We start from the raw sequence: 101035 nt of genomic DNA, 5'->3' as shown, positions 1-101035 counted from the left end.
GGACCCGCTTATATATCCCCGATGTGATAAGGAAAACAATTCAGTCAACTGAAATTTGGAAGTTTATTCAAATAACGATAAAATTAACGAAACATAATTGGATTCAAAAGATGTTTTTAACATTAGTTGCACAAATAGGTTTTGGCATGGAGATTATCAATGTGATAATGAAATATAATTGATCGAACATGAAGTATTTATAATTCTTTTTACATGACAATACGATTAAACAATATTCCTTAACATTCTTCAAACATATTTAGGTATTTATATCATAACACCGTATACAGAATGCTTAGCTCGGATACTTATTACATGAAGCTTATAATACAACATCTTTCAAAACGTCCAAGGTCAACACTGACCGAAATAGAACCTTTAGTGATGAACACTTCTAGTCTTTATCTAGAACACCTCTATTGTGTCAACATACATCTTTAGTGATGAACACTTCTATTCACTATCTAGAACACCTCTACTGTGTGAATAGACATCCGTGGCGAAGAACACTTCTGGTCTCTATCTAAAACACCTCCATTGTGTCAACATAAATCTGTGGCAAAGAACACTTCTAGTCTCTATCTAGAACACATCCATGGTGTCAGTATCTATCTGTGGTGATAGAACACTTCTAGTCTCTGTCTAGAACACCTCCATTATTTCAATATCTATCTGTGGCGAAGAACACTTCTAGTCTCTATCTAGAACATTTCTATGGTGTCAATATCAATCTGTGGTGAAGCACACTTCTAGTCTTATCTAGAACACCTCCATGGTGTCAGTATCTATCTGTGATGAAGAACACTTCTAGTCTCTATCTAGAACACCTCCATTTTGTCAATATCAATCTGTGGCGAAGAACACTTCTAGTCTCTATCTAGAGCACCTGCACTGTCAACATCTATCTGTGGCGAAGCACACTTCTAGTCTCTGTCTAGAACACCTCAATTGTGTGTAGAACACCCCCATTGTGCCAATACCTATATGATGTGAACACTTTATCTGGAACACTTCCATGTTATCATCAGAATAGTCCTTTCTCCTGAATCTCCACCTCATTCATCCCAGCCCCCTCCCGATCACCCCCAGCGTCCTCTACTCTCTCCTCTCCTCACACAGCTTCCTCTTCATCCACGTATCCAGGCACTCCTTGGTTGAGCGCTGTGCCTCAAGTGACCAGCTCTTCTCGTCACGGGATCCAACTTTGCGCTTGCCCTTTGCAGCCTTTGGGCGAATCCTTCTGAAGAGGCTTTTGGAAGGAGGAACATCGTTGTCAATGGTGGTCTTGTGTTTGATGACGCTGCATTCAGCAACGGAGTCGTCGTCCTCAGCTACAACTCCGGGGAGGATCTCCTGTGGCCTCGTCCTCGGTCCTTTAGCTGCTTTTGGTCTGATCCTCTTCTTTGCAGTGACGTCTTCTGATGACAGATTAGCACTGTCCTTTTGTTCCTCTGTCTGAGGCTGGGGATCGGGAATGTGTGGTGTGCGCTTGCCTTTGGCTGCCCTTGGCCGGGGCACCTTGTGCCTGGAGTTGTCATTCTCAATGTAGATATCTGTCTCAACCACCTTGATTTCTTCAACGGTTTCATCTACCACAAAGACGGCATCTGTATCCGACGAGGATACGGAACCGATCTGTTCCTCATTTAATGTTTGCTGGTCTGAAATTGAAACAATAATTTGTAAAATTCCTTTTTAATTCTAAAGCGAAATGTGAATGATACCAAATGTGAAGCGTGAGTTATTGAAGGTTTAAAGTACACGTTAGCAATGTTACAGCCATGTATACCGTCCGGCAAAAGAAGTATACACTTGAAAATGGATTTGAGAAATCCAAAGTCCAAAACACAACATTGATACCGGTATCTAATTACCATCCTGTTTGTATTAGCATAACCACCAGAAAACTGCATACTTTATTTCGCTCGTGAGTTTATTCATGTCGGGAAAACTGGCAATCACCCATTGTGCCAGTAAGAGAGTCGAATCAATGCATTAACCACGGGGCTATCCCAACGCCCATAAAACGTCGCGATGGATGTATGTGAATGAATGTTGTTTTAAGGCGCAACCATTATCAGAAAATAAACGAGTCTGAATCAGGGAAGCTGGCGGTTTATAAAATGAATGAGTTCGGCGTAAAATAACAAACAATTGTAAATTCCGACATGCATGGGTGACTGGGGTCTTATCCTGTCCAGGATTAATAGCTTACAAGCACATGAAGTTATGGAACTGTACCAAAAGGCTGTGATGGGCATTTGAGGGTCAAAGTCCCAACGATGTAATGTTGTTATATAATTTATGCAATGACATCTTTTAGGATGACATCGTCAGAGGCGTTGAGAAACACTTTAGTTAAATAATCACATTAACTTCTTTTGCAACGATTTAACTACTGAAGTAATTGGGGAATCGATTTGACAAACATCATGATTACCTGGCCTTGGATACTCCTTGTCTATATTGCGTAAACGTGATTGGATGTTTTTCAATATACTAGTACACATACGATATTTCTGTGTAATTTGTCAGAACATATGGCATCACTCCTGGGAAATCACACTTGATGACGGAAATACTTTCTTTCTCTCTTACTGGGGACGGTGGGGTCGCCACGATTTCTACGAAAACACTGGCAAATATGGTGCTATGTAGTCTTTAATGTTTTACTTGACCTCAAATCAACTTCACTGCTTTCAGTCGATCGGATTTAATTTTTTGTAATATATTTCCCTAACGATGATGAAAATAAATATATTGTTTCAGATTTTCTGCCGTGTTCAGTTTTTAATAAGTCTTCTACAGCTACTTGTAAAAATATTAAATATATTTTATGGTTTTAAGAACTGGCCTTTAAATGGTACTACTACTACTACTACTACTACTACTACTACTACTACTACTACTACTACTACTATTCCTACAACATCTTCTACTACTATACTGTTTCCTATACTGTTTCTCTTTCGAGCCTACCTATAAAAAGGAATCCGTGTAAAAATGTTGAAAAGTTCTTTTCTGAATTCCCTTTAATGGTCCATACACGCACGTAATTACTGCCACTGATAGTGCTGCTACTTCTACTACTTGTTCTACTACTGCTGCTGCCACTACTACAGTATATCCTCAGGTACTGTCGTAAGAGGTTACAAAGGAATTCCTGGCACCATCATGATCAAAAGTATATTCTGGTGCACAACTATTGTCAAACTTCCTTCACAAAGAGTAGCTGGATATTACAAAGTGGAATACAGTATCAAAGAAACAAAACAGATCTTAGTGTTGAGATTGATGTTCATATGATTAGCTTTTTCTTTGCGGTATATAATTATTTCACTTTCCTTTGTTGACATTTTTTTAAAAGTTGCCGATGTTAAATCAAATGTTGACTTCATAAACCACTTACTGTAACATATGATACCAAAATGAGAAAGACTTACTTATGACACGTGACTTGTCATTTGGTTTGATAGATATTGACACCACCCTGTTCTTGCCCCGCTGTCTCCGAACCCAGTCTCGAAACTCTGTCCACTTTTCTACAAGGGTCATCTCCCTTTGTTTTCTCCCTCCCCCTCTCCTCCTGGGGGTCTTCGTGAGGAGGGACTGGTTACAGCCCATTAAATAATCTTTAAACGTTATCCATAGGGTGAAAGAGTCTAGCGATCTATAACACGTCTTGCGCTTTCGATAACCTGGTGATTATGACGTCACGCCATTGGTGACGTCACCATATTGTTGCATATGCTGACATCTGAGTCCAGTTAAGCCACGCCCACTACACGCTGATGTATCTATATAACTGCATCGGCGGAGTCATTTTGGGAGCTTATCAAATTTGGAAATGGTGGCGGGTTATTCGAATAGCTTAAAATGTCTAATATTTAGAAGAAGTGCTACGCACAGTTTCATGAAATGTATGTCTTTTGACATTCCTGATTCTTGTCTGTTGTCAAACGTCATCCTCATGGATCCCACTCACACAGAAGCGCTGAAGTAGCCTTGTGGTTAAAGCGCTTGCTGGTCCCAGGTTCGATTCCCCACACGAGTACAAGGTGTGAAACCGATTTGTAGTCTTCCCTCGATCTTATATCGCTCCATGTTTTCATTAGCAATGTAAAAAACCAGCCCCCTGACTCACTCCACTCACGCCCAGCGAACCGACATACAGTTTTCTCCAGAAATTATTGAAAAATCGTTGTTACCTAAAACTGATAATAGAATTTTAAATAGGTGTTACTTTGTACATTATGTTGTAAGGTACTCAATATGGGAGGCAACTCTTGTGGCTTAAGCATGAACTTTCCTACACCAAGAGTTATCTCCCCTGGTGAGACGGCTTCCTTTGTTGACATGGCAGATTTGGAAGCAGCAGAGAAATGAAAGCTGGTTCTTGATGATTTTGAAAGGGGTGTGACTAATGCAAAAGAGTAAGTTGGTACACATGACATTCCTCTGTCTACAGTATACAGAATATTGATTCATTGAAGAATATTCAGTCAGGAGTAATCCGAGTTGGGATTGAGCACAAGACAGGGGCAGGGAGGTCAAGGAAGTTCAGAACTATGGATCGCCGGCGACTTGGTCAGATTGTGAGTAGGGGAAAAATGAAAACGGTTGAGAATATCACAAATGAGATGATTAATAAAGGAAGACCTCAGGTATGTAATGAAACCCTTAGACAAGAATTACAAAGACTGGGTGAAAAACCGCGGAATTCCCTCACCATTGACGAAAGATGCACAAAAAGAAAGACGTTTAAACTGGTGTAGGGCTCGCGAAAACCAAGATTTGGATAATGTTTTCTTTTCTGATGAAAATTGTTTGGCTTTTTCGAACTGTGTGAAAATTTGGACAAAAGATACCGTGAAACCTATCTACCAACGCCCAAAACATAGACCGAAATTTCACATGTCACGATGTGGGGTGGGATATCATCACGTACAGTAACGCTGTTGTGTGTTTTCACTGGAAATGTGACGAAGGAACGATATGTTGACATGTTAAATGGTCACCTCCTTCCAACGGCCTGAACACTGTATGAAAATAAATAAAAAAGGTCTTAGAAATATTGAGGCTATGAAGAAAGAAGTGGTCGAATATTGGGATTCGCTGTCACACGATTTCCTACAAACTTTGATCGGTAGTGTACCTAGGCGCATTATGTGGTGTACTGCAGAGCAAGGAGGTACCACAAGGTACTGAAAAGACACTTAGACTGTAAGAGAATCATATCTCAACATGTTCATTTAAGTAAAACTTCTATATTTTATATACATGTATTAGATATTTGCCGAAACAACTTTCTCAATAATTTCTGGGAATACTATTAAAAGGCCACTGTATTATATAACTGGACTATCGGAGTGCGGCGTAAAACAACAAAGACTTCTTAACAACCCAAGTAAACTGCAAATAAGATAAGGATATTCATGGGATTGTCTGACATGGTGGTCAAAGCTAATGGTCATCACGCAGAGGTGAAAAGTCACGTTCAGGATAAGTGAATTTATACATGTTTGTAAACAAATGCTTCAGAATCTTTATATTGTCCACTGAGATTCCATGCTGCAGTTTCCCCAAAGACACCTGTCTTGATACACTGATGCCACGCAAACCATCCATGTTTAATTTATCCCCTCAATGCGTCAGGCAAGGTAATACGTCTTCCCACGACGTGCCCAACACCCGACCTGGCGCTCTCCAGGGAAAGTCACTGTCTACTAGCTCGTCACGTCGAGTGCCCGGCTCTTGTACAAAGATTTGTTATTTGAAGACGTGAAGCAAGTATAGTCCATGTTTTGTCTGACAATTCAGCTTTCAATGTCAGCAAACAGAAACCTCTAAAGATCAACTTGGCTTTCGTATTCCACAGTTTAACTCTTTAAAAAAAGCTGTTTTGTACACAATCTGGAAACCATGCATCTGTCGACTCACTAACCTACCGGCACTTTATCTTTCGCCGACGTGAGAACGAAAGACAATTGATCGGACATAAAGTGTTTGGAAATTTATTGACATAGTAATACAATTAACGAAAGAAAACAAGAAAGTGAAACATGTTTTAGTATTATTTCCTGACTTTTATGTGTTTTCATCACAATCCAAATAACGAAAACGACTGAATACAAAACTATTTTTAACATTATTTCCTCAAATATTTTAGGCATTTAGATCGCACCACTGTGTACATAGCATCCTAAACTCGGATTCTTATAACAGGGGCCTTACAACAATACATCTTACAAATTTGAAAATTCCCAAGGCGCTTTATTTATCTAGAACATCTCCATTGTGTGTATAACACCTTCATTGTGTGTAGAACACCTCCATTGTGTCAATATCAATCTGTGGCAAAGAACACTTATAGTCTCTATCTAGAACACCTCCATTGTGTGCAGAACACCTCCATTGTGTCAATATACATCTGTGGCGAAGAACACTTATAGTCTCTATCTAGAACACCTCCATTGTGTCAATAGCCATGTGTGGCGAAGAACACGTCTAGTCTCTATCTCGAACACCTCCATTGTGTCAGTATATATCTGTGACGAAAACCACTTCTAGTCTCTAGTCTCTAGAACACCTCCATTGTGTGTGGAACACCTCCACTGTGTCAATATCAATCCATGTGATCATCAAAATAGTGCTGGTGTACAAAACACCATTCCACCTGTGTCGGGATCAGATACATAAGGAGATTGGAGTTATCTTACGCCCTTATCTCCTTCATCCTCAATCTCCACCTGATCCCTCTATCTCCCCGCCGATCACCCCCCGTCCCCTACTCTCTCCCCACTTCACACAGCTTCCTCTTCATCCACGCATCCAGGCACTCCTGGGTTGAGCGCTGTGCCTCAAGTGCTCCGCTCTTCTCGTTACGTGATCCAACTTTTCGCTTACTCTTTGCAGCCTTTGGGCGAACTGTAACTTTTGATGCCAAGACGAGAAAGACTTACTTATGACAGATGACTTGTCACTACAGACCTGCCTACTTTCAACTACATCGGCGGACGCGACTTGTCGGTGGAGTCGTTTTGTAGCAGACCGAAGTCGTAGATGGTGGTGGGTTATTAGAATAATGAATTAACCGAGTTTTAGGCTGAATTGTTTGACATCTTCATATAGTATCGAGCATATTTTCATGAAATATATATCTGTTGATATTCCCGACTCTTGTCTCTTTGTCGTACATCACCATCATGGGGAATCCTAGTAGTTATTGTCAACTTCCGTCCCATAACCACCTTCCACCCACACACAATCGGTAGGGTAGAATAATGGTTAAAGCGTTCGCTCTTCACGCCGATTCCCCACATGGGTACAATATGTGAAGCCCGTTTCTGGCGTCCCCCGCCGTGATATTTCTGGAATAGTCCTAACAGCGGCGTAAAACTAATCTCATTCACTCACTCACGCTCTCTGTCATTGACACTGATCAGTTCGAAAATATTTCATTCTTGTCCAATGACGTCGTCATATGAGCGAAATATTCTCAAGCACGACGTTAAACCCAATTTCACCTCACCTCACCTTGTCCAATGAGACGTTTATCCCCTGCTGTGACCCGATCAAGGTTCCATTTTCACCTGGTGAAAGTTCAGATCAACTTGAAAATATTGGTTTAAGGTCTTGATCATGATTTTATAAAATAAGTTACACTACACGTGAAATAAGCACTTGAATTTTTTTTTTTTCACTTCTACTTATAATTTTCGACCGTCCTCCTCGACTGGGGCTATAGGTTGGAGATGACAAACATATTGAAATACGGATGGACAAGGGTGAGAGCGAGTTCGTTAACTAAGGGAGAGCACTTGTGACTGACTTTACAACAATGGAATAAAGGTTTCTCATAAACTTTCAGGGTGTTCTGTCAATGCAGCTGGTTCGAGGCCGAATTTGAGAAATATATTTTGGCAACTGATTAACTATTTCCCTTTTCACCGTTTCGGGTCCAAATAATTTACGTGGATGATTTCGATTCTAGATTTCTTATAACAAAAAAGGCAAATGTGGTGTTGCTATATGGTTGTTAATGTTTTAGTTGATCTACAATCAACTTCACTGGCTTCAGTCGATCGCATTTCATTTTCTGTAATATTTTTCCCTCGCCCTGATACTGCTAAACTATTTCCAACAGCAACGTAAAACTCAACCCCCTCACTCACTCCACCTACACAAACCTCTGATAACTCGTGTTTTATAAGACCCGTGAAGATCCGGGTTAGAATTGATCTTCAGTGTCCCATGCATGTCGTAAGAGGCGGCTAACGGGATTGGGTGGTCAGGCTCGCTGACTTGGTTGACACATGTCATCGTATCCAAATTACGTAGATCGATCGATGCTCGTGTTGTTGATAACTGGATTGTCTGGTCCAGACTCGATGATTTACAGACAGCCGACATATAGCTGGAATATTGCTGAGTGAGGTGTAAAACAAAACTCACTCACTCTTGTTTTGAAAGCTGAAATGCTCCAAAAGTTTTGAACAAAACCTGGAAAATATTTTGTGATCTGTCGATTCACTACAGAGGAACTCTATATACGCTTTAATACGGAAACCTCGCCTACCGGAGCTGTATCTTTGGCCGCTGTGATAACGAAACATAATTAATCAAACATGAAATATTTGGAATTTTATTCACATAACAATACAATTAACAAAAACATGAACATAAAAAGTATTGTTTTAGCATTTTCCTAACTTTTTTGGCATTTTCATAACAATACAATTAACGAATTAAATTGAATACAAAACTATTTTTAACACCATTTCCTCAAACATTTTTAGGTATTTACATCATAACACTGTATACATAGCAAGATAAATATATCTATCCAATCAGAAAATCCCCAAGGTCAACACTGACTGAAATGGCGCCTTAACACTGAATCTATAGACACACTCAGAGTCTTTGTCTCAAACACTCTTACTGTGTCTTAATAAACACTAGTCTCCATCTCGAACATCTCCACCGTGTGAACAACAAAAATTTATAATTAGGAGCACTTCTGGTCTCTATCTAGAACACCTCCATTTTGTTGATATCAATCTGTGGCGAAGAAAACGTCTAGTCTAGAACACCTCCATTGTGTCAATATACATCTGTGGTGAAGCACACTTCTAGTCTCTATCTAGAACACCTCCATTGTGTCAATATACATCTGTGGCGAAGCACACTTCTAGTCTCTATCTAGAACACTTCCATTGTGTCAATATCCATCTGTGGCGAAGCACACTTCTAGTCTCTATCTAGAACACCTTCATTGTGTCAATATACATCTGTGGCGAAGCACACTTCTAGTCTCTATCTAGAACACCTCCATTGTGTCAATATACATCTGTGGCGAAGCACACTTATAGTCTCTATCTAGAACACCTCCATTGTGTCAATATACATCTGTGGTGAAGCACACTTCTAGTTTCTATCTAGAACACCTCCATTGTGTCAATATACATCTGTGGTGAAGCACACTTCTAGTCTCTATCTAGAACACCTTCATTGTGTCAATATACATCTGTGGTGAAGCACACTTCTAGTCTCTATCTAGAACACCTTCATTGTGTCAATATACAACTGTGGCGAAGCACACTTCTAGTCTCTATCTAGAACACCTCAATTGTGTCAATATACATCTGTGGCGAAGCACACTTCTAGTCTCTATCTAGAACACCTCCATTGTGTCAATATACATCTGTGGCGAAGCACACTTCTAGTCTCTATCTAGAACACTTCCATTGTGTCAATATACATCTGTGGTGAAGCACGCTTCTAGTCTCTATCTAGAACACCTCCATTGTGTCAATATACATCTGTGGTGAAGCACACTTCTAGTCTCTATCTAGAACACCTCCATTGTGCCAATATCTATCTCTGGACACTTCCATGTGATCATCAGCATAGTCTTGGGGTACAACACACCATTCCACGTGGGTCGGGATCAGCTGTACAGTGGGACAGGATCATTATGCCGGTAGACATACATCAGGGGGTTGGAGTTTTCTTGCACCTTTGTCTCATTCATCCTGAATCACCACCTAATCCATCCCACCCCCCTCCCGATCATCCCCCGCGTCCTCTACTCACTCCCCTCCTCACACAGCTTCCTCTTCATCCACGCATCCAGGCACTCCTGGGTTGAGCTCTGTGCCTCAAGTGACCCGCTCTTCTCGTCACGGGATCCAACTTTGCGCTTCCCCTTTGCAGCATTTGGGCGAATCCTTCTGAAGAGGCTTTTAGAAGGAGGAACATCGTTTTCGATGGTGGTTTTGTGCTTGATGACGCTGCATTCAGCAACAGAGTCGTCGTCTTCAGCTACAACTCCGGGGAGGATCTCCTGTGGCCTCGTCCTCGGTCCTTTAGCTGCTTTTGGTCTGATCCTCTTCTTTGCAGTGACGTCTTCTGAGGACAGATTAGCACTGTCCTTTTGTTCCTCTGTCTGAGATTGAGCATTGGGTACGTGTGGCGTACGCTTGCCTTTGGCTGCCCTGGGTCGGGGCATCTTGTGTCTTGAGTTGTCATTCTCAATGGAGATATTTGTCTCAACCACCTTGATTTCTTCAACGGTTTCACCTGCCACAACGATGCGATCTGCATTCAATGAGAACTCATATTTAGTTCTGAAGCGATATGCAAATAGTACCAAATGTGGTGTGTGAGTTATAGATAGGCTTTAATTACTGTTCCTGTTAGCAATATTGCAGCTATACTGTCGGGCGAAAGAGAGTATACACTTGAAGACTGGATTTGACAATACGAATTTGATAACAAAACTAGAAGGCTTCATTGATTTTCGTAGTCCGGATTTCATTTTCTCTCTACCTAATTTCATAACTATATGATGATAATAATAATTATATTGTTTCCTATTCTGTCATTCTTATGTATAATGAGGGGTACTTGTAATAATATGAAATATATTTTATGGTTTAAAAAACTTGCCTTTAAATGGTCGCGCAAGTTTAGTATCACCACTACTACTACTACTACGTCTACTACGTCTACTACGTCTACTACTACGTCAACTACTACGTCTACTAGCACTGATGCTGTTATTACAGCTACTTCTACTGTTGCCGCTACATCTTCTACTACTACTATGTCTTTTATCACTTGTACTGCTATAACAACTACTTCTTATACTATTGCTGCCGCTACTACTACTACTACTACTACTACTACTACTACTACTACTACTACTACTACTACTGCCACTACGTACTACTATTCCTACCACCACAACCACAACAACTACTACTACTACTACTACTACTACTGCTGCTGCTGCTGCTACTACGTCTACTACGTCTACTACTACTACTACTTCTACTACTACTACTACTACTACTACTAGTTATACTACAGTATATCCCCAGGAACCCATTTTGCTCGTTAGAGATGACAAAAGGGTTTTCTGCAGCTGGTATGTAACCTGCTCACAATATTAGTGACACAGTTCTGGTGCAGAACATCATGGTGATGCTCATATGATTAGGTTTTTATAGAGGTACATGTATATAACGATCTCAGTTTCCTTTGTTGACGTTTTTGTTACTGAACAATCAAATTCTTTCGGCTGTCTGAAATGTTGCCGATTTTAAATTACACATTAACTTAACAACTTACTCACTTTACCATATGATGCCAAGATGAGAAAGACTTACTTATGACACGTGGCTTGTCATTTGGTTTGATAGATATTGACACCACCCTGTTCTTGCCCCGCTGTCTCCGAACCCAGTCTCGAAACTCTGTCCATCTTTCTACAAGGGTCATCTCCCTTTGTTTTCTCCCTCCCCTCCTGGGGGTCTTCGTGAGGAGGGACTGGCTACAGCCCATTAAGTAATCTTTAAACGTTATCCATAGGGTGAAAGAATCTAGCGATGAAAAACACGCCTTGCGCTTTCAATAACCCGGTGATTATGACGTCACGCCATTGATGACGTCACAATAATGTTACATATGCTGACATCATTCTGAGTCCAATTTTAGCCACGCCCACTACACACCCGTCTACCTACAACTGCATAGGCGGATGTGACCTGTCTGCGGAGTCATTTTGGACTATTGGGTTATTAGAATAATTCACTAAATTCATTTTAGGCTTTATAATTTTGACATTTTATACTAGTATTGTGCATATTTTCATGAAACATTATATCTTTTGATATTATTGATTATTGTCTTGGTAGGAATTGTCAACTCCCGCCCCACAACCATCTTCCACGCCGAATACCCAGATTCGATTCCCTGCCCGAGTAGAATGTGTTAAGTCCATTTCTGGTGTCCCCCCGCACTGATACTGTTAAACTATTTCCAAAAGCAGCGTAAACCCAACTGGATCCCTCACTCCACCCCCACACAAGACTGACTGTAGCACAGAGCGACAATACTGGATTGCGTTGCCTCGCTCGCTGACATTTTCATTGTAAGTCCTAGAACCGACATAGCGAACATAAATGGGCCCCTGAAATAAATAACTGTATAATCTGGGTTAGCCTCAAAGCAACACACGCTTCTTAACGTTTACATGCTTGAACACTAATGAAGAGTAGATTTTATTGGTACTAGTCGACATGAGCTTAAATTCCTCAGTTTCCCGACTTAATATCTTGACCCAGCGCCCCGACCTTGCACTCTCCAGGGAAAGCACTGTCTACCAGGGCTTCCTTTCACAAAGCACTTAGTTGATCGTAAGTCACTAAGGTAACCTTAGTGCAATTTTGATGAATGGGAGTTAAGGTTAACCTTAGTAAAGGTTGCTTCGTGAAAGGAGCCCCAGCTCGTCACGTCCAGAGCCCGGCTCGATTATCCACTGTTAGTTTGAAAGGGCTTACAATATTTCTCACTCACTCACCGCTGATGAAATAACTTGAATATTGTTCCATCAAAGTCAGAACCCACTCACTCACTCACTCGCTGATGATGATGAAAGGAAGTTATGTTCTTGTCCAAAAATTGGATCATTTAAAGACGTGGAGCATGTGTTGTCCACATACTGTCTGACAACTCAAGTGAGAACCCTCCAGAGATCCAATTTACTTTCGTGTTCCAGCATTTAACTCCTGTTTTGGTGAAATACTCTTATAGCTCTTTCACACCAGCGTATGTCGACGTATCAAAATCTCTCTAAAACGCTGGTACACGCTGAACTATCGATGTTTTATCAATGTTGGGCGTATACATAGCTTATTCATAACGAGTTGGACGTATACATAACTTATTAGATAACTTACAGATAACGTATTAGATAACTTACAGATAACTTATTAGATAACTTACAGATAACGTATTAGATAACTTACAGATAACGTATTAGATAACTTACAGATAACGTATTAGATAACTTACAGATAACGTATTAGATAACTTACAGATAACGTATTAGATAACTTACAGATAACGTATTAGATAACTTACAGATAACGTATTAGATAACTTACAGATAACGTATTAGATAACTTACAGATAACGTATTAGATAACTTACAGATAACGTATTAGATAACTTACAGATAACGTATTAGATAACTTACAGATAACTTATTAGATAACTTACAGATAACGTATTAGATAACTTACAGATAACTTATTAGATAACTTACAGATAACGTATTAGATAACTTACAGATAACGTATTAGATAACTTACAGATAACGTATTAGATAACTTACAGATAACGTATTAGATAACTTACAGATAACGTATTAGATAACTTACAGATAACGTATTAGATAACTTACAGATAACGTATTAGATAACTTACAGATAACGTATTAGATAACTTACAGATAACGTATTAGATAACTTACAGATAACGTATTAGTCACTTACAGATAACGTATTAGTCACTTACAGATAACGTATTAGTCACTTACAGATAACGTATTAGATAACTTACAGATAACGTATTAGATAACTTACAGATAACGTATTAGATAACTTACAGATAACGTATTAGTCACTTACAGATAACGTATTAGTCACTTACAGATAACGTATTAGTCACTTACAGATAACTTATACCAATGAATGCTTAGCGTGTTGCCGGCGTTCACAACTTACGCCCAACGATAGTCGAACAGCGCGGCAGCGTATCGCCGACGATCACGTGTCGTAGCCTAAAAAGAGACTGCCGCTCTACGATTGAAATCAGAGCCGCACTAGACATTGCAGTATCAACATCACTGTCACAGTATCCACATTACCCTATCAACATCAACATCATGCCGAAGAAACCTTCAAAGTACGCTGCCAATACGCCATCATACGGTAGCTGTAAGTTAGAAACACGTTCAGTACGTTCTGTGGTCGTCCGGAACACGTCATATACGTCTACATACGCCAAGTCGATAAACGTAACACACACGTCCAAAGCACGTTACTCATAGGTTAAAAATCTATTTTGGGTACGCTAGACATTATTTCGACTCATGAGTAACTTACAAGTAACGTGTGTGAACGTGTGTTAACGTGTGTGAACGTGTGTTAACGATCGCATAACTTGCCAACAACTTATAGCCCACGTATGCCTAGGACGTATGGGCCATACGTTGGCATATGTCAAAAGTCTTGTGAATGCACAAAAGTTTCCGACGGCCACGCCATACGACGTATACCAGCGGGCTTCTGCGTGTGTTTAACTTATACAAACTTACCCATAACTTATTCGACGTACGCCAACGTATTCGCCATTTTTTTCATACGTCGCCATACGCTGCTAAATCGTCGTGGTGTGACAAAGCCTTTAGTGTTATACACAACCTGGAAACCATGCTGTGATCTGTCTACTTACTTAAGGGAAACCCGGCATATATACGGAAACCTCGCCTACCGTATGTATGTATGTATGTATCGCCGATGTGATAACGAAACATAATTGATCGAACATGAAGTATTTGCAATTTTATTCATATAACAATACAATTAACAAAAACAATGAATATAATAATACTGTTTTAGCATTTTTCCTAACTTTTTTGTGTATTTTCATAACAATACAATTAATGAATTAAATTGAACGCAAAAATATTTTTAACATCATTTCCTGAAATATATTCAGGTATTTAGATAAAAACACTCTGTACATAGCATGCTAAACTCGGGTGTTTACATTAATGCTCAGATAAATGTATCTATCAAATCAGAAAATCCCCAAAGTCAACGCTGAGTGAAATGGCGCCTTAAAACTGAATCTATAGACAAACGCAGAGTCTTGTCTCGAACTCTCTTACTGTGTCAAGGTTCATCTCCAGCTGTGTTGAAGAACACTTCTAGTCTCTATCTAGAACATCTCTTTTGTGCCAATATCAATAAGTGGCTAAGCACACTTCTAGTCTCTATCTAGAACACCTCCATTGGGTCAATATCAATCTCTGGTGAAGAACAATTCTAGTCTCTATCTAGAACACCTCCATGGTGTCAGTATGTATCTGTGGCGAGAACACTTCTAGTCTCTATCTAGAACACCTCCATGGTGTCAGTATCTATCTGTGATGAAGCACACTTCTAGTCTCTATCTAGAACACCTCTAAAGTGTTAATATCTATCTGTGGCGAAGCACACTTCTAGTCTCTATCTAGAACACCTCTATAGTGTTAATATCATATTGTGGCGAAGAACACTTCTAGTCTCTATCTAGAACACATCCATGGTGTCAGTATCTATCTGTGATGAAGCACACTTCTAGTCTATCTAGAACACCTCCATTGTGTCAATATCTATCTGTGGCGAAGAACACTTCTAGTCTCTATCTAGAACACCTCTATAGTTTTAATATCATATTGTGGCGAAGAACACTTCTAGTCTCTATCTAGAACACCTCCATTGTGTCAATATCTATCTGTGATGAAGAACACTTCTAGTCTCTATCTAAAACACCTCCATTGTGTCAATATATATCTGTGGCGAAGCACACTTATAGTCTCTGTCTAGAACACCTCCATTGTGTCAATATCTATCTGTGGCGAAGAACACTTATAGTCTCTATCTAAAACACCTCCATTGTGTCAATATATATCTGTTGCGAAGCACACTTCTAGAGTCTCTATCTAGAACAACTTCATTGTGTCACTATCTATCTGTGGCGAACAACACTTCTAGTCTCTATCTAGAACACCTCCATTGTGTCAATATCAATCTGTGGCGAAGAACATTTCTAGTCTCTATCTAGAACACCGCCATTGTGTCAATATCTATCTGTGATGAAGAACACTTCTAGTCTCTATCTAGAACACCTTCATTGTGTTAATATCATATTGTGGCGAAGCACACTTCTAGTCTCTATCTAGAGCACCTTCATTGTGTGAATATACATCTGTGACCACATCCATGTACAACACATCATTCCACGTGAGTCGGACAGGGTCGGAATCAGTTAGTTGACAGGGGAACAGGATCATAATTCCGGTAGACATACATCAGGCGATTGGAGTTTTCTTGCGCCTTTGTCTCCTTCATCCTGAATCTCCGCCTGATCCATTCCATCCCCCTCCCGATCATCCCCCGCATCCCTTACCCACTCCCCTCCTCACACAGCTTCCTCTTCATCCACACATCCAGGCACTCCTGGGTCGAGGGCTGTGCCTCAAGTGACCCGCTCTTCTCATCACGCGATCCAACTTTGCGCTTCCCCTTTGCAGCCTTTGGGCGAATCCTTCTGAAGAGGCTTTTGGAAGGAGGAACATCGTTGTCAATGGTGGTCTTGTGCTTGATGACGCTGCATTCAGCAACGGAGTCGTCGTCCTCAGCAACAACTCCGGGGAGGATCTCCTGTGGCCTTGTCCTCGGTCCTTTAGCTGCTTTTGGTCTGATCCTATTCTTTGCAGTGACGTCTTCTGAGGACAGATTAGCACTGTCCTTTTGTTCCCCTGTGTGAGATTGAGTATTGGGTACGTGAGGTGTGCGCTTGCCTTTGGCTGCCCTAGGTCGGGGCACCTTGTGTCTTGAGTTGTCATTCTCAATGGAGATATCTGTCTCAACTACCTTGATTTCTTCAACGGTTTCATATGCCACAACGAAGCGATCTGCATTCAATGAGAACTCATATTTAGTTCTGAGGTGATGTGCAAATAGTACCAAATGTGGTGTGTGAGTTATAGATAGGCTCAATGTTCCTGTTAGCAATATTACAGATATATACTGTTGGGCGAAAAGGAGTATACACTTGAAGACTGGATTTGACAATACGAATTTGCCGATCAAAACGTTAGCAGCCTTCATTGCTTTTCGTAGTTCGGATTTCATTTTCTCTCTGCATAATTTCATAACTATATGATGATAATAATAATTATATTGTTTCCTATTCTGTCATTCTTATGTATAATGAGGGGTACTTGTACAAATATGAAATATATTTTATGGTTTCAAAACCTGGCCTTTAAATGGTCGCACGAGATTGGTACTACTACTACTACTACTACTACTACTACTACTACTACTACTACTACTACTACTACATCTGCTACTACATCTGCTACTACATTTTCTACTATTTCTTCTACCACTGGTACTGCTATAACAACTACTTCTTATACTATTGCTGCTGCTGCTGCTTCTACTACTACTACTACTACTACTATTATTATTATGTTTTACAGATTAAAAATAGTATGCAGCAGAGAGGGTTCGGGTGATCCTGGCACAGTCAGGCTGGTAAGGCTCATCATCAGCTCAGGGCCCTCGCCCCCTCTACACGCAGCCCAGACAGCGAAACACTGCCTAGTCGAAGCCACCAAGAACTTTCCGGAGAATATGAAGGCTCCCCAACACTGCAGCCTTCTGCATTATCCAGAGTGTCAGAAGGGCTGTGCTCCCGGTGGAGAACCCGGTCACTCTCCTGAACTGCGTCAAGAGATCAGGAGGTACCAAACTAAGGTCACCGAGAACAATGGGGAGCCTGACGACAGTGTACTTGGGATGCAAGCGAGACATTTCAAAGGCGAGGTCCGCATATTTATCATGCTTTTCCTGAATCTTGCCAATCACATTGCTGTCAAAAGGGACAGAAAATTCAATGATATAAATAAATTCATTGGCTTTATCAAAAAGGACAAGATCAGGTTTGTTGGCAGGAATTCGTCTGAGGCTGTATATGGGCCTATTCCACAGAAGTTTGAAAGCATCATTTATCCATGACGCCCTGGACACGTTCAGGGTCGTACCATGGATGGACCTCGGAGTCAAAGCCACAGGAATGGCGAAGACTATAGTAAAAGCTGCGAGCCATGCCATCATGTCGTTTCAGATATGATGTTTGTGCCAAGGAAGGGCATCCAGTGACAAGGTGTTTGACAGTCTCTGTAAATTCATTACACAGTCGGCATTTCATGTTAATATTTTCTTTAAGAATCACATTTTGGCGATTACGAGTGGGAAGTGATTGGTCCTGAGCAGCAAAAGGAAAGCCCTCAGTTTCACATTTAAGACCAGCCGACTTCATCCAGACGAAGGAGTCGGTCACACTGCTATTCTATTCCACACACTGCATGTACACACGATGCAATGGTTTCTCAGAAAGCTTCTCCTCAAATGACTGACTCTGAGCAGACTTGGTGAATAACTTCACCTGGTTTACTCCCATCGATGTACCGTCCAGCAGTACATCGCCATCAACAAAATCAACCTCAAATTTCAGATTCTGTCCAACAACCTTGGCATGCTTTCATCATGAGTCTTGACATGCATCACCAGAGGATCATCCGATAAATAAATATGTGCAAAGGTACACAATAACATTCTATCATGAAGAGCCTCCACGTTAATCAAACCCCGATCTCCAGAATTGATTAGCATATATAAACGATTAAGAGAGGAAAGAGGGTGGCGAGCTCTGTTATCAGACATGATCCTTCTGGTCAGACGGTCAAGACTCTGTATGTCTTGTTTTGTCTAATCAACTACTCCAAAGGAATAGGAAAGGACTGGCACAGCAAAAGTATTGGTGGCTTTGACCTTGTTTCGAGCATTTAGCTCTGAACTCCAGATTTTCTTTAAGCGAGATTTATACTCCGCCCGAAGTTTGTCTTGAATCTGGACACTCTGGAGCTTGTCTCGAACTTGCATTCCAGATAGGTATTTTATTATTATTATTATTCCTACCACCATCACCATCACCACAACCACACTACTACTACTACTACTACTACTACTACTACTACTACTACTACTACTACTACTACTACTACTACTACTACTCACTACTACTACTACTACTACTACTACTCATACTACTTCTACTACTACTACTACTACTACTACGTATACTACTACGTATCCTACTACTTATACTACAATATATCCCCAGGAACCAATCTTGGTCGTTAGAGGTGCCAAAAGGGTTTTCTGGTATGTATCCTGCTCACAATATTAGTGACACAGTTCTGGTGCAGAGCATCATGGTGATGCTCATATGATTAGCTTTTTTATAGAGGTATATTACGATCTCAGTTTCCTTTGCTGACATTTTTGTTACTAAACCATCAAGTTCTTTCGGCTGTCTGAAATGTTGCCGATGTTAAAATAAATACTATCTTAATAACTTACTCACTTTAACATATGATGCCAAGATGAGAAAGACTTACTTATGACACGTGACTTGTCATTTGGTTTGATAGATATTGACACCACCCTGTTCTTGCCCCGCTGTCTTCGGACCCAGTCACGAAACTCCGTCCACCTTTCTACAAGGGTCATCTCCCTGTGTTTTCTCCCTCCCCCTCCCCTCCTGGGGGTCTTCGTGAGGAGGGACTGGTTGCAGCCCATTAAATTATCTTTAAATGGTATCCATAGGGTGAAAGAATCTAGCGATGTAAAACACGTCTTGCGCTTTCAATAACCCGGTGATTATGACGTCACGCCATTGATGACGTCATGGTATTTGTCCGGAGGGTGACATCTGAGTCTAATTTAGGCCACGCCCACTCAGACAAATTTGGACAAATTATTCAGTGACTTCATCATTCTCTGCACACGGTGTTATAAGCAGTTAATTACATGTACATGTGCATTATTTTGGCATGTAGAAATATTTACTTTCTTTACACGCGATATTAATGAACCAGGCTGAACTGAGAGTAAAAGAGTCACATGTTATCCTTCGTCAACATACGAAAATCCGTGTTTATTTGTTGACAATAATCCATCAACATTGCTTGAACACGATATTCAAACAGGAATTGTTATTAAACAATAAGGAGAATACACATTTTGTTTAGTTGTTTGCGTACAACCGGAAAATATATTTTCAAAAATAACAAACGGTAGTATATCAATACAAGTGAATGCGTGAGTTTAGTTTTACGCCGCACTCAGCAATATGCCAGTTTTATGGCGGCAGTCTGTAAATAATCGAGTCTGGACCAGACAATCCAGGGATCAACAGCATGAGCATCGATCTACGCAATTGCAATACGATGACATGTGTCAACCAAGTCAGCGAGCCCGACCACCCGATCCCGTTATTCGCCTCTTACAAGCATGGGTTACTGCAGACCAATTCTAACCCGGATCGTAACGGGTACAGTCTAGATGGATCGAGTAATATTTAGCACCTCCACTCCACGTCTGGTCTAACCCCGATATTCACGAGATATATCAATACGATGTGTAATTTACTGATTCTACCCGTTCCATCTACCTGTGTTTGTTTACAGATCTATATTTATTGACATAATGTTGGTATCATATATATAAGAACTCAAGAGTTACATTTTTGTAGAAAATATAAACCCCACAGGGACCTAGAACTTGTGTAAGATAGCACTCTTATAAAAGTTGTAAAGAAGGCCAAGTCTGGGTGTCGTTATCGATAACCATTTAACCTCACAAAGCATTAAATATATGAAAAATATATGCCCGAAAGCCCTTAGCTTGTCTTGTTGAAAGTTGTTTCAAAGTCAAAGTGGGAAAAGGATCAGAACACTCCCACACACACCCCTGACTACCTTTCCTATCGTCACCATACAAAACTGTGTCGACAATGGATAGCAAAACAACTACTGTATCACAGAGGTAGAATTAAAACTAGCATGCCTTCGTTAAATAAAATGTGGTAGGAATGTGAAACAAATGATCACAGAGTTATTGTTCACAGTTAGTGTTTTACGTTTTGAACAAAACACCAACTAATTGTTATCTGATATTCTATTCTTTGAAAAAGTTAAAACCAAAAGTTAAAACCACATCTCATAATCTTCGTGTGAGTAGACCACCTGTCTGCCCGATCCAGACTCGAATATTTCTCTTGAAAGGCTTTATTTTTTCAGTCTTTCTGGGAAGACAATTTGCTACAGATTCAATACAACAGATATATCAAATCTGAAATTTATAATTAATATATATGAGTAGATCTACCAAAACACGTTCTGCGATTTTTAGAACGATCATATTTTCAGAACTATGAACAGACAGAGTCCAGTTTAGAGTTGTCCTTCCTTGGTGACGACACTTCCTGTTTTCGCTCGGCACGTGTTGAACTGTTGACGATAGAGAAGAATTAATCAAGTCTCGTTTTAAAGTCATATACGAAGACAATGGGCTTGTTTTCTATAAAAAGCAAGAAACAGTATGTCAAAAAGGGTGTAAGTTCACGATGTTACCTTCATAAATGTGGATTTGTCATCCGTTTATCAACAATGACGTATATCATATGCATGTTACTGGGTCTATATTGTTACAACTGGTTGTTGACATTGTTGTGTCATTTGAGGCAAGAACTAATTTAATGTCAATTTCACTTTGATCAGTTTAATTAAATAAGGTCTTTACTGTTCAAAGATTTTTAACTGTCTGTCAATAACTCCTTACACTAAAAAAAAAAGTTACACTTCAAACACCATGCTCTCGCTATACTATATCATATATGGAAATTGCTAATTAAATATGAGTCTATAATATTTTTGAAAATGTTCACTGAAAATTAATGTCATAGGTATTCAGTTTTATTTTTCATTAGGAAAATCTATGCAAAATTGTGTTCTTAAATGAAACATCTTTTCCTGAACATGATATAAATTTCCATTTTGTCCAAAAACTTTTTTTTTTTCAAGCTGAGGAGGTCCATGAACTATTCATCTCTATGATCATATAAAACCCTTTTGTTCGGAAATTGATAGTTTGTGAAATAATAATAATAATGTTCAAATATAGCCTGATTAGCCTATAGCAAAATAGGCAGAACGGCCTATATTATCCCGTTCGGTCTATAATAGGCCAAACGGTAGGTTTCCCCAACCTGACAAAGATTTTGAAAGATGGCAGTCAGCACATATGACTGGAAAGCAAACTCAAATTTAACAACTTTGCCAGAGATTGATTTGGGTTTTTTTGGGGGGGAGAAGGAAATATGAACAAGAGAATATGTTTGGCACAAATAATTGTCTGTTATTGAAATTTCTTGGTGTTAACAGAGAAAGACCAGGGGAAAATGGGGAAAAGAATAAATAACAACTGTAGTTGACTTTCAAACATTTGCGCTTGCTGAAGTGTGTGTGGAAATTTCCAGATACCTGTTTTAGAACCTTATGGTATTTCCTCTGTGATTGCACACTACTAACTCGTATTTTGAACCTTTTTCAATGGATTTATCTTGTCATACCAGGGATGACCCTATTTCCAAAAATATTTGCTGTAAGCCTGGACTATCCCAAAAGTTATCACGAAAAGGAATGGTTGTGTTCTGCTATAAGCCCTATCTTTTAGCTATGCAATAATACGTCCTTACAGTGTATTATTATGTCCCAGTACAAGGCCCTGTATCGTAATACGTTGTATCTTATACTGTTGTATAAACATTTATAATAACAGTGGGTGAGTGGGTTAAGTTTAACACCGCTTTTAGCAATATTCCAGCAACATCCAATTGTGAAAACTAAGAGAGCCCGTACATCCTTTATTCCAAGTACCATATCTCTCTTAAACAAATGTGAAGATGCCTAAATCAATATGTTTGGTATCTCTCTAATGTGTCAGTAGCTCTGCTGATGTAACACAAATTCCTGAAAAGGCATTAAAGTATTATTCTATTCTATTCTATTCTGTCACGGTAGGGAACACCAGAAATGGGCTTCACACTTCGTACCCATTTGGTTAATCGAACCTAGGTCAAAGGCGTGACGAGGAAACACTTTAACCACTAGGCCGCTTCTGTATAACAGATTTAAGATGCTAAACAAAACTGTTTTGCAACCTGCTCATATGGGTTGTCAAGTATTTTTCAAATGTTTACAAATAACATAAAACAGTTTCTTCTAGCCTAAATTTTTAAGCCCTTATTTAACCCATCTTTGATCTCTGAAGTTTGAAAATAAAAGAACACTTTAAAATCATTGGAACATTAGGGAGGATTTAAACTTTGATTCAGGGTTATGATTCACGTGAATGTGTAAATAAAAGAATATCAATATTTGAAATATATTACTGAATTATGGTGGTGTTGGAAATTGGTTGAAATCTCACAATTGATAATTGGTTCATTGCCAACATGCAATTATCAAAATCAATTGGTTAGCATAATTGTTTTCAGATTTTCCTGTTCAGGTTGTTATCGCAAATTTCATATCCAGTTTAAATGATGCAACTTACTACTTTAAAGTGATGACTAATATATCATGAACATAAACGTCCTGGAGTTTTCAAGAAATATTCGTCATGACGTTTTGTTAAGTGAAGTGAGTTTTCTAAGAATTAAACTAGCAATTATATTTTCTGGCCCTGACAAATTGTAAGATATGAGACCCGTGAAGATCCGGTGTAGAATAGGTCTTCAGCAACCCATGCTTGCCACAAAAGGCGACTATGCTTGTTGTAAGAGGCAACTAACGAGATCGGGTGGTCAGGCTCGCCGACTTGGTTGACACATGTCATCGGTTCCCAATTGCGCAGAACCATGCTCATGCTGTTGATCACTGGATTGTCTGGTCCACACTCAATTATTTACAGACCGCCGCCGTATAGCTGGAATATTACTGAGTGCGGCGTAAAACTAAACTCACTCACTCTAAGATATGTTCTATTGTCAAGTGTTTCAAGCACTAAAACTGGTTGTAAAAAACGTTTGTGTTCAATTATGAGAAACTGTGATCGATTGCTTGGTTGTTTGGTCACTGTGAACAATCTTTGATTATTTCAATTACTCAGAACACCACTCCATTATGGCACAATCATATTGTACCCACAGTATCAGGATATGTATTGTAATGTTCCAACATCAGACTTCTGATGATTGATTGCTCCTTTCTAATGTCCCAGTCCTGATGCTTTACATATGTTTAAGGGAGCAGTGGGGTAGCCTAGTGGTTAAAGCACTGGCTCTTCACGCCGAAGACCCGGGTTCGATTCCCCACATGGGTACAATGTGTGAAGCCCATTTCTGGTGTCCCCCCGCCGTGATAGTGCTGGAATATCACTAAAAGAGGTGTTAAATTAAACTCACTCACTTGCATGTGTTTAAGCACTGACTGTTTGTGTTAAGAAGTGACGTTTTCCTGAAAACATATTCTAACTATTTGTACGGGGCCATGTCCAAGAGTGGTCACATGGGAATGACAAGTGTTTATGGATGATCAACTTCTTTATTGTAAAATTGCAACGTTTCGGTACAGAATGATCAACTTCTTTATTGTACAATTGTGACGTTTCGGTATAGAATGATCAACTTCTTTATTGTACAATTGTGACATTTCGGTACAGAATGATCAACTTCTTTATTGTACAATTGTGACGTTTCGGTACAGAATGATCAACTTCTTTATTGTACAATTGTGACGTTTCGGTACAGAATGATCAACTTCTTTATTGTAAAATTGCAACGTTTCGGTACAGAATGATCAACTTCTTTATTGTACAATTGTGACGTTTCGGTATAGAATGATCAACTTCTTTATTGTACAATTGTGACATTTCGGTACAGAATGATCAACTTCTTTATTGTACAATTGTGACGTTTCGGTACAGAATGATCAACTTCTTTATTGTACAATTGTGGACGTTTCGGTACAGAATGATCAACTTCTTTCTTTTGTACAATTGTGACGTTTCGGTACAGAATGATCAACTTCTTTATTGTACAATTGTGACGTTTCGGTATAGAATGATCAACTTCTTTATTGTACAATTGTGACGTTTCGGTTTAGAATGATCAACTTCTTTATTGTACAATTACGTAGCGTTTTACGGTACAGAATGATCAACTTCTTTATTGTACAATTGTGACGTTTCGGTATAGAATGATCAACTTCTTTATTGTACAATTGTGACGTTTCGGTATAGAATGATCAACTTCTTTATTGTACAATTGTGACGTTTCGGTACAGAATGATCAACTTCTTTATTTTACAATTGTAACGTTTCGGTACAGAATGATCAACTTCTTTATTGTACAATTGTGACGTTTCGGTACAGAATGATCAACTTCTTTATTGTACAATTGTGACGTTTCGGTTTAGAATGATCAACTTCTTTATTGTACAATTGTGACGTCATTCCTAATGCTTACAACTTTTAGAGTGGTCACATGGTATGCTAGAATGTGAGTTAACTTTAATAAATTTGTAACCAAGTGTCATTCTGAAGTAATTGAATGAAAATTATAATCTTATCTCTCCATCATGTCTATTTTTTCAAAAATTCTGATAAACCAGATTTGTTTTAACTGGCCTTATCATCATGATCCTAGTCTGTCATACAGACCCTGAAACAAATATATCCAGTACAGCCCATGCAATCTATAATATGTGGTAAGTTAGATTTGTACAGTTTCATAGAATGAAGAAAATCTATAGGCTCCATTTATTTAACATTGTATAAAAATAATTTAAGAACTTTTTTCTGTAATATGTGTTCATTTCAGAGACTAAATGTGAGTCTCTCATGATAATTGTTTATTGCACAGGGTCGGAGAAAAAAGGGTTATGTCCCTTGTAACAGAACAGAGAAGAAGAAGCAGAAGAGGAACACGAGCAGTCAGGTGCTGGTGGAGGATGATGAGTTAATGAGCCGGGAACAGCTGCGGAAGAAGCTGTGAGTTAAGTTCTACTCAAGTGGTCACATGTCATTCTGGTTTACCTCTGCTGGGATGTTGCTGGAGTATTTCGGGAACATTGCTGTGATATTGTTGGAATGTTTCTGGAGTATTTCCAGAATATTGCTGTGATATTGTTGGAATGTTGCTGGAGTATTTCAGGAATATTGCTGTGATATTGTTGGAATGTTCCTGGAGTATTTCCAGAATATTGCTGTGATATTGTTGGAATGTTCCTGGAGTATTTCGGGAACATTGCTGTGATATTGTTGGAATGTTGCTGGAGTATTTCAGGAATATTGCTGTGACATTGTTGGAATGTTGCTGGAGTATTTCAGGAATATTGCTGTGACATTGTTGGAATGTTCCTGGAGTATGCTGGAATATTGCTGTGATATTGTTGGAATAATTTTTTCAATATTGCTGTGCTGTGAATGGAATAGTGCAGGAGTATGACTGTAATATAGTTGGAATTTGGCTGTGATATTGTTGGAATATTGTTTGCAATATTTCTGTGATATGGCTTTTGTATTGTTTGAATATTGCTGTGATATTGTTGGAATATTGCTGAAATATTGTTGGTGTATTGGTGAAATATTGTTGGAATATTTCTGTGATATTGTTGGTATATTGCTGGAATATTGTTTGCAATATTTCTGATATATTGCTTTTGTATTGTTTGAATATTGCTGGAATATTGCTGAAAGTAGCCATACATACTACAGTAATCTTAGCACCATGAAGGTATGTAAAAGTATGGGAGTTAGGATCCTCTTACTGCTACAGTTCCTTAGGGTTGTTTGATTGGCATTCTATGGAATGGGTATTTGTCCATCTGGCTTATCATTTTATCTACACAATATCTTGGGCAACATTGGGGTAATGGTTTTGCAGGATTCTGCAACTTTATGTTGGCTTAACACAAAAGGCAGCATTGAAGTGTTTCTGTTTACAAGAAATGAGGCACTAGTTGATTTGTAGACAAAAGCAAAGGGAGATAATTTATCATTTACCGTTCATGACTGCTGGCAGGCCGTTCTGTCAACATTCGTGTATAATACATGCTACGGTTTCCATCATGGATTCCAGTTTGTACTGGCCCAGGAGGACTATCAGGAACTAATTTAATGGTGCCACTGGCACTTCAGTAAATGGACTTTTTAAACATTTAAAGTTGCTGGACTATATTTCCTTGTCGTTGTCAATCCAAATGACCAACGGCATAAGCATTGATCTATGCAATTGGGATACAATGACATGTGTCAACTAAGTCAGCGAGCCTGACCACCCCGATCCCGTTAGTCACCTCTCATGGGTTGGTAAAGACCAATTCTAACCCTGATCTTCATAGCTCCTCTTGTCAATTTACCTTTAAGTCTCAATAAACCATTTCTTAGTTTTATTTTATTTTTCAGAGGACATCCTATCACAGATATTTTTGTGAATATTGACCGACCAATGAAATGACTTGCAAGGTGTCGACATTAGCCAATCAGCGTTTTTAACTTTTAAAGCCTTTGTTTCAAACTTGCAAATTCCAATCCGGACAACACATTACGTATTTTAACAAGGTTCTTGATTCATAATCTGAAGGGGGCGGTGGGGTAGCCTAATGGTTAAAGCGTTCGCTCATCATGCCGAAGACCCAGGTTCGATTCCCCACATGGGTACTATGTGTGAAGCAGAGCTCCAGATAAGATTTAGCTCATGTGGGTACTGTACCCACTGTATATTTTTGGAGTGGGTATTATGAATGTTGAGTCGGTATTTCATTTTCCGTTACCCACTGCATTTAAATATGTGCGTATTTCAGTCATTTTACTCACCTAAGTATTATGTGACTGAGTAAGTTTACTAAGCAGGTATGTTCTGCCTTATGTCATACCTAATCAAAACCAACTTAAATATAATGGAAATGATTTCATAAAAAATCACTGATCCTATACTGACAGTACAACACTTGTCCTATACTAACAGTACAACTTGATAGCAATCGATGTCTCTTTCATTACGAAAGCGATTTTTATAAATATATTCGTGCAGCATTTGTTTTAAACTTTTGCGTATCTAACATTTTAAATCGTGGTGGTGCGCAACAATTATTTTCAATGCGTAATTGGAAATTTTATATGCGTATTTTACCCGGATACGCAGCTTATCTTGGCCTCTGTGTGAAGCCCATTTCTTGTGTCCCCCGCCGTGATAGTGCTGGAATATTGCTGCAGACCAGGCTATGGAAATTTTTTTGTGAATTAATGGTTTATCCTTTTTAATCAAAAGACAAATATTTTTATGAATTAAGTCATAACTGTCATTCAATTTATGAATTGTTAACCTTTTCAAGATTGCATGATTGGAAAACACAATTTGTACTGTCATCAGATGGCTCTGTTGTTGGATGAAAGGTTGTTCTAACGTGACTCTTGACTGGATATCCTCATATCTTTGTTTAGCAATCACAAGAATTAGGACCTGATTTTATTGAGATTTGTTTGCCTCACAAATCAAAGTGTTGCATTTTTTTATCCACAATCGAATATTTTATGAGTCCCAAAAAATATTTTTGGGTTTCTTTTGTATGAAAATTACCATCAGGAGAGAATCCGTGAAGAACCCATTTAAAGTTGGTCTTCACCAACCCATGCTTGTCATAACAGGATTGCGTGGTTGGCTTTGTTGACACATGTCATTGTATCCCATTTGCAAAGATCATTGCTCATATATCAGTCACTGGATTGTCTGGTCCAGACTTGATTATTTATTGACCGTTGCCATACAGTTGGAATGTTGCTGAGTGCTGCGTAAAATGACCCCCAATCAAGTCCATTAGGGCAGCAAGAGATGACAGGCAATAACAATGATAGTATTGTATCTTGCTGCTAAATACCTACCCTATATTTCCTGGACTAGCATTTCGGTAAATACCAACATGCTAGACCAGAAGGTACTTTGGATGTGCTAAATATCACACCATCTATACTGAACCCGTGAAGATCCGGGTTAGAATTGTTTTCAGCGACCCATGTTTGTCGTAAGAGGTGATTAACAGGATTGGGTGGTCAGGCTCGCTGACTTGGTTGATCAATGCTCATGATGTTGATCACTGGATTGTCTGGTCCAGACTTGATTATTTACAGACCGCTGGAATATTGCTTAGTGCGGCGTTAAACAACAAACCAACCAACCGACCAACCAACCGACCAACCAATTAGACTGAATGTTACATTTTCAGGAAGAACCGGAACACCAGTATCACAGTATCAGGCAAACGTCGACAAAAGATGTTGAAGCGGCTCCGCCACACAGTGAAAGATGACAGCAAGTTGATACAAGTGGATGGTAGGTGGGATGTACCCAGTGTTGGTGGTCTGATGGTCATCTCGCAGTGTCACTTCTGACAGGAGTGAGCACAGGCTTTTAAAGTGGTTTGGAGACACTTCTGTGCCATTGGCATGTACAACTTGAAAACCATTTTATATTTTAAAACAAAATTGCATATGTAACAAACAGATATTGGAAAGCTACCTTTTACTATGCATGGATTTTTGGCATTTTTGAGAAAAGCATCAAGTACAATGTTTATTCCCATAAGAACAATAATGTACACCTTTCAATATTTACATTTACATCACCTGTCACTAGTAAGGTGTCACACCTTTAAGGTGATGCTAAGACCCGTGAAGGTCTGGGTTAGAATTGATCTTCAGTAACCCATGCCTGTCATAAGAGGCGACTAACAGGATTGGGTGGTCAGGCTTGCTGACTTGGTTGATACATGTTATCTTATCCCAATTGCGCAGATCGATGCTCATGCTGTTGATCACTGGATTGTCTGGTTCAGACTCAATTATTTACAGACTGGCGCTATATAGCTGGATAATTCCTGAGTGTGGCGTAAAACTAAACTCACTCACTAATTGTGATGTTAACTTTTTATGCAATGTTTAACAGACCAAATGTCCACTGATCTGACCTTTAAATCACTATGCAACTTGATCGAGAGTGTGTGTGGGTCTTCTAACAACTTGCTGAAAGTCAACTTTTCACTGTATGAGGGAGTGAAGCTGGAAATCATGTACCTAAAGTCAAACTGCCAGCAATACAGCTTCTGTCATTATTGTCATACTTGTTGTTTCCCTGGCTGGTGCCTGGTATTTAGGGAATAGAACAAGGACTGGTTGGTTTGGAGTCAGGAGTCTGTATAATGTGTCTGAGTTAAATGTAAAAAAAATTGCATAGTGTCTCTGTGGCTAAGTAATTGTGAAGATCCGGTGTAACAGGCCAAACTGTCCCCCTGGCCAAACCTTCCCCAGGGAAACTTAATCTTGGGAGGTTTGTCCTAGGCCAAACTTTCCCCACCCTTGAATCAACTTTAAAGGCTACTTTTTTCAAACCCTTGTTCTTATATCAAAAGGGGGAGATTCTGGCCAAGCAAGACTATTTCTTCCCCAACCTTGTTTTCATGTTTATGTTCGTCTTGAAAAAAGTCAGAAACGAAAACAAGACATAGCTATTCATGTGAACACATTGATAAGATATTCATGTTGATGTCAAGTTCCATTAACAATTTACAGGCCATCTTCATCTTCATATATAACATGTACATGGTTTACATTTTGTTTCAATATCCTTATATAAGGTGAGATTACAAAGGAAAGCAAGCATAAAAGCAAAGATATTATATCATTGCTATTGTTTTATATTATTATTTACTTAATTTCTTATTTTAATAATTTACTTATCCCCACTTACTCAAAATTAGCTTATCTCAAAATCATTACTATATTCGAAACTTCAACTAAATACCCAGTTTTTACTTGGATGTCCATATCCACTCAAAATTTTATTCCATCACTCATGGCTTTGAATATGGCATCCATGTCGGCGACATCAACTTAACAGTTGGAAGCAGATGTAAACCTCAACACAACAACAACCCAACACAATATCTATATAATGCTGTATCATTTATCATTCCACTATATTGCCTTATTCTATATTCAAAAGACAAGGTTTGATAACGGGTATACTTAGCCCGTGGATATCTGAACCATATTTCATTCACCCAAAGTGATTATGGATTAGTAAACAAGCTTATGTGAATAATGTTCCATTACATTTATACAAAAATACAACTAATATTATATAATAAACAGCATGATAAGAGAACAAGCAGCCTGTGTATACTACATCTTATTTACCCATCAAATGTGCGATTGAATGTTTACATCTTATGGTGGACAGATGAAGAACTAATGCAATGTGCCTCCATAGGAATGGCGGCAGGAGCAGGATGGATTTAGAGATATATGCCGTTCAAACATGTATGCATTCAAATCACTATACCCAAGTCAGAGGCAAAAATTAAGTATTTGGCAAAACTGTGTACCAAAATATAGGTCAAAACAGAACTAAATATCCTAGTTTAAACAGGGGGAAAGTTTGGCCTAGTGGGGGGAACTTTAGCCTAGCCCAAACTTTCCCTGGGGTAAGAATATCCTAGGAGAAAATCTCCCCGGGGAAAGTTTAGACCGGGAAGAAATGGCCTGCTACACCAGGTTAGAATTTGTCCTCAGTAACCCATGCTTGTCATAAGCGGCAACTAACAGGATTGGATGGACGGGCTCGCTGACTTGGCTGACACATGTTATCGTACCCCAATTGCGTATGACTATGCTCATGCTGTTGATCACTGGATTGTCGGGTCCAGACTTGATTATTTACAGACCGCCGCCATATACGCTGGAATATTGCTGCGTGCAGCGTTAATCAACAAACCAACAACCAACAACTATGTGGCCAAGCCTCCCTGCACCTGCGCGCACAACGCACGCATCCACGCTCACACACTCACTCGCACATACATTCCAGAGAGAGACAGAGACAGACTCACGCACCACACACTCATATATGCATACAGTGTGTGTAGCAGTACAAGTTCACCATGTTCACTAAACCCATTTCACTACACAACCATTTTAATGAGTGTATGGTGTTGCAGACTAGGCTTTATGCTCTACTTCATGGAATCATCCAGCTTATCAATAATTGTCTGTATTTTACAGCTGAAATGGAGGAGGAACCAAAACAGAAGAAGAGCAAGAAGAAGAGCAAGAAGTCAGGGGAAGTGGATATGGATGAAGACTTGTAGTCATGGAGACGAGGAAGATACTACTAGATGTCAGCCTGATTGATTCACACATTTTCACTTTTACAAATTAAAGCATGGTTGGTTTGGAAGAGTGATTCAGTTCATGGTGAATGCCATTGGATATCTAGCAGAACATGCACACTTCGTGTGGAAATGATTGGTTTTGACCATTGGCATGACTGTTACAAAACTTCTGACAAAACCACTGTTCATGAGCACCACATCCAGTGGGATGGTTGTCGGAAAAGTTTGCCAGATGCCCAAGTGACCTGAATATTGTGTCAAAAGGATCACAGTATATGTGCTTGTCATTATTCGTGTATGTTGGGAGTCCAAGAGTCAAGAGCTCACGTTGGACGTTGTAAATATCTGTAAATATGTCAACATAAGCTGTTGTTTGTCTCTGTCATTGTCATGTATATCAGATCTTTTACTTGATATGATACATCTCTTTATGAAGATTGGGAATGCCTCCATAGCTGTGGAGGCTTCTGAATGCTAGGAGCAGGGGTGATGGGTTCAAACTGACCTTGTTCAATTCCCACATGGTACAATTCGTGAAGCCCATTTCTGGTGTCCCCTGGTGCGATATTGCTGGAATATTGCTGGAATATTGCTAAAAGTGGCGTAAAACCAAACTCACTTACTAATAATGAGTAGAGATATTCAGACACATATATTTGATTTCTGTCTCTCAAATACAAATCATCAGCATTATCAAATAAACAGCAGCCTTTTATTTAAAGTGTTTGGGATATTTTCTATATTCTGTCATGTCTAAGTGCCATGTGATTACCCATCCTGCAGCTTTTGTAAATGACAGGATCCTGATCCACAAAGCGTTCGTAATGTTACGACCTGTTGTAACTATATTGTTTATCATAGGCTTATGAATGATGTTGTGATGTAACGCTTTGTGGATAGGGTCTATGGGGGTTTATCGAATCAAAGGAATCTATGTTAAACTGTGTCATGATATCTGAGGCAGGCCTTAGTCAGAATTATTCAAACAGTTACACACATATCCTACAAGAAGGACATAATCTCCAGCGTGCCATTATACCCCTATCGACCTCACCTCCCACATTAGTGTCATGGCACCTCCCTCCGATAGTGTCAACTATGGAGGGTATATATATTTATCTTCTGATGTGTTTTTCTTTAGTTACTCTTAAAAGCTCTGAATTATGATGGTAAAGAAATTATTCCAATTTAGTTGAGAATGCTTACATTTGATTGGCTTAAGAGCACTAAGATTAAGATTAAGATTGGGGGTCAAGGTTTGCACAAGGTCATTTGACATGACCTTCCAATGAAGTGTCATCAGATCATGGAGCGGAGATGTAACCTCCTGAAGTAAAAGATCTGACAGTGGATTAGTGACTCCTTGAGATGTAAATGTCTTGCATTAATAAAATACTGACAGATTTTCTGTGTCCATTTTATACTTTTGTGCTTCCTGGACTGATATTTCTGTGTTGTGTGAAACACTGGAGTACATTGTGTAGTTATTTCAGTGTTTGTTAAATGCTTCACTGAGCAATATTCCAGGTATGTCATAGTAGCCTGTTCAGATCTGGTTCAGACAAGCCACTGATATAAAACTTGACCACCAGATACAGGAGTGGAAATTGGTCCCAAACCACCTCTGCCAGTAACATATGCTATATTTGGTTTTTTTTTTAGTTGAGTCCCATCCGGGATTCGAACTCGCACCCTCAGTGTTCGAATCCCGGATGAGGCTCAACTGAAAAAAAGTACTAGAATTTGTACTTTACTAAGAAAGTGTAATATAGCATATGTTACATTTGACCACTTTGTAAATGGCATTGTGTAATCACACCTCTGCCAGGGGTAAAAGTGACCAAATTGGTTGATTGTGTGTGATCATATGCAGAGAGTGAATTATTGATCACAGGAGTGTCTAGTACAGATGGGGTAGCCTAATGGTTGAAGTCCTTGCTCATCACGCCGAAGACCCGGGTTCGATTCCCAACATGGGTACAATTTGCAAAGCCCATTTCTGGTGTCCTCACACTCTTGTCCAGGTTTAAATGCTTTCACCCTAATCATGTTGCTTGAATGGTTTCGTGCAGCCTTAAACCACTAACATGCGACCCTTGGTGTATCAGCACATCAGTTTCACCACACTGTCTATTGCCAGCTTCACTTTGGGCATTCCTCCAACATAAGTTCTTGTGAGGTTATGGCATAGTGCCTCCATCATACTGCCTGCCCTACATACATGTAATGTGACATGTAGTTTTCTAGCAAGGCTTGTTAAGCTGAATTTTAGAAGGACTGACTGACTGACTGAGTTTGGTTTTACGCCGCTTTTAGCAATATTCCAGCAACATCACGGCGAGGGACACCAGAAATAGGCTTCACACATTGTACCCATGTGGGGATTCAACCGGGTCTTCCAATTTTAGAAGGAAGCCAGCTCAGCCATATTTGGAGACTGCTCTGAGATTTCTGATCACAATTTTATCTCAGGCAGTATTGATGCCATCTTTTATAAATTGGTTGATTACTTAGCCTTCAGGCATCATTAGCCAAAGGTATTATCTGGTGTGAAGTAGATTTTTGGATTGTCTTCTCCAGACTGACTTAAGTTGACTCCCTGCTGCCATATAGCTGGAATATAACTGAGTGTGGTGTCAGACAAACAGAACTTAAGCCAATGTGGCAGTTGTCCTCTTCAGTGATATTATCATTATTCAGTAATGGATTTACTACTTCACATATATGGTGGCCTGTGCAATGTCTACTTTATCTGTTTTGTCCAGCTGTCCACTGTAACCTTGTCTGAGATGACCAATACAAGCTCAATGTATACTAATGTATATGTTTGTGGTAGGGATCAGTTTTAATGTCACTTAACATCATGAGACTCAGTCTTGACTTCAGTCCATCAACCTTTCTGACACTGTTTCTCTCAACTTTGCTTGGGGCAGTTGGGTAGCCTGAAACGTCCAATCATCACGCTGAAGACCCGGGTTCGATTCCCCACATGGTACAATGTGTGAAGCCCATTTCTGGTGTTCATGCTGTGATGTTGCTATAATATTGCTAAAAGTGGAGTAAAACCATACTCACTCACTCACTTATCTTCAAATAATTTGAGGGCGGTGGCGTAGTCTAGTGGTTAAAGCGTTGGCTCGTCACGCCGAAGACCCGGGTTCGAATCCCCACATGGTACAATGTGTGAAGCCCATTTCTGGTGTTCATGCTGTGATGTTGCTATAATATTGCTAAAAGTGGAGTAAAACCATACTCACTCACTCACTTATCTTCAAATAATTTGAAGGCGGTGGCGTAGTCTAGTGGCTAAAGCGTTGGCTCGTCACGCCGAAGACCCGGGTTCGAATCCCCACATGGGTACAATGAGTGAAGCCCATTTCTGGTGTCCCCCGCCGTGATATTGCTAGTATTGCTAAAAGCGGCGTAAAACCATACTCAGTCAGTCAGTCAAATAATTTGAATTTATGTAATCATGTTTTACACATATCAAAATGTTTGCAAGTGCCTTAATGAAGAAAAAGGTTACCCCATTCTCTTCCCACAGAGGTTACTTGTCATATCTTCCTACGAACCTCTGTTCTAATACGGCCATATTTCCCAGTTCCCGTAAAATCCCCTAGCGGCAAAAGATCGCAACACGAATTATCTCCCTTCTTTCTATCGAATCAGAACACGTGTTACATCGACTTAGATTCAACTTGACTAACACAAGCAAATGCGGGGCCACAAATATCCCCCATCTGCCGGGGAATTGTGTTGATGTTACACACAAGACGTTTAATGGCTAGCTTGTCCGTTGTCAACGAGGGCGATGGAGACGCCACTGATCCGCCATAACATGACTGAGTTCTGTCTAGAAGAAACGTTTGCGCATCGCGCAGGGGAAGAAATTTAGATTTTCTGAAAGCATGCGGAAATTACCGAGGCCTTGCGAATGATCACTTTTGAAACAACGTCGCTGATTGCACAACTAACTCTGATTGTCTCCGATCACGAGTCTTGAACGCTCACACCATGAAAGGGCCGTATTAGATCAGAGGTTACGTAGGAAGATATGACAGGAGTAACCTCTGTGGGAAGAGAATGAGGTTACCCATGTGTTGTCATTAAAGTTTAGTATTTGCTCTGATTTAGGATATACCAGCAACTGATGGTATGACTAACAGATCACCGAAGTAAGTGATGGAACATTGGCATCATGGAACTAAAAATAAAATCCCTGTATAAAATATATTAGTATAAACTGTACTCATTATGCCTTTGTTTTCCTAACACAGAATATATAATCGCAAATTGTTTGTACTACCAGCCGCTGCCAAACATAGTGTGGAATTGCCGCCCTTGGGCAGATCAGGAACTTGTGATTGTGTGTTTGACTTTTTTTTCATCCTGAGTATGCGACTTGGTCTTTCAGCACCATATCCATGGTTTTCTGGAGTGGTAAAAGTCTGATACCTGCATCATGGGCTATAAGTTGACACAACTGGAATGCTGTTATAATGATATCCTTTAATCCAAAGTAGTCACTCACTCACTCACTCCACACATCCAATTCACAATAATGCTAGGGGGTGTAGATTTTATGTTTTTATTTTTGAACAATGCTGAATATGTAACAATTCTGTTTCTGGGTAAGAAATTCTGCTGGTTTAAGAATTAATACTCATATATATTAATACTCATGTATTGGACTAATGGGACACAACACTCATGAGTGGCTTGCAACATTGTACCATATGAAACAACAAAATATATTCTTTGAAATTGCATAAAACATTGGAATGCATCAGTAACAGTATAAAAAATATTTGTATGTGGTACAAGAAATATACATTTGATTGAAACTAGTTCTGTTTGAGAAAAAACTCTAAAGAGTAAAATAGACAGGAACATATTCGCTACATATGTCAAGTTAATTGAGGCTTATTACGGAAAGGATCTTTTGCGGTTTAGACATGTGACCGATATTGCAGACAAGCTCCCATGAAGATCCGGGTTAAAATTGGTTTTCAGCAGCCCATACTTGTAAAATTCGACTAACGGTATCGGGTGGTCAGGCTCGCTTTCTTGGTTGATTCATCTCATCGTATCCCAACTGATCGATGCACATGATGCCATTCACTGGATTGTCTGGTCGAAACTCAAATATTTACAGACTGCCGCCTTATATATAGAATATTGCTGAGTGCGGCGGTAAACAGCAATTCTACCATGTTCGTTTTTTGATTGGCTGTTACTAAAAATTAGAAGTGAAAAAAATTCAATAACCACTTCTGAGAGCTGGTTCACTGCGCGTAGAGTCAAAACATTACGCAAGGTTAAGGAGTGCATATTTAAAACGCGTTTTATTCATGGTGCATATGTCATGATAGAATGGAGATAATCCTGTTGTGTTTACATTTTGGAAGTGATTATAGCTGGTTGAACGCAGCTAAATGTAAAAGCGTGAGGCTTAGATGAAACAGTTAGCAGCGTCCAACCAACTATAATCACTTCCAAAATGTAAACACAATATGATTATCTCCTAAACAGACACGATTCTATGTAAAAATTGGTCCCAGGGAAGGAGCTACTAACAGATTTTGTTGGCAGGGGCGGCGGATTGGTTGCGTGTCATCGTAACCTGGGTCGTTGCTGATGATATCAATCACTGGATTGTGTGATCCAGACTCGATTATTTACATGGCGTCATCATATCGCTGGAATATTGATATATTCAGCTTTAAACAACGTGTGACCTGACGTTGTGTTATCGCACCTGATCTTAAGGTCAGTCACTGGAGTTTTTAGTGGACATTTGATTGTTAAAAGATCACAACATCTAAGTGGAACTTGCTGTAGACGATATTAAACAACAGGGAGAGACAGACGATGGAGTAACATAACACAATGAGATGACACCTACCAATTGTATGAAGTGAAAAGTCTGGTTAAATTGAACGTCACTATATGATTTAGTTCCATGGTCATGACACTGATATATTTTTGTATCTCCAACCCTCATAAGTTGATTAAATAGCAGACGCCATTGCACAAGCACACACGCACGCACAAACGCACTCGCACACAGTCTATGTAGAGAGCAACAATCGTGAACGCTAGGTTACATCCTGTACCACAGGACCACCTCCACTATGGTGATCGTAACGTATACCCTGGAGATTGTCGAGGATGATGAACCATGGAGTTGATTGTAAAGTTTTACATACACATAGTCGTTAGTATTCAAGGAACTACGTGTACTGGGATATCTTCATCGGAACTTGTACAGAATGATCTTAAGCAGCCATCAACAAAATCTTAGAGGAAATTTATGCATACATCCTGTGAACCTTTATGACACACCCCTACTGAAACCTTTCAACATCATCATATTAGATAGGTTTTGGCAATCACTATCACATTACGCTAGTTTTATCTACTTATATATTTCTATTTCATTTTTGAAAAATATTTACATGTCAGCCCTCTGTTGGTATCAAATGCAGTAAAGTACGTTTATGACGAACACGCTTGTAACGAATTGGGTCCCCCTACACTTGCTATGTAGTGTATGCTTATGACGATCTAAATTTAGTGATCCCTTTGAAATCATTATAACCATATATTACTGTACATATGCCACAACGCTCAACGTCTATAAACTGATACCCGTGAAGAACCGGGTTAGAATTGGTCTTCAGTAACCCATGTTTGTCGTAAGAGGAGACTAACGGGATCGGGTGGTCAGGCTTGCTGACTTGGTTGACACATGTCATTGTATCCCAACTGCGTAGATCGATGCTCGTGCTGTTGATCACTGGATTGGCTGGTCCAGACTCGATTATTTACAGACCGCCGCCATATAGCTGGAATATTGCTGAGTGCGGCGTAAAACTAAACTCACTCACCCTATAAACTGATAACTGAAATACAACAGCTAGGTGAAATATTTGAAATTTGAACATAATTGTCAACCCCAAATACATGCAAAATATCTCGACCCCCCAACACATACAACGTGTGGTCAGTCACCGAATAATGTTCAAATTGAATAAACGCGAAAACATCATTATTTATAAAAGGAAAGCTCAGTTTCTATGCCCCCATTGTGGTAGATTTTAGTGACCCCTTTCCCCTGCCTTTTGCTGCCATTTTCCCTGATATTGTCCCCTGAATTATACCATGTATTGTATTTACATATTTACACATTGATTCTTCGAGATGCTAAAGGAGAAACGAAACACAATACAAATACAAAACAGTAGCTAGATGACAAGCTACAAATTTGATCTAAATCATAGATTGTCAGTCCCCATATGGATACAATTTTGTTATGTTTCCACCAAATACATGTAATACCATGACACCCCACCCCCACCCCCGCCAACGTTAATGAACAATGTAAGTGACCATCCCTATATGTCATGTACAAAATCAATGCCCCCCTCCATGCCCCTCCCCATAATTTTAAGCAAATATTTAAATGTTATCATGTACAAAATTGCTCACCCCCAGTCCATGTGAAAATAGTGATGCCCCTACCTTCCCAGAACAAAATGGGTGCCCCCATCCTCATCACCCCCACCCCTAGCCGTATATTGTGTACGGTCCCTTAGGTTCATTCTGTAGTAAAAGTAAAACCGTCATTATTCAAAAATAAGAAAATTTTATTTACATGTTCCCATTGTGATAGATGTTTGTGACCCTTCCCCCATGACACTGTCATTTCTGGTGTCCCGCCAGACTCACTCACTGTGAGCTAGTATTCATTGGAGCAATTCCTAACAATGAACACATATCAAAAGCAAGATGAATGATCATTACACAAACTGAAATGATTGGATCTGATTTATCAATGGTCGTATGACCTTATTAATATTGTGTGTAAGAATATTAGTTCTTTCCCCTGTGATGTCGGTCATCCTCGTCATTGGCAGGCGGAGCTTTGTTCTTCTTGCCCAGGATTTTCTTCAAGTTTTTGCTCATGAAGTAAGGCTTTTCTGGGGATCCGTCGTTTTTCTCTATGTCCATCACTGGAAAGGAACAAGTACATATATAGCATACATTTGACAATGGTTATTACAATACATTATTATGAATAACATTAACAATAGTTTGAAACAGACTTGTATATTAGTATCACTATAACCCAATATTAACCAAGTTGACGACTACGGGACGTCAGATCTTATCGACCATATATATTTCAGATTAGGTTCAAAAAGAAAAGCTAGCTGTAGAAATATGTCCGTGGCGGATACTTTAACGAACAGCTAGTTATTCAGTGTAGCAGGTGGATCGTTTTGTATCGATACAGGAGAAAATTTATCGTGTGTCGTATCGTCTGAAGCAAAATCGAAGTTTTGGGAACACCTGCACAATGTTTGTGACTTTTTATTTACGTCTCCAAATGTTGTATACAGGCCGGAATAGCCCTAAATCCGCCATTTTGATTTTATGACGTCATCATCGAACACCTGGCTGACCTCATTTCACAGGGGTGTCAATGACCTTGTACTGAGTTGACCTTGGATTAAACCACTTTCCCAGGGGTATTTTTAGATCAGGAGCATAGCAACCGAAAGAGAATGACATCATGGTAGTCATGTAGATTTACATGTGTACGAGTGTGATGTTCATCGTACAATATTGTGTGTATTTGTGACTATTTGAGAATAAATCAATTTTGGTTATAAAAGTCCTAACAAAAGGTAGGTGAAGGGAGAGCAGAGTGGCACAGTGGAAGCGCACTGGGCTCATAACCCAGAGGACCGTGGATCGAAACCACACTCTGCTAACAACATGTTTTTAGAAGTTAGAATTAGGGCTAGCATACATCTATATAAAAGACAGAAACGGTGAAAGCCTCATTTAGCTGTGGACCCGTGATAGTGACACTTCATCTGAAACCTCTGTGTGAGAGTCAGTATTCATTCTGAACAAGACAATGAACAGGAGATACTGGAGACCCTATTTGGACGATCCTAAGAAATGGACCAAATATTACTATTTGCAGGCTAAAGCTAAAAACGTACTAAGTGAAACAGATTCTAGAACGCATGAACATTAAACCTTATCCTGAACGTATTATTTGGCTCTACAAACGATGGCAGCCCTTGTATAACACCATTCAAACCCATGTTTATCCCTATGTGGAATTTCATCAAGGCATTCCTTCTGATCTCGAAAAGGATGCGTTTCTGGACCCCCATGTGGTGAATGTGGTGATCCTCGATGATTTAATGTCGACAGCGAGCAAAGATCCACGCATTACAGATCTGTTTACGGAAGGAAGTCATCATCGTAATCTCTCAGTGATAGCCTTGAACCAGAATTTGTATTTCAGTAAGGATCCCACACAACGAAGAAACTGCCATTATCTGCTTCTGTTCAACAACCCTATCGATCAACAACCCATCATGACTTTGGCGAGGCAAATGTATCCAGGTAACACAGACCGTTTCATGGAGCCGTTTCAAAGGGCTATCCAGAAACCATATGGTTACTTGTTGGTTGATCTAAAACCCCAAACACCTCCCGATTTGCGACTTTGCCCCAATGCATTCAGCTTAAAAGGAGACATTCAAGCTAGGACCATTCAGTCCGAGTTAGACTTTCGGCGTGAGCAGACGTGTGAAGAAAACATCCCAGCCATGCCATCTTGTGATGACTGTGGACTCATGTTTCAAGACGTGCATGATTTGCAAAAACACAGAAGAAACTGGTGTCCTGTAAAGTCTTCAGTGGGTCCACCGGGAATACCCCAAGTTAAAAGGAAGAGGGAGGAAGACGACAACTTCTCTCCTGTGAAGGCGCCACGTACACTGTCAGATTGTGACTATTGTGGTCAAGTGTTTAGCAATAACCACAACTTACAAAGGCATTTACACGATAAACAATGTCCTGAAATGGAAAATGATGATGATGATGATGAATCATTAAACGATGTCACACAAAACAACAGGGAAAAAGAGATGGCTGATCTCGAAGAGCAAGGTATAAGACAAATGTATTCACGTACACGTGAGCTGAATAAAGACTTTTTGGATGAGAAACGACAGCTGTACATGAAAAGAGGTTTAAACGAAGACATGATTCAAGCCAAACTGAACAAATTCATGTGGAGCACGTTTAAAGAGACGTATGCCCGATTTATTACTTATCTGTACCATTTGCAGTATGGTCCAAAGACACAAGGAATACTGAAACAAGTAGGAGACACAAATAATCTGTATCATGATGTGTTTTCCAAACTGTACCAATATAAGTCTTGGGTCGAAGGCTTGACCGAAGATGATAATGCAGACATAACATCTGATGAAGAGAGTGAAGACCATGACGATTAGGAACGGTGATAAGACAACAGATGTAAAGTAAACTTCTGGGAGCGCTCCTATCCCGTAGTTGTACTCGTTTGAAAACGGAGCTAATAAAAAAATGAAATCAGTTTATCTTGTTTTTTTGTGATGTATACCTCGTTGGGAGCCACATTAACTTAGTGCGCCTAGTGGCAGCAAGATGCTCCCCGGGGAGTTGAGAATGGTAGTATGGCTGTGATTGACATCCAAGGAAAAAGTTACCAGCCCTTTGAGCATGCATGCGGTATGGACTATAGTGCTATATAAATACCCATATAAAAATAATATACACCAGTGGATTGTCATTTATGATTACTCTTTCATGCTAACACTATACAGTTACACCCCATTCCTGATGGAATTTTAGAGAAAGTTGCATTCCTAAATATGATGTAAAAAAAACCCCATGACCAGAACGCACATTTCAAAGCTGACACGCCCTAGTTAGTGTTCATTCTAACGAGCAGTTTTATTCATGGGTGTTTTAACACTCGCGAGAAATGTCGTCAGGCTATAACTGTCGACAGAAACCTCCCTCCCTCTGCCACAGCAGTGCCCCTAGACTAAGGCTTAGTCTCTGAATATATAATTTTGATAGTAACAAACAAGCTCATTTATATTGAAAAGGAGCCCTAGGGAGACCAGAGATTCTGAGGAAATCTAGACTTGCTTTATTTAGGGCTTTAGCACTGCAGAGAGGGCTTGGCAGTGGGGAAATTAAAGTGGTTCAGGGACTACAGTGCCCCCCGCCCCTCTCGCCACAGCATAGTCCCACACACGCAAATGTGGGTCACCAGATCGCGTCTCTGCTAGCACTGTGAGAGGGAGAGTATTTTGCACAACACAATCCCAGATATGTTCTATTTACATGGAAGGTGCAATATTAGTCTCATGTGTTTTGGTGGTTGATTCATTCAATACAATCACAAACATATGGGATTTGGGTATAACATCTCAATATCATCCCTGATTCCTATATTTATCGCATTACAAGGCAGGATACAATGACAATATGGATTGGATATTCAAATACGGAATGTGAATACCGGTGAGTTTGAAATACGTTTGAAATTCTATTGAGTTGGGTTGTTTTGGTGATGGTCAAGACAAACTCAAACCATTTTCATGAACGCTGATTGCATTGAACAAATGTGTTATAAAACCCGTGAACTGAACCCGTATCATTTCTTTTACAGATATGAGTGTACATGTTTGACTAGACTAATGTTTAGTGTCTGAATGTATTATCTTGATAGTAACAAACAAACCTATTTAAATTGACAAGGAGCCCAAGGCAAACCTGGGGGAAATCTAGACTTCATTAAGAGCCTTAGCAGTGCAGGGAGGGCTAGGCTGTAGGCAAAATAATATGGGTCAGACACGTGAGACAGGCTAATGTTAGACCCACGATTTTGAGTACAACTTGAGGAGGTATCATATTACACCTCGGCTGAGTGAGACGAGGGAAGTGTCTGGAGGCTGCGACTGTTAAATCACCATGCCTCAACGGCGCGCGCTCTGAGATGACAGATTTTCTCCGCAGAAAAGGTTATTGAGTATAGAAAATATAAACATTTTGTAAGAGGACAAAATGATAACTTCAACTGACTGTCAGAGGGTTTTTTTAATAGGTAAAATTGAAACCGGACCAAACTAGTTTGTGGTCAGTGGTCCAGTGAGCCCCGATAGTTGTTCTACGCTGATTGGCCTAAATTAATGGCGTGATGTGATGGTGTGATGCTATGATGTGTTTCCCACGGGGCGCGCGGTCATTGACCCCTCGGTCAGGGTGAGTCACACCGGAGTGAGTTGGCTGTATGCTGATTGGTCCAAATTAATGGCATGATGTCATGGTGTGATGCTATGATGTGACGCCGGATCCCACGATCATTGACACCCCTGTGAAATGAGGTCAGCCAGGTGTTCGATGATGACGTCATAAAATCAAAATGGCGGATTTAGGGCTATTCCGGCCTGTATACAACATCCAAAAGAACAAGCTTAAGGTGTGTATACTTTCTTTGGGACGTCAGTTGTTTTGGATTTTTAGGATACAGGTTAATGATTATACAAATGTGTATTGCTCTTCCTAACAAATGTCAACAAAATAATGATTTCATCCCTAATGTTCTTGCTAAGAGCATATCGTGAATGTATCCCAGGTAAATATTAGCTTTAGAAACTAGTCGCCACTTACAGAAGCACATGAACAGTGTGTCCACCGCCATCTCGTACACACTGAAGAAGCAGGATGCGATGATGTACGTGGCGAGGATGATGATCTGAAACACATAAGTGGGTTGATATAGTACTATATAGTTTCATGCTACTGCTGGTTATGTATTGGATAATTCATCACTGGCGGATCCAGGGGGCAAATCAGTTAAAAGCACATTGAACTTAATGTTGTGTATTGGCGGACCCCGGGGGAGGGGGGCGTGGGGGTTCAGAGGGGTTCAAAAACCCTCCACTGAAAATTCCTGGATTCGCGTATGAGTATTGTGTCGTAATGACCAATGACAACGAATCAAATGTTAGAACAATAGTGCGATGTTATCAGAAGGCTAACATTCCAATTATATAACAATGAATTTCGAATAGCTTTGTCTTGCATCCAAAAGCAATGGAGCTAAGCAACAAATCTTTGAACACGACGACATGGAGTCTAAGTCACAACCTGACAACCCAGTCCACCTTAGGGGCTCTAGGGACAAGTGTGCTACACAGAGGATCTGTCTGACAAGGGTCAATCACAATCAATTGTACAATATATACAAGAATATTGTCATATTTTATCTGTGGGATTACACGCCCTCTGTAAGGTACAGAGTCTAGTTCTCTTGTTGCATGGGTTGAGTCTTATGGTCTGGTGTTTTGAATAGCTTTTATTCTAGGGACATCGGAAATTCCCATCCACTCAGCTTTTGGCCACCCTTTAACTGCAAACAATAGTATGGGGACCGTATGGTCAGACATGCAGTGCTCTATGGGGAGTATGGCGGGGTTAAGATAATCATTTGGGACTGATATGGATTATAAAGTGGCACTCAGCAGATAAATGAAGCGGTGATTTGTTAAGTTTCGATTGCTAGCTCCCCCTACACTCTATCAGCCCCGAATCTAAAGAAGGGTTATCACCCTCCTTTGACAGTAAGAGTTCCGGTCTATAGGCAACAGTGTCATCGGGTACTGTGGAACATTCGATATCTATAATCGGGATCTGGACGTAACGGCATATATGGTGACTTACAATTATAGGGACGAAGTAGAAGTTGAGATCAGGCGTGTAGGTCTTCAGGAAGGATATCCGTCCATCGAAGAAGAAAAATGACATTACACCTGTAAAACAAAACAGTGAGTAAAATAGTATTTCAGTTAGTATCCAGTCAGGATCACAGGGGCGTGTCACGCTTAGAAACGGCGTTAAAAAGACATATAGGTATATAGGCCCTACGTGTCACGCTTAGAAACGGCGTTAGAAAGACATATAGGTATATAGACCATACGTGTCACGCTTAGAAACGGCGTTAGAAAGACATATAGGTATATAGACCCTACGTGTCACGCTTAGAAACAGCGTTAGAAAGACATATAGGTATATAGACCCTACGTGTCACGCTTAGAAACGGCGTTAGAAAGACATATAGGTATATAGACCCTACGTGTCACGCTTAGAAACAGCGTTAGAAAGACATATAGGTATATAGACACTACCCTAGTACTATATAATACTAGGGTAGGGTCTATATACCTATATGTCTTTCTAACGCCGTTTCTAAGCGTGACACGCCCCTGTGGTCAGGATGAGCTAGCTATCTGGCTCAGTAACACTCTCAGCACCTCGTGTGATATCAGCTTGTATCACCAGTGAGTAACAGATTTATACCAAACCAACTAAACAATTTCATTATATGCTTCCCATCAAATGTTTAGGCTCACTTATAACACTCGTTAAGTTGTGTAAATATGGTTACATCGAAGACTGATTTCTCCACTAACTTGGAGGAACCCACTGCAAACCTTATGCAAATGAATTGCACGAGGATCATGCATCAAATTGCTGAAACACATGTGCAAATATCGTGCTAGTGAACAGCTGCGTTTTAGTGAGAAGTTTTGTTATGAATTCGCCAATTGTCACCGATTTTTATTATTTATTGAACTCATGACAAAAATCCTTTCAACGTTACGAATTTGTTTTACAATACAACAGTTCATGTGTAAACAGTAACTTTAAACAGTATCTAATACTGTAATGCAAAATTTAGTTTGGAACAGTTGCCTGAAGTAAGTGGATATCGATTATTTATAAAATATGTGCAACGACAAAAATATTCTCAAGATTTATGATTTGCTGAAAATACTGATTGCTCCCTCTAGAAGCCAGCTGTACCATTTTATGTATGTAAGATATCAGATAATCACGTGTCACGGCAACTAAAACATTTTGGTTTCGAATATTTAAAAAAGGGAGATACCGAGGAGTAGATAGCTGGATTTAAGGACCTCCAGAAAGGCGGTACCTGTGTTTTAGTCAGGAATGAGTCATATCGATTTTCCTGTACGTACCCGGTCATTCATCACGGCCCAGCAACGGGCCACAATACCTGCGATTGTACCCGGAAGAGAACATATTTACATGTACCAGTAATTATACTCAGGCATGTCAAGGGGTTTCGATCAGTATGATCGCGGCAGATACCGTGGTGACTACCCGGATAGAGGTCACAGCCGCTATAACCGCGACCAGGGATACGAAATGAGCAGACGACCGGTAAGAGCAGACGACATTTTGTTATTGTTTGAATTGTTTAAATGGAGCGTTGTGTTTGAAAGGGATGGCAGGGTATATATATATATTTATCTCTCTCTCTCTCTCTCTCTCTCTAACTCTCACTCTCTCTCTCTCTCTCTATCACACACACACAGTTAAGGATTATCTTTTGAAACACCATTCATTACATGTCTGTATTCACGTTGCAATTCTATATTGTTAAGGATGGGAACACCAAATCACAAATCTATTCCACAAGCACGTGTGTCATGCGTATGGACGAATGTGTATAGTTTTCCGCCGCATTAAACAATATTCCAGCAATATCATGGCGAAGGACACTAGACAATGGTTTCAAACATTGTAACGATGAAACGATGTGCAACGTTTAGTCATTAGGCTACCTCGCCACCCCTTGAAGTAAGGCAGTTGCGTAAGACAGTTTTGTGGAACTGACAGATTTGAAAGTATCTTACCGACAGCGCCAACCACGACCAGCTTGGCGATGAACAAGAGGAAATTCGTGACCTTGTCAACAACTGCCACTCTAGAAAGAAAATCGAAAATATTTCTCTAATTAAATAGATTGAGAATTACTTTCGTATGAAACATTCCATGGTCCCCATGATTCTGACAATCATTTTCAATACTGATCAAGCAGAATTTAACCACGATCACTATGCTGTACAATGTTACACTGATAGAAACATTACCATAGAGGAACATTTTATAACATACATTCTTACAAGAACAATACACGTTTATACAGGGAAAACAACCAGAAGTAATGACGATTGTACTCACCGAACTATGTTCTCTAGAATCAGCATAAACGCCTTTCTAGCTGCCGAGCAAAAGTTTTTGCCATAAACTGCAGTCTGAAAGTATTTCAATATTTATGTTATACCGTCATTGTAAGGGAAAATAATGAAAATATTACTTTCCTATATGACTATAAATGTGACGAGTGAGTGAGTCTAGTTAATGTTTAAGAGTGAGTGAGTGAGTGAGTTTGAATTTACGCCGCTTTAGCAATATTCCAGCAATATTACGGCAGGGGACACCGAAATGGGCTTCACACATTTTACCCATGTGGGGGAATCGAACACGGGCCTTCGGCGTGACGAGCGAACGCTTTACCCCTAATGTTTAAGAAAATACAGCGTTACTATGGATATCTATTGGAAAACAAAATGGTTTTGTGCAACCTAAATCACAGCAAGGGAGCTCGCTCCATTGAGTCGTCTCATAAGACCCAAATAGGTTGCTGGGGAGTAATCCTAACTAGCTTTTCTAAGCTAATTTTGAAATCTTGGTTTGGACAGTATTTTGGAAGTTGTTAGCCAGCTGGGTATTTTGCAGGCAAAACAATGTGTAATGTGTATATCATGTACATTTACCTCTGGATCTGAGTATGAGACATTTTGGCATAACTGTGTTTGATAGCAAATATACATAACTGTCAGGATAAACAACCACTTACCAGAATGTAAGCATTTTTGTTCAGCAATTTCAAGAATTTCTCCAAACACCAGAAACAGCATTTTAGGCATCTACGACGAAAACATAGATGAATGAATTAAAATCCTAAAAAATATAATACATTCTTTCCGAAAAGAGGAAAGTGAGGTAGTCAAAATGTAAGGTCACATATACATTATTTCAGCAATTCAACATTGCTGACAATTTGTAGATCGAAAATACAGTATCATTGCATTTTCGCTGTTTATACTGTTATTCAGATGCAGAAAGACAGTTCCAACGTCAAATCCCGGCCATTCAGCCTAGTGCCTCGCCCACGTCAGTAGGACCCCACTGGTATACGTACGTACGATCTCGGAGCAACGACGATCGTAAATCTATGTTAAAGGATGAGAGCTACGGTCATCTGAGAAGAACACTAGGGTCGCCTGATGTCACCTAGCTTCCTGAATGATACCCTTGCAGTATCTAGGCTGCATACAACATGTTGGTTATATTATTCCTCAAAAGTGACGGTGGGTGTGAGTAGGACTTTACATGTATTGAAACAAACGTGGAAAAGAAGGAGAATAAATTTTAAAAAAATAAACAATTCTTTGTTCCACTCTATATACCAACAAACACGTTGAGAGGTGACACACTGAAACCTGCTGTTTAAAACAAGCAGATCTACAGCCACGCATTATATCGCAAACGTGTAATTCTGAAGCCTAAATACTTCATCACTCCAGCTACTTCAACTCACTTGATGAAGAACTTCCCCACTGGGTTTTCAGTCCCTTTCAGCTTGTGGTCAATGTATTCCAACGCCAGACGGATCATCTGGACTATGGCGATGATCAGCGAACCAAACGCCAAGGTTCCAAGATGGTATCTGTAATACAACGTTCACTCTTTGTATATATCAATACTTTGTACAGTACTGTACTGTATCACTTGTTGACATCGTCTTCTTTTGTCTAGGGTGTTTCGTATACACAGCATAATGATGACGACCCTGAAGGTTGGTCTGGTTGGTTTGTTGTTTAACGCCGCACTCAGCAATTTTCCAGCTATATGGCGGCGGTCTGTGAATAATTGATTCTGGTCCAGAACATCCAGTGATCAACAGCACAAGCATCGATCTACGCAGTTTGGATACGATGACATGTGTGTTCCAAGTCAGCGAGCCTGACCACCCGATGCCGTTAGTCGCCTCTTGCGACAAGCAGGGGTTGCTGAAGACCAGTTCTAACACGGATTTTCACGCATAGTCCTGAAGGCATTCGCTACTACCAATAATTATTGTGCGTACTGAGAACGATATATACGACATGACGCTAACAAAAGCAATCCAGTCACATGAAACTCACGGGGAAAAAACATTCTGCTAAAAGAGTCACCAAAAAACTGTCAACGTATACGTTTGTATTGTTTAAAAGTTTTTGAGCATCCAGAATATCCAGTGAACGAATTTTCTTTGGAAATACTGAGGATATATCATTTAGAATTCACGGGAATATGTAATTATTGTTTTCACAATATAAATAAATAAATAAACACGAGAGAATAACCCGTCGATTGTCCACCCAGATTCATTTGGCGTAAAGGCAAAATAACGGTAAAAATTACAGGAATGGATCATGGATCCCAAGATGTTTCTGATAAGCCCAAGTAACGCAACTCTGCATGCCATATTGCGGCGCCAGAATCAACACGAAGCAAACTTAAGTGAATGTGTTGGAGTCTTGTGACACTGGAGAGCTAGGAGAATGGACGGTCAGTACCTGAGTGTCCGCCATATTGCCCCGAGAAGGGGGAAGGTGGGGACGTCCTTTTTCTTGTCCCAAGCCCAGTAGTAGGAGGCGAAGGCTCCAGCCAAGGTCATCTGACCGAAGGCCACTACAAAGTTGACCATCCAGAAGAACATGAACACGTTGTAGATCTGGAGGTAGATGGTGTACCTGAAAGGACGGGAAGTTCTATTTAGAACTTAACATATAAACAAACTGTCGAGCGCAATATACACCCATGTTTGATAGTAGCTAAAAATTAAAACGAAGAAAAAGAATAACTTCTTCAAGTGGCAGTTAGAAGCTGGTATGACAAAGAGGATCAATTTTGTTATGGACAGAAAATTTCTTTAAATTATCTTTTTAAAATCATTGATTGGCGATGTATTTGACACGGTTTGTGGTTGAGTTTTCGGTGACTGTCTTCAAAGTGTACTTTCTTTTTCTTGACAATAATCGTCTTTACGTATATGATCCAACGAAAGCTTTGGTTAGTTTAACGTTCATTTCAATTATTTATACTGCTAATTGTGGAATATGCCAACATTTCTTTTTGTGCCATGCTAAATTGTAGTAATCATATCTGTGGAAAAGGAATCTAAAATACATTAAACCCAACGATAGTGTCTCCGAAATAAGGGAGTGTGAGTACAGAATAATGCTCCTTGCATACAGTGAATCGCGGTTTCTAGCACTTAGTACCACATTGGAAAGGTGGGGTGTCAGGCTTCGTCACTAAACAATGTCAATCTTGCATTTTTTTATGTTTTACTGTTTTCTACAATTGAAGCCCGCTTGGAGTGGTACATCGATCCGGATTATTAGAAAGGTCATTAAGGACTGAGTCATTGAGTAACTACTCGGATATGTTGCTTTACTTTTCATGAATTTGATGAATTGAAGACTTCGAATATTGTTGCCATTTCATGCCAGAATTCATACTATTTCATATTTCTCCGTAATCAGCTGTAAATTATTCATGAGCTGAATAATGTTATTCTGTCAGAAGTAGTGCATTCTATCAACCTAGCCATTGTGTCAGAAAATTAACTCACTCTCCGCCATGGTATCTCACTTGTGTACAGAAATCTCCGAGTGAGGTGTTGGTAGTTGGCAAAATCTGAAACAATAATGTTATGTTGATAAGAAACCTATACTGAAGTCATTGTTCATTGTGAGGCATCAATATTAGGTGACAAAGCGGTATCTGGATTGACAAGAATTAGAAATACTTCTGTGCCATTTTAAAAAAAGAATTACTGTAGCACAGTCTTATTCATTCATGACAGAATATTTGAAGATGTTGTAATTGCTTGTCATTGGAACACAATATCAAAGTGATATATAATGAAGAGAAAGCGCGTACCTCTTGATTACAAGCCAAATCGATAAGATTGTCCCCCTGTGCTGCAACAGCCGTAGGGTCGATGGTCCCGTTAGGAAACGTTACGTTAATGGCTGACGTGTTCTGATTACGTCCAACGCTGGCTAGGAAGCTGGATGAACGTTAAGGTATTTTTGAATGTTGGTTACTTCTTTACCTTTCGAGACAATTTTTAATTCTTCAGAAACTTTTTTAAAGATTTCAGTAGAGTTTGACACCGTTGTCTCCTTGCATCCTCTGACACGCATCAACGTAACGGGATACTGTTCAAAGCGACGTTAAATCTAACTCATTCATTCACTCCCTGAACGTTACGATAGGATACACAGCTATAGTTGCCCAGCCTGTGATGACAGCCAGTTGTAGGACAAACGGGACGATTGGCCACATCAGTGTGAAGATCATGTTCCCCACAGCTCTGAAAATTTACAATTTGGAAAAATGAGCATTGTTAATATAGTGGGAAGACAATATTTTCGCCTATAGCTGGAAAATTGCTGAATGCAGCGTAAAGCAACAAACAACACTAAGGCAAGATTACGTGGGTTTTAGTAGCCGGGCGAGCCATAAACACCAGCCAATAAAAGTTCAGGAAGGTTTCATGAAAAATAAAGTAATAGAAAATATTTTGAAAAGCCACCGAATTCAGGCGTTAATACTATCATGTTCCAGTCTTGATTTATCACACTCTTGAAACGAATACTAATGAACTCTTCGAATCAGGTATCTATCGTCTCTTCTGAGAATTATGCTCCCTTAAAGCCAACTGGCCTTATTAAAGTGTTATCCTTCGCCAGCTGAACAGAAAAATATTGGCTTTTAGGTTTACAGAGATGTGTAATAGTTAGTATAATTCTGTTATCTGATGAATCTTCGTCTCTAACAAAGAAAGTCCCTTCAACAGATATGCTGGAGATATATGAGTTCTGTACCTACCTGCTGCCTTCCTCAATGAGGGCGATTGCAATCCTGATTCTCGGGATGAGGAAGAGGAAGATGAGGAAGACGATGAGGAAGATAATTCCGGCCGTGATGCCTGTGAAAGATATGATGATATGATATAGTATTTTTTATTTGATACTGCATGGTTGCCGAGAAAGGCCATCGCTTCCTCGCCTCAAAATATCCGGTGCGAGAAAGCGATAACATGAAAGCGATATTATGGCGCGAGTAAGCGATATACATGTACCAAGACGAGTAAGCGATATACATGTACCAAGACGAGTAAGCGATATACATGTACCAAGACGAGTAAGCGATATACATGTACCAAGACGAGTAAGCGATATACATGTACCAAGACGTGTAAGCGAGTAAGCGATATACATGTACCAAGACGAGTAAGCGATATACATGTACCAAGACGAGAAGGCCATATACATGTACCAAGACGAGAAGGCCATATACATGTACCAAGACGAGTAAGCGATATACATGTACCAAGACGAGTAAGCGATATACATGTACCAAGACGAGTAAGCGATATACATGTACCAAGACGAGTAGGCGATATACATGTACCAAGACGAGTAAGCGATATACATGTACCAAGACGAGAAGGCCATATACATGTACCAAGACGAGTAAGCCATATACATGTACCAAGACGAGTAAGCGATATACATGTACCAAGACGAGTAAGCGATATACATGTACCAAGACGAGTAAGCGATATACATGTACCAAGACGAGTAAGCGATATACATGTACCAAGACGAGAAGGCCATATACATGTACCAAGACGAGAAGGCCATATACATGTACCAAGACGAGAAAGGTCATATACATGTACCAAGACGAGAAGGCCATATACATGTACCAAGACGAGTAAGCGATATACATGTACCAAGACGAGTAAGCGATATACATGTACCAAGACGAGAAGGCCATATACATGTACCAAGACGAGTAAGCGATATACATGTACCAAGACGAGTGGCGATATACATGTACCAAGACGAGTAAGCCGATATACATGTACCAAGACGAGTAAGCGATATACATGTACCAAGACCAAGTAAGCGAGATATATATATGTACCAAGACGAGTAAGCCGATATACATGTACCAAGACGAGTAAGCCGATATACATGTACCAAGACGAGTAAGCCGATATACATGTACCAAGACGAGTGTTTATATACATACCAAGACGAGTAAGCGATATACATGTACCAAGACGAAGTAAGCTTAGTAAGCCGATATACATGTACCAAGACGAGTAAGTTTATATACATGTACCAAGACGAAGTAAGTTTATATACATGTACCAAGACGAGAAGGCCATATACATGTACCAAGACGAGTAAGCCGATATACATGTACCAAGACGAGTAAGCCGATATACATGTACCAAGACGCAGTAGCCGCTTATATACATGTACCAAGAGCGTTTATATACATGTACCAAGACGAGTTTATATACATGTACCAAGACGACATGAAGGCGATATACATGTACCAAGACGAGAGTGATTTATATACATGTACCAAGACGAAAAGCCGATATACATGTACCAAGACGAGTAAGTTTATATACATGTACCAAGACGAGTAAGTTTATATACATGTACCAAGACGAAAGTAAGCGATATACATGTACCAAGACGAAAAGCGATATACATGTACCAAGACGAGAAGGATATATACATGTACCAAGACGAAGTGTTTATATACATGTACCAAGACGAAGTAAGCCGATATACATGTACCAAGACATTTATATACATGTACCAAGACGAAGTAAGCGACATACATGTACCAAGACGAGTAAAGTTTATATACATGTACCAAGACGAGTAAGGTTTATATACATGTACCAAGACGAGTAAGCGATATACATGTACCAAGATTGAAGTGCGATATACATGTACCAAGACTAGTAAGGCGATATACATGTACCAAGACGAGAAAAGTGTTTATATACATGTACCAAGATCTAGTAAGTTTATATACATGTACCAAGACGAGTAAGTTTATATACATGTACCAAGACGAAAGTAGTGCCCGATATACATATACCAAGACGAGTAAGCGATATACATGTACCAAGACGAGTAAGCCGATATACATGTACCAAGACGAGTGTTTATATACATGTACCAAGACGAAAGGCCGATATACATGTACCAAGACGAAAGTAAGCGATATACATGTACCAAGACGAAAGGCGATATACATGTACCAAGACGAGTAAGTTTATATACATGTACCAAGACAGGTAAGCCGATATACATGTACCAAGACGAGAAGGCCATATACATGTACCAAGACCAGTGTTTATATACATGTACCAAGACGAAAAGTTTATATACATGTACCAAGACGAGTGTTTATATACATGTACCAAGACGAGTAAGCGATATACATGTACCAAGACGAGAAGGCCATATACATGTACCAAGACGCAAGCAAGCCGTTTATATACATGTACCAAGACGAGTGTTTATATATACATGTACCAAGACGAGAAGGCCATATACATGTACCAAGACGAAGTAAGTTTATATACATGTACCAAGACGAAAAGTTTATATACATGTACCAAGACGAGTAAGCCGATATACATGTACCAAGACGAGTAAGCGATATACATGTACCAAGACGAGTAAGCGTTTATATACATGTACCAAGACGAGAAGGCCATATACATGTACCAAGACGAGTGTTTATATACATGTACCAAGACGAAAGTAGTTTATATACATGTACCAAGACTTAAGTTTATATACATGTACCAAGACGAGTAAGCGATATACATGTACCAAGACGAGTAGTATATACATGTACCAAGACGAGTGTTTATATACATGTACCAAGACGAAAGTAAGTTTATATACATGTACCAAGACGAGTAAGCCATATACATGTACCAAGACGAGTAAGCGATATACATGTACCAAGACGAGTGTTTATATACATGTACCAAGACGAGTAAAGCGATATACATGTACCAAGACGAGTGTTTATATACATGTACCAAGACGAGTAAGCGATATACATGTACCAAGACGAGTAAGTTTATATACATGTACCAAGACGAGTGTTTATATACATGTACCAAGACGAGTAGGCGATATACATGTACCAAGACGAGAAGGCCATATACATGTACCAAGACGAGTAAGCGATATACATGTACCAAGACGAGTAAGCGATATACATGTACCAAGACGAGTAAGCGATATACATGTACCAAGACGAGTGGCGATATACATGTACCAAGACGAGTAAGGCCATATACATGTACCAAGACGAGTAAGCGATATACATGTACCAAGACGAGTAAGCGATATACATGTACCAAGACGAGTAAGCGATATACATGTACCAAGACGAGTAAGCGATATACATGTACCAAGACGAGAAGGCCATATACATGTACCAAGACGAGTAAGCGATATACATGTACCAAGACGAGTAAGCGATATACATGTACCAAGACGAGAAGGCCATATACATGTACCAAGACGAGTAAGCGATATACATGTACCAAGACGAGTAAGCGATATACATGTACCAAGACGAGTAAGCGATATACATGTACCAAGACGAGTAAGCGATATACATGTACCAAGACGAGTAAGCGATATACATGTACCAAGACGAGTAAGCGATATACATGTACCAAGACGAGTAATCTATACATCATGAGAGCAATGATCGTTTTCGGCCATCATAATAATGTGGAACTATGTGTTTTAACGTTACAAACACTGGGACCGTTATGTTGTCAGTAATATGTCGTTTGTCGGTAGCAAATTGCCACATGCTATATACATTTATAAACTATATACATCTCTTAACCTTGGAATAGTCTCATTGAATGTGAAAACACCCAGGTCCAAGTCTCGCACTTCGGTTAGCCTACACTAAACCCTTGATCCATTCCTGTGATTCTTGCGATCTCAAACTACTCGCCCTAGTTTTTACTGAAATTGGGTCTGCGATATACCAATCGGATCATGTGAAATATGCGACCCGAATCAAATAAAACATCACCCATTTTTGTATTTTTATGTATACCGAAATATTGTGTCTTCGAAGTCATGCATCTGACGTCGGTCTCAATTAATGATATCGGTTGAAACATTGATACATGAACACCGCGTGTCTGAGTCACTGACGCCGATGAAGCAGAGAACTAGTCTAAGAGGAAATAGTTAAAAGAGGGACCTTGGTCCCCCAAATCGGTTCGGTTCGTGGGGTATAACAGCCTCACGAATAAACATTTCTACTTAAAAATATTTTTAGAGTTAAACAAGGCTGAAACAGTGCTGAATCGAAAACGAGAATTGCAATATACAGTAGCATAAGTCAACGACCGTAGAGATATATTTCAAATTAGAAGTCGTAAGTAAACTGACGCTCAGTGTCTGAAATGTTTTTGTGTTGAGACAAACAAGTGACTTTATTAATATTGAAAAGGAGTCCAAGTGGTTTGGGAGATTCAGAACAGAGGAAAGTCTCTTTGGGGCATTGGTGTTACAGATTAGGCTGGCGGCATTCGTCACCACTCGCCCCTTTCCGTAACCTCCAAGAAGATTATTCGGCTTGTCCCGGAATAACTCGAGTTGGTCACGAATGCACGAGTTGGTCCCGAATGGGTCGAGGGGTAAGACAGATTATGGTCGTGTGATAAATACAATGATATGGAGAGACTCTTACCCAATCCAAGATAGAACTTGTCTTTCTCAAAATCCAACTGCATGATAGCTATATTGAGAGTGAATTTTTCTGTACTGCCCCTGGTCTCGAAATACATGTAGATGCCGAACACAGCACCTGCAAAACATAGAATACAGTGAGGAATGTAATATCTGTGTTTCAATAATATGCGTAAAAATATTGTACCTTAGTCCTGTGTGACCTCACGACCAGTTTGCTGATACAACGTGTGTTTATGTTTATGCTGCACGCGGCATTATTCCACCAATAAAATTTAATAATCCCTCCTAAAATAACTGTCCCCAAGAAGATCCGGGCTAGCATTCTTTGTCAGCAAACGCATGCTTTTTACTGATATTGATATTCTGTTTATCGCGGATTTTATCTTAATTACGAAATATACTTTCAAGGCGGTCTTACATATAAGACCTTAAACTAAATACTTTAAATTAATTTAATTTGTAAAGCGATTTGTTAGTTTGTTGTTTACTCAAACTTAGTACAGAGCACAGTTTCTTGTTCAGTGTGAAGTTAAATCGCGTGCATTTCGTTTGATTATGTAATTGTAGCCTTGAAAGTCCGCAATAAACAGAGTATCAATATTGTCTTGCAAAATACATGTTCATCTCCAATCGTAGCCATGGTCTATTACACGTTGTTTTATCTCCAGTGATCGTTTTACAATGAAGATGTATATAATTGGCCACAATCATATTAAAAGTCTGCGTATACAGAGTGCATTGTACGATTCCTGTGTATCATCTGAATATTTCAACGAATCACTATCAAAGGTGAGCGTATCCTGCTCCACCGATGCCATCCGTCACAACCACATGGAAAGTCAAGTCTGGAATATGTAGGAGTGAGTGAGTGAGTTTAGTTTTACGCCGCACTCAGCAATATTCCAGCTATACGGCGGCGGTCTGTAAATAATCGAGTCTGGACCAGACAATCCAGTGATCAACAGCATGAGCATCGATCTGCACAACTGGGCACTGATGACATGTGTCAACCAAGCCAGCGAGTCTGACCACCCGATCCCGTTAGTCGCCTCTTACGACAAGCATGGGTTACTGAAGATTTATTCTAACCCGGACCTTCACGGGTCGGAATATGTAGGAAGACTGCAAACCAATGAAGCACACATTTTCTCGTTCATTGTGAATTAATATTGTTTGCATTTCTTTTGATTATGGACAAGGGTTTGTCGCAAATATTATTTTTATCAGCATCATCATCATCATCATCATCATCAACAAGAACACATACAGTACCTCCGGCAAAAAGAAGGACAAAGGCGACAACAGTGACCCACACCATGACCCCCGCAATCCATCGCATCAATACGATCCATATCAGGGAGATGAAGCACGCTATACAGAGGGCACTGTGGAGACAAGCAAGGTGGGTGTCCCGTTTTAGAATTGTTTGTATATAAACAATAATACATTTCTACAGAATTATTATGACATTAGAACGATTATGCGTGTACAGTTACTGAGTGAGTGAACGGTTATTTCTCATTCGGCAATTTTACAAAGAGACGTGTTAGTTTGTTCAGTGGTCGATATCATGCGACCCAGTCATTACTGTCGGGAGACAAACAAACTGATCCGGGGCATAAAGTGATCGTACCGTTGTCGTGATTCAATGTTTTAACGTAATGAACTTACAATAGTCTTAAGGACCGTTTCTCAAAGCGATCTTAGCTTTAAGACGGCCGTACGTCTGGGTGAAAATTTAGGCCTTTTGGTATTCGTAATGCTTTCACTTTGTGAAACGGGCTCAGGTTACATATTCCAAATAGTTTCAGGCACAAAATAAATATTGGCAAGCATGGTTCTAAAATGTGGGTTTGTCACCTTCCATTATGGAATCAATTTGTAAATTTGTAAAACAGTAGCTGCAGGGCCGGATACAGCTTTTGAGAAAAGGGTGTGGTGGGTGTGTGGTTGGGGTGGTGTGCACACTGTTGAGAAAAGAGGGAGGGGTGTGCTCACTTCATTTTCACCCGAGTTTCAATTTTTCAGGACAAAGGGTGGGGTGCGCACCCCTCCACCCCCCTCTGAATCCGCCTATGAGCAGTATGGATGGGGGGGGGGGGGGGCTTCCACAAAACTCTTTGTCACCACATCCAACAATATTTTATAAAGAGATAACTTTATCACTTGTGGGAGACGGCAGAACTGAATCGGGTAGGAAGTTTGGATTGTGAATGTTCCGGACATCGTTCATAATATCAACCACTGGTTCGCTTATCTACAGGCCGCTGAGACATAGTTGGAGACTTGCAATAAAGATATAGTGTGATAAGGATTATAACAAGTATAGGTTCTCACATGAGGATCATCCACCACGTTGTCTGAACGTCAGTTATAGCCTTCTCTCCGTACTGCTTGGCTTGAAAGAACAGGTCAAATACCCTGGAAAGGAGGATTGAACAACCATTTAACACGTATGGCCTACATGGAGCGACGATCAATTCTAACTCGGTAACTAGAGGAACATTAATTACATGTCGTATACCATTGTTCCAGATGGGTCTCAACCAAAAAACAAACTGGAATCTATAGTTCACGAACTTACGAGTCTAATCCCACATATAACATTTGTTACTTTTGTCTACGTTATAAAAGCACTGAGTATTTGTTCAATCCTTACTGTTTCGCTTTTTCAAGAGTCGTTCCATTAATTACGCCGTCCATACCAGTCAGGGTGACGTTTCTTCCTTTACCGTCTTCTATGAGGGTTTCACCAAGCTCCAGCAACTTTGTGATAGGCAAGCACCGTAGTACAACTGAAACAACACAGCACAAACAGCAAGGTTTACTCATCATCATCATCATAATTAGATATTTATATAGCTCACATGACCACGCAAGTAGTACATGTCAAGGCGCTCGTTTTCCCCCCTCGATCATTGGATGGCAATCTCAACGGCAATCTCAATCTCCCTTAGGAGTATACAACTCTTGCAGCCACTAGGCGCACCAAGTTATGTTGGCTTTCTCATCCTAACGAGGTACCCATTCACAGCTGGATGGATTGGGACATATAGTCACAGTAGTTTGTCCAAGTTTACTGCACGTTGCTGTACCCGCAACTAAGTGTTGGAAACGTATTCATGTGGTCATCATCTGGTCATTTACCAACAGATTCGTGGGTTATTTTAAGTGCACAGGGTCGTGTACTGCACACTAGGGGTTGTGACAACACTGAAAGAGTCTGCACACAAAGCTGACTCTAAGGTTTTTTACACGGTCACCGGTGGGCTCGATCCCGGCACCTCAAGCTCGCTGGATCACTAGCCTGGCGCCTTAGACAGCTGGCCCACCATGCCCCCAAACTTGACATGAGCATACTTACTTTACTCTACCATGCTCCTGACATGGAAGTACCCGTGAAGATCCGGGTTAGAATTGATCTTCAACAACCCATGCTTGTCGTAAGAGGCGACTAACGGGATCGGGTGGTCAGGCTTGACTTGGCTGACACATGTCATCGTATCCCAGTAGCGTCGATCGATGCTTATGCTGTTGGTCACTGTGTTGTCCAGACCCGATTATTTAAAGATCGCCGAGATATAGCTGGAATAATGCTGAGTGAGTTCGGTGTAAAACTAAAACTAAACTCACTCACTCAAACTCTGACATTATCCTGGGTTAAATATATATACTTGTAAATGCAAGAATGAAAATTGTATATTTTCTACAGATAAGTTCTTACCCGCTTTACTTTTTAGGTAATATGGAGCACAGTCTTGGTCGATGATAAGCTTTTGTATATCCTGGAATGGAAAACATTATGTATATTTTTATAGGTTCCTTTTACATGCATACATTGTAATATTTACATAAATGCCAATGAGGGGACTTTACTCAACGTGAAAACATAAATAAATGCGAACTATCTGTTCGTCAAATCAAATTTACGATGAAATGATTTGCTAAAATGTTGAATCAGAACAGGCATGGCAACACAGCTAGAACAGGATCTATTTCAATTCAAGATAGCAGTGGGGTAGCCTAGTGGTTAGAGGAAGAAACCGAAGAAAGAATTTCTTTTTAACATAACATTATAAGTTACTTGTAAAATTCTTGAAACACATGTACACCCTCAAGTGTAGAATTATCTCTAGTCTATCTGTTGATCATATACATTTTCTGTTTCTAGATTAATTGTGTCAGCACACTGTCTGTACTGGTGGGTTTCTTCACCATCACCTCGGCTTTCATCCCAAATAAACTTGACACTGACATAACTAGAATAGTGTTCAAACAGGCATTGATTGCATCTTAAAGGCATTTTCAATCGCCTTACCTTTGATCTGTCAACGCCATCTTTACATATCATATCATTTTTGTCTCCTAATACTGACTGAAAAAATACGTAGTTGGTGTCTGGACACTTCGATACACAGACCTGTAAACAAATAAGGATAAACCATACAACCAGACGCAGGATCTGCCATATCTACACACAGCACAGCTCCTGATAACGAACTTAATTACACTTGAGTTATGAATATGAGTAACCATGAAAGGTAATAGATCGCATATTCTATGTGTACACAAGGACCGTTTTTTAAATAATCAGAACTCAGGAATCTACTTAGAGTTTCGCACAGTATTCATAAGATTACACTTTCTATCAATTCCCTTGTGGGCTTTGAGCAGAGAAAGATTGGTAGGGTTTTCGAAAGAGTTCGTAATTGTTCCATTGAGTTTACTCACTTGTGGCGTCGGGCATCCATTGACGACCACCCCCGGGCCAACTCGCGCACATTGCACCAGGTCGAAGAAGAAAAGGTATGGCTTCCCCCTGTTGGTAAGAGGAATATTATCAGGGTGGTATGTGCATCTTTAGACATATGTATGCCAAGAATTTGGGATGGCTGAGTGGGTTAGATGGCTGACTTTGTCTGCTGGCTTTGAGGTGCCTGACTGACAGTGTGGGTTCGAATCCCGTATGGGGCTCAACGTAGCAAAAGTTCTAGAATCTGTACTTTACTGAGAAAGTGTAATCCCAAATATAACATATTTGACCACTTTCTAAATGACATTGTGCATTCATATGTGTACCAGGGTTGTACATTACAATGACAATACCGATTATTCGTAATGGATGGTCACGCGTGAACGTCAGATTTGGCTCAGGAAGCTAATGACTGGTTGAATTATCAACACAAAAGTACGTATAATTATGTGTATTGGGTTAGATAAGAACCCTGCAATGCCAACTGATCCTATCCAAGTTAATCACCATCAGGTAACTGTTATCATCGTGCGAAACTGAAGGACCTTGTCGTAACTGTTGTAAATAATGTCGGGGATCTTTCGATTAAAATGGCGGCAATCATTAACGACAATGAAACAGTTTCTGTCTATTTTCAAAAACTTACTTCTGGTTCCCAAATCCACACGTTTCGCCGTTTGAGTTTTGCGGGTAGAGTAATGCATTGGGGTTGCCAAGTGCATATGCTGTAAAATGTAAAAAACACCAATATCACTGCTTATTCACAAGTTAGCATTTCTTGAGAGGCTGTCACAACAGGAACGTTTTTTCGACAGCAAATGAAAGCGTCAATTTTCAAGATGTAAGTGTTTGTAAGGGATTAAGTCCGTGAATATCCAGGTAAATATTGGTTAATATTAACATATTATTACATAATAGTTTAAATATCTGAGCAATGTTCATACCCCTCAAAATGGCTTCTGAGAGTCCAGTGTAGTCGAAAAATATTCGATCCCGGGTAATTACCCGAATGATGTATTGGTACTTATGTTATTTTATCAATTAGTGTCGTAGCACATCATAGTTATCTGAAATTACATTGTTTCTAAAATATTCAATTATAATTCATAAAGTCTTTACTTTCGTGCACAAATCAATCTAATGTATATGCAAGTATTTTGGCTATGAGGCCTCTACACAAATACTTACGTTGTACTTAAATTTTAGGGAGGTCATGCTTCTCAATACAAATCATCATCACCCCCTAGCCATAAATCATGAAGGGTCCTTAAACGTGTCTTGTGTTGTTGTTTGACGTATGCTTACCGAAATAGGCAACGACGACCAGTCCGATGACGAAGATAAAGAAGACAAGGCAGCAGATGATGTCTGTACACGATCTGGGGACATCATACATACGTTATAGTTTCGGTACAACATACTCAAAAAAGGTTCTGTGGCTCACCTTACTAAAACATAATTCCTACAGTGATGATTTATGGTACATAAGGAAAACAGCAGACATATATTGTCTATGGCCCTTTAAATATAGAAAAGACAATATCTATCACGCGTCCAAATACGTTTACAAAATTAATTTTGGAAGGACATAAGTGGCGAAAGACATTATTTGTGTAGAAAATGGTGATATTCGTAGCATGAAGTGGGTAAGGACATGTTTACTCTTTCAGCGAACACCTGGTGTCATCACTGATTTCCAGTGATCCATTTATATAATTTTCAGAGCTATGTTTCCAAACAGAATTTGTTTCTAGGCTTTCATTTGTACTGACGTTCTATATGACGCATTATGGGGGTAGGGGGTAGCTTAGTGGTTAAAGCGTTCGTTCGTCACGCCAAAGACCAGGGTTCGATTCCGAACGTGGGTACAATGTGTGAAACCCATTTCTTGTGTCCCCCGCCGTGATATTGTTGGAATATTGCTAAAAGCGACGTAAAATTAAACTCACTCACTCATTTCTTGTCGTAATGTTTCGTTTCATTACTAAAAATTAAAAATTACCAAAATAGCTCATTATAGCTTGGGGGTATTCTTTCACCGCTTCATCCATGGCAGATATAAACAGTGATATAACTGACAACAAATACACTATTATTGGCCACAGAGATATAACCGTATAACGAGACGCTCTGGCACATGGTGGACGTGGTACAAATACTGTTGATGGCAGACACTTGGCCTTACCAAGTGAACTGGGAATCGAACCCGGTCTTCGCAGTGACGAGATAACGTTTTTACTACTTAAAACTCCCAAATGGAGTGCAACCTACCTGTTTTTGATGGGACCTTTTTTTGAAGGGTCATATTCGTCCTTGTCTGCAAAAAAGAGACAATGATATAAGACTGAAAATAGTATTCAAGTTTTGGTGAGTAGCGTGGTTGTCTTGGCTTTGACAGACCAAACATAATTATGGAAATAGCGAAAACGTCCAATATAACCATACCACGGTTCTAAAACGACCATCCCCCTTATCCGTCTTACTGATCTTGCTGACTGGCTTGCTTTTTTGTGTGTTTTGCGGCTTTCTGGAAATAAACAAGCTTGGATCCGTCAATCCGGTGACTGACAGCAGGAGCATCTTTCTAGGATACGATGATATTGATCAAGCACGTCAGCAACCAAGACTACCCGATTCCATCACTTGCCTTAAGGACAAGCATGGGTCCCTGAAGACCAGTTCTAACCCGGATCATGATGGAGCAAGCATAGGATGCTGAAGACCAGTTCTAACCCGGATCATGATGGAGCAAGCATAGGATGCTGAAGACCAGTTCTAACCCGGATCATGATGGAGCAAGCATAGGATGCTGAAGACCAATGCCAGCGCGAATCTTCACAGGGTGGAGACCAAAATGGGTTGTAAAAGATCAGCTCTAACCCAAGTCGTCGCCATGGGAAAACGCGAATGGGTTGTTGAAGACCAGATTCTAATCCGTATCTTAATTGTGGATAGAAGCTTTGGTTGCTAAAGCCTAGTTCTAATCCAGATCTTCACAGGGAGGGGGTAAGCACAGGTTGGTGAAGACTGTTCTATCTTGGATCTTCACAGGCTGGGGACAAGCGCAGGTTACGGAAGACCAGCTCTATCTCGGATCTTCACAGCGCGGGGACGATCATGGTTTGTTAAAAACCAGATCAATCCCTTTTCTTCACAGGGTGGGGACAGGCACAGATTGTTGAAGATCAGTTCTATCCCGGATCGTCACGAGGGAAACAAGAGTGTATGAGTCCCATATCGCTATTGTAACTCTACCCGTCTTACACGGATGCTAGTATCGATCTGGTTGAATGTATTCTGACAAAGGTCGGAAACAACCGAACACGGCGTGTACAAATCAATGGAAGCAATACATAATTGAGTTTGGTTTGAACGACACTGTTCAAGCCATCAAGACAGTAATTCGTTTTCGATTGTGTTGGTATTGTAAATATCACATGAGTTCGAATTCTCTGATTAATTGGTAATCAAAACCAGTATGAGAGTTTGTTTCCATCACTGTCCATTGTCGTACTTTTGAGGCCTAAGAGAAACTTCAAGGCACTGTCTTTCAAAATGTGTTAAAAGAAAAACACATATTGTGCATCAAAGTAGCTAGAAACAATCACTTTATTCGTGGGTCCTGTATCTGCCTGGCAACAAAGGAGTAACTAGCCTTTAAAACAGATCGACATGATTCAACTATTTTGTGGCTTCACACAAAAAGTTTCTTTCGGGGGCCAAACCTTTCGTGGCAAAAGGTAATCTTTTCTCTTGTCTCCGAAGCAGCAAACGACAGAAGAAAACACGTTGTGTTATTTTACCCAAATGTATTTCATACAGTTTCTATACCTTTAATCTATAATTTATGCGTGTGAATGCATTATCTAAAGTAGAACACTATAACCCCATTCTAAACCAAGTTAAAATTGTCAGTCATACCGTTCGAGCGATAGATCCCACTGGCTGTCATCTGTGTGGTGTGTACGACTCTGAATGCAGATTTTCTATTAGCAACCCTCTTTATAGGCAATACATCAAAGCTGTGTAAACAAAAGCTGTAAAACAACACTGACTGGCATTTATAGATGTAGGCGGACTAATTAAGGGCAATTAAGCTTCTGTAAGCCAGGATTAGGAGAATTAACGCTACTCCAGTCAGATTAATTCCAGTTAATTCCAGTGTTGTTTTTAGTAGTAGACACGCCAACACATCTAAAGTAACGCTTACAATGAAAGTGGGGAAAGGTGTGACAGCCAGGTCGTGGCAGTAATTCTTTGTGTAACTAATGGGATAGAGGATGACAGTTAAATTAAGCAGCTGCTTATAATAATATACTTTCATCTTATATGTTGTAATCAAAACTGGAAAAAAAGATGTTTATCAATTGCAAGCATGTGCACGTGGCATAACCAGTGTCAGTTTCAATTAAAATTAAATTAAATTAAATTAAATTAAATTAAATTAAGTTAAGTTCAGTTCAGTTCAGTTCAGTTCAGTTCAGTTCAGTTCAGTTCAGTTCAGTTCAGTTCAGTTCAGTTCAGTTCAATTCAGTTCAATTCAGTTCAGTTAACCTAACCTTAAGTTTTACAACTTATCGGCGGTTACATGAAGCATAACTTGATACGGCTTTGAATCCCACTGACGCCACGTGGTAGACTATTACAGATACATTGAACTGATTGTAGTTAATTTCCCAGATGTTACTTTATTATAGACAAACTTTATGGATAAAAATTTCTTTTATTTCGTGAGAGCCACGTTTCGATACAGATTCTTGTACCGTTGTCGAGCAGGATGCGAAACCACTCGCGAAAAAAGAAGTTGTTATCCATAAAGTTTGTCAACATTGTACTTCCCATTTTCTTAAATGCTCATCGAAGAAGTTAACAGATGTTACTTGTCCAGATTACATTCCACGAGAGGCAGAGATAGTATAAGACATCTTCACCAATATCCAACAAGAATAAAATCAACTTCGCTGATTTCCCCAATGAATGCTAACTTTATCAGAGGGTTTACGTTTTGCTAAAAACAAACAAACTAATTTGCCAGTATGTTCTCATGCAGAAATATCAACTGATGTTTTTACATATAATAGATTAATAGACATAATGTTTGTAGTTCGAAATCAGTTAATACAACTGCATACAACTGTCGTGTTTATATTACGTCTTGTATGTTGCATGAAACCTACGATCAATACTGAAATACAGGGGCGGTGTGGTAGCCTAGTGGTTAAAGTGTTCGCTCGTCACACCGAGGACCTGGGTTCTATTCCGAACATGGGTACTATGTGTGAAGCCCATTTCTGGTGTTCCCCGCCGTGATATTGCTTGAATATTGCTTAAAGCGGCGTAAAACCATACTCACTCACTAAGATACACCAACCCACCCGCAGCCCAACAACCCATCCGAAAACATAGAGGTGGAGTGGTAATGTTTGCAATAGTTTTGCAATGGCCACGCGAACTCATTCGTGACCAACTCGTGTTATTCCGACACTAGCCGAATAGGTTCTTCGAGCCTACGGAAAGGGGCGAGTGGTGACGATTAGCACTAACTCTGGTCGCCGGGATGGTAACGTTTTGACAAAATACATTGTAGTCGACTGAATAATGTTGCATGGACAGCGTAAACTTCAACTTAACGTTCCGACAGTGTGCCGCAATGTGGTTCGTATCGATGACATTCTATAATGACGAACATATGTAGCAATATAAGTGCTATCGGGAGGGCTGGTCATTGGGGCCTGTATTGTGCAAATCAAGGCCTGACCCTCAGGTCCTCAGTAATACAACCCATGCCTATCTATTTCTGGTACCTGTTGTTTATTTGATCCCTTCAGTTCACTCAGTAATCTGTGTAACAGTCCCTGAACCACATCATTTTCCTATTCGCCCTGGCCTATCGCTAATGCTATACATAGGGTGGTGAGGTAGCCTAGTGGTTAAAGCGTTCGCTCGTCACGCCGAAGGCCTGGGTTCGATTCCGAACATGAGTACAATGTGTGAAGCCCATTTCTGGTGTCCCCCGCCGTGATATTGCTGGAATATTGCTTAAAGCGGCGTAAAACTAACTCTAATGCTATAGCATGAAGCAAAGTTAGTTATTCCGGTCCCACCAAGGCACCTTTTTAACGAAGAGTTATTTGTTTCTATCAAATTATATGTTTTCATAGACTTTAGTCTAGTTCTGCAGTTTCGGCCGTGGAGACAGGATCATAAATAAACAGGATCATAAGTAATACAGAATTTTGATAATTCAGACCATTCCTTTTTAACTCGCCCGGAAAAACGAATCATTTGTGTAAGGAGTTATACCCCTTTGATTGTAAATAGGCGTTTCCATCCTGGTTCCCGGGCCTCTCCTTAGTTCCTATAGAGCTCTATATAAACTAATGGGAGGCCCGGGAACCAGGATGAGGCGTTTCCAACAGTATTCACCCGGAAGACGGGGTACCGGACAAACGGGTCCAGATTAAGGAGGTTTCGGTGTAGAGTGGACGCAAGATCCAGCGACTAATTATATATATAACGACACGGGAATCTGAAGCTGTGTCTATATCCACAGAGGGACGTTTGACAGTGAAACGATACAATCTCAGAATTTAAGATTCCTTGGCTACCAGGGTCAGGCTTAAAGCTTATCACAGTGTAAGATAGAGACAGTACCTTGCGGAACATCCGTGTAGGTATACGAGGACCTATCAGATGACATCTTAGAGGTCGCAGTGTTGTTCAAGTCGGGTGTGGCGTGTTTGGAATACTACTCCAAACGTCGTGAAACAATACCCCCAAACTCGTTAATTGTAACTCCATGGCTCTTTGCTCAACCTAGAGATCGAGATTTTGTAACGGCGAACCGGCGCCACATTCCTGTCTCTTTTGCCACTCAAAGTCTCTTTTGCCACTCAAAGTCGTTGTCGCCAGATTGTCGTATTATCACCATACCGATATAACAGCATGTCTGTTGGGGGAGATAAAGGTGTAGTAAATGGGGTTAGGATTATAAGTGTTTACTATGATAGGCCTAACATACTTCGGCACCCTCACTGGTTAAAATCGATGGTTCTTCCCGGGGTCGATTCCCTATATGGGTACAGTAGGTGAAGCTTTTTGGTTTTGCAAACGCGAGGATCCGGGTTAGAATTGGTCCATTCACAATCTTCTACAACGAGACAAATTGATCCTCTAAGATGGGTTTCACCAATAATGACTGATCAAGATATACCCGTGAAGGTCCGGGTTAGAATTGGTCTATACAGTAACCCATACTTGTCGTAAGAGGCGACTAACGGGATCGGGTGGTCAGGCTCGCTGACTTGGTTGACACATGTCATCGTATCCCAATTGCGTAAATTGATGCTCATGCTGTTGACCACTTGATTGTCTGCTACAGAATTGATTATTTACAATATAGCAACAAATTTTAACGTCTGTTCTACTATAACTGCGCTACGTTCCCAGAAATTGAATATGTACAAGGCAATGACAGTGCTCCTTTTGTGAAATTGAAACATATGCGGATTCAAATGTACAGCATCAAAAACGTGTATTCCAAAAGGCATATTGAGACATAAATTAAATACTATTCCCCTAATACTAAAATTACAGTCACATACAATGACGAAGGGTCAGTTATTTTTGGCCAGTACTGTACATTTGTTGAACAGATGATTATACAGGGTAATCATTCTTCGACCTCGCCAAGTCCACCAATAGTGAACTAAGATAACATTTCAAGTACATGATAAACCTCACGGCAAGACTGGAACGACTATGATACTCCTGTTCTGAAAATGTCTCTATGCTCCTTCATAGTTTATGTAGATGATGTAATACCTGTTTGTTTTTTCTGTCAAATATTTCCATTTCAGAGACTCCACGTTAGTCTAGGACAAAGCCAGCTTTCGCGACAAGGAAGTATCACCAAGAACTGAACACAAAGCACAGATGTCTCCACTGTGAAACCCCGAATTGTACAGGATCCCCAGTGCCCCCACAAGACCTCCGACCAACGCTTAGTCTCTGAATACCAGTATATATAATTTTGATGGTAACATTTGAAGTGAAACGGAGTCCCAATGAGATGGGAGAATCAGAACCTGAAGAAATCTACACTTGCTTTATTTACAGCTTTAGCATTGCAGGAGGGCTAGGCAGTAGGGAAAATCATGTGGCTCAGGGACTGTGAGACTAAGGATCCCCCCTTGTTCCGCTTCAGAGAGTTAGTTGTATTGGGATCTATTCAGGTGTCGCTGTTAAGGAAGTTACTGTAGCGTGTACACTGCACCCTGACCCAGAAATTCCTGACACCCGTGTGAATAACACACTCCATCGTTGTAGTGAACACTGAATTCCTTCTTCCAAGAATGCCATTTACACAGCAATATTACACATACAGTGAAGCATGTATATCTAACGACTGAAAAAACGTACCCACCTCGTGAAATCAAAAGAGGGCTTTCTTCCTCTACATAACATGGGTCATGCTTGGCTAATTTTTGGATTTAGAAATTGGAAAACACTGATGTAGTGAGTGAGTGAGTTTAGCTTTACGCCGCACTCAGCGATATGCCAGCTATATGGCGGCGGTCTGTAGATAATCGAGTCTGGATGTGTCGACCACTAGGATACCAAACATACTATGTGCCTGAGTATTGTTTTACGCCGCTTTCAACACATTTAATTTCATCAAGGCACAAAAAGGGCTTCATACATTGTACCATGAAGGGGAGTCGAACCCGTGTCTTCTGCATGACGGGCAGACATGTAGCCACTGGTTACCAAATTTCCCTGTCACCAAGTTTAGTGAGTGAGTTTAGTTAGCACTCAGCAATACTCCAGCTATATGGCGTCGGTCTGTAAATAATCGAGTCTGGACCAGACAATCCAGTGATCACACCATGAACATCGATCTGCGCAATTGGGAACCGATGACATGTGTAAACCAAGTCAGTGAGCCTGACCACCCGATCCCGTTAGTTGCCTCTCACGACAAGCATGGGTTACTGAAGATCAACTCATCGTATCCCTATGGCGTAGACTGATGCTGTTGATCACTGGATTGTCTGGTCCAGATCATTTACAGACCGGTATCATATCGCTGTAATATTTCTGCGCAGCGTTACATAACAAACAGAGCCATTCTTGCCTGTATAACCCCTCTATGTCAAGTAGGACTGGGTATGCATGATATCGCAAAACGAAATGGAAGTGTAATTCTTTTAAACACGACATACATCCAGTTTCACTCCACTCAATCTCACCCATTCTGAATCACTATTAATCCGTCCCTTCAATGACAGCGTTTCTCAACTCTCCACATCATCTACGCCTGACTCAGCACTAAAATACGTGGTACTAAAACCGCTTTAAACACAGCCTGTTTATGTATATTTACACCGCCTATTGGTGAATGTATTATAAGTACATCACCCGAACATTATAAGAATGAACAAGTCTCTGATATCATGGGTTAGTCATACATGTAAGCACCCGACCTCATCACGATCAACCAAAGGTTGGGCACACGGAAGCCCTTCTAGATAACAGGTAAGTTTATATCGTGACTCGTCAGACGCACTAGGCTAATAATAGGCCCTGAGATGTGTGTATACTTTCTTACTGACTAAACAGGGCGTGTTTGTGTTGGAATTCTATTCGTATTGAGTTACACAGAACGTTGTAAAACACCATTGAGTGTTCGCGAGGCAGTGACTATGTTCTCAAATAGACATGATGACTTCGGTGTTGAGACTACAGGTGCATCTACTATCTCATGTCACGCAAATCAAATGAACAAATGAGAGAGTCTCACGTTTATTCATATTGAGCTACGCCGATTTCTTTTCGTGAGTGAGTTTAGTTTTACGCCACACTCTGCAATATTCCAGCTATATGGGGGTGTCTGTAAATAATCGAATCTGGAATAGACAATCCAGTGATCAACATCGATCTGCTCAATTTGGACACGATGACGTGTGTCATCGAGCCTGACCACCCGATCCCGTTAGTCGCCTCTTATGACAAGCATGGGTTACTGAAGACCAATTCTAACCCAGATCTTCACGGGTTCTTGGGTTAAAGTGACTTCACTAAATTCATCATTGGACTACTTCATGACTTTGATTAAACTATCGTGACTGTAAGACGGCGTGCGTGACTTGATGTTGGCGTGACATGTATATATGCATGGACATATGTAGAACTGGTCTTCAGGAACATATTTCTTGTCGACTGACGGGATCGTGTGGTCAAGCTTGCTGACTTGGTAGACACGTGTCATCGTATCCAAATTATCGATGCTCATATTGCCAATCACTGGATTGTCTGGTTCAGACTCGATTATTTATAGATCGCAGTCATGTAGCTGGACTATTGCTGAGTTTGACGTTAAGCAAAAGACAAAAAAACAATGTATATAGGCTTGATTGCTATAGTCAGTGCTGTAAACAAACAATGTATATAGGCTTGATTGCTATAGTCAGTGCTGTAAACAAACAATACGCCGTGTTTACATTGTCACATCATCTGTATGTATGCAGACATTAAGACACCGCTATACTCAACTACCTAATGCACAAGTCACTACTGTTATACTTCAGCCGGACCAAGGATGTACAGGGACAAGAGGACGAAACCCTTCATGGCTTACTGGAAAATTTAAAAAAAACTGGTTCGAAATTATTACACAAACTCGAATGAATGACAGCTAGTCTTTTCTTATCTTATCGGAGGTTTGGGGATTCCTGCATGACTAAAGACATATGTTTCGCTGAAACGAGTGACAAACTTAAAGGAAGATCTATCAATGACTATATCCGTGACACAATATGAATTGTTAGTAAATATCTGTACTGATTTTAACATCATTTTCCATTAAATCATCTTATGTCAAACAAAGACGTGCTCGCCTAAGAATACGCTTCATTAACATTTCTAAAATCAGCCTTTAGCCACCTTTGAGTTTTGCCTATTCTTTAAGTGGTGTTTGTAAGTTTTTACATAAAAACATCTAATTCGTATTCTGAAAAACGAGGATTTACCGAAATCACATCAATATACTAATCCAACATCTCACCAGAAATAGGTTTCAAACAATGTACCGATGGAATAAAACCCGGACTCGGCGAATGGATAACCTTAATCTTTACCACTAGGCTTTCCAAGCGCCTCGTGTGATCCTGACAGAATTGGTTTACATTATCATGACTTTTGATCGTACGGGTATGAACACATAGGTTCCGACTGGAGGCTATTACACTAGAAAGAATGACGTAATTGGTCACGTCTTCCAGCCCTTGGTTACCGATCGATGGCTTCCTTTTAATCTCTAGATCAGACCCAACGACCCTCGGGGTATTAGAGGTTTGGCTGTTCATGTACAGCTGAGCTCCTTTAGGAAGATCAACGTGTAAACATTAGCATGTCTGTATCTGTCGGACATTGTGTCATTACGCCCGGGGCTCTACAAGACCGAGGTCAGGTAATATGTTATCAAGCCAGCGTATGATCTTTACTGAAGACAGGTGTTATCGCGGACCATCGCTGACCAATAGAGGCGTTCCCTTAAACGTTATCGATAGATAGTTCTGATTCATGTCTGTTCACTTCAACACTTGAATGACGTCAATCGACCATTGCGGTATCTTGTTTCAATTGCACTCGTACGAAAACCACCTGTTGCGGCAATTACATATAGTGGTTTAAAAATATACACGCTTGTTAGTCACCTGTTTACGGCTCTAGATTAGATCCGTGAGGCGTTGTAACACTAGGTGTCGCATGTGCGATAGCAACACGCAATTCAGTGAGCTTGAGTTGAGTGAATTTAGTTTTAGCAATATTCCAGCAACATCACGACGGGGGACACCAGAAATGGGCTTCACTCATTGTGCCCATATGGGGAATCGAAACCGGGTTTTCGGTATGACGAGCGAACGCTTTAACCACTAGGCTACCCCACCGCCCCCAACTCAGTGAGACACTCGTTTAGTTAAAATACTAATATCATGCATTGAATGTAAATGTTTATTCTTAAACTGGATTGATTGAGTGAGTGTAATTGTATCGTCAACATTATGTCAGTTACGTAACTGCGTGTCACCCTCAAATGTAAGGAAACAGACCCTTAAGCTCATTCATGTATCATATGGATTATACCCATGGAGGCTTTGTTAACTAAACGAAATCAGGTTAATCTGAGGTTCTAACCAACTACCAGCGGATCCTGTCACAGCTAAGGGAGACAACTCTGCACACTTTGCCGTGATTCTCTCTGAATCCAGGAATGAATTTGTTATCTCAATTGACACTGATATCGGGTATCGTACCTCATTCAGAATCGATGTTTAAATATACACTTGTAACAACAAGGTAACCCTAAGGCTGAAAATGTATAATTTTTGATGGAAAGAAACATCACCATTTTAACCAAAGATGAGCCCCGTTGAGATGACACCGTTGAAAATCTAGACTTGCTTCATTTAGGGCTGCACCATTACAGTGAGGGCGGGATGGAGTCGAAAATAGTGTTTATTCAGGGACTGTGAGACAGGCTATAGCCTAGGGAACAATAGGTACTGTCCGGAACACATACCCTCTGAACTCTGGTGTCCGGTGTCAGTGACCGTGAATTTGCTGTCCAGAGCCTGGAGCCTGGAGCCCGGGGCTAGAAGATCTATGCCCAGAAACTGGAGCCCGTAACCGTTTTCGATAGCTCACTAAAGACTGAGGGTAACCAAGCCCACATGTATAAATTCAGTTACCTTTGCGTTTGCCTTTTGCCTTCTTGGGGCTTTCCTCTACCATGTAATCATTCTGTTTGCCTTTCCCTCCGCCCCGCCCCTTAGGACCGTCGTCGTGGTAGTATGCTGCGTTGTCGTGACCACCCCTTCCTCGACGGTCGTCGTAGTCGTCGTAATCCTGGAAGTGTAGAACAGTTCTTGATACTGAATATGCCAATTGTTGTTTTTATAAGAAACGATAGTTCACGCATAATTCATTCATAAACTGCGTAAAAGTAGGTATACCGAGTTTGTGTTTTTTTAACATCTTTGAAAAATGAAATGATTATTAAATTCCATTGTCTGTTTCACCATCACTTCTTCCCGCAACAGCAAAACGCTAACACTGGCTGCATAGTTTTGTACCCATGATGATCCGAGTTAGAAATGGTCTTCAATACCCATGCTTGTCCTAAGAGGCGAGTAACGGGATTGGGAGGTCATGGTCGCTGGCACATGTCACCGTATCCCAATTGCGCAGATCGATGCTCATGCTGTTGATTACTGGATTATTTACAGACCACCGCCATATGGCTGGAATATTGCTAAAAGCGGCGTAAACCCATACTCACTCACTCTTGCATAGCCCATTCAAAGTTCCTGATAATTCAGGAGTCCCAGCCTGAGGAATGATATCGGGATCTTATGAGACGTTGTGAAGAACAGTTATTATAGGTAGGACGTATAACTGAGCAAAGAATTTCAGACATTGATTATAAACTGTAACGTACATGCTGTTTGCATGAGCATTGTTTAACTGTCTTCAACTGTATCTGTAGTATTTTTCACAGACCACGAAACAAATACACGTATATATCTATACAGCCCATGTAAGTCTACAATAGTGCAGGTCCCTGGGCTTCTTTTCATTACATTATATTACGATACTTTAATAACTGGGTTTCTTCTGTAAACCATGTTTATTTCATGTTTGTCTACATCCCGTGGGACCGAAAGTGATAACTATTTACAACTGTCTACACATTCTCTGTACGTAGAGGAAGCCCTGTAAAACGTTGTTCATATGAATTGGTTCTCTTGAACAGTTCCGGTATAACGAAGTTTGGATATACCGAAATGAATGCGCTCGTTACATCCGAAGATATTTTACCTTGCATATAACCAACGTTTGATAATTCCATGACGTCATTGAGAATCATGACGGGGTGATATAAATATGTAGCCACATCAGGAAAACAAACACAGGCCTCATTGAATATTATTGCACCAGTTTGCTGCCTGGATGACGTGTGGTGTGTAAATCACACAGTAACAAATACTCTCAAGTGTGTTGGCAAGTACCCAGGTATAAGATAACATGTCTAGTGTGGACACTATATTCATTATCACAGGCGTGTTAGAACTATGTTACGCTCCCATAAGGGTCCGACCATTTTATATCCTGGTCACTGAGGTGGGGTTTGGTGCAAGACTGTGCGTTAGAGATATTATACATTTCGAGTTTAGTTTTCTTTTCGACTTAAATATACCAGAGGCCGGGACAAACTGTCAGTTCGTTATAAGCGTTGTTCGTCTAAAACGTAGTATACTGTACATATACCTGTCATTACTTAGGTTTATTTTATTTAAAATCCCAGACAATTGTCTTAAAATAGAAGTGAAACTTGAGAAGGCTGTGATTTGAAATCAGTAGTGTATTATATTGATACTATTGATCTTCGTAGATTGTTTTAGCCAGTCACCTTAATAGATTGTATTCATACTATTTACAGAAATAATTCAAGGTAATGGTATACCAGTCACGCCTACACAAGCAAATAAATCAGTTGATACCCGCTATGTTGTGAAGTTACCTATCTTTCTGTGTGATGACTCTAAGTACAAGTACACTACAATGTCAACAATATCCCTGGTTCCTATAGTAACGTATATGTTTGTCTGATGACTCTAAGTACAAGTACACTACAATGTCAACAATATCCCTGGTTCCTATAGTAACGTATATGTTTGTGTGATGACTCTAAGTACAAGTACACTACAATGTCAACAATATCCCTGGTTCCTATAGTAACGTATATGTTTGTGTCATGACTGTAAGTACAAGTACACTACAATGTCAAACAATATCCCTGGTTCCTATAGTAACGTATATGTTTGTGTCATGACTGTAAGTACAAGTACACTACAATGTCAAACAATATCCCTGGTTCCTATAGTAACGTATATGTTTGTGTCATGACTCTAAGAACAAGTACACTACAATGTCAACAATATCCCTGGTTCCTATAGTAACGTATATGTTTGTGTGATGACTCTAAGTACAAGTACACTACAATGTCAACAATATCCCTGGTTCCTATAGTAACGTATATGTTTGTGTGATGACTCTAAGTACAAGGACACTACAATGTCAACAATATCCCTGGTTCCTATAGTAACGTATATGTTTGTGTGTCATGACTCTAAGTACAAGTACACTACAATGTCAACAATATCCCTGGTTCCTATAGTAACGTATATGTTTGTGTCATGACTGTAAGTACAAGTACACTACAGTGTCAACAATATCCCTGGTTCCTATAGTAACGTATATGTTTGTGTCATGACTGTAAGTACAAGTACACTACAGTGTCAACAATATCCCTGGTTCCTATAGTAACGTATATGTTTGTGTCATGACTCTAAGTACAAGTACACTACAATGTCAACAATATCCCTGGTTCCTATAGTAACGTATATGTTTGTGTCATGACTCTAAGTACAAGTACACTACAATGTCAACAATATCCCTGGTTCCTATAGTAACGTATATGTTTGTGTCATGACTCTAAGTACAAGTACACTACAATGTCAACAATATCCCTGGTTCCTATAGTAACGTATATGTTTGTGTCATGACTCTAAGTACAAGTACACTACAATGTCAACAATATCCCTGGTTCCTATAGTAACGTATATGTTTGTGCGATGACTCTAAGTACAAGTACACTACAATGTCAACAATATCCCTGGTTCCTATAGTAACGTATATGTTTGTGTGATGACTCTAAGTACAAGTACACTACAATGTCAACAATATCCCTGGTTCCTATAGTAACGTATATGTTTGTGTGATGACTCTAAGTACAAGTACACTACAATGTCAACAATATCCCTGGTTCCTATAGTAACGTATATGTTTGTGTCATGACTGTAAGTACAAGTACACTACAATGTCAAACAATATCCCTGGTTCCTATAGTAACGTATATGTTTGTGTCATGACTGTAAGTACAAGTACACTACAATGTCAACAATATCCCTGGTTCCTATAGTAACGTATATGTTTGTCTGATGACTCTAAGTACAAGTACACTACAATGTCAACAATATCCCTGGTTCCTATAGTAACGTATATGTTTGTGTCATGACTCTAAGTACAAGTACACTACAGTGTCAACAATATCCCTGGTTCCTATAGTAACGTATATGTTTGTGCGATGACTCTAAGTACAAGTACACTACAGTGTCAACAATATCCCTGGTTCCTATAGTAACGTATATGTTTGTGCGATGACTCTAAGTACAAGTACACTACAATGTCAAACAATATCCCTGGTTCCTATAGTAACGTATATGTTTGTGTGATGATAAGTACAAGTACAAAGTACACTACAATGTCAACAATATCCCTGGTTCCTATAGTAACGTATATGTTTGTGCGATGACTCTAAGTACAAGTACACTACAATGTCAAACAATATCCCTGGTTCCTATAGTAACGTATATGTTTGTGCGATGACTCTAAGTACAAGTACACTACAATGTCAACAATATCCCTGGTTCCTATAGTAACGTATATGTTTGTGCGATGACTCTAAGTACAAGTACACTACAATGTCAACAATATCAAGGGTTCCTATAGTAACGTATATGTTTGTGTCATGACTCTAAGTACAAGTACACTACAATGTCAAACAATATCCCTGGTTCCTATAGTAACGTATATGTTTGTGTGATGACTCTAAGTACAAGTACACTACAATGTCAACAATATCCCTGGTTCCTATTGTAACGTATATGTTTGTGCGATGACTCTAAGTACAAGTACACTACAATGTCAACAATATCCCTGGTTCCTATTGTAACGTATATGTTTGTGTCATGACTCTAAGAACAAGTACACTACAATGTCAACAATATCCCTGGTTCCTATAGTAACGTATATGTTTGTGTGATGACTGTAAGTACAAGTACACTACAGTGTCAACAATATCCCTGGTTCCTATAGTAACGTATATGTTTGTGTCATGACTCTAAGAACAAGTACACTACAATGTCAACAATATCCCTGGTTCCTATAGTAACGTATATGTTTGTGTGATGACTCTAAGAACAAGTACACTACAATGTCAACAATATCAAGGGTTCCTATAGTAACGTATATGTTTGTGTCATGACTCTAAGTACAAGTACACTACAATGTCAACAATATCCCTGGTTCCTATAGTAACGTATATGTTTGTGCGATGACTCTAAGTACAAGTACACTACAATGTCAACAATATCAAGGGTTCCTATAGTAACGTATATGTTTGTGTGATGACTCTAAGTACAAGTACACTACAATGTCAACAATATCCCTGGTTCCTATAGTAACGTATATGTTTGTGTCATGACTCTAAGAACAAGTACACTACAATGTCAACAATATCAAGGGTTCCTATTGTAACGTATATGTTTGTGTGATGACTCTAAGTACAAGTACACTACAATGTCAACAATATCCCTGGTTCCTATAGTAACGTATATGTTTGTGTCATGACTGTAAGTACAAGTACACTACAGTGTCAACAATATCCCTGGTTCCTATAGTAACGTATATGTTTGTCTGATGACTCTAAGTACAAGTACACTACAATGTCAACAATATCCCTGGTTCCTATAGTAACGTATATGTTTGTGTCATGACTCTAAGTACAAGTACACTACAATGTCAAACAATATCCCTGGTTCCTATAGTAACGTATATGTTTGTGTCATGACTGTAAGTACAAGTACACTACAATGTCAACAATATCCCTGGTTCCTATAGTAACGTATATGTTTGTGTGTGATGACTCTAAGTACAAGTACACTACAATGTCAACAATATCCCTGGTTCCTATAGTAACGTATATGTTTGTGTGATGACTCTAAGAACAAGTACACTACAATGTCAACAATATCCCTGGTTCCTATAGTAACGTATATGTTTGTGTCATGACTCTAAGTACAAGTACACTACAATGTCAACAATATCCCTGGTTCCTATAGTAACGTATATGTTTGTGTGATGACTCTAAGTACAAGTACACTACAGTGTCAACAATATCCCTGGTTCCTATAGTAACGTATATGTTTGTGTCATGACTCTAAGTACAAGTACACTACAATGTCAACAATATCCCTGGTTCCTATAGTAACGTATATGTTTGTGTCATGACTCTAAGTACAAGTACACTACAATGTCAACAATATCCCTGGTTCCTATAGTAACGTATATGTTTGTGTCATGACTGTAAGTACAAGTACACTACAATGTCAACAATATCAAGGGTTCCTATAGTAACGTATATGTTTGTGCGATGACTCTAAGTACAAGTACACTACAATGTCAACAATATCCCTGGTTCCTATAGTAACGTATATGTTTGTGTGTGATGACTCTAAGTACAAGTACACTACAGTGTCAACAATATCCCTGGTTCCTATAGTAACGTATATGTTTGTGTGATGACTCTAAGTACAAGTACACTACAATGTCAACAATATCCCTGGTTCCTATAGTAACGTATATGTTTGTGTGATGACTCTAAGTACAAGTACACTACAATGTCAACAATATCCCTGGTTCCTATAGTAACGTATATGTTTGTGTCATGACTGTAAGTACAAGTACACTACAATGTCAACAATATCAAGGGTTCCTATAGTAACGTATATGTTTGTGCGATGACTCTAAGTACAAGTACACTACAATGTCAACAATATCCCTGGTTCCTATAGTAACGTATATGTTTGTGTCATGACTCTAAGAACAAGTACACTACAATGTCAACAATATCCCTGGTTCCTATAGTAACGTATATGTTTGTGTGATGACTCTAAGTACAAGTACACTACAATGTCAACAATATCCCTGGTTCCTATAGTAACGTATATGTTTGTGTCATGACTCTAAGAACAAGTACACTACAATGTCAACAATATCCCTGGTTCCTATAGTAACGTATATGTTTGTGTGATGACTCTAAGTACAAGTACACTACAATGTCAACAATATCCCTGGTTCCTATAGTAACGTATATGTTTGTGTCATGACTCTAAGAACAAGTACACTACAATGTCAACAATATCCCTGGTTCCTATAGTAACGTATATGTTTGTCTGATGACTCTAAGTACAAGTACACTACAATGTCAACAATATCCCTGGTTCCTATAGTAACGTATATGTTTGTGCGATGACTCTAAGAACAAGTACACTACAGTGTCAACAATATCCCTGGTTCCTATAGTAACGTATATGTTTGTGTGATGACTCTAAGTACAAGTACACTACAATGTCAACAATATCCCTGGTTCCTATAGTAACGTATATGTTTGTGTCATGACTCTAAGTACAAGTACACTACAGTGTCAACAATATCCCTGGTTCCTATAGTAACGTATATGTTTGTGCGATGACTCTAAGTACAAGTACACTACAGTGTCAACAATATCCCGGGTTCCTATAGTAACGTATATGTTTGTGTCATGACTGTAAGTACAAGTACACTACAATGTCAAACAATATCCCTGGTTCCTATAGTAACGTATATGTTTGTGCGATGACTCTAAGTACAAGTACACTACAATGTCAACAATATCCCTGGTTCCTATAGTAACGTATATGTTTGTGTGATGACTGTAAGTACAAGTACACTACAATGTCAACAATATCAAGGGTTCCTATAGTAACGTATATGTTTGTGCGATGACTCTAAGTACAAGTACACTACAATGTCAACAATATCCCTGGTTCCTATAGTAACGTATATGTTTGTGTCATGACTCTAAGTACAAGTACACTACAGTGTCAACAATATCCCTGGTTCCTATAGTAACGTATATGTTTGTGTGATGACTCTAAGTACAAGTACACTACAGTGTCAACAATATCCCTGGTTCCTATAGTAACGTATATGTTTGTGTCATGACTCTAAGTACAAGCACACTACAATGTCAACAATATCCCGGGTTCCTATAGTAACGTATATGTTTGTGTCATGACTGTAAGTACAAGTACACTACAATGTCAAACAATATCCCTGGTTCCTATAGTAACGTATATGTTTGTGTCATGACTGTAAGTACAAGTACACTACAATGTCAACAATATCCCTGGTTCCTATAGTAACGTATATGTTTGTGTGATGACTCTAAGTACAAGTACACTACAATGTCAACAATATCCCTGGTTCCTATAGTAACGTATATGTTTGTGTGATGACTCTAAGAACAAGTACACTACAATGTCAACAATATCCCTGGTTCCTATAGTAACGTATATGTTTGTGTCATGACTCTAAGTACAAGTACACTACAATGTCAACAATATCCCTGGTTCCTATAGTAACGTATATGTTTGTGTGATGACTCTAAGTACAAGTACACTACAGTGTCAACAATATCCCTGGTTCCTATAGTAACGTATATGTTTGTGTCATGACTCTAAGTACAAGTACACTACAATGTCAACAATATCCCTGGTTCCTATAGTAACGTATATGTTTGTGTGATGACTCTAAGTACAAGTACACTACAATGTCAACAATATCCCTGGTTCCTATAGTAACGTATATGTTTGTGTCATGACTCTAAGTACAAGTACACTACAATGTCAACAATATCCCTGGTTCCTATAGTAACGTATATGTTTGTGTCATGACTCTAAGTACAAGTACACTACAATGTCAACAATATCCCTGGTTCCTATAGTAACGTATATGTTTGTGTCATGACTGTAAGTACAAGTACACTACAATGTCAACAATATCAAGGGTTCCTATAGTAACGTATATGTTTGTGCGATGACTCTAAGTACAAGTACACTACAATGTCAACAATATCCCTGGTTCCTATAGTAACGTATATGTTTGTGTCATGACTCTAAGTACACGTACACTACAGTGTCAACAATATCCCTGGTTCCTATAGTAACGTATATGTTTGTGTGATGACTCTAAGTGCAAGTACACTACAATGTCAACAATATCCCTGGTTCCTATAGTAACGTATATGTTTGTGTGATGACTCTAAGTACAAGTACACTACAATGTCAACAATATCCCTGGTTCCTATAGTAACGTATATGTTTGTGTCATGACTCTAAGTACAAGTACACTACAATGTCAACAATATCAAGGGTTCCTATAGTAACGTATATGTTTGTGTGATGACTCTAAGTACAAGTACACTACAATGTCAACAATATCCCTGGTTCCTATAGTAACGTATATGTTTGTGTGATGACTCTAAGTACAAGTACACTACAATGTCAACAATATCCCTGGTTCCTATAGTAACGTATATGTTTGTGTCATGACTCTAAGAACAAGTACACTACAATGTCAACAATATCCCTGGTTCCTATAGTAACGTATATGTTTGTGTGATGACTCTAAGTACAAGTACACTACAATGTCAACAATATCCCTGGTTCCTATAGTAACGTATATGTTTGTGTCATGACTCTAAGAACAAGTACACTACAATGTCAACAATATCCCTGGTTCCTATAGTAACGTATATGTTTGTCTGATGACTCTAAGTACAAGTACACTACAATGTCAACAATATCCCTGGTTCCTATAGTAACGTATATGTTTGTGCGATGACTCTAAGAACAAGTACACTACAGTGTCAACAATATCCCTGGTTCCTATAGTAACGTATATGTTTGTGTGATGACTCTAAGTACAAGTACACTACAATGTCAACAATATCCCTGGTTCCTATAGTAACGTATATGTTTGTGTCATGACTCTAAGTACAAGTACACTACAGTGTCAACAATATCCCTGGTTCCTATAGTAACGTATATGTTTGTGTCATGACTCTAAGTACAAGTACACTACAGTGTCAACAATATCCCTGGTTCCTATAGTAACGTATATGTTTGTGTGATGACTCTAAGTACAAGTACACTACAGTGTCAACAATATCCCGGGTTCCTATAGTAACGTATATGTTTGTGTCATGACTGTAAGTACAAGTACACTACAATGTCAAACAATATCCCTGGTTCCTATAGTAACGTATATGTTTGTGCGATGACTCTAAGTACAAGTACACTACAATGTCAACAATATCCCTGGTTCCTATAGTAACGTATATGTTTGTGTGATGACTGTAAGTACAAGTACACTACAATGTCAACAATATCAAGGGTTCCTATAGTAACGTATATGTTTGTGCGATGACTCTAAGTACAAGTACACTACAATGTCAACAATATCCCTGGTTCCTATAGTAACGTATATGTTTGTGCGATGACTCTAAGAACAAGTACACTACAATGTCAACAATATCCCTGGTTCCTATAGTAACGTATATGTTTGTGTCATGACTCTAAGAACAAGTACACTACAATGTCAACAATATCCCTGGTTCCTATAGTAACGTATATGTTTGTGTGATGACTCTAAGTACAAGTACACTACAGTGTCAACAATATCCCTGGTTCCTATAGTAACGTATATGTTTGTGTCATGACTCTAAGTACAAGTACACTACAATGTCAACAATATCCCGGGTTCCTATAGTAACGTATATGTTTGTGTGATGACTCTAAGTACAAGTACACTACAATGTCAACAATATCCCTGGTTCCTATAGTAACGTATATGTTTGTGCGATGACTCTAAGAACAAGTACACTACAATGTCAACAATATCAAGGGTTCCTATAGTAACGTATATGTTTGTGTGATGACTGTAAGTACAAGTACACTACAATGTCAACAATATCCCTGGTTCCTATAGTAACGTATATGTTTGTGTCATGACTCTAAGTACAAGTACACTACAGTGTCAACAATATCCCTGGTTCCTATAGTAACGTATATGTTTGTGTGATGACTCTAAGTACAAGTACACTACAATGTCAACAATATCCCTGGTTCCTATAGTAACGTATATGTTTGTGTCATGACTCTAAGTACAAGTACACTACAATGTCAACAATATCCCTGGTTCCTATAGTAACGTATATGTTTGTGTGATGACTCTAAGTACAAGTACACTACAATGTCAACAATATCCCGGGTTCCTATAGTAACGTATATGTTTGTGCGATGACTCTAAGTACAAGTACACTACAATGTCAACAATATCCCTGGTTCCTATAGTAACGTATATGTTTGTGTGATGACTCTAAGTACAAGTACACTACAATGTCAACAATATCCCTGGTTCCTATTGTAACGTATATGTTTGTGTCATGACTGTAAGTACAAGTACACTACAATGTCAAACAATGTTACTAGGCTCATGTAGTACATATATTTCGGAGTAATATACTAAACAACATTAGAAACGCACCACCCATATAATACGAAATATCCCGGTCAGAATGAAATGTACCCGTGGTATCTCAGCATCGTCAGTGCCTTTTAGTGTGATGCGTTTCTAATGTTGTTCAGTAGCTCTATGTACAATTACACCACAACGTCACGATACGTATCACTGATACACAACATGTTACGTCATCACGACAGGTATATAATTAAACAACAGGTACATCATAAACGTACTCTCAGTGGATGACCCAGTTTCTCACTGATACATGTTTAGTAAATTTTAAACAAATCACGATTATGTTGAAAACATATTGCGCAGGTAATCAATACAGGTAATCAATACAGAGTGTGCTTCGAACGTGACCTTAAGAACATATGTAATGACACTGGGAAACATGACACAAATCGCAATCTACCTGGAGCGACACCTTTAAGCAGTGTTTAAGTAATATGCAACATGCATACAGACCAAACAATGACAAAAAAGTAGATGGGCCCATAAGGAAAGATTTATATGTGCCCAGTGTGGACTTAGCACAAAATACAAAATAGTTGAAAATATACATCCTGCTTACAGACGAAAACTCTCTCAATATAATACGACCAAGCGCTCGGAAAACATCGGAAGGAAATATTAATTTGTACCGTCATATTGTTCAAAAAACTGCTGCACCTATATATAGATAGGTGACATCCGTAGTGCGTGAACAGGCATGTTGATATGGTCCATGGCTTGACTGACCACGCTGATATTGATTAATGATTATCATTGATTTTTATGTGGACATGTTCAAAGTTAACATAAACTTGTGTAATATTCCCAATAGTGACGTTACGTCTGTGACGAGGTGCGGAACGTGGTGTCTGTGAGGGATAACAACATGGCGTCTGCGTGAGAATTAAGTGGATGTATAAAATCACCAACAAACTAGGATGTGTTTATATGAGGTCAATAAATATGTCATGTCTCTGTGCAAAAACTACAAAATATTCAGAACTTTATGGGGGGTTTTATGTGAGGTTTTTACACAGCGTTCAATAAACACAGAGTTTACGCGCAAAATTTACGATATGTTTAGAATATTATCACTTATACTCTGGAATATGTTGTTTCTCGGTGGTCAGCGCACACTCTATAGTTCCTGTAAATTCTACAATACAATAATTTTCACCTTGTAATGTGTCCTGAACGTGCAAAACATGGATGGATTTTTTTCGTTTATTCGTAACGTTCTATAAACACTATAGCTGACAAACACTTTCACAAGGAGACGTGCTATAATATTTTGTCCATTAACACATCGGCATGTGCTTATACACAACGTTCAATAACACACAGTATTTACGTGTAAACATACAGCTGACAATCATCTCCACTATGAGACATAGTATATTGTACAGTATAGTATGTTGTCAATCTTTCTTTCAAAGCAGGTAAGCGGTACATTTAGATCAGAAATATCACATCCTTTTATCATACAGTTATGACAACGAGGAAGTGACAAGTAAGCACAGGTTTTTTAATCGAAAATTATAATAAAGTTTAGAAATGAAATAAATCTCAAATAACCCTATTTGTTATCTCAATATGGAATATGTTACTTTTATCTTTTCCGACGACATGACACAAAAATTATTCCATGCTGACAAGCACCAATTCAATAGTGATCTTTTATAACAAGGTGGTCCTATATGATAATTTACATCCGGGTGTGAAGATGTCGGACCTTCGTAGACATGACACGGTATTTAAGTAAGTAAATAAGTAAATATAAACACACTATTTATAATAAATATGATTAAATGAGAGAGAGAGAGAGAGAGAGAGAGAGAGAGAGAGAGAGAGAGAGAGAGAGAGAGAGAGAGAGACAGACAGACAGACAGACAGAGAGAGAGAGAGCGAGAGAGAGAGAGAGAGAGAGAGACAGACAGACAGACAGAGAGAGAGACAGAGACAGAGACAGAGACAGAGAGAGACCCTGCCATCCCTTTGTGTGTCCACCAGCGTTTTCCATTGCGTCAATCAGGACAGGTGTGTGTTCATTCATTGTCAAATGGACGTCGCTTTACCTAGAGAACCCAATGTACTATGTACTATGAAAACATACGTAATACACGCTCAATCATAATTCTAAATGTACCATACCAACACAACGCTCGATTTAAACCATTCAAACAATAACAAAATGTCTGCTCTTACCGGTCGTCTGCTCATTTCGTATCCCTGGTCGCGGTTATAGCGGCTGTGACCTCTATCCGGGTAGTCACCACGGTATCTGCTTCGATCATATTGATCGTAACCCCTTGACATGCCTGAGTATAATTACTGGTACACGTAAATAGGTTCTCTTCCGGGTACAATCGCAGGTATTGTGGCCCGTTGCTGGGCCGTGATGAATGACCGGGTACGTACAGGAAAATCGATATGACTTATTCCTGACTAAAGCACAGGTACCGCCTTTCCGGAGGTCCTTAAATCCAGCTATATACTAGTACGCCTCGGTATCTCCCTTTTTAAAATAGTCGATAACGAAATGTTTTAGTAGACGTGACACGTGATTATCTGATATCTTACATACATAAAATGGTACAGCTGGCTTCTCGAGGGAGCAATCAGTATTTTCAGCAAATCATAAATCTTGGGAATATTTTTGTCGTTGCACATATTTTATAAATAATCGATTTCTCTTTCTTGTCAGAATTAATGACATATTTGCACCCCTTTAATCAAGCATGCTTCTTGTGCTTGTTGAATGAGTTTGTGTTTAGTGAAAATTACTGGTCCCATTAAACCAGGCCAAACGCTATCAGTTACAAACGGACACGTCGAGTCCTGTACAATATACCTGATTAAAAACAATACCTTTCCGTAAAAAGTCTGTGAGTTTTGATAGCCACGGTAAATAGTGTCGCATTGTCAACTGACCTAGATACGATATGAATGCACATTGGAGAGAGATCGGGTATGATACGCCTCGATGGTTCGTTAATTGACGCAGGAAGTTCAGTGGAGTTGAATATCTATACAACAAAAGGGGCAGGGTTATTATCAATATTCCCATGAGCATTTAACCGTATACCACAAATGATATGATATATTGGATAGGTGATCGTTTGATTTAAACTGTTAATATTAATCAATTGTGGGTGGATCTAGAAAAGTGAGTGAGTGAGTATGGTTTTACGCCGCTTTTAGCAATATTCCAGCAATATGACACCAGTAATGGGCTTCACACTTTGTACCCATGTGGAGAATCGAACCCGGGTCTTCGGCGTGACGAGCGAACGCTTTAACCACTAAGATACGCACCGCCCCGGATCTAGAAAAGAAGACGGCTGGTGTGTGTATATGTGTGCGCGTGCGTGCGCGTGCGCGTTTGCGTCTTTTAGGTAGGCGGTGTAGTTGCATTGGGGTGTCAGCCTGTATCAGTAAAACTTGAACGTTAAAAATAGCTAGGCAAGTCTAGATTCAAATGTTAAGATTCTAAAAGGTTTCATTCTGGAAAACTATTTCAGAGATAGAGTAGGTTTCTCGACCCCTCACAGCATCTCTAACATCCCGTACTGTATTCAACTGCTTGGTATCTATTTGGCAGGATAAAGGTTCGTACTTTTCACCTTCCCACAAAGTGTAGATTAATACCTTTTCTTGTGTATTCATACAACTACAAACTGTGCAGCGTTCACGCCCTGTTGTGCTTTCCCAGAACGCTGGGTTGCTTTCTCAAATGTGCTTTGTCTACAATCTCACTCCTTAATCTGGTGTCGTACTCCTTAATCTGGTGTCGTATATCACCAGCGTTGCGCTCCGACAACCCATTGAGGGCGAGTGCGCTGACACAGTTTGCCCGAGTGGGTACAGTACTGATCAAAGGTAAGTTGTCAATGGTTTGGTGGATGAGTCAACTTAGGGCAGAGACTATAAAATAAGATTTATGGGGTCTCTGTTTAGGGTAGGAGTTTTAAGGCTCCTATGGGTAATGTGATTGAATGCTGAGATTACAAGATCTGCGGAACGGAATGTAAAGCCAATGAGCGAGTGAATATGTTTTTTCGCCGCTTTGTTCAACAACATCACGGCAGGGGACACCAGAAATTGGCTTCACACATTGTACCCACGTGTGGAATCGAACCCGGGTCTTCAGTGTGATGAGCAGCGTAAAACCATACTTACTCACTCCAATGAAAGGATCGTGGAATCTTCCATGAAGTGTTAATGGACAGTATTGGGGCAATATTTTCAGGATCTCAAAAGTCGTGTACAATGTGTCTGTATATATGTTTGTTGTTTCACGCCGTACCCGGCAGTTGTTCAAGCTATGAGACAGCGATCTGTAAATAACCGAGTCTGGACCAGACAATCCAATGATTGACATACCGAGCATCGATCTACGCAATTGGAATACGATGACATGTGTCAACCAAGCAAGCGAGCCTGACCACCCGATCCCGTTAGTCGCCTCTTCCAACAAGCATGGGTTACTGAAGATCAATTCTAATCCAGATCTTCACAATTCCCAGTACATGTACTTAACATTTTCTTCTCATAGAGTGCATAGAGAGGTCGATTACGATGCGATATTTCATAAACTACAAGCCCATCCCATTCGTCTTATACATCCTATTCAGCTCGTGCACGTGACGATGACGAAGAGAGGTGCACCAGTAGCCGGGGACATATTTGTGGCGGCGATCGGTAACAAGACATCCGAGATACTGTCTCCGTCATTATGAGGGTGGTAGCCCCTGCTCCCCCAAAATACCAAATACCATTTTTCACTCTGAATATCATTCCATCAAACCTGAATCCCGAAGTATACATATCAAATTTCATTTTACAAGGTGGAGTCGCCTGGTGGTTAAAGCGCTCGCTCGTCACGATCAAGACCCGTGTTCGATTCCCCACATAGGTGCAATATGTGAAGGCCTTCGCTGACCGTTAAATTGCTAAAAGCGGCCTAAAACGGTATTCACTTATTCTACAAACGCTATAAAGTATCCCATACAGAACCCAACCGAGGTCTTAAAAGGGAGTGATTTTAAGTTAGATTTATGACAAACATATATACTCATGCCAATAATGGTTGTCACCCCCTTCAATTTTTTATTGGAGAGGGGTGTGGGGTGTGTGTGGGGTTGGGGTGGGGGGGGGTGACAACCATTATTGGCATGAGTATATAAAGAACAGGGTGTATGATATCATTTTACTTTTGACCATATTGTTTTTTAAATGCTATTTTTGTTTTTGTTTTGAATACGATCTTCTTTGTTTTGCCCAATACTGAATCCCGTCTACCCTCTAAATGGACCCCTGACCCCGTGGATTACAACGGTGTTCGTAGCCCTTATCTGTAGGTCACATGCAGGTCCTGAGACGTGCCTAGCTGGTCAAATGACACTCTTTGTTAGACCCACGCTCTGCGTGTAATGGGCGGTCGTGATCTTGATCAGTGAATGAGTGAGTTTAGTTTTACCCCGCTATATTCCAGCTATGCGGTGGTGGTCTGTAAATAATCGAGTCAATAAACAGACAATACAGTGATCAACAGCATGGGCATCTATCTACGCAATTGGGAACCGATGACGTGACAACCAAGCCAGCGAGCCTGACCACCCGATCCCGTTAGTCACCTATTACGACAAGCACGGGTTACTGAAGATCAATTCTAACCCGGATCTTCACGGGTATATCTTGATCAGGGCATTATAGGGGAAACCCACCTTAGAGGATCAATTTGTCTCGATGTAGAATATTGGTTTGCAGAACACGAGTGAGTGAGTGAGTGAGTTTAGTTGTACACAGCTTTTAAAATAGCAATATTCAAGCAATATCACGGCGGGGGACACCAGAATTTGAATAGCATGAAAAAGTTGGGATCCAGGTGGTATATTTATTCCAACCGACAATAATTTACCTGAGCATTTTTAGATGAACATAATAGGTATTGACGGTAGTGTCTAGTTTGAATTACATTTTCAACAAGTGCGGTATATGTTGTCCATTGGGTTCGCCTCAATGTTCGTGTTTTTACACTCTGCTATCCAAGCATAACAATATTTCAGGAAAATCCCAGCGGGAGATAGCAGAAACAGACTTCACACATTATACCTTGTATGGAATCGAACCCTGGTCTTCTTCCAGCCAAGTGAACGCTTTAACCATTCGGCTAGTTCACTGTCTCAAACAGCTGGTTATTTCAAATAATACAGTTTACATAAAGAGGCTAGTTTAAATTATTTTACGTTCGCATCGACACGAGATCCATCTGTGGTGGCTGATTATCTTTGAATGGTGTTTGCCAACTTCACAGGGGTATGTTTGTTTGTTTGTTGTTTAACGCTGCACTCAGCAATATTCCAGCTATATGGCGGCGGTTTGAAATAATCGAGTCTGGACCAGACCATCCAGTGATCAACATCATGGTTCGTTCAAATGTGTAGTTAACAGAGCAGGATATTTGGGAACGGTCACTGCAGTGACCAGTACTGAGAGGTCTTTGCATGAAGAAGAAAAGAAAAAGTGTGAAAACGTTTTTCTTCAAGGAACAGACCAAAAGTATGCAACATTTTATCCAGCCCTACCGGGCAACTTAATGTGTGCCGCCATGTATTTGATACGGGCATAATAGTTGTGTTGGGGACCGTATCTTTGTACTGGGCGACTACAAGCCAAAACATTGATTACACAACAGTCTCGTTTCCTGCTGACTGGGTTCCGTCCTACTGCGCAACTTAGTATAATAACCAGTCCAGAAATTTGAGTAAGTGAGTTTAGTTTTACGCCGCACTCAACAATATGCCAGCTATATGGCGGTGGTCTGTAATTAATCGGATCTGGACCAGACAATCCAGGGATCAACAGCATGAACATCGATCTACGCAATTGGGATACGATGACATGTGTCAACCCAGTCAGCGAGCCTGACCACCCGATCCCGTTAGTCCCAGAAGTTTGAGACCATCTCATTTAACTGGATATATAAAATGTTAATCAGTATTATTTGATACATCTAATCACTTGTGTATTGCAACACTTCGCTCCTTCCAATCCTTGCAAACACGCCGTGCAGCGGAAATCTGGAAATCGTGGAAATCTCAAAACGAGGCTCGGTCGCTAGAAAGGTTTGGCGGTCTGGTACGGACCATTCGTCACCACTCACCCCTTTCCGTAACCTCCAAGAAGACTATTCGGCTTGTCCCGGAATAACACGAGTTGGTCACGAATGGGTACGGATTTGTACGTTACAAAAATACACTTGATAAGTGCAATGGACACATAACAGGTGTAACCAGTGAACCAGATGAATTGTGGATCATTCTACGACCTCTTCAAACAGGGGCATTGTGTGACGTCTAAGTTAACGACATGCTGCCTAAACCTCGACATTAATATAGAAATACGATTTTTTTAAACTTTAAAATTAAAATTTATTTGTAAATACCGTTTTCTTATGAATCAATGAATTGTACTTTTAGTGTAACCATAGTTGTTTGTAGTGTCTCTTTTCACTTTCACCCGAGAAAATTGGGGTCGGCTGAAAAGTAGGTCATTGTCTGAATCATGTTTTGGTTCGTTCCTCTATAGTAACACTTTAGGATAAGTGCAATGCCTGCTATAACCAGCAAATTGATACTGGATAAAAATCTAAGATATAAAATCTTGTAAAATTATAATGTTTATAATTACATGGTTCTGCGTGCCTTACTTTTTAAAACTTGGGGACGGTGGGGTAGCCTAGTGGTTAAAGCGTTGGCTCGTCACGCCGAAGACCCGGGTTCGAATCCCCACATGGGTGCAATGTGTGAAGCCCATTTCTGGTTTTCCCCGCCGTGATGTTGCTGGAATATTGCTAAAAGCGGCGTAAGACCAAACTCAGTCAGTCAGTCAGTTTTAAAACTTAATTAGTAGAATGTCCTTTCTAGAAATGTTCTATGTACAAATAGCTTTCATATTGTTGCTTTTCCGTGTTTCTTATTCCGTGAAAATACTTTTAGCGAACCCAAACCGGAAACCATGTTTCAATAATGTAATGTTGTGTCTAATTCAGTTGTTACAGAGATTGTACTTCCGAAATGAAAGACTGTAATCAGTCTGCGTTTATGTAATTTTTATTTAATTTATTTCTGACCAAATGAAATGAAATGACCACCTTCCGAAATAACAGTTATCACCCCAAAGAGAGACTTGCACTGTCTAACGTTATTTACAAGTAAAACATTATACATATACTCCGTCACAGACTAATTCAATCTTATCGTTCATATACCGTTATATCAAATATTGCAGTTGTGTTTTTCCTATCGACTTATGCCCGCTTATTTAAATGTGAGGGCCAGTTGTACCACCTGTCCTTAAATGCCTCACATTGCGATATTAAATCCATAAAAAGCAGAGTTCGTAAGTATGTACCAGATTAAGGCATCCAACGCCTATTGTGAGATAACTGTATGGTGTTTGTTTGGAAAGGCACGTCTTGATGTTTACTTTGAGCGTTCATGTCAGTATGAGACCAACGGTGAGCTTAATAATCACTCGACATTGCTTGTAAATTAATACATCTTCTACAAGACCTGTCAACACACGCGTTTATACAGCCAGTCAAAGAGCCTGTATTTGCTCTTCACAAGCGACCGGCGATCCTCTTTGTTAGAATTACGTCCAATAAAGCACATGCAAGTCTGTAATTGTTTGTCTAGATTACTGCAGTTTCCGAAAAATCATAGTCTGGGTCACTTTTTGAAATGGTCTATTAAGAAAATTGTGTTTTTTTCTGTAAAATATTTCCGAGACTAGATGTAGGTGTATCATTTTGGATGCAGATTATATTACCTTGTGTAACGTTTAGCAAGGCTTGTTTTCCTTCCCCTAATCCTATCAAGTGAGTGAATGGTGTGTTAACCTCAGCATAATTCCATCTGTAGCTGTGTTCAGTAATTGAGACTGGCCTTAAAAAACAATAGGTTCACTGCATGAAGGTGATGTATTTTGACTTGGTACGTAAATACACAATCACTAATTTCCGGGTTCTGAGAGCCGTCGCCTTGGCAACGGTGCCTCGTCTGTCCCCGAGGTACGACTGATAACCCAAGGGTATGTCTTCTTTACAGTTCTCTGTCAAAATGCACAATTAAAATATGTTTTGTATCTAAAAAATGAAGCAATGCTCTGTCTGTCGGGGCGGTGGGCTAGCCTAGTGGTTAAATCACGTTCTCTTCACACCGGAGACCTGGGTTCGAATCCCACAATGAGTACATTGTATATCATAATAAGCCTATTCGCGGTATCGGCCACATGCATTCACGAACCCAAGCACCCACTACAACCCATACAAAATCCACACCAACATCATGAATAAATCTTGATGGGTAATCCTCACAGATTTACACATTAAACACACGACCTGTAAAGACCTTTAGATTAGAATCTGTCTTCAGTAACCCATGCTTGTCGTGAGAGGCGACTAACGGGATCGGGTGGCCAGGCTCGCTGACTTGACACATGTCATCGTATCCCGATTGCGTGGATCGATGCTCACGATGTCAATCACTGCATTGTCTGGCCCAGACCGCCGCCGTATAACTGGAATATTGCTGGGTACGGCGTTTCACAACAAACAAACAAACAAACATAAACATTATACACACGTGTTTGCCGGGTGTGGTAAATTCACACAACCACCTTTTGAACTCAAAAGTTGGTCCGCTTGTCTCTTGCAATTGTTATCAACACAGAAATATATTTTTACAACTGAATAACGCGATATGGCTGCAATATTGCGGATGCTTTGTGAAATTGTAAATTACTCCCAACTGAGCAAACAGTGATCACAGATATATTTTATATGTACCTGTTTTTCACCACATTAAAATATATTTACACACCTTGCCACTGTTGTTACAACAGTTAGGGCAAGGCAGTTCATATACTCATGCCAATAATGGTTGTCACCCCTGTGAGGTGTGTGTGTGTGTGTGGGGGCAGGGGTGACAACCATTATTGGCATGAGTATATTTCAGTTGTATAATTCTTGAAATTCTTGAAATCAGTGGATTTACCTTGTAGCATTTATAATAATAATAATAATAATAGGCCATTTATATAGCGCCTTTCCACGTCACAGGGATATGCTCAAAGCGCTTCCTGAGCTCAAGTTAAAACTATATACAGTTGGCAGGTACGGATGATTGGAAGTCACTTGTAGCGAAGAAATAGATGAGTCTTTAGTCGTGTTTTGAATGTACTTAGGGAAGGAGATGATTTTAACTCGATAGGAGAGAGTTCCACAGAGAAGCTGCTGCATATGAAAAGGTCCTTGAGCCAAATGATTTGAGACTGTAGCTCGGGACAGCAAGTAACAGTTGTTGTGATGAGCGCAGGGTTCTTTCTGGAGAGTAATGTGTCAGAAGGTCTTGAAGGTAGGAAGGTCCTGAGTTGTAGAAAGACTGGTAGGTGAGGCAGAGAATCTTGAAATCAATCCTTTCACGAATACGGAGCCAGTGTAGAGAGTTTAGGATGGGAGAGATGTGACAGCGAGGACTGGTGAGAGTGATGATGCGTGCAGCTTTGTTCTGGATTTTCTGAAGACGATGGAGTTGAGAGGAAGAGATGCCAAACAGTAAACTGTTGCAGTAATCCAGGCGGGATAAAATCAGTGTCCGCACAAGGGTGGCAGTGGCTTCTTTGTTAGGACTTTGCGGATGCTGCCGATGTTCTTCAGATGGTAGTGGCAGGTCTTTACTAGATGATTTATTTGTTTGTCCATGCTGAGGTTTGAGTCCAAAAGAACGCCAAGGTTTTTCACAAGAGGAGAAAAAGGAATCGAAGATTGCCCAATGGAGATATCTTTGATGATAAGGTTTCGTTGTCTTGAGATTGTGGAGATGACCATTGTTTCTGTTTTATAGTCGTTAAGTTTCAGCTTGTTAGCAGACATCCAGGATCTTGTGCTCGAGAGGCATGCTTCAAGGTTGGACTTGCACTCTAACTGACTTTGTTCTGACGACTTAAAACTGTCAAACAATTGGCTGTCGTCCGCATAGAAATGATATGAGGCACATGATAAGCAGACATCAGTTTTCCGAGCGGTTGAGTATACAGGGAGAAAAGAGTTGGTCCAAGAACTGATCCCTGGGGAACTCCACAGGTTAGGGTGTGACTGGATGATGAAGACGTTCCGATGTGAATGGACTGGGTTCTGTCTGAAAGGTAGGATCTTAGCCAGTCAAGAACTGTATTAGTCAAACCAAATTCTTTCACCAAACGCTCAAGAAGAATTTCATGGTTAATTGTGTCGAAAGCCGCAGATAAATCCAGGAGGACAAGCAAAGCAGATTCACCATGGTCGACTGCGGATCTGACAGAGTTCAAGACATAATTTAGAGCAGTTTCTGTGCTGTGAGCCTGCCTGTAGGCAGATTGGTAACAATCAGTCAAGTTATGCCCAGAAAGATGATCCGAGAGTTGTTGTTTGACTACTTTCTCCAGAACTTTAGACATGAACATCAAATTTGAGACAGGACGATAGTTTTTTAGACTCTGAGGGTCAAGCGTGGTTTTCTTGATGAGTGGTTTGACTACAGCTCGCTTAAAGCATGATGGTACACAACCTGATGATAAACTTAGGTTGATGATCTTGGTAATGATTGGCAGAAATGATATCCAGTATTTTCAAAAGGAATTTTGTCGGGATAGGATCAAGCTCACATGAAGTTGGTTTTGACGAAAGCATTATTTTCTTGACCTCAGATTCTGTTACTGGACGGAATGAACTGAGCTGGGTACCAATGGGCTCCCCGAATACAACATCCTCAGAAGAAGAATCAATATCACCTCGTAGTTTCGTGATCTTCTCATTGAAGAAGGTGTTGAAATCCTCTGCCAATGTCTTTTCCTCGCCATGAGGAAGTAACATTGTACCCATACATACATCATTTGTATCAGATGAGTTGCAGTGATCAGTTCCAGCCTCATCTAAACACTCAGACCTATTCTATCTCACAAAAACGTTTCTTTAATGGTATCTCAGATCCAACATTTCATTACGTTTCAACGTTTGAAAGACAATAACACAGAAGCAAAATAAAATTGTCAGAACAGCCTGATCGAGTAAAAGTGATTTTATTGTAAATATTGGAATATGTACACTGGAAAGTGTACTATTGTCAAATATCTCTGTGTCGACCCTACGTTGTCTCGAAGTAAACGCTTGGTCCCTGCGTATACCTTATATTATTTAGTCCGGGTTCGATTCCCCACATGGGTACAATGTGTGAAGCCCATTTCTGGTGTCCCTCGCTGTGGTATTGCTGGAATATTGCTAAAAAAAACCTCACTCACAAACTGGGCGACAAATGTAATACCGCGCTGATGTATGCTACCCGAGTATCAATACACATCGGATTGTGAGTGAGTTTACAATTATCATCGTTTTATCACTGTTGCAAGCGCCTGCCATCATATTTCTTGTTGATAAAACCGGGTAGAGTGGACCCGTGTATCAAGCGAGCTGACGAGTGCATGCATCCCGGTAAACAGCTGTTCGTCTCCCAGACCCGAGAGATTAACAACAGGAACTCAGCTAAAAAGTCCACATTACCTCAGCTCTAATATTGATTCGTATAGGTAGTTTCAAATAGGATAACTTGTCTTCTGAGTCTAAATGTCAGGTAACTTATGCTTCTCTTCGTAAAGCCCATGCTTGTCGTAAGAGGCGGCATCGGGTCTGGCTCGCTGACTTGGTTGACACATGTCATCGTATCCCAATTACGTGGATTGGTGCTCATGCTGTTGATCGCTGGATTTTCTGGTCCAGACTCGATTATTTACAGACCGCCGCCATATAGCTGGAATATTGCTGAGCGCATGATAGCCTAGTGGTTAAAGCGTTCGCTCATCACGCCGATGGGTACAATGTGTCAAGCCCATTTATTGTGTCCCCCGCAGTGATATTGCTCGAAAATTGCTAAAAGCGGCGAAAAACCAAACTCACTCACTCCTCAGGTCTGAACCCTTACTTAACTCACACTCTTAATTTACACGTTATGTCCAATCCTATTTCAAACCAATCCGTTCTCGTAGAAAATAATCACTATAATTCGCTGAAACCTGCTTCCTCAGGCCCAAATCCTTACTTCACAAACTCTTCATTTTCACAGTGTATCCAATTTTATTTGAAACCGATCCATTCTAGCAGAAAATTGTCAGCACAATTCTCTTAGACTTGTTTCCTCAGGTCTGAACGCTCAATTCGCTCACATTCCTAATTTAAACAATGTATCGTATCCTATTTCAAACCAATCCATTCAGGTAGAAAATAATCACTATAGTTCGCTGAGAATTGCTTCCTCAGTTCTGAACCCTCTCTTGCAGGCCATTGGTAGTAAACAGTCTCCCCACCGTTCAAAAAACCGACCCACCAACTGAACGACCCAACAGACGTCACGGTGTGGTCACAGCTGAGCAACACGGCCATATCCGTGATGAATTCGTTGCCTTCCACGTAGATAATGTCGTCACCGGTGACATACCACTTTGTCCAATCCATTTCTAATGAACACACAAGGAAGAGCACATGCGCGTACTTTTTCCGGAAGTATTGCATTGCGTGGGAAAAGAACCCGGGTGTTGCAAGTTCATAGCCGAATTTAATAAGGCGAGCTTCTGAATTGATGTCTCCTCGTCGAACATGTATCCCAACTAAAACAGGTTGTTTCTTAAATAATCTTTTCGTCCTTTGCTGGTGCTCAATCGATAGTTTGCTGATGATATCTCTAGCCTTAGACAATGTCGTATTGGACAAGGTATACTGTCGCCGAATATCGTCCATTACGTTTACAAAATATTTCCAAGACTGTAAGTAATACCCAAATTTAATATTTTCTTTAGGGGATAAATTCAAAAGGGCTGGATCCATGCCGCAGTTATACTTCTCTAGGTAGAACTTAGCTGAGTTACAAGCACAGTTGTCTTGAATGATGTGGGCATTGAGCTTGAAGTACTTCGTGAGCATGCTGGATTTGGGGAACACCAACGTCCGGTTGTAATAGGCTGCGAGGCCATAACACGAGGCGTATATGAACATATTGTTTCCCAGACCACCGACGGGCTGACAACACACGAACCTATTGTTATTACGGATGAGGTCAAGGTCCGGGTCTTTGCACGTTGATGCTTGTGTTGTCGGTGCTCCAGACGTTCCTCTGTTGTGTGTCTCCGTGAGGGTCGTTACAGATGTTGGTGGTGCTGTTGATATTGCTGCTGATGTTGCTTCAGTGGATATTCCACTGTTGTGTTTATTTGTAGTATCATCCACGGTTACGGAGCTGTATCTGTCCCAAGTCAAGAGCTGGTCCACTTGAGTTATACTTTCAATCTCAGCTTTGGTGGAACCGTTCTTAATTCTTTGAGGAGTTTGCGACATATCCGCGAGTTTTCCACCAAGTATATAATAGGAGATATAATCTTTCGGCAGAGTAAGGAAGACTGCTAGTAATATTATAGTGTAGATGGCGATGAAGAACCACAATCCTGAAACATACAAGGGATGCTGTCAAACACAGATTATCCTTAAATTGTTACTTTTAAAACTTATACAGATTGAAAAAATAGGTGGGAGCGAAGTGACTGCCTAGTCGTCTACTGATTCGCAATTAACTTTCAGAGTTGCTTCCCTTTGGTATGCCGATCGAAGGTTCGAGTCCCAGAGTGGATTATATTTCTATGTTTGTTAGCGCTATACATGGTGAAGTGATACTTCAAGGTCGTGCATCATCTCCAGATGTCTTCCCATATCAAGTATGAAATTGACATGCCGCTTTCCAAATGAAATATTTTTCAAAACGACGTAAATCATACATGCTCTAAAGTGTTTCTATTTTTCTAGCAACACTGAGCAAATCTGGAATGACATTTCGAAAACAGTCATTTTTTAATCACAACGAATCAGTTACTTTGAATTACAAAGAAAATGAAGTATTTGATTGTAAAACTATCACTTTCACATATACATTCACTAAGCGGACTTTCATCCCACATTAAGCGGACCTGCAGTGATATAAATGGAATACTGTCCAAAGTGTCGTTAAACATAACCCACTCATTGACTCACTCTGACTTTCTTCTTTCCAGAACCACGGTGTCATAATGTTTGGCTTTGTCAGCTTACCGTTGTTTTGAAATCACTGATAAAAACCGTGTTACATTTTAGTTTCGTTTCCTGAAATGAATACACTTTGAGTGACTCACCCTCGATATATACTGAACTAAAAAAGAAACTTCACATTTATTGGTTACTAGCAGTGTTTGGGACATAAAGTAACACATGTGAAGTTTCTTATCAGTTCAGTTCAG

General features: G+C 39.9%; 2 protein-coding genes and 1 long non-coding RNA gene across 5 annotated transcripts in view; 1 reads left to right on the top strand and 2 right to left on the bottom strand.

Moving 5' to 3' along the window:
* The first annotated feature begins 25897 nt into the window (after positions 1-25897).
* Positions 25898-32127, top strand: LOC124270267. Its single transcript, XR_006896710.1, has 3 exons — positions 25898-26024; positions 29258-29364; positions 32091-32127. It is a non-coding gene; the product is annotated as an uncharacterized LOC124270267 (long non-coding RNA).
* A 7206-nt stretch (positions 32128-39333) lies between these two features.
* On the bottom strand, positions 39334-88262 carry LOC124270265 (choline transporter-like protein 2). Its single transcript, XM_046705301.1, has 24 exons — positions 87887-88262; positions 75127-75283; positions 64646-64691; positions 63680-63753; positions 63021-63099; positions 62353-62440; positions 61940-62041; positions 61346-61406; positions 60281-60416; positions 59959-60042; positions 58894-59006; positions 57620-57736; positions 52889-52988; positions 52278-52370; positions 51935-52064; positions 51624-51688; positions 50563-50739; positions 49542-49670; positions 48798-48867; positions 48119-48192; positions 47791-47861; positions 45791-45879; positions 44738-44822; positions 39334-40215 (listed from the first exon to the last, which is right to left on the bottom strand). Exons 1-24 carry the CDS (start codon positions 87995-87997, stop codon positions 40076-40078), a joined length of 2391 nt encoding a protein of 796 aa, XP_046561257.1. The 5' UTR covers positions 87998-88262; the 3' UTR covers positions 39334-40075.
* Positions 88263-98832: 10570 nt separating this feature from the next.
* The window catches only part of LOC124270264 (galactoside alpha-(1,2)-fucosyltransferase 2-like), a 25483-nt gene continuing 23280 nt past the window's right edge, over positions 98833-101035 (bottom strand). Inside the window, exons 2-3 of one of the 3 annotated variants that reach the window (XM_046705297.1) lie at positions 100782-100901; positions 98833-100213 (exon numbers count right to left, since the gene is read on the bottom strand). In XM_046705297.1, the coding sequence (XP_046561253.1) occupies positions 98970-100213; positions 100782-100827 (1290 nt within the window). In that variant the 5' untranslated portion in view covers positions 100828-100901 and the 3' untranslated portion in view covers positions 98833-98969. The remainder of the gene's footprint in view (positions 100214-100781; positions 100902-101035) is intronic. The other 2 variants (XM_046705300.1, XM_046705298.1) reach the window with 2 other exon arrangements.

This window comes from Haliotis rubra, unplaced genomic scaffold (assembly GCF_003918875.1).
Source record: "Haliotis rubra isolate DU_JTF1 unplaced genomic scaffold, ASM391887v1 Scf150, whole genome shotgun sequence".
Classification (NCBI taxonomy): domain Eukaryota; kingdom Metazoa; phylum Mollusca; class Gastropoda; order Lepetellida; family Haliotidae; genus Haliotis; species Haliotis rubra.
The sequence above is the reverse complement of the archived record's forward strand: the minus strand, read 5'-3'. Positions and strand labels throughout refer to the sequence as shown.

Coding starts and splice junctions, on each gene's coding strand:
- LOC124270265 (XM_046705301.1), bottom strand. CDS start 87,997: ATGTCAAGGGGTTACGATCAATATGATCGAAGCAGATACCGTGGTGAC. Junction 60,043..60,280: donor ACTCTTGAAAAAGCGAAACA/GTAAGGATTGAA, acceptor CCTCCTTTCCAG/GGTATTTGACCTGTTCTTTC. Junction 48,868..49,541: donor GTGGGGAAGTTCTTCATCAA/GTGAGTTGAAGT, acceptor TTTTCGTCGTAG/ATGCCTAAAATGCTGTTTCT.